Raw genomic sequence first — 144,179 nt, forward strand, 5'->3', positions numbered from 1 at the left:
AGCTGTAGTAAATGTTTCTTCATTTGAGCTTTTGATTGATAAGATACATGGCAAAGAAAGTTGTTGAGCAAGTATGGAAAGTGTCTGTTAGACACGGTCTCTGGGAAGTCATTTCCACTGCTCCCTGAAAACAAACTTACTTTTCAGTGAAGCACTACAGAGCGGTTTTGCAAGCCCTGCATTTAGTATGAATTACTGCACTGTTCTATCTAAGCTGAGAAGTCAAGTAAAAGATTCATACGAAGTTTTATGGAACCTAGTGAGTTTCTTCACTCTAGTTATGGAGCCAGTAAAATTCACCCTGGCAGGGAACATAAGTTCTGAAGCAAAACTGGTCAAAGTAGCCAGAAGTCTGGATTCCATTGTATTTTCCTTCCTCTCAGAAGCTGTATGGGCTGTAACATGGTTATAATATTTCACCTTAATAGACATTTAAGATGTTGTTTACTCAGTATCTAGTATTACAAAACTCCAGAATGGTGTTTTCTTAGGTAGGAGGTGTTATGTCAAATTACAAAAATGAATACATTGAGAGATATGTATGATCATCTGCTAGGTTTCTGGCACTAATGCTCACTTTTCAACTGTAAGGTTTGTTTAGCTGCCTCAAATTGTATGCTAGGCATAAAGTTGCCACACTTATTGTACTGTATATTACATATGTTGAAGACTCTGCACTTGTGGACCATTCTTGTAGAATTTCTTCCTGCTTCTGTACCAGACTTCGTGGGAGATGGGTAATTAGTCAAGCCAGTACCTGTCAGACTGTATTACCCCTTCCATAACTTATGGTGAGGCTGTTAAATTTTTTTGTCAATGTAGTCTCTCATAGTTTAAAAACTAGCAAGGCTGTAGTGGGCTTTTGGAATGAGAACAGATCAAATTGCATAATAAAGGTATCGAACGTACCAGTTTGTACATCAGTGTGGGTCACAGACTGTACAAGAGGTGTATTTGTGGGAGGAGTTCATAGAATTACAGAATCATAGAATAGTTAGGGTTGGAAAGGACCTTAAGATCATCTAGTTCCAACCCCCCTGCCATGGGCAGGGACACCTCCCACTAAACCATGCCACCCAAGGCCTCATCCAACCTGGCCTTGAACACCTCCAGGGATGGAGCATTCACAACTTTCCTGGGCAACCCATTCCAGTGCCTCACCACCTTAACAGTAAAGAACTTCCTCCTTATATCCAATCTAAACTTCCCCTGTTTAAGTTTTAACCCATTACCCCTTGTCCTGTCACTACAGTCCCTAATAAATAGTCCCTCCGCAGCATCCTTATAGGCCCCCTTCAGATACTGGAAGGCTGCTATGAGGTCTCCACGCAGCCTTCTCTTCTCCAGGCTGAACAGCCCCAACTTTCTCAGCCTGTCTTCATACAGGAGGTGCTCCAGTCCCCTGATCATCCTCGTGGCCCTCCTCTGGACTTGTTCCAACAGTTCCATGTCCTTTTTATGTTGAGGACACCAGAACTGCACACAATACTCCAAGTGAGGTCTCACAAGAGCAGAGTAGAGGGGCAGGATCACCTCCTTCGACCTGTTGGTCACGCTCCTCTTGATGCAGCCCAGGATACAGTTGGCTTTCTGGGCTGCGAGCGCACACTGCCAGCTCATGTTCATTTTTTCATCGACCAACACCCCCAAGTCTTTCTCCGCAGGGCAAATTTCCCCTGAATCCTCTGTGTGCTCCAGTTAGGATAGCACAGGAAGTCCTGCAAAGGCTGACTGTAGCCTATCAGCATGTTAATAACAATGCCCAGTTGTGATGAGCTAGACCTGTGATTTCAATAACCGATGCAGTGACCAAGCAGCAGTTTTATAATGTGCTAGAGTGAAAATTGTTTGAAAATCAGTGTGTTGAAATGAGTGCTGCATGTGACTTAGGTCATTACTGAGAACCTAAAAAAAGACTTCAGGAATTATGCCGCGCTATACCAAAACTGAATTTTTGGGAAGTTGTTATAAACAGACAGACTTCGCTGCCTAACCCTATTTTTATTTTAACACTATGAGTCAGGACTACACTAACAAAGCTATTAAGCTAGAGTATAGCTTTTGTATATTATAGACATAAATAAATCGAGTGGCAAATTGTGCCACCTACTTCTGTTAATAGTTGATTAGAAGTGGTGAAGTTAGTAGATATTTACACAGTTCTTGTCAGATAAGCCAAGTTAACTGCATCATGTGTGCACTCCAAAACCAGTTGCAGTTAAGTGTATATGAGCTACAACCAGTTTTACCTTAAGGTTGGTTGAGCTACTGCATTTTAGGTTGTGTTTGCTGTGGGATAAAAGCATGCAGACAGTCAGTTAACATCACTCAGGTGATGAATGGAAAGGTATTAAGCTGTGTGATTTGATCACTTGCTGTTGTTTGTGACACGTTCTAGAGTGGTTTCATTTGCTGTTTTGTGGTGGTGGGTTTGGTAGTTCACAGCACGTACTGGTAAGAGTATTTGTCTACATACCTTTTTCTGGGATTCTATTCTTTAAGCCAAGAAAACACTTAGTTACTCATGCAAAGTACTTTTATTATTCAAAGTGCACAAATTCAACCTTCTGTGGCAGTTTGAACCCACCCGCCCTTTTAGGGTACCTGTTAGGAAGTGTCTTAAAGAGCTATCTGTTTCAGATCCCATCTTATCAGAATCCCTTGATAATCCCTGGATAATGTCATGTTGATATGTAATGCTATGCTACTGGTAGGAAGTCAAGCATCCTACTAGAACTAAGCTTAGTCTATATCACGGGCTTAGTATTAAACAATTAAGTGTCTTGAAAAGTATTGGGGGAGGGGGGGGAATCTGTAATGTAATATGTAAGGATAGCAACTAAAAATTCTTTCCTACTCCTAAATTCTGTGTGTTTCCAATTGCTGCCATTCACAAGAGTACAGGGAGATCTTATAAACACTTTCATGTTGGAATTGGTTATATTTTTCACTTACATAAAAAATATATATAAAACTCAACACACACAACTATGCATAGAGCTATTTATACGTATGTCTGGGTTCTTGTCATGTAAATCACTTGGATTATTTTACTTTCATTGCCCTAATGTCCTGAGAACATATTAAATTATCAGATACACTAATATCGCTCCTTCATAGCTCTGTACAGTGTCTTAAGAATAATAGCCGTCCATGCATGTAAAGATAGCTGTGTTAAAGCACACACATGCACATGCTGGATAGATATTTCTTTTCTTGAGCAATAAGGCTTTTAAGTATCTGTTGTTTCCATTTTCATGTCTCCAAAGCTTTTATGTGAATTCTTCCAGCACTTTTCTCATTATTCTCTCAACCCTTCCTCTGCTGAGTGGCTGGGGCTTCCAGACATACAACCTGAAATGTCCTGGGAGAATTTACATAAAAACAATAAAGCCAAGGAAATGGAAATGACAGAATATATACATAAATTTTTTTCAGTCTTTGCTAAGAAGCTTATTGGTTAATATTTACAAAGAAATTGAATTTTCCATATTAACATCCCTTTCACTGTGAAGCAAATGTGGGATAGTGGGATGGTAAGAAGCATTACTTAAGTGAATGAGGGTTATATATTAATCTCATTAATGATTAAAATATTTTATTTTTCTCCATCCCAATATATAAAGAAGAACATTCCATGAGGAAAAAAAAAAAATCATATAAATGGCTGGATCCAGTAAATGTTAACGTAAAATTTTGAAGGGATATTTCTTCCTATTTAAGAAAAGATTAATGATTTGTTTGTTTAGCTAAACACATATCAAGGAATACTAGTTTCTGTTATCTATGCTCATAATATTCTCTGAAAGCAAATCAGTAAAACTGATACTGCTGCTTATAGGATCAGTAGCAGAGTAAAACCATTTCAGTTTCTATTGCGGGCCACTTGGTTGTGTGCCTCTCTCTGGCAAATGCCCCTGGCAGGTTTTATCAGAACCTTCCTGATGGTAAGCTCTTCATATCTCAGAAATTACTCCCCTAACTGTTATATCGTCCTAATATTGATGTATTCTGCAGAGCAGGCAGACTAAATAAACACAGGCTTAATTTTTTTTCCTAGTTCCAGATTTTTTAACTTAATGGTGTTCTTTAATTTTTCCCACATTTTACTAAAAATACAGGTATTTAATTAGTAAAAAGGCCCAGAAACTAAAACACTTTGACCTGGAGTTGCACATTTCCACAGCAGTTAGGATTTGGATATTTCAGATTAATTCCATATTATTTTGGTTTTCTGACTTGGTTTGTGGTCTAGTGCTGAGCTGCACTTAAGCATTTGTGCAATGGCAGAGGTCAAAGCCTTTGTGTAGATCCAAAAAGCATCACCATACAGGTAATTACATGTGTTGGAACATTGTAGTTCATAGCTGATCCAGAGACATTGCCATTAGCTTTCTCAAAGACAAGAAATTAGCAGTGCTAAATTAATGAATTGTATCTGCAGAAAAGAATAATAATGAGTTGGGTTTTTTTTAAAAAAAAAGTGGCAGAGATTCTAGCACAAAGGATATTTGCTTAAACCAAAAAGCCAGCAGAAAAAAATTGCTGTGTAGTTCATAGCTGTGAATGGAATGAAGGTGATAGGTGAAGATGAATTCCTAGAATTAAAGAATAAGCCTAAAAGAGAGGTCTTTATTAAAGATCCCTTTTTTATTAAGGAAACAGTATCAGTCACCCAGTAGTAAACCTGGAAATAATCAAAATCTTATTAATTCAATTTGTTCTAATGAAAACAGCAAAACAACTATTCTTAGTTGAAACCACTGCTACGAGTGTCCTCATATTTCTTGATATTACAATAGCTTCTCTTAGTTTGAGAGAATTGCATTTTTAACTGCATCAAGCACTAATTACTTTCTAATGAATGTATTGGAATTTTATACTCTGCATGAAGAAAACAGCAGTCATGAAACAATGAAATTTTTCTTGCATCCGTTTTTCTTGTTCTTATGAAATGCTGATGCTCGTCAACACCAGAAAGAGTGTGAAGTTCTGTTAACTGATAATTTAAGATTCTTAAGGATTGGCTTCCTTGCTTTTTGTAGGAAGAGTTGGATCTAATAGTTCTTAGAAACTTTGTCTTCCAGACAAAGCTTGCCTATGATTGACTATTCGAAACCACCTAAGGGAGTCAGGCACCTTGCCACAACAGCAAATCAGTGGGAACCAGATGCTTGAGGGTCTTAAGAGCTCTTGAAAACTTGTGTATTACCAGAGATGCTTGTGTCCAAGTTAGGGCTCCTCATTCACCTAGAACAAGTGTTCTGTGCATCTGGCAATATTCATGATTGAAGCTGACATGTTTAACAGTTTCGAATTGGGGTGCAACTCACCTGAATACTGCAGACCTAGTGGACAGATGTTAGGAACTATAGTATAGAAATAACTGATCCAAGAGAATACTCCAGAGCATTTCTGTAGGGGTAATCTGAGTCATTCTTTTAATCTCAAAATTAAATTGGCTTCTATTTTCTTTGTCTTTGCTACCAAAGGTAGCAAACAGTGATTTCACTTGGAATACAAAGTTGGAATTTTATACTGAATTAAGTTATCCAATGAAATTACTTGGGAAGAAATCAAAATGTTAGTTCAGGTAAAACCAGTATGTTTTGGTTAATATTTTTGACTTAATCTTTAAATGAAAATTTTAAATTAAAATATTTTAAAGATTTAAAAAGTGAAACATTTGTTCAAAAGATTTTTCAAAAAGTATTTTAATTCTGTAGTTATATTGAGGAAGGAGGGTTACTTCTACATCAACAAACCTTTAAGCACAGGATTTGTTTGGGAGGTTTGACTTCAAGTAAGGCACTTTCCGGCTTTCCATTTAAATATTTGGAACCTTCTCCTATTAGTTTGGATAGATATGCACTGGTTTGAACTCTTCTTCCCTGACAATCTATTAAAAGGACTTGGAAAAGAAGGCAGGGCCTTGTTAGTCCCTGTCCTGTTGACAAAATGGAGATACATGGCTTGGTTCAAAATCACCCGTTCTCTTGCTGGTTTGGGAAGAACTGCAGCAGACAAAGAACTGGAAATGTAGAGACTGCCTGGTAGGATGCAGTGGTTCCTCAGACAGTAGGCTGAGCATGAGTTGATAGCCAGATGGAAACTATTTGTTTCTTCTTTTGCTTACATTACATTGTTTTGTTGTTTGTTTCTCTGGCTATATAACTGTTTCTAATAGCATTTTGTTCTTCCTGGTTTCCAAGTCCTTTTCTTTTACAGTTTTTGAAAAGTTTTCAGATGGGAATGATTTCAACATGTGTATTTAGGCTTAATACTAAACATGTAAGGTTCAAGTTATACACAGCACATTGGGTCTAGGTAATTTGTCCTGCAAATAGATGCATTCTGCCTAACTTGCTACTATGGCTAATGCATCACTATCTCAGGTAATTTGAATTAACTAGTTTGTTGGGAAGTACTGACAAAGATATTGGTCAAAAATAATAATATTGATGTTATTTCATTATTTCCTTACACGTTGTTTTAGTTAGGAAATTACAAACAGTGACTTAAGTCCTGTTTCAAGTGTTCCTCTAGTTATAATATTAATGGACATAAACATGAAGTTGAATCCATCAGACCTGGTCATGGATTTCCTATTATATTTGTTCCCAGAGTGATTCAGTGTCCCAGTTCTTAACAGCTCTCTGAATATACCCAGTCAGTTGTAACTGGTCTGTATAGAAATTACTGCCATGTTCTGTGAAATCCATGGAATTGTTCCAAATCCCTGGGGATAGTTTTGTTGAACTCTGCAAAACTGCGAGTCTTTGTTAGATTTTATTTTTCAGTGTCTTTTCAGGGAAAGGTATTCCAGACTCTCTCCACCATCATACCCCCCCCCCCAATTTCCACATTGTGGGCCTGGCATTCATGTGTCTGCTCCACTGCCACAGTAGTGAAAATCTCCTGGCTTTATCAGCATTTCTCCCAATCTCTGCCTTTTATAGCATTTCATGAAGAAGCAGCCAGTGAACTCAGTTTTTCACTAAAAAATAAGATCATCTGTTCTACTTAGGCTACCATATTTATTATTAGGTTAATAATCTGGATTTTATTATTAGAGTAATGAAAATTAAAGTTACCCTTTGAAAGTCAGAATTTTTATCCAGTAAGCCTTAGTGAATGTTACAGTAGATGATGTGTATTACCAGTTATGTCTTGGTAGATCACTGTATATGTTTGTGTACATTTTTTTTTCCCTACAGATCAAAACATCACATGCATAACTACTGGGATGGAAACGGAGAGATTCTTTGGATGGATTTAGACCCTAGCACTTGCATATACTAAGACTGAAGAGTTTCATATTACTGTCTTTCCCATCTTGGTTTTTGTTGAATGAAGTCTGAGGGCCACAAATACACTGTACAGTATTTAGAAGTGAATTCCATCTGGAATCACCAGCAATTGAGTATCTCCTGCTATCATATCCTTTAGATAACTGACCTGTTTGGCCTACTTTGTTCTTTATTCTCATTTACAAGGCCCATGATATTTTGCACAAGTGGGTTTTCTTTTTTCCACATTTGTTGCATTTTTTTTTTGATTTTTTTTATTATTTTTTTTTAATATTTTTTTCTTGATTTTTTTATTATTCTGTGGGCTCTTTGGACTTGTGATGGTTGAAGAAAAACCAATGTATTAATTAAGATCACACTAAATGATATTTAATACTGAAATTCTGACCCTGGACTTATTTGCAAGCATGAGTATAATGTTCACAAGGTTAAACACCCCCCCCCCAAAAAAAAAACAAACAAAAAACAAAAACACAAACAAAACCCAACCAACCAAAACCCCAAAAAAACAAAACCAGAAAAAAAAAAAAAACCCAAACCAGAAAACCCAAGCCATCTCTAGGTTTCTCATTATTGGTTTTGGGGCATCTGGTTTAAAGGCTGGTCTGAAATTTGATCTTGCTCAAATTCTCTCAACGTGTTTCAGCAACATGTGTCATTAATGAAGAGAGCTGGTAATCGGTCTCCCTGTTGTTTGTAATTCAGCCTGTGATAGGCAGCAGGAAAGCAGAACAGTTTCGGCCAGCCCCAATTAGGAAAACATGCCCAAGGCACAGGCTGTAGCATAAACAGAGATATGTCAGGCTCCTCCCTAGAGGAAAACCAAAAGTGTACACTTGGCAATGATACTTTGCTTTTATTCTGAACAAGAAACCTGTTGAACAAAACCACCTCCTTATTTTGACATTGGTATGGTTAATGGCAGGGATAAATAATTATTCCCAGTGGAAAGATCAGCTAGGCAAGGATGATCTGTGCTTGCAGGTGCTGAAGTAACATGTATGCAAAATGGTAACTAAAGATGTACAGAATTAAAAAAGCATTTTTTGTCTGAAAGAAACATACTAAAAATATAAGCACTTGGTTTTGGTCAGCAATTAGAAATACCTCTATCACATTTAATATTGTAATGCTGTGAACTGGAGATTCTTCTGAAGGAAACTGCCATTCAACAACATGCCCTTACATGAAAAATAATGTCACAGAGATTACTGGAATTGAGCAACTTCTTCACAGCAAGAATGTTTGTGAAAGAGGTAATATATTAAAAAAGCAATGGTTACCATCTGTGTTGAACCCTCGATCTGTGACATCAAAATGCTGAAAAGGTGTCCCCTACCTTACCACCCTCATGGGTATATACTTAATAATCATCTTGTAGATTGGAAGTCTGACGCATCCAAAAGATTAAGTAACTTTCCCAAGATCACACACAGATTTCTTGTTTGGTTATGACAGCAAATGATAACTAGAGCCAAGATGATTCCCAAATCCACTGTACTTCCTTTCTCTAATAACATATTACTAGATAAGTGAATTGTGGGATAAAGAAGAAGGAAAGAGAAAGGAAACGTGTGCAGGACTCTTCTACAAATTGAATTACTAAGTTGAGCCCATCTTTATACAGTTCTCACTGTTCATTAACATCAGACTACTTTACAAGAGGGTTTTTATGAATATGCCTATTTTACAGGTGGGAAAAATGAAATAGTGATTTGACAAAACTCATATAACAGATGAATTTGCAGGGCTGGGAAAAAGAACTGAATCTCCCAACCCCCAAGAGACAGAAATAACTTATACTCATTAAATGAGCTGGCATTCACCCTGTTTCATTTGGCAATATAATACAGTGCAGAGGGAATGGTGTTCTTTCCATTAGGAATGTTTCAATGATGCCATTTTAGTAGAAGAATGAAAAGGAATGTTGGACTGAAAGCATTCCCTAAGGTATAAGATTGACTGTTTGAACTGAGCGTTGCAGAGAAAAATCCTGGAAAAGAATAGCAATAGACATAGTATCTCAACAATAGCTTCTGAGGAAAAATCATTTGAAATGTTGATGCATAAAGTGTAGGGGTGAGGGATACATGCTGAAAAGCCATGTTGGAAACACAGGGACAAGGGCAAGGAGAACTATGTGAAGTTGGTATGGAAAGAACATCAAACTCGGAAACCTAAGTGAGCGCCTGCTTTCTGCTTATAAGGACCAGTGCGTGTCTCTCCCTTTACAACCTATTTGAAGTAACGCACATTCATAAAACATGCAATTTTTGTTGTTACAGAGGCAAGTTTATTACAAATTGCATGTTTTGTGAATGTGCATTACTTCAAATAGGTTAGAATTAATTATCTGCCTTTTTTATACTTCATGGAAAGAGCAAGGTGAGACAAGAGCTGAACTTGAGATGGCCAAAGACTCTGCTGCTTTATGGGATTTTCACATGGATACAGGATCCTAAATTGGACTGCAGAAGTTGTTCCAGTGTGTAAGCTCTATGGAATTGTTGTATTTCACTAGATAGCCAGTAGGGAAGGAAGACATTTGACTCACATAGGTCTCTCTGTACAGAAATACCTCTATATGCCACATATTTGCTGCTGGGTTAGCTTAGCATTTTCATTTAGGTGTATCTGATCACTAGCTAGCCTGTTGAAATACTTTCCCCCCCATTCAGTACAATATTATGATTGTGTTGCTGAGAAGTATAGCCTGGTGTGGGAAAGTTTCAATGCAGATATGATGAAGTTACGAAGACTTTGAGATGAGTCCATAGGACTGTAAGAAGAGATTGGAAGCCATATCTGTAGTTATATTCAGCACTCTCAGATTTGGAATAACTGCTAATAATTTAGTTCTTATAAACCAGGTATAAAAAAGCCCTCATCTGATTTCATTACTGTTAAAGGGTGTTTCATTGTGGGTGACACCAGGGACAGAACTGGGTTAAATATAAATAGAAACTCAACAAAATATTCTCATACAAAGTCCAATAACAAAGGGGGTAATTTAATGGGAAGAGAAATTGAAGCAAAGACTATTAATACTAGTGTCATAGAATATGAGGTTGGAAGGGGCCTCAAGGATCATCTGGTCCTACTTTTCTTGGCAAAATCATGGTCTTGAGAAGATGTCCCAGCATGACGTCCAGCTGAATCTTAAAAGGGTCCAGTGTTGGAGAATCCACTGCTTCCCAAGAGATAATTTTCCATAGCTGATTGTTCTGATTGTGAAAAATTTTCCTCATGTCCAATCGGAATCTCTCCAGGAGTAACTTGTGCCTATCACCCCTTGTTTGTTCCATGTCCCTCCTTGTAAAAAGGGAGTCTTCGTCTTCTCTGTAGCCACCCTTTAAACATGGTGACAAGGTCTCCCGTGAGCCTTCTTTGCTCTAGGCTGAACAAAAGCAGTTCTCTCAGCTTTTCCTTATGTGGCTTGTTAGTCCTTGGATCATCTTTGTGGCTCTTCTCTGGATCCTCCCCAGCCTGTCCATGTCTTTTTTGTTTAGCAGGGGACCAAAACTGAACACAGCATTCCAGGTGTGGGCTGACAAGCTTCCCACCAGTACATATGCAAATGCACATCTAGGATTTTTTTACATGATAGCTCAAAGAACCTCAGCTTAACTCCCTGTGTGGAGTTGCTCCTGAAGCAGGGAGCTTGTAACTTGAAAAGAACACATGACCTTTGAGAAGCTTTTAATGGAAATGTAATTGCTGCTTAAGGGAATGTATTCTAACTTCTTTATAAAGGTGCAAGACTTCTAGGTCTAGGCGACACCTTAACAGAATTGATCTTCTTATCTCAAGCTTCTTCTTATATTGAGGTGACACATGAACTGGATTTAAATTGCTGTTCATTATTAAAAAAAAAAAAAAAAAGTTAAAATATCTTTCTCAAGATCAGCTAAAACCTGTGTAAGATAACGAAGTGTATACAGGAATCTGCTCATCAGCTCACCATCTGCTTCACCGCAGTGCATTTTTAAGATATCTGAGGGCTTTTTTTCTCCCTTTTTTTTCCTTTTTTAATGTCCAAGAAATTGGATGAGCCAAAGAATACCATGCCCAGGGCATCTGAATTTTGTTAACAAGAACAAAACTAGGAATTAATTTAATTCTGTGCTGTTACTCACATAGTACCTGGCTAGAGCTCATCCTAGTTAAATACCTTGGCATGCTGATAAAGTGCTCTCATTGAAGTAGCACTCATCGCAGCAGTTAATAGTCCATCAGAACAGCATAATAAGAGTATGGAATACAATAAAGAAGGAAAGATGTGTGTATTCTGATTGGCTAGAAATGAACATCTGCTACTCAGAGAACAGGAATTTGCTTACAGTGCAATTATTGAGAAATAGCCCAGCATTAATTGTGCAAATCAAGTTTTCCCAGCAGATCAGAGTACAAAAGAAATGAATGTAAATAAAAAATAAGGGTCAGCTTGATGTGCTCTTCAGCAATCATGTTAAAACAATTCTTTTAGTGTAATTACATATAATGTACTTTGGCTAGAACAACGTAATTAAGTGGATATATTCTGTAAAAGATAAAAAATCAGTGTGCTGTTTGACTGGAGCACTCTCCTGGAAAGTGCTAACATGATACCATTAGTAAACTCAACCAGACAATCTACATGCATGAATTAGGAGAAGCAGAAGTCTGAACATCTGTTTCCCGCTATTCAATTCATGAAAGGGGCTTCTCTATTCAGGGAATAAGTGAATAAACAACAGTTGGAGAAGGTTATCTCTGGCGTTTAACAAAATGTTGAGATGTCACAGAAAGGACATAAGGTGAGAATGAAATGGCTGAAAGAAAAGTGGTTGAAGAGTCAACTTGGCAAATGAAACACAAATGTACAAGAAGGAGCAAAACCTCTACCCATCACCCTCTTGAAAAAGTAATATAAGAATGCTTAATTTCTGAGCAGCATACATTTTTAGGTCATAGAATAGGAAAGATCATTGAAAGGACCTTAAAACTCATTCAGTTCCAGCGCCCTGCCACGGGCAGCAACAAAACATACCAGCAGGGACGCCTTCCACTAGACCAGGTTGCTCCAAGCCCTGTCCAACCTGGCCTTGAACACTGCCAGGGATGGGGCAGCCACAGCTTCTCCGAGCAGCCTGTGCTAGTGCCTCACCACCTTCACAGGGAAGAACTTCTCTACTTAAATACACTACAAGGTGGTATGAAATTGTTTTGGAGATAGATGTGATAAAGCAGAGTTCCCAAAGCTGTTCTTTTAGCCGGGGGGGGGGGGGGGGGGGGGGGGGCAACGTGACAAAGATGTGCTGTTAAGTGTTAAAAAAATTCCCAGACTAGTCAAATTAAAGAAAAAGAGAGTTTTATCTTGTTATCTTGGATAAGAAATTTTTCTTTCTCCTTTTACTATTCTTTTTTCCTTATTCTACAATTAGGAGTCTTAGAAAGGGAGTAACAATAATAATAAAGGGAAACGGACCCAAGCACCAACTTGCTGCCAAGGGCTGTAACACAGTATCTCAGGATTTCAAGGGTGAATCAGTGCAAACTGCTTCTGCTGCCCCTCCGAAAAGGAAAAAAAAAAAAAAAAAAAAAAAAAAAAGTAAGTATTGCACTTCCGTTCGGGCTCGGTGGCTGCTGATATATGGGAAAGCCGGGAAAAAAAAAAAAAAAAAAAAAAAAAAAAAAAGGGAAAAGGGGAAAAAAAAAAAAAAGCCAAAACAACCCAGGGTTTCCCCAGGCGAGCGCCGCTCGGAGTGGACAGAAGCATGAGGAGCGGCAGCGCGGCTGCTGCCCGTCTGCTCCGCTCCAGGGGACCGCGGCGGCGGTGGGCTGGTGAGTGCGGCCCCGGAGCAGGACCCGAGCTGAGCACTGCCCGCCCCGGCGGGGCTCGCAGCTCGGGCTCCTTTAAATTGAGGGGTTCGGTAGGGTTAAAGAGAAAGGGGCCGGGAGGAGAGTGGAGCGGGAAGGGAAGGTGAGTGCTTGGTGGTTCCGTGCTGTGGAGTCGGTGCTTTTGTGTCTTTCCGCCACCCTTTTCACTTCCCCACGGAGCGGCGGGCACCGCGTTGCGGGTATTGGGACGGCTTTCTTCAGGCTGCGGTGTTTCATGGTGGAGCCCTGCGATCGGTTGGTTCCCGGCGGCCATCCCGCGGCGTAGTTTGCTTGGTCCTGCCCCTCGAGGGGCAGATCTGGGAGCAGCGCCTCCAGCACTGATGGCAAAGCCATTACTAGTTTAGCCTTACAGCAGAGGGGCCCCAAGGAGGACGGACGCGTCCTGGCGCCGCACAGAGCCGGGCTCCGCGGTGGGTGAGACGGCGGGTGGCTGCCGGACTTTCAGGGAGAGGTTGGGGGGGTCCTCTTGCGAGGCGGTGTGCGCTTGTCCAGCCCGGCTTTCGTGGGGGTTCCTACTTGCTCTGTGCATCCTTCTCAATCTCAGGCTTATCCCGCATACCTCTGGGTTGCTGGGTCCGAAGGGCAGGCGAGAGGAGACCCTCTCTCACACTGAAATCTGCCCTTTCAGGTTGTTGCTTTCTTCTTCAGGTTTTAGATTCAAATCTGAGGAGGGTAGAGTTTGACTGTAAGAGGGCTCTTCTTACTCACTGGTGCTTTACATGTAAGAAGTGAAGCTTGCTGCCTTGCTTATCCTTATCTACCTGCAATGGTGGGTGTCAGTAGAGCCCACTGGTTTTGTGAGCTCCTAGGGGAGAAGGGTGCCTGAGGCACCAGGAAGGAAGTTCCCCAGTACAGTTCCAGCACACTTCTGATGTTACTGGGAAATTAAAAATGGACAACAAAAAGTATTCTTTGATTTCCATCTGTATTAAATTATGAATGGTTTCTTCACTGTGTAGTAGATGTGGTGCCAAGTGTCATGGCTTTCTGATGGTTTTGTGATGTGGATTGTGATTTAATAGGAAATTAGCTGATGTTCCTCAGTTAACATCATATGTTACCATAGGCCATCTGATCAGCATTATACGGTGGTGCCCCGATTGGAACCACAACCAAACCCTAGATGGAGGTGGTGAGGTGAGGAAGAGGTAGTACTACCCTCAATTAATTGCATTTACTGACTTTAGGCTATTAACTTATTTGGTCACTCTGTTTATTTTACCCACAGGCTTATTTAAATTGGCACATTTGCTATCCAGAGTACTTCTTCAGCTCCACTTTACACCTCTCAGTTAAGCTTCACACTAATTTCGGGACAGGATTTAGGAATAGAACTTCATGATTAAAAGCGAAGCTGATGATTTGGAGTCAGCTTGTACTACTGCCTGCATAATGTACTTGCAGCAAGAGACATGCTTGTGTTCCTTGTATGATGTGATATATGAGTTTAAATATATATTTCCTTTTCTAGCTGGTAGAAGTTGAAACTTCTTTTTGTACTCATTTTTAATGGCTATTTTGCTTAGCCAAGCAGAAAAACATACAGTAAAAGCCAGGCAAAGAGAAGTCAACTTGAAAGTTTTTTGGGCTGTGTTAGGAATCAGGCTCAGCTTCCAAAAGTTACAATTTTATGAGTAAATCAGTAATGAACATTCTTAAAGCTTTGTTTTGGTTTGAGTGAGAAGGACTTTTTGCTTTTCTTGTGGTAGAGGAGACATTATCAAGGCAACAGGGTTATTTCTTCTAGGCATAGTCCTGCAAATGTCTAGGCTTCCAATCATTAGCTCAGATTTTTAAGTGTGGTTCTGGCCTCAGACCAGGGGCCTTACAGGTCTGAAGTATCACTGAGCTCTTGTGCCAGGTTCTCCATCCTCTACTTGAAGTACTGCACACGTTTGTAACACGTATATTCATAATGTAAAGGACAAAGGCTTCTTGTGATGAAAGTTTACTTTATCAGTGTAGATCACATTTTGATGTAAGCCCTTAAAAATTCTAATTGATTAATGAGTTTCAGATGGTGGTTCCCTTTCAGTGCCCCTCCCCCTGCTCCCAGCATATACAGCATGCTCCGAGTCAAGCTGGGAAAGATCCAGAAACCTTGGCCTAAATTGGTTGTGGTATAGTTTATAAGGATAATAAAATAACTAGAAAAATTGAATTTCCTTAGAAAAATATGCTTGCTGCATTTGTGAGCTGATGTTTTATCTGCTGGTTTATGACAGTGAGAAAACTAAGTTACAGATACCTGTATGGTGATGAAGGTAAGAATGACCTATGGAAGGGAAGGCTCTGTAATAGCTTTTTGAGGAGGAGCTATGCCATGTAGTAGCAGACTCACTTGAAAGTGTTTGTGTTTGGGTTTACATATGTAAAAAGGAAAAATAAGTGATTACTGTTCTGTAGTAAACTGGAAATTGCAGGTGGTAAAGATTGAGTAGCCTCTACCAGTGAATGACAGGTCTGATTTTTTTTTATTTTTTTTCTTGTTTTTTGGTTTGTTTATGTTGGCTTCTCCCCTCCCCCCCCCCCTCCCCATTTTAAGGATTTCAAGGAGGGGAGCTTGCGTGGTTTCACCTGGGGAAATGATTTCACTGTCTAGAAGATCTCACCATAGGGAACAGTTTCCTGATGTTAAAAATATCAATTGCAGAAGTTGTTAGTTACCCCTGTGGCTCTCAAAGGAAGCCGTTCATATATCTTTTTTTTTTTTTTTTCCTCTCCTTTCTGCATATATATTTGTGTATGCATATGTGTATGGGTGACGGGTAGAAAAACAAGAGCAACCTCTAGTCTGTGGACTAATGATATACTCTCCAAATCTGAAAAACATGCTAATACTGATACAGGAAAACCGAAATCAGTTTGACACAGCTACATGTGTCAAACTAGCACTTGATGATGTGAAAGGGGTGATTGCAAGTATGGATCCGAGACTGTGGGCAGCCTCAGTTCCACTTGCACAAATGTCCGTTTTGTTGCTGCAATTTAATGTGTTTATGAATGTTGGGGCTTTTATTTAAGCCTCTTTTGCACCCAACTTGCAGTTCCAGTGAATGAATGCTTCACACAGTCCACTTAAGCTCCAGTAAAGTTTCAAAAGTTCTGTTCTTTTCCATCTGCTTGAGGTGATTAGAACTAGCAGGGAGATCCAGCAGAGACCCTTGCCAGATACTCATGAGCTCTGTTCTGGCTTTTGATCCTCTCTCTCCTCTCTTTCCAGGATGGCTTCTTTCCAATAGCATTACCTTCTCTCTAAGACAGCAGGAGATTGTCTGCAGTTATAGCTGATACCCCTCTGTCAAAGCCAATGTACAGTCTAGTGCTCAAGTTCCAGTTCCTTCAGAGAAAAGTTCTTGCTGCTCTTGCCTAAGTCGCTGTCTGCTCTCTCTACCACTGACAGTAAACTGTGTGACATGTGCATGATGTTTTGTTTCTTCTGCAACTGATATCTGATGCACTGCCTCAGTGGTATTACAAAGGACCTCATTTCAGAAGCTTAGAGCCATCATCTTCCATGAGGTTTTTATGAAATAGTCTTTGAACTTAGTGTCCAAGGCAGAGTTATGCCATCTTCTTGCCAGTTGTTCCAGCTTTGTGGAGCAAGTAGGCCGCTGAATTGGCACACGTGCAAATAAATCTTCAGTCCTGGAGAACTCTGGTTTGGCTGCCAGGTGGACAGAGCCAGTGGATTAGCTTGTGTGATGGGAGGCAGTACCTGGAGCAAATGCCTGTCACAGACAAGCTGGTATATGATGCAAAGAGTACATTGTGTAGGACTCTATACAGAGTTCCGCATGTGCTTTATGATTTATTTATTTTCCCTCTATAGATACTTTTAACATTGTTTTAATATTTTCTAACTAAATACAAATAGGAAGAAAAACACTTGTTGGACTAGATACTGAATTTCTGCCAATTCTTAAACCAAGTCATCGAGAACAAGTGACTGAGCAAGACTTCTTCATCCCTGACCTGGAAGGATTATATCTAGTAGCAAGTTAAAAGGAGCTCTCAAGCCTCCTTTTGGTTGGGAAATAACACTCATGTTGTAATTAGGAACCAGGCTGCAGCGACAACGAAACTCGTGTAATACAGAGAGCACTGCACGGCCAGCAGCTACTCAGTGCAAACCACTATGTCCGTATCCTGGAACTGAATGGATAATTTGGAGTAAAAACTCAATGTTTTGTATGATTAACTCAAAGGGTGGAACATGTGCGTTTTCTGTGTATGTGTATCAGTACATACATGCGCACTTTTCTGTATATGTTTTTATTCCTCCTGATCATACTTGGTAAAAAAGGTGGTTGGAATAGGAAATGGGTTTGAATCCATGGATCTGCAACTGTGAGCGTTTAACTGTGCAGCCAGTTTTGCTTTCTGGGTCAGTCCTTGCCTCCTGTATGTTTTGAGTACAGAGTGTATCATTCTTCAATACTTTTGTTCTACCAGTTAGCCCCAACAAAAGGCAGTGGAATTACAGAAGATTACTTGTTTGATGCTCATTGCTTTCTGCTGATGATCACTGACAACAATCAGCAGGTAGTGTAAGTTACACTGCTGGTAAAATAGAAGCGGTGAGCTACAATACACAGAAAACTAAATGTATTACTGTAAAGCAAAATAAAAACTTCAGTGTTTGGTAGGAGCAAGCAGAAGCAAATACAGCCTTTTAGTGTGTCGAGTCTGTTACATGTCACTGGGTGTACTGTAAACTATCCCACACTGAATTCTTCAGTTAGACAAGAAGTCTAAGAATTTGAGATGTTATCCTCTTACTTAGGTGGAAAAAAAAGGCTGTGCTGCATAAATGTGACCTGTGACAAAACAGAATGAAAAGTAGTTGAAGACCTTTCCTTGTCTACATTCAGAATAGTAGGGGGAACTAGTTGGTTTTTCAGGAGCAAGGCATTCAGAGGTAAGTTTTGAAAATGCTTCTACGAATCATGTCAGGCTAAACAGTTCATAGAGGAGTGTAACATTCTGTGAAATATTTGATGTGTTTGTGTTGGCTAGTTTCAAAGAGCTGTATATATGATAATTTGATGTTGCTGTTAGAAAGTAGTGAGATTAGGAAAACCAGTATTTTTTGGCTACTTAATTCATTCTTTATTCCTGCCAAAAGGGAAGGATGAAATAGTTGGAGCCAGAGGTTTGCCTCAGCTGTGGTGATGTGCCCTTGAACACTACTGTCTACCTCTGTGGCAAGTTAAAAATATGACCAAATTACTCACTGGTAAATTGTTAAACTTTTCTTCAGCTCACCAGAAAATAAATATGTTGTGACATTTTAAGGAAGTGAGATGATGGTATCTGAGCAAAGAATCAAGAGCCTGGCCTTGACTTCAGGTTGAATCTTCAAAGAGGTCTTGAAGGAGCTCAGGACCCAACTTCTGTCACCTTCACCTAAGCCAGTTCAGCTTCTTCACAGATCCTGGCTAGTACATGATGAAAGTTTCAATAGTTAATGTATGGGCTGTTACGGGTGATGAAGGAGATGAATGTTTTTAATGAAGTTTAGGTATTTCAGGCCTGAGGTATCATGGACCTACTCCTGATATAGAGATGCTGGAATGATTTTTCAGCTTCTAGAGATTTTTGTCACCTATTTGCCTTATCTTTCCTAGTTTGCTGTTCTGAGAACTTGTGTTCTAGTAAAACCATGTTAGAATACCCTTCTTGTCTCTGTATCTTCTCTCTTCCCACTACCACAGTTACTCTGAAACTAAAGCACCCATCCATCCACTTAAATCCAAGCTCTTTGTTCTCCCGCTTTCCTTCCTTTCATTAGTCTCAGAAGTTCTTCGAGACTTTCGCACAGCCTGGTTGCTGAGTTTTATGAAACAAGAGGTAGGCCAGTATGAAATATATTTCAAGACAGCTTGTATTTTAGAGACAAGCTGAAATAACATCTCAGATCTCTGAATCCTCTGTGCTGTGTCACCACGGAGATCAGCCTGAAGCATTAACAGACTGCAGTGCTTGTTTCACAGCCTGATGGGGAAACCTAAACTGCCTCCATGTAGCTGTTCCAGCAGCCTTCCTTGTCTTTGCTCTGGTCCTAAAGAAATGCAACTTTCAGACCTTCGAATTACTTCAGCCCCACCAGTAGCAGCATCCTGTTTCAAATCTGACTGGCTGTCAGGCATATTATAATGTTGTTGGTTATTAATTAGCTCCATATTTGAAGTGCCCTATGGAACTTGTAGTTACTTGTAGGTAGGTGGGCCTTTCCTGAGGTGGAAGAAAAAGATGTCGTCTCCATAGTTATCCTCTTAACACAGCCTAGCTCGGTGTGTGTACCATGTGTGGTATTCTTAGCAGGGCAGACTCTGCATAGGGTCCCATGGTGGATATTCATGTGTGCATCTTTGAAATACAAAATTAGAGAATAACTTAGGTGGGAAGGGACCTCCAGGGGTAATGTAGTCTAACATACCACACACCCCCCCCCCGTGCCTCCCCAAAGCATGTATTAACTGTGAAATTATTTCCAGTAAAGTGGTGCAGTGTCTAACTGGTTCCTTTAGTACAATGGTGCTGCTTTTTTTTAGCTATATTTTTCCAATTTGTATGTCAAAAGAAATAAATGACAAGATTTTGTTTCCTAAATATTTAGATAAACAGGTATTAATAAACTGAAAAATGAATGCCCAAAAAGGATGTTCCAGATAGGCTGTTAGCTCTGCACAAATCAAATCCTCTCCCCACTCCATCCCCTTCCCCCCTCCACCCCCTGCAAATGAACAGGTATGATTGTATGATTTGGATTTATTAACCATGAAATCATAAATCAAAGTTGACATTTTCACAAAGTCAGTTTTCAGAACAAAGTTCTGCTTAAATTGCGTACTTTAGACTGCCTTAAACTGCTTTGCTTTAGAAGGAACTTTGAATAATTTTTTTTTTCTTAGTATAAAATATACTGATAATTAATAAATCTGTGTTTATACAAGGGAATAAAATATTTTTTCATCTCTATTTTCCCCATCCATAGCTGAAAAATTGTCCAATTTCAGTAAGAAGTGTGTTAGCAGTAAAAGCTGTGTATATTTCAAGGGCAAGCCGAACTTCAAGATATGGGGTGGGGTACTCTCAACAAGAGCTTAGGCAGATGAGTTTGACAACGAGGAGTGTAGTTACCCAGGATATGGTTAAAAACTGCTGGAGTGTTTTAATGTAAGCATTAAAATATCCCAAATAGACTTTCATATGTTTGGAAATGTTGGTTACAGCACAGTTTTATGGAAAAGCAGTTGCTTTTTACATTCAGTATACATTTTCCTCTTTCTTTGGTAAGGGAATTGTTTTCAGTATTCTTGTTCTTTCAGGCCACAAGGAAATAGTGTAGCAATTGCTTGATTTTGTTGTTTTTCAAGTCACAAATGCCTCTTACCTGACCTGGAAGATATGCAAAGGACAGACAGAAACAATGTTTGCAGAATATCATAAGCTGAAGCCAGTCGATGTATGTAACTACAGCTGGTGTGGATTAGTCAGTTCATAACAGGCAAAGAACTGTTGCTTATGGGCTTCACATAAAGTCTGTCCCAGTTCATGTCTGTGTACTGCCACCTAAGACCTTGGGAGTGCTGGTTAGTGAGATAGATTTCACCAGGCTACAGCCAGGCAGGCAAGAAAGTATGCAGGCTCGTTGCTGCGAGCATCAGGGTCCAGGTCGGAGTTGTTTTTTTTTTCAGAGAGAGAAATAACCTTCTTAGCATGGCTCTGCCACAGATGGAGGAATTAATCCTTCAGGAGCAAAGATATAGGTCCAGTGGGCCTAAGGTCTCTCGCTGCTGCAAGACTCACAACACTTAACTAATACTTAACACATGACATATTGTCTTACTGAAACTTGAGCTGCAGGTAAGTCCTGGCTGAAGCAGAGGAGTATTTGTGTTAAAGGTGGAAGTGGGAAGCATGGGTGGCAAGCGCTACCTGTTGTGCTGCTTTCTGAAGAAATAATGCTATTCAGTAAATATATTTGCTGTGGGTTTTGCGTTGTATTATTCTGAAGTTGTAGAATAAACTGATTCCGTTTGGTAATGGCATTTGTTAATTGCTACTAAGTTTGATTTAGTAGTGTAACTCAGTTATTCCTGTATTTTTCTTGGGCCTGATCCAAAAATCTCTGAAGCTTTTAGTTTATTTTTGGTGGATATTGGATTAGGCACTGCAGTGAGTTGTTAGCTTTGTATAAAATGTTTATTTTTATTTGATTTTAATCATGCCTTGCAGAATATGTGGTTATGTGTTGGCAACACGTGTAGCTTGGCAAGTACAGTTGAAGTTGTCATTTATCTGTATGATTTAATCATCTGCAGCGTGATCCATAATGAAGCAAAACTTCAGTCATCCTTGATGTATGCATGTGTTAGATCCACATCTGTCTGTCTGACATCTGATTTCTTGGACCCATAGTTACTGTTGTTATCTTCTACAATTCTTAAAACAGAACCCATGAAACTTTGTTTGGTATAATGGCATATTTTGTTTTTTTTCTCTTTTTACTGTATAATAAAACAGGTACAGCAAGTGGATAAGCGATGTGCACTGCTCTGAGCCCCAAGGCACGTGGGCCTGGCCTCTCTGATATGCATCAGTACAGTCAGTGGCTTGCAAGTAGACATGAGGCCAACTTGTTGCCGATGAAAGAGGATTTGGCCCTGTGGCTCACAAACCTACTGGGTAAGATACAATTGGATGGAATACAGATACTGGCAGTAAGAAAACTCTATACACTGCTAGCTGGGAATTCAGTCTTTCGGGTTTCTTGGTATTTCAGAAATAAAGGTTATGATTAGTTAGCTACCTCTGCATAGTGTGACTGTTAGCAAGGGCAGAAAAGCCATTAAGTAATTTGCCTCTACAGTGTTTCTGTGAGTAGCATAATTGACATTTATTGTTCATTTAAGTTTATTTTTCCTCAAATTTCCCTTTAAATGTTCTTTTGCATGTCTTTTCTGCATTAACACTATTGAGTGGTGCTAATTATTGCCATCCACCTACATCTTCCATTTTGTGGGCCAATTGGTAAGCATCCTAAAAAGTATGGGTGAACTGACTGTCCATAACAGAAGGAGCCATTAAATAGTCCTTTGTCAACCAAACAGTCTCGTAATTGATAATTGTTGCCCAAGGCAATGCATGCATATGTAAGCTTGTGTGTAGAGGGGTCTGACCCAGTGGCTGCATGTGGGACCTGGGGATTTACTGTTTGCAGCTGTGTGTGAAGCCAGGACATGTTGACGGAGGATGCAAACCAAAAGCCAAGAAAAAAATATCAGGTACACATGAAGTGGAGCAAATGCGGGTATGTCGCTGGCAGGAAGGAGACAGATGTTTCTTTGGGATATACAACTCGTTCAAGAAGGTGGAATTTAGAAACTATGAGCCAGGAAATAGTATGTTGTTTTTTGGGAACATTGAGGGGGAAATGGCTTTTGTGTGATCTCTGTAATTGCAAAGGATTCTACCAAAGGAATACATGACTTGCACAACACCTTAAGGGAAAAGTAGCAGCATAGCAGCACTTCCTCTCATTAAACAAAGAGGAGAAAGTATTTCAGAGGAGGTGATGTTTACATGAAACTGTTGCAGATGTTATTTTGAAGGAAATCTGGGATGCACATTTTTAAATTTCATGTGTGAGGTTTTTTTTTTTTTTTTTTTTTTTTTTTTTCCCCCCTCTCTGGGAGCCTGGGTGAGACATAGGCACTGTGTTGTCTTGGCAAATATGGTACTTGAACCATCTCAGTGATGTCATACAGTAATAAAGTGTACTTAGTGCCTTTCATCTGCATTTTCCTTTTTTAGGAGGAAAGGATGTATCCCTATGTTTGGAGAGGTGTAGTCAGTGACTACAGTTTTCAGTAGAACACAAGAGCACAGTAGTTTGCAGGTAGGCGATACCCATTTAGAAGCTGGAATAGTTATGAATCCACAACTGCAAAAGTGGCACTTGTTTTAAGTTATGTCTTTGTGTGATACTTCCATTTAAATTAATGAGTTTTGAATGTAAAATTGGCTAAGCAATGCCAGAACAAAATCCAGAAATCCTGGCTTTTCATTCCAATTACCACAAGACAGCAACCCAAAAGACTGTTTTTTGAATCAGAAGCACATTACATTAAGGATTAAATATGTCATTTAAATGTTTTAAACAATGAATTTTTAGTGAGCCACTTTCCAACAAATAGAAGCTTGTTTGCAGTTCATAACAGTGACAAGTTTAGGAATGAGGTCACTTTTTTCAGCAAGAAAGTAGCAATAAGCAGGAGGTTCTGAAAAGCCAACTATAATTAAAGATCTGATCTTTTCATATGGCCATCAAGTTCTACACTGCAGAACTAAATGGGCACAACTTTCTTTCAATTAAGCAAAATACACAGTTCATTTGCTTAATGCATCCCCCCCACACCTTCTCACACCAGGCTCTTCTGTTCTCAGAGATTGTCCCGAAGAGCTGAATTTACAGTGATTTGTTAAACTGATTTGAATTCCTGTGTAGACATTGTTGTTCAAATTAGTAATTCTGTTAGGTCAAAACTCACATTCAAAATAAATTAAGTGTAGCTGAATTTAATCAATTAATATTCATATAAATGTATTAACTCAGAATTCAAGCTTGGCTTAATTTCGTTATAGTTTAGATTAACTTTAATGAGAGGAGGGATGTGTCAGCATGCTGATGTAAGAGGAAGTAGGTATGAATTTATGGCATGCTGCTACCTTGTAAAAACCTGTTTGTGCTCTCTCATTTTTCAGCATCCAAAAGGACAAAATGGTAGGCAAGAGTCCTTTGTTTGTTGTGTCGAGGGTTTTCTTCCTTCATGGGAGAATTAGTGTTCTTTGCATTAATGCTCGGTGGATCTTCATGTACATGGGTGCATAGATAACTGGCAGAAGATAATATTCTGTGTATCCACACCCTAGTTTGCTCTCTGCTGTAACTTGTGTGGCCTTATTCTGTCTTTATGCCAGTTTTAGTGCAATAATATTTCTCAGTTTATTAAAAAAAAAAATGTATTTCAAGTAACCTTTATCATGTTGGCTCACATTTTGTTTCATCTGTGTTTTCTTCCTTCTTTTGTACTATGAGTCAACAAGGGCACATAATATTTTCAAATAAATGTAGATTATTTTTAATAATTGTAGTTTAGGCAAGAATAGAGCTGAAACTCTCTGAGGTACTTTGATCAACTGAGCGTGAGTTTAGACATGTTTGTGGGGAGTCCAACAGTGTTGCTGAAAGTTAAAAGGGTGACAGTTTTGCAGCAGCATAGCCTGGTTCGATGTTCCAAACTGGAAAACACTTGAGGGATATTGCACTTTATAATATGAATGAAGGGCTTTGATATAAGATGAAAATTAGGCACAGCCAGTAGTTGACCTTACATAAGTGATAGATAAGAAGGCTGAGATACATGGTGCAGATGGAAAATAATCCTTTAAGAATTTTTAACCCCAGGGCTGGAGCACCTCCCATATTAAGACAGGCTGAGAAAGTTGGAGCTGTTTAAACTGGAGAAGAGGACCTGCGAGAAGACCTCAGAGCAGCCTTCCGGTACCTGAAGGGAGCCTACAAGGATGCTGGAGAGGGACTCTTCATCAGGGATGGCAGTGATAGGACAAGGGGTAATGGGTTCAGACTTAAACAGGGGAAGTTCACATTACATATAAGGAAGCAGTTCTTTGTTGTGACGGTGATGAGGCCCTGGAATGGGTTGCCCAAGGAAGTTGTGAATGCTTCATCCCTGACGGTGTTCAAGGCCAGGTTGAACAGAACCTTGGGTAGACATAATTTAGCGTGAGGTGTCCCTGCCCATGGCAGGGGCGTTGGAACTTCATGATCTTAAGGTCTTTTCCAACCCAAACCTTTATATGACTTCAGGCATTTCATTCTAATTTAGCATGAATGCAGTTGTGGCCTTTTTGAAGATTCACAAGTGCTTTTGTATGCATTTTGCTAATTATTTTTGGAACCACATCAGAGAACTCAAGAGTTTGAGAGGTCAGTTTGTCATTTCAGCTCCATTGCTAAATAGATTTTAGCTGCCTGTGTTATGGAGGCTGGAAAAAGGACATGGCTGATGAAATCGATGTGTCAGATGGATTAACTCACAATATTGTGCATGATGGTATTCTCAAAGTGGGGCACGTCAGGATTGCGGGGGTTAGGGTTTGCATGCATGAGAGGAAGATTGTAGCTATGGATATTGTGTCTCTTAGTGTCACTTGCCTCTGCAGAGCTCTGGTGGCTCAGTTGAGAGATCTTTGCACTGGCAAAATTAAGGAGATGTTTTGACCCAACTGTCTTGCAAATTATGATCATCTCTTAGCCTTGTTTTTATTATGTGTAGGGCCTCATCACCAGTCTCTAGTTTAGGACAGGTACAGAGGGATGGTTTCTGTTTCCCCTTGGCTATTGTTGTAGAGCTCTGATATTTTTCCTGTTCCCTGAGTGCAGTTACCAACTGCAGGGAGTTATATTGTTGCTGATTCCATCCAGCTTCATTTAGCACCATGGAACAGTTCTGCAAGATGTGCATTTGGCACATGTCTGGGCTCCAAGATTTCAGTGCTGAGGCCTCTTCCTAACAGAGGACCCAGAGGTTTCTGGGCTTCAGAAGTTCATGGGTGAGGAGCTAGAGAATGCAGGATGCTGAGGAATTGGACATGTAAATGTTCAGTGTTGTAGGAGGCATTTTAAAGTTTCTTGGGTGCAAAAGTTAAGCAGGCTGAGAGAAAAGGAACAGGGAGGTGAGGAGGTTAGAAGAGGTATTGAGCTGAAGACCAGACTTCAGAGATGTGTGAAAGGAGATGTCAAGTTTGGGGGATGAACATTGGGAAGTCTTCTGCAAGAAAAATGTGTGTCTTTGGTTCCGAATTAAACCAAAACCTACTTTACCTTGGTGTTCTTGCTCATCTTGCTGTCAGAGAGGATTCTATAGCAGTACCTTTATTTTCAACATCAGCATGTTCAGCTCAAGCCAGTGGGAAATGCAGGTTTTAAATGTCTGAATATAAAGTCATTTATGATACTGATACTTCTAGTGATTCTGCTGGTACTGGTGCAGCTCCTTTAGCTGAGTGGCTTTACAGTTTTCTTTGGTATCAACATGCCTGTGGGATTGTTTATATGTCGCATTTCAAAACAGTGATAATATCTCGATGCTACCAAAACTATTGCTGTCAGCTATTGTAGGAAACAGAGTAACCGTGTCAGAAAAGAACCAGTTTTGCATGTGTATAAACTCTTTGGGCCTTTGTTCTCTTTACTTTTATGGTATTTTGTTATTTTGGGTTTAGATGTCACACAGTTTAAGAGGGTCAGGAAGAGCTGTTCCACTGGTTCCTCAGTATTGTAGAAGCTCATCCTTCTACTAATATGTTTCAGAGATTCACCCAAATGAAATGGTTCTATTTGGAAACTAGTAGGTTTGTGTAACCACTGGACTGTACAATAAAAATAATAGTAAATAGTTATTAAACTAAGTATGGAAAAGCTCAGTGCAGTAACAGAGGAGCCAACTGGATTTTGGTACTTGTAGTTTTTGATTTCCTCCACCTTCTCCTGAAGGCTCTTGCCTGAGGTGACCCATAGGGAATGCTTCATCTTCAGCCCCTTGGGTACCCACCCTGGGCATGGGCTGTTTTTGATTAATCTTTCATAGCCTTCCCAGCCCTTACAGATAGCTGCCCACAGTTTCCAACTGATAGGTGCTCAAGTGTAAGAGTTGGTCTTTGTAAGGGGCATCTGGTGATTGCGATCAAAGAGAGGGTGAGCAATGCTTGTAAGGTTTGGAAAAAGCTTTCATATTCCTGTTTGTTTTGCATACTTGCAGTGTTGGTTTTTTTATTATCCTTAATGTTATTACCATTCTATAAAAATATTGTGAGGGCTTTCTTGTAATTATAGTGGGAGTTATACATTTTTAATGGAGTTTAATGTTTTTTCCATACAAATATACAGAGCCATTTTTTTCCTCAGGCTATGAACATTACTCTCATTTGAATCAATACATTTCAACTGTTAAATATGTCAGAGTGTCTGTTCTAGCAAAGAAATGCCACCTTTTGGAGCCATAAAATACAGTGAATTGAAAGCTGACACCTAATATATTTTTCATTGGATACAGATGTTCAGTGCAAAACTCATTCTTTCAGCTTTCATAAATGAGAACAGAACTAAGATACTTCAGCTTAGTGCACAATATGCAGTGACCGAGCTGCTAATGTTGTTTAGCATTTAAAAGAGTATGAATGTGTTGTTAAATAGCAGAATGAGATAGAAGAATTTTCCCATGTCTGTTAAAGGAGAAAATAGCTCTAAATATGTTTTAGGCTTTTTAATGTTTGAGTAGTGAAATAATAAATCTGCAAATCATGGGCCAGAATAGATATGTAAAACATTTATTTTTACCTGTATGAATTTTTTTTTTTTAGTTTGGAAAGTATAATCTTGAGTAGGTTAAAAATACTTGAAGTATTTTTTTTAGAAGAAAATGAGTTTTTTCCAAAATGCAATACTCTAAAGTAAAACAGTTCCTATAGCTGTGATTGTTCAAGTTGAGCTTTCTAATGGCTTTATACCCCTTGCCAAAAAATGCTGATGGGTAAATAGGAAAATATGTAGGCTAGAACGGTGATAAAGGCTGTTGAGGTGCTGGGATGGTCAGGGGTTTCATCTGTTGGCTACTATAGTTTCGAGTTCTGGCTTCAGCTGAGCTGGAGGCACTACTGAAATATTGGCAGTTATGCACAAGCTGCCACTGAATGTCTGCAGTGCTGCTACTGCTCTTATGCCTGGAGAAGTCATTTAGGGATCCAGGAGCTATAAAGTGGGCTATATGGCAGAGAGAATTAAGGAAGAATAAAAAAATAAGAAAAAAAAAAAAAAGGGGGAGAGGAGGGAGAAAAATCTTCACATTAAGGATATTTCTGAAATGGAAATGTGTTAGGAAAAAAAAAGCTTCAATTCAACTGAAAATGGAAGTTTGCTGTTGTATCTGAAGATGATTTGCTGCAAAAATCTTTATTTTAGGTTTTTTATTTTAACTGACCGCATTGAAAAGCTAACATTTTTTTGCCCAAAGGATGCTGAAGTCTCTAACAGTTTTCAGGCAAGGGCCTTGAGAAATGATAGGATGGTTAGCGTTGGAAGGGACCTTGGAGTTCAGGTAGTTCCCTCCTCAACTGTCCTTTAGCATTTTTCTAAAAATACTGCTTTGTAAGACTGTGATCTTCAGTGTTGTGGCACTCGCTGTCAGATCACAATGTACCAGCAGTATATTGCAGAAGTAGAATAATAACTTTGATTATCTGCTTAATATTTGTTCCTTTTGCATGTTAATTTTCACCTCTCTTCTGAGTAAAGAGCTATGGAAAAAGTTTGTTTGTTTTTTTTTTCCCCCTAAATATGCTTTCCTTAGGTGTTTTTTTGTTTTTTTTTTTTTGTTATTTTTTTTTTTTATGGAAAGATGTTGTGAACCTGTTCTAAACAGAATCATGCTCCAAGTTTCCAGGCATCTCATGGAAAGCAGATTTCCCCAAACAAACTATTTTGCTGGTTTAGTCAGGCAGCTGCTTGGTGGCTAAAAATCTGTGGCAGAAACACCCGACCAGCAGTGGACAGACTTTGGCCTGTTGTCCTGCTCGGAAATAGGTCAGTTTGGAGCAGCAGGAGTGGATCTGGATGGGATCAGGAACTACAGTCATAGCATGGTTTGAGTTGGAAGAGGCCATAAAGATCATCTAAGTCACTCAGTTTTTCAAACTTTTAATTTTTTCCTTTTTTTTTTTTTTTTTTTTGGCAGGGTAGATAGAATTACTGATGGTTGCTGTCTAACAGCCTATGAAAAATCATAGCATCTACTAGGTGGAAAAAAAAACTTTAAGATCATCAAGTCCAGGCATTACACCAGTACTGCCAAGTCCACCTCTAAACCATGTCACTAAGAGCCTCAATGAGTTGATAGTGTTACTCCTGTCCCTGAATGGCGTACATAAATATCACCAAAAATAAAGCTGTGCTCATAGGAAGGTCAATAATTAGTGCTTGATGCTCTCTTGAAATTAGTAGAAGAGGCAGAAAAAATACAGCTGGTAGTCTAAATAGTGTCCAAAGAGAAGGCAAATTTTCCAATAGAAATGTGAAAATGGAAAACCTGCAATAACAGAAAGGAATATTTTTATATGGAAATGCCGTTAAGATCCTAGAAGTTTAGTCTAGGGTGGTGAATGATTCCCATTTCCTCTGGATTGTCCAGCCTGCTCAGAATGCACATCACATCGTGGGACTCCTGTCATCACTTCCACCAGGAGGAGGTAATTACGTGTAATGGAAGGTCATCTGGTCTGCTGTAGCCAGGGAAGGCCATCTGTGGCAGCTGAAGTACAGTGCCATCTAGCATGATGATAATTGAGATATGTTGAAATCTAATTATTTTGTCTTTGCTCTTTGGGTGAAAAAATCTTAATTTGCGTGGCAAGTAGGTCTAGTTGAAAGTGTCCCTCCCCATGGCAGGGGGTCGGAACTAGATGATCTTTATGATCCCTTCCAACACAAACCATTCTAGGGTTCTGTACTTCTTTTACAAAATAAGCTATTGCATGTTAGCAACTCTTCCGCTATAGCTATCCATGCACACTGGTGTGAACTATACTTCCTCATCTAAAGCAGTATGTTAAAAGCACTGGAATTTCATAAGTAAAATGAGATCTGTAGAGTCTGATGTGCTAGAATTACTTTTCAGATAGCATGTACCTTCCCAAAGAAAGGATGTCACTTCTGAGAAATTTGCTGTATGTCTACTGGTAAAATAGGAGTGAGGTTATTCAGTAAATATTCAGAGTAATGCAAGTTTTTCAGTTCAAGCATATTTCAAATTGCTGCCAAGAATTCCACTGATTTCTCTTTTTACACAGATGCGGATATACTTTTGCACACTTTCTGCCATCTTAACTTTCTCTTTGCTGTTCAGGTAGAGAAATAACAGCAGAAACCTTTCTGGAGAAATTGGATAATGGTGCCTTGCTTTGTCGGTTAGCTGAGACCCTGCAGGAGAAATTTAAAGAAAACAGCTTTGATGCAAACAAGCCTGGCAAAGTAAGTGTTGGTAAATGTTTTAGCATGTGTTATCAGTATCTGAGCTATCTGTTTGGTACTAAAATTTCTTGTGCAGTTGAGTGATTTCATTTGTGAAGGCTCTGCAAATGGGCAGGGAGGTAATTGCTGTGTGTAGAAAAATTATAATATCAAATTGAGGGAATTAATACTTCTTGGGTATTTATTAAAGTAACTATGAGAGGCAAGTACTCCAAAAATTACTTGTGTGAAGACACAGAATGAGGTCTAGCAGTGTGATGTGGTAGCTAATCGAGAAAATATGATCCTTGTATATATTTGCAAGGGGAATATTAAGTAGCTGTGGGAGGTACTTCTTACTCCATAAACGGCTCAAAGGAGGCCAATAATAAAATTCTATAGTTGGTTCTGGTGGCTGGAGTTTACAGTTCATGTTGGTGTACTGGAAGGTGTTCAGTCAAGAGTTGCAGGGATGATGTGGAAAGTGTGACCCTTCAGAAGATACCCAAGATCTTTGCAAAAATCAGGTTAACATCTTGCTTGACCACAATCACCCTTTCACTTCAATGATTTTCATAGAACAGTGTTACTGGGAGAAATTCAAGAGTGCAACAAGTTTCTTCCTGGGAGAATTTAAGTGATTGACATGTTAATGCATGTACTGTGAAAGTGTTTTTATTTTACTTGTTCAATTCAGATACATCTTCCTTGAAAGGTAAAGCAGGCAAATACACAGGTAGAAAAAAGCCCAAGAGCAGAAATCACGTACTGCATCTTCTGTTCTTGATGTTTTCGTAACTACTCTGCAGCAGAAATTAGGGCACAGCATAAATTTTGTCAGCAGTTCTGAGAACCCACAGCCTTGTGTCAGCTACAGCTGTCTAAGTTGTTTTTCTTGGTTTCAAGCTAGTAATTGTTGTTGCAGAAGAAATCGTCTGCACTAAGATAGGCTTTAATCATTGTTAACCTTCTGTGGATTGGGGAGTGTAAGGGGGTGTGTTTCGCTTGCTTGGGTTTTCTGTTTTTCTGAAGAAAAAGGAAGTGATAGCTGGGAAAAAAGATAAGAACTAAAGTGGAGAAGGAAGGAAGCCTTTCTCCGCAAAGGAGGAAAAGACAGCTGGGACTCATGTTTCATATTTCAAATTATAATCAGAGTTTGGTTAGTAGAATTATTGGATGACTTGAGTTCCTGTTTGTAATATGGTCCAGCCTGTCTTCACCTAAGGGGTGGCCTGTGAGCGTCATGATAGTTCCCAAGCTGAGAAAGCACTTATGGCAGTCTTCAATTGAGCCTAGGAACTAGCTAGGCAGAAAGAAATGTTACTTCTTGGTTTGAGTTTTTTCTCCTCAGCAAGCAAACAAACAAACAGAAGGTGCCATTATTGACAAAAACCGACTAAAAGCTGACCTCTGTCATTCAACCTCTATCAAAATGGATGAAGTGCTTTTTTACCCATATATAGCTTTGAATTTTGTTAGAAGCAGACTGATAGCAAATGAGTGGCTGCCAGAAGGATCAGCTTGCAGGCGGCACCAGGTTGCAGCTGAGTGAGCGACACAGGGTAAGGCTATAGATAATGAGGAAGCTGTAGTCCTGTGAAGTCCCTCTGCAAGCTTGAAGATTTGGTCTGTTTTTCTAAGTGAAGTTTTTCCTTGTAAGTGATCTATTTCTTAGATGGCAAAGCTCCATAAAATCCGATGAGTTTAGTTTTGTCTTACTGGAAGGTGATATCTTCTGTTCTGCTTGATATGTGCTACTGATCACGAATTTACTTGTGAGCTCTTGGGGGCTGTCTGGCCAGTTTAGCACTCTAGCAACACATGTAAAAAGACATTAAAAACTAATATTGCTTACACTGACTCTTGTCTGTACACTTGACTGATGTTTGCCATAATTCCTTAAGTTCATATTGCAATACTCTACAGAATGGCAGAGGTTAAATCCTGTTGCTTCTGGGTTAACTGCTTGTGCAATGTGTTTCTAGTCACTATAGGTTTTGCAGTTTGTTTCTGAACAGGACTTCATCATTCTCTTTCTTATTAGGAAGGACTTAACTTTCTTCAGTTTTCAGGGACCCCTTAGGTCAGCATCACACTTTTTTGAGTGTGAAATAAATCAGAAAAGCATAAACCAAAGAAGTTGTGCCTCCCAAAATACTGTGTTTTCCAAATCTGGAAGGAAGAAGCTGGTAGAAACCAAGCTGATTTATGAACTGGTTGGAAATATCTTTCCAATGAGTGTTAAAATGTACCTGGGTTCAAGAACACAGTGAGTAAGGCAGTGGAAGAGAGATCTCTTGAAAGGCTGAACACACAGGAACCTCATCTAGGTGAGGAGGTCTCTAGCTTAAAATAGTTGGAGCTTGAGAAAGTACTGAAAGGTGTAACATGTTTGCTATGGTCTAAGTTCTTAGCTAGATACTTATGGCCAGTCTGCAGCTGGGTTAGGTGAACCTTTAGTTGGCCTCATAGGGTCACTCTTATGTTCTGTGCATTATTGCTTCTTGAGAGTAAATCCCTTGGTGGTTGTGCAGGTGGATAGTGGCAAATCTGTCCTTTCACAAGGGTCAAATTTCAAAGAAGTTATTCTAAATTAAGTATGTACTTTTCATTTCTGTCTAAAGATGCCTCTTTAGGATGTTAGCAATCCCTGCGGTTAAAAATAGTACCTGACTCTCATTGGGCTTTGGAATCTGTTATCCAGAGGGAGTAATATGTGATTGAGAGCACTGGGGTTTGGCAGCCTCTGGTGCCACTTGCATCATCTCTCCTCATTGGCATTATAAGCTTAATACCATAGTAGGCGCTTTTGAGTATTATCACAGATGGCCTGGATATGTCCTGCACCAACCTGCCTCCCTAATCTTGTGGTCTTTGATTTGTTAATCATTCAGTAAGAAGTTATTAAAAGCATTTCAGTTTATAAGTATGAAGTATTTAATAACTGTTCATTTCAAAGGATCTTATGCACGAGGTTCTTCTGCAAATCCAAGATGACTATAATCTTCATTGTTAAAGCAGCAAAACCATATGATTGTGAAAACGTTGTATCTGATCCATTGTTTCAGACAGACAAAGCTTGAGTTTGAAATGGAAATTTTAGACAGGGAGGGCAGTATTAGACTGGTGTAACTCTATGACATATTTGTAAAGAAGTAATTTTTTCCCCTTTCTGGAGGTTTTATGGTCACAAATAGATATAGTCATGTACATTTATAAAATGACAAGGGGATGAGAGATATCAGTCTTAATAAATGCTCAAGATTTGTGTGATACTAAGTTGTTAGAACTACGTGTGCTGCTGCTGCTAATGGTCTACTATCTGGAAACTACAGACTTATTATCATAGCAGGAGTTATTCCATAAAAGTGGTTCATGTCACAGGATGGTATTTTGTAACTTTCTCCCATTGGCTTGGATCTCATCTCTGTGCTCTCCAGACAGTATTTTAATTTTCCTGACAGATAGTTAATTTGAGAGTTTCACAGCTGTACAAACAAATTCAGAGCATCAAGGCATATGCACTACGCACAGAGCCCACCATTTGCTCGGGCTTAGTTTAGTAAGCTCATGAATTAAGATTTTTAAAATAAACATAAATAATTTTTCTTAATAGTTATCACCATTTTAATAGAGCATAGTAGTATGCCCACCATCCTTGAAGCTGCAGATACTTTTATGAACATTACACTTTTCAGTGTTTTCATGGCAAATGAATGCAACCTGGCAAACAGGTTGAGGATGAATCATCCTCTCTCTGCATTTTGAGAGGTTAATCAGCTAAATCTCAACTCAAATGTCTTTTAGAAATACTTTGAATTTGAGATTCCAATTCATTATTCCAATCTCATCTTCAAGAAGCTGGGATCTAGGTTAGATTTGGCCTATAAAAAAATAGAAGTACAAAGGAAATCCAGATGCAAATATTTGATAAGTCCTAGGATGTTTCATTCAAATATGCATTTAATTTTATTATTTCAGTGGGATCTGGTTTAATAAGGTTAAATTGAATGTGCAGTGAGGCAAAGCTGTTGTGTGGAAAGCAGAGGGCGAATTTTGCTCTTGGATGTGCACATGCACTTCCACTGAAAGTAACTGTGAAGCATCCATTTCTCCTCACAACATTCAGGTATTTCCTAACCTTGAGAGGTTCTGCCCACATCTTACCCCAAGTCCTAGTATCTGAAGTGTACTTTATAGTTATTCCATATCCAAAGCTTTCACTTGCTCCTGGGAACTGTACTGGTACTTGGTTGGTGTAGATCACTGTCACAGCGTTGGCTTCTCAGAGTCATAGAATCATAGAATAGTTAGGGTTGGAAAGGACCTTAAGATCATCTAGTTCCAACCCCTCTGCCATGGGCAGGGACACCCCACACTAAACCGTGTCACCCAAGGCCTCATCCAACCTGGCCTTGAACACCGCCAAGGATGGAGCATTCACAACCTCCCTGGGCAACCCATTCCAGTGCCTCACCAGCCTCTCAGTAAAGAATTTCTTCCTTAGATCCAATCTAAACTTCCCCTGTTTAAGTTTGAACCCATTACCCCTTGTCCTGTCACTACAGTCCCTAATAAATAGTCCCTCCCCAGCATCCTTATAGGCCCCCTTCAGATACTGGAAGGCTGCTCTGAGGTCTCCACGCAGCCTTCTCTTCTCCAGGCTGAACAGCCCCAACTTTCTCAGCCTATCTTCATACGGGAGGTGCTCCAGTCCCCTGATCATCCTCGTGGCCCTCCTCTGGACTTGTTCCAACAGTTCCATGTCCTTTTTATGTTGAGGACACCAGAACTGCACACAATACTCCAAGTGAGGTCTCACAAGAGCAGAGTAGAGGGGCAGGATCACCTCCTTTGACCTGCTGGTCACGCTCCTTTTGATGCAGCCCAGGATACGGTTGGCTTTCTGGGCTGCGAGCGCACACTGAAGCTGGTTCGTGTTCATTTTCTCATCGACCAGCACCCCCAAGTCCTTCTCCTCAGGGCTGCTCTGCATCTCTTCTTTGCCCAACCTGTAGCTGTGCCTGGGATTGCTCTGACCCAGGTGTAGGGCCTTGCACTTGACATGGTTAAACTTCATAAGGTTGGCATCAGCCCACCTCACAAGCGTGTTGAGGTCCCTCTGGATGGCATCCCTTCCCTCCGGCGTATCAACTGAACCACACAGCTTGGTGTCATCGGCAAACTTGCTGAGAGCTCACTCAATCCCACTGTCCATGTCACCGACAAAGATGTTGAACAAGACCGGTCCCAACACCGATCCCTGAGGGACACCACTCGTTACCAGTCTCCAGCCAGACATCGAGCCATTGACCACAACTCTTTGCATGCGGCCATCCAGCCAGTTCTTTATCCACCGAGTGGTCCACCCATCAAATTGATGTCTCTCCAATTCAGAGACAAGGATGTGGTGTGGGACAGTGTCAAACGCTTTGCACAAATCCAGGTAGATGACGTCAACTGCTCTGCCCCTGTCCATCAGTTCCATAGCCCCATCCTAGAAGGCCACCAAATTGGTCAGGCAGGATTTCCCCTTAGTGAAGCCATGCTGGCTGTCACCAACCACCTCCTTGTTTTTCATGTGCCTATCACGCAGCTTTGCCTAAGGTGAGATTTTTTGGCCTTGTGAGTGCACTTTCAAAGTCATGTTATGCGTATTGAGAGTTAGAATTAAGGGATCTAAACTGTTGTTTGTGATGAAAGGGTTTTTGCCCTTAATTAACTTTAATATTGAACCTGCATCTCAGGGGTGAAACAATTCAGCAGTTTCACAACTGAAAGCTCATGGTTTGTTTTAAATTTCAAGATATTTGTGCTTCTAAGGACAGTCATATCTATCTGTGGAAGTAGATGGTGAAGGACTTGTGTCTTGACTTGTGAATTCTATTAACTACTTTGAGCACTTTGACTACACCATTGCTGTCCCATTTGGTGAGCTGTGATTAGTATCAGGTAGTTCCTATTTGGAAAATAAATTGATATTTGACTCCACTTGTTTACAAGAAACATGAACACTCATGGTTCTCTAAATGCGAGTAAGAGACGGACCTTCATTTGTGAATCTGCTGCTTCAAAGAGCATTGTGTCCCCTCTGCTATGGGGCCATAAGCAAATGTAGGGAAGCTGGCCTTCCTAAAGAAGAGAATCTGGACCAATGGGTTAGGATTTGAGTAATCTCCAAACCAGTGAGAGTCAGGATGGAGTAACAGCTCTGGGATTGCTCTAACAATTTTTAAGAACAAAAGGTATATTTATGCTTGTTCTGTCTTTTCCATCAATGATGTGAATGGAGAAGTTAGCAGAATCCTGGAGATTCACAAGGAGTAACAAGTGCCTCTGAATCTCCAAGACATGCATCATCAAAGCAAGCTGAGTGTTTGGCAGCACTTTAGAGATGAGGCAGTTTTGTTTTAGAAAATCTCATGAATCTTCATTATGATACATTATCACATAGGTAAAGTGACAAATGAACATGATACTCTAACCCTCATTTGTAAGTAATCTGGTAGGATCCATTCGGGTCTTGGACAAAGAGAGCCACTTATACAGATACTGTAATGTTAAATTGTTATTTTGGTTTGCTGAAGACCATACACATAAATGATAGAAGGTATAATATATATAACATGGTGTTAGTGTACTTTCATAGAATCATAGAATTTCTCCTAAATTGATTAATATCAAACCAGGAAGAGAACTAGGGAAATATTTAATACTTTCCCAAGGCAGCTAGCATGGCTGGTGGGCAGCAGGCAGGCTGTGCTTGGCAGAATTCAGGAGCTGGTTTAAGATCTAGCTAAACCTGAATAAAGTAGTAAAGACCACAGTATTTTTGAGCTCTTAAAAATGAGGAGGCTAGTAAAAAGCTGTTGGGGTAAATATTACAGTTAACAAAATCAACACTGAAGCTCTTTGAGCTTCACTTAATGGAGTTGTCAGAAAGTGGATGTACGTTGAAATTATTCAGGATAGTAAAATGCAAAAAAATAGGCAAAACCACAGAACTTTCTTTTTCTTCAAGTAGAAAAGGTCCTGCCCTAAGAAAGTCTTCCTCTTGACAAATGATTGAGGTGCTGTGCAATGAAAATTAGGAAGTTTATAATTTCCTTTTACTTGGTCTTTCTGAAATATAGTAATACTTTTTGATTATTTACTGCATCAAAGTATTCTCAATTAAGAAAATGATTAACATTCCTAAACAGAATCGGGTATGTGTGATTGCTATTAGACCATCCATAGGTACAGTAGAGAGAATTACTTAAATGTTTTTTAAATTTGAAAAAGATATGAATTTTCATGCCTGGAGGTGTAACTCAAGTTCAGATGGAAAGGGCTAAGAATAAATTTTCTCTTCTATATTTTGTCTGCTTTGAAGTATTTGCCTTTGAGATATGTGGATCTTGCTCTTAGACCATGGATGGCCAAGCTGAAAGTCTGATCTAATCAACATGATGGTTTTATTTTTACTGTAGATTTCAGTTTCTCAAGGTTACATGTGTCTTGTAGGTATGGATTCATCCAGGACAGATGGATTCCCAGCAAATACAATATTCTGTAAGCTTGGCACCTTGAGCCTGTCTGTCCAAGGTAAAGAATCCTCAGCTATAGCAGAGCCCTGTGCAGGTGCTCTCTGTAAGTTACAAACTGAGTTTCCAGCTCAGAATTGGATGAATGTGGTTAGGCTACGAACAGATTCTTTGTGGTCTGGGGCAGCAATTTGCTTGTCTGCAGACTTGTCCTTTCTGGAGACTTTTGTTTTGGAGGAGAAGCCAATGGAGCCAATTTCTAATCATATACAATATGGATATGGCCCTCAGTTCCTTAGGAGGGAAAAAAAATGAAAGTACAGCATTGTCTTTTGGTGCATTAATCTTTATAGTGGCAGACTGATGTGGATATGAAAGGAAAAGAATCACCTTGCAAAATGACTCTTAAGTGCTAATCCATCTGGAAGAAATCATTTCCACAAGAATAAAGCTGTTTGTTAGAGAATTCCTTGTACCTTTCTCAGACATGTCAATAGCTTGCTGAGCTCATGTTCAACTGGATTGCTACCAGATTTCTTGCAGATATTGTAAGATTTGCCTGTAACAGGTCATGTGGACAAACCCGGTATGCCTCAGCAAATAATTCTTACAGCTAAAGCTTTTCTGCTTACAGGAGGATTGCATGGTAGGATGGAGTTTTGTGCTCCCCCAATGCATAAAATGAGATTTCTGAAAATTGGGACTATTATGTGGTGGTCTACTTGGCACCTGCCAGGTGAATACATTGAAGAAATTCTTAGAAGCTTTTAGTACACTTCAAGCCTTGCACTGTGCTGGAGGCAAAGCTGCATAGTCCTGCAGAAAGCACTGAGACTCATGTCTCTCCAGATTGTTCTTCCTGCTGATACTCTTTGTCCTATGGGAAGCATGGGTTGTTCCCTTGTTTGGATGGTGCACAATTAATTTGTGTGAACTGGCCTTGCTGTCATCAGTGAACCTGAGGCAGGGATTCTCTTGCATACCCTCCCTCCGTTTCTACTTGACATAGCAGAAATAATCAGAATTTACATCTTAAGGTAATTGTTATGGAAAAAGCAACACTTTTGAAGCAGTTAATTCTTGTTAGCTTCTGCTTCGGAAAATATAATAATGACTCAGACTGGAGATCAGGTTAAGAGAGAACCAAACTTTGATTTCTCATAATATCATTTTAAATAGAAGACATCTCAAGTTTCTGTCAGAGATTTAATTAACATTGGTTTTGTATGGAATACTAAGACTTGGACACTTAATAAAATTTTTATTAAACCTGCAAGTTTTCATGACAATTTTACCATTACTTCAGTCTAGACATTGCAAATAGAGATACCATATTTTCTGAGAGAAATACATAAACAGCCATTTTGAGATTTGCTGGATTTTTCTCTTACATGAAATGCATTATAACATTCCTATTATTTATTTTGTTAAATCTTTAAAGCAAACTAAAAATGCTTGGTTTAGGTCATAAAATCACAGGTTGGTTTGGGTTGGAAGGGACCTTAGAGCTCATCCAGTTGCAACCCCCTGCCATGGGCAGAGACACCTTCCGCTAGAGCAGGTTGCTCCAAGCCCCATCCAACCTGGCCTTGAAAGCTGCCAGGGATGGGGCAGCCACAGCTTCTCTGGGCAACCTGTGCCAGTGCCTTACTATCCTGAGATCCATCTCAGTCTCCGCTCTGTCAGGTTAAAGCCATTCCCCCTTGTCCTGTCTGTACAGACCCTTGTTCAAAGCCCCTCTCCAGGTTTCTTGTCAGCCCCTTTAGGCACTGGAAGCTACTCTAAGGTCTCCCTGGAGCCTTCTCTTCTCCAGGCTGAACAAGTCCAGCTCTCTCAGCCTGTCTCCAGAGCAGAGCTGCTCCAGCCCTCGCAGTATCTCCATGGCCTCTTCTGGAGTCACTCCAAAAGCTCCACGTCCCTCTTGTGTTGTTACCCCCAGAGCTGGACACAGGACCTGTGGTTATGGCATGGGGGGGAATGGTGGGAGAGGTAGCTTTCTATGGGGCTTTTTATTTTGACTATTAGGAGTAGTCTGGAACAGAAAGGTAAGAAAGGAAACAGAAAGGTTGAATGGAAATTAGCATATATTTTTAAAAGCTTGAGAAAATATAATTTAGACCAACTATCTTCAGCTTAATTGTGGAATTCTTAGGTCAAACTTAGTTTTAGTAGTTCCTAGGGAATAATGAATAAGCAAGAACTACAGAATGTAGTCCGTTTACCAACGAGTCTTGAACTTAAGATAATGAGAAGAATTTTCTAAAACAATGGGAACAGTGAATATACAGCCATAAGCAATGACTACAATGCAGCTGGAGAAAACAGAAGTCACTTGGAGGCATAGACACAAATTTATAGCTATCATAATTATGTCTAATCTGTTTATTTAAATAAGCATTTATTCCCATTTGGGCTTGTATATGTAAATTGGCCCCAAATGCTTCAAGTATACAGTAAAGCTTTGTTCACAACTTTAGAGGCTGATTTAAGGCTGGTTTGGAAATTTGGCTGTACAGATTAACATTCCAACATGTTTTTCCAATCACAGACAATTTAAAACTCTACACCAGTTTAGAATTCTCAGGGCTCTAGCAGTTTCCTTGTGGTTTCTAATTGGCAAACTCACAGAAAATTAGATTCTTTATCATAAAGGAAAAGAAGAAGTTCCTAAGAAAGAACATACATGGCTTTGGAGAATCAGACTTACCAGCAGTGAGCTACGTGTGAATGTTTTCTGCTGAATGTTTTCAATGTCTTCATGAAGATCACATCTTCGTTAAACACCTGCAAATCCAAAAAGCAAACAGATAAAGCATCTGAAAAAATCTGACTTGCTTTAGACTGCATGAATCTTTATCACAGTTTTCCTTGGCAATTGACTTGGTGTAAAGCAGAGTTTGGATCTTAAGTTGCAGGAAGGGCTGGGAACCTCAGGCTTCAGAAAGGTCACAAAGTGTGAGGTTGATCATTGAGAGAAGAACAGGAGGAAAAGAGGCATGACTGTAGTACAGCAGTGTACCCAGCATTTAGAATTATGACATCAAAGAACGTGAATGGCTTCTTACATTTGTTAGTCAGGCCGCCAGGGGAAGCTTATCCACTTTAATGCCATAGCTGAGAGAAATATGTTGGTTATTTGAACTTTATTACACTTCACTGTAAGTGAAAGTACAGAAACATCTTTCAATATGAAATTTTAGAACCTATAATGTGTTTTGATGGACTTCAGCTATTCAGACATAAGTGTTGTCCTCAGCTTGCGTTCTTCTGAAATGACTAAGGGGAAAAAGTGATTTTGAAGTTTGAGACTAAAATGAGTTGGGTTTGGCAATGTTTAATATTTTTCATATTTGTTTTGAGAGAATCATGTCCCCTTCAAGAATGTGATGTTTGATAAGATGATTGTTGGTTAAATAGATGCTTTTTGAAATGTGTCCTATGAAAATCCACTCAGATTTGAATAGTTTATATCTCATGGAAAAAATTCTACTTAATTCATGTAGTTGCCATGTTCATTCACAGGTCATGCTGTGTGACAGTGAGATAGCCACAAACAACTTAGTGAAATGCAATCCTCCTGGTTTTCTCATTAAATTACAATATAAATGAGGGAAAAGCAGAAACGAGGCTTCTTCAACTTCTTCAACTAACCCTACGTTGATTCAGCTCTGGCTTCTGTGGCTGTGGTGGGGAAAAGCTCACAATCACGTATCAAAAAATAAGATGTAATTGTCCTCTGGAAGAGCAGCTGTGAGATTTGCCCTATTGTGTTCTAATGGAATTTACCTAAGAACCTGTTATGAAATGACAATTTTATCAATCCTTATCATAACATAAACTGAAAACTAGAGGTCTAAGGACAAAGCATTTATTGCATGGGAATGAACTACTGAATCCCAGGCTTTGCCTGTTGCATTTGTTTTCAGTAGCCGGGCCAAGAGGTCTTTGCCATGACTTAGTAGGCATAGCTGTGTTAGAGAGTTAGATGTCTCAAAGTTTTGAAAGTTAAATTAAGGCCTTCCCAAGATTTTGGACTGCAGTGACTTAATTCCATCCTCAGTTACACAAACTGAGTGGGCAGGAACAGAGTCGGACACTTCTTTAAATGGGCTCTTGGTTGTCAGCTTCTCTTACAGTCGGCTGTTGGAATAATCTCCTTAGGCAAGTGGTGGACTCCCTAATGTTGGATACTTTAAAGATTTGGCTAGACAGGCTGTTAGGACATCTAGTGTAGGTCATGTTTTGGAAAGAAAGGTTGGACCAGATCATCATTGAGGTGCCTTCCAACCTGATATTCTATGATTAGTTGTGCCTCACTTGCTTTCCAATGGAAGATTCCTGGCTGTTGGTCTCTGTTATCCAGCTGCCCAGCAGCCAGTCTCTCTTCAGTGTCCACCTGATTCTGGCAGACTTTGTGATTTCTGTCTCCATATGTTGAAATGGACATGTCCCTTGACTGCATTTAAATTACTTATTAGTCAAATAATCAAATGTGCCTAAGCTGGTGAATGAAGCCTTGCCAAGTTTTGACATGATTTACTTCTGGGTCTCCTAGTTGTCTGGTGCATTGTATGTGAATTGAATCATCTCTTGTATTCCTCGGTTTTCTAACACTACTAGAAGCAGGAGTTGTAGTGTTTCAGTTACATTAATTTTTCATAACTGTTTATTAACCCCATCTTTTTCAGGATGATAACCAGTGTGTTCACTATTCTGTGTGACTAGTAGAGCACTTAGAAGAACAAAGCCATGAATCAAATCTTGACTTTAAAAACTATATTGTTGTTAAATTAGCGTTATATTCCCAAGAGGAAGCATAGATAGAGAATAAAACTAATTCTGTGTGGAAGAAGCGGGAGACGCATTCTACTTTGACACTAACTGCATGGTTAAACCATTAACTTGGTTCTGCATTTAGTTTAACATTGTAGTTTATATGTTGATATAAAGCCTTGATGATATTAATTATTTTTATTTGCATGTCATAAATCTGTTAGGTATTCCAAAGAGATCACAAATGCTTTCTTAGAACCTGGGAAATTGATAGAGTGACTTTTGGCTTTTGATGATCTCTGCAGTGATTATATAGGGTAAAAATCTAACCAACAGGTGATTTTTAAACTTGAAATCCAACCTGCTATTCCATTTAATGGTCTCTCTCTACAGTACTTAATATGACTGTATTTCACTGAATGAAAATGTTTCACCAGTTGTTAAATGAATTGCCTAGGGATGCTTTATTTGTTGCAAGTGCCATGTCATTTTTCACTCATCTGGAAGCTGTGCCTGGTTCTGTGTCTGTTGAAAAGCTTGGCAATTTTGATTGATGATTCCTAAGCCTTCAAAACTTCTATGTTGAGTTTTTGTTTTGAAAGTTTTCCTGGATTTTAACTTTTATTGAAGCTTTGGGAGGGTTGGGGGGGGGGGCACAGTGTTTTTTTTTTCTTAGTTTTTTTTTTTTTTTTTTTTCAGTGGGAAATGGTTAATTGTAAATTCTGTGCATGTATTTCCATATGCAGAGTTCCTTCTATCCATTTTGAATATTCAATTAGCAGATTCTTTTGGTTGTTGCTCCAGTTTTTCTATTTGGAAAGCATTCTCTCCCATAGTAAATGGGGTAGGGAGAGAACAAAACTGGGCCCACCTTGCCCAGGAGCAGTTATTTTACCTTGTGGGTATTAATAGTTTCATTTATTTAATGTCTGATGCATACTTGTCTATACTTTATGGCTATTGACTAAATATGAGTTTTGGCACTGCAAAGCAGGCTAAGGTAAGCCTAATTTTCCTTTGCTGGAATGAGTGCCTGAGCCACTACTTCTGTGATTTATAAATAGCATCTGAAACTTTTAGGTTTGAGTTCCTGAAGAATTAGAAATAGCAACTAAGTTGACTGTGTTGTCACTTTGTGGTGAGGTGAATTGCAGCAGCTCCATAAGAGTAACTTCTGGTAGCAATGAGCTTCAGTTCTCTTTGGTTTAACAAATTAATAAAAGACAGGGAGAAAAAAATCAATTATAGAGAAGATTGTGGCAGAACTTCTTTGGTATTCCCTATCCTAATGAGCTAATTTTATAAGGAGGAAAAGGGCTTTTCTAAAAATACCTGAGCAAAATAAGGGAATAATTGAGGAAGAAAAAGAGTAGCTCTGAGGTCAGTAGCAAAAGGCAAGTAGTAAAGGCAAAACTGTAAAAAGTTCTGAACCAGATACATGTTTTTCTAGCCAATATACTCACATTTCAGTATGAATTTGTGCTCACATGGCACTAAATAGCCACATGAGAGACAGCACTGCAGTCAGGTGCTGCAGTCTCCATAGAGTAATTTCTACCCCCATTTTGGTCAATGTAGGACATCAGGTGATGAAAGCAAATTTTTTCTATCAGAGAATCAAATAGGCTGGAAAAGATCTTTAAGATCATCAAGTCCAACTGTTACCCAGGACTGCCAAGTCCGCCACTAAACCCTGTCAAACCTATGAGTACCTACCTAACTGTAACCCTCTTACATGACAAGCAACATTGCCAGTCATTTTCATTTAATTCAAGTGGAAGTGACTATTCAAAAATTTGTGGAGTTACAGAATCCCAGGCTGGTTTGGGTTGGAGGGACCTTAAAGCTCATCTGGTTGCAACCCCCTGCCATGGGCAGGAACACCTTCCACTAGACCAGGTTGCTTCAAGCCCCATCCCACCGGCCCTTGAACACTGCCAGGGATGGGGCAGCCACAGCTTACCTGGGCAACCTGTGCCAGGGCCTCACCACCCTCACAGGGAAGAGCTGCTTCCTAATATCATCTATTCAAAGAGGGAAGTATGATTAATAATCTTCAAAATGTGGCTCAAGTCTGCTGTAAAAAATGGGGACTTTAACGTGTTTGTTGTCCCTCATTTTGGAAAAATGGTACAAAAATTACATTTTTTCCATGTGATTTCAGAGCATGGGTGTAAGAGAGTACCTTTTGTGTTTCGATGTGAACCTGACAGCATTTTTCCAGGATAGCATCATATGTTTCACTCATACTTTCACATCCTGCATTAAACCACATGCACACACATCAACAAGACAAGATTGTAAAAGGAGTGTGACTGGGGAATTGTTTTCATGCTGTTTGATAGGAGTAATTGCGGACACTGCTGTTTCAAAGCAACTGCTGTTATATTATACTATGTCAACAAAAGTCACTTTTGCCATATGGAAACCTAATTACTTCAGAATGATCTGTTAGAAAGTACTTGTGAGATAGTCAGGCCATTTATACAAATCAGTAAAAAATATTTGCCTGTGACGCCTTTAAGTAAGAGCTTTCATGTGTTATAGATTGAACGTTACCTTGACAGTTTTGGAAATATTAAAAAAGTAAACTTCTGTTTAAAAGGTGGGAGGGAAATTTATTAGGTGATCAGAAAATACAAGTGTTTCCCTATGATTTTTGTGATGAACCTGATTGTGCTGTTGTTGAATATAGAAGAGGAGGTTTCTTTGCTGTTCTCTTCAGCAAGACCCTAATATTGTGGGAAATGCGATGAAATGTAGTATCCTATATTTTAGTGAGATCATGTGAGGCCAGTGATATTTATCTGTGTAGTATTTGTTTTATAAAATGACTTAGAGCTTTTATTTTTTTCTTTTCCTTAAATAATGTAAGCTTTTTTCCTTCTGTAGTCCAGGACAAGTCTCATTTTTATATTGGGAGTTTCACTTCTGAGTTGTTTAGGGCACCCATTAATCAGACAGTTTTTCAGTTGTCTGAGCTTCATGGTGAAGCTAAGTTGCCTGATGTGTTTAAAAGTCTATCATAGTTGTCAAGCTGTAGAAGTGTAATTTATGGATAGTTTGCAATGGTTTATTTGTTGACTCTAACTGCACAGATCTCATATGATTTGTATGAATCATATGAATATATATATTTCATATATACACATAAACCCTCTATAATGAAATCTGTATATGAAATATTTATGTGTATATAATGAAATCTATATAGATTTCAATGAAATTGAAATATATATATTTCTATATAATCTATATAGATTTCATCTATATTTTCATATATGGATGAAATCTGTATAGATTTCATATATACACATAAACACTCTGTTCTGAGTTGCTTTTTTTGAAAGCATTTCCATAGTCAGTCAGTATGATCTACCTAAATCAGAAAGCATAAAATATTTAGAACCAGATTTATTCATGTGTTAGTACTGGCGAGCAGCAGTGACCCAGCAGAAAATTAGTTTTCTGTGTTCCTGCCAGCCATTGCAAAGCCTTCCCAACAGCCCCTTAAAAGAAAAGCAGAGCAGTTTCTCCCCGCTATCTCCTTGCTTCTAGCTGGTTTTGTAGTGCTGAGGACATCTCTGCCAAGGAGCAACTCCTGGTTTCCAGGACTGGTCTGACAATGTATTACTTCAAATACTCAAGTATTAATGGGAAAAGAGTTTCATTAGGTTTGATTTTAATAGTATTAAACCAGTTTATAGCTGCTGGTAGTTTCATTCTGTGGGAATGTGAAGCAGCATGTTGTATATACAGTGGATGTTTTATATATTTAAGATACAGTACTATGAAATGGCACCTCTTTGAATTTATTGACAAGACAGTCAATTATAAACTAGCTATGTATTTCTGAATGGATTGAGTCCAATGAAACACTACGAAACACAGAATACTTGCTGTTAGGACCTGAGGGGACCCTAACAGTGATGACCAGCCTCACCTGGTACCTCAGCCTGCCCTGTATACCTGTAGCCCAGGAGCTACCTTTGTCCTTACCCCCACTTTTTGCCCAAGCTAAGCTGTGGACAGACCATCTCCAGCCTTCCTTTTAGCTGGCTGGGCTTTGTGGCTGAAGCCTCAGCTTCTGCTGTAGCCTTGCCTCTGGCCTTGTGTTCTGTTTATTGATCAAACATTCCTAACAGTGTTCAAGACCAGGTTGGATGGGGAATAACCTGGTCTAGTGGAAGGTGTCCCTGCCCATGGCAGGGAGTTGGAACTCAGACGGGTTGGAACCCAGACCATTCTGTGATTCTGTGACACTAGAACCTGACTTACCACCTTATTTTGTCACAGGGCAGCTGGCTAAAGCTGTTATGCCACCAGCAGTGCCTGACTTGGGTGCTGTGGGACTGCTCCATTGCCAGTGAGGGCTGCCACCACCTGTGCTGGGGTTACAATTGGCTCCTGGCTCATCTTCCTTCACAGAGCAGCATAACTCTTCCTGTGCCTGGCCTGTTTCCCATCTTGCTCTGTGCTGCTGTTTCTTAGCCAGTTGAACATCCCTGCCCACACTGCTTGTTCCTCTCCTGCGCTGGTGGAAGTAAGGTCAGGTTAGACCTTTGCTAAGGAAATTATTTTCAGGAAGGAACTTTTATTTTTTTACAATGTTTTGTGTAAGATTTTAGTAGAAAATCATGGAACAAAGGGCTTGTTTTGACAGCTTTTCTCTGAAGCAGACAGGACTAGTTGACCTTCCTCCCACACTCTGCCAGAGAATTTTGTCTGACTCCTTTTAATGTAAGTGGGTGCTCTTTTAAAGTTATTAGGCTTGTCCAATTAAAGTCTCCTGAGGAAGGATGTAGGTGGGACAGAGGTGGGCAAATGCTACATTACTTCTTCCTAAAGGCTGTTAAATCGCAGTTCAACATGTGAAGCTGTCTATGGAGTATAGTGCGAATTTACCTCGGGGTGCAGATACTCATTGTTTCTTTGAAGACATTAGCATGATGTGAAAAGGGTGCTAGGCTAGAAATGTGTCTAGTGCTACCAGCTTTGGGTTTTATTCCTCCCTTTTGAAAAGAAAAGAAAAAGAAGCCAAAGCCCTGGTCTGTGAGGAACTGAGCACCCCCACTCCCAGAATAACAGAAAGGGATTTAAAATACTGGCTAACAAGTTGCTTGTGTTTTGATGTGTAAGGTTGTTCCATATCTAGAGCCCCTTGAAAGAATTCAGGTTTCATTGGGTTTTATTTATTCTGGATTTAGTGAATAGCGGTCTTCATTTCCCTACTTCCTCCTTCCTTTCTCTCCCTTATTCTGAATAGTCCAGGAGGTGATGTGATGTCTGTGACACAAGATTTACTTGTATTTTTCTATAAAATATGATGTAAAACTGGTCAGTGTTTTCTAATACAATACAGAAAAGTATTACTATCTCCTCATGTTTGCAATTTATTTGGTTTATCAGGTATATAGAGGTGAGTAGTTCTATGCATCTAGGATACTCCATGCAATTACATTGCTGCTATCATGTGTCTAATACAAAATCCTACAGAAACTTTTTCTACACTTTCTGCAGTTTAAATACTGACATTAGTATGCTACCAGCAGCTGTTGTAAGGGCAAGCTTACTCCTCTGTCTTTTTCCCTGTCTGCATTTCCAAGAATTATTTTGGACTGTTAAAACCAGATTTTTGGACATAGACCTAGGAACTAATAGAGACCCTATTTTCAGTTTTCTACCTCTTAGTTCACTTGCCATCCAGTAACTACTGACTCCAGAAGGAATTACTTCCTACAGCAGCACATTCAAATGGACTTGGGGTCTGAATTCATCCATGGTTTAGATGTTCCTAATGTTGGGTAGTAACAATGCTTCATTCTTTAATTCTTTCTTCATTTTGCCCTGGATGATGACTACTTTTCATTTGAGGAAAACAAACCTTGAATGAGAACTAAATGCTAAAGTATTCTTTTTACATGTCCCAGTATATGTACCAATGCAAGCAAAAAGCTTGGTGTCATTACTCTGCTTCAGATACTGATAGGCTATATGAGTAGCATCTCCTCCAATATCAAAATCATGTAAATTAACTATTTTGGAACAAGCGGAGCATGTCTGCATGTTAGACCTTGATCTCATTGCTATTAGATTGTATTTCTTATTGTGGATAGGGGGCATCCATGTGGTGTTAAATGGGAGACTGTGATGTTTCTGAGGTGCTTATGACTTCAAGACCTATTGCTTTAGACTATGGTTTTCTCCTAATATAGATCTGAAATTAATTAACCCTTAATTTTGGGAAAGTTCAGTTCCAGTTTTAAAGTCTGTATTTATAAAGTTGGGTTGGGGTTTGGTTTTTTGTTTTGTTTTTTTTTTTTTTATTCAGTGAACTGGACCAAACACTAATTCTGTAGTTGCTAATATTCCGAAGAAGTTGCTAATATTTATTCAGCCTATCACGATGCTTTTGAAAAGGCTGTGGTTAACAACTTCATCACTTCTCATTTTTCCTTGCTTGCAGTTCTTTAATGGACAAGGAAATATGTTGGTGGCAGTCACCCATCTATACAAAATCTGCATATTGTTTTCATAACACTTAAGTATTCCCTGGTCTAGTGGAAGGTGTCCCTGCCCTTGGCAGGAGGGTGGAACTGGATGACCTCTAAGATTCCATGAACCCAAACCATCCTAGGGTTCTATGATTATGTTAACATGTATCATTTATCTAAATAGAGAACTTCTGTTTTTCAGACCTTACCAGTACGGAAGATTCCATGCAAAGCCAATGCTCCTTCAGGGTCTTTTTTTGCACGGGACAACACAGCAAATTTCTTATCCTGGTGCAGAGATGTAGGGGTGGATGATACCTGCTTGTTTGAATCCGAAGGTTTGGGTATGTATTTGTTTATACAGTAGTTGGTAATTGTAAATAACTTTTGTGTTTGCCTTTGAAGACAGAATGGCTCTCTCACTAGAGCCTGACTCCAAACCTGACCTGTGTCCAACTATGTTAATTTTGTCTCTTATCTGAAGCATGGATGAATAAATTACATATCCTCTGAAATTCATAAGTACATGAGGCAAAAAAATCTTGCTATGATTTCTTGCACACAGATGATTTTTCATCCTACACCCACTTTTTTTGACCATGGAATGCAGTTCCTTAGTTGGCTGTGGGCTGTCAGTGCAGGCTGTTTTGGCTGGAGACATTTAGCTATTCATGGAGCTTCAGTGGGTTGTGCAGCAGGCAAGAAAACAGGAAATTTTTTCTATTGCCTATACTGACCTTTTTTCCATCAGATTCTCTTGTGCAGCTCTGGATAAAAACAACAGTAGTGCTTCAGAGTGTTCCAACAAAAGAATTGGACTGCTTTAGGAGATCACTGTGCTTCATGTCTTTATGAAGAACAACTACATGTTCCTCATTATTTTAACTTTTCTCTCTTCAAAGGAAATCTTACAGCAAGAGTTTTTTAGCCAAATACCATGAAATGAAGAGAATAAAATGTTTATTTGTTACCTGAACTCAGATAAAAGTGCAAAGCAGTTGTGATGATAGACAGCTCTATTTCTGTGGAAGACAAATGAGCACGCTGTGATGAATCAAGAGGCTTCTTTGTTCTGTTGCTTAAAAGGTCTTTGCCAGTTGAAGTTCTTATCTGTGTGATCTGTTTCCCTTCTTTTACAGTCTTACTCTTCTAGCACAACTATTTCTGAAGCAATTTTTTTTCTTCTCCATTTTTCTATTTTCTTCATTTTTCTGTTATTACATCCTGTGAGGGTTTTAAATTATTTTGTATGTCCAGGAGAAAATGCTTGGCAGAAGAGAAATTAGTATCAATCAAAAAGAGGAGGATATATGTATTGTCTCTGTTTTGTTAATTAAATTCCCAAGTTGAACTTCTTATTGGATGTGGTAAATCATGCAGAAGATGAACAGCAACTGTGTTTCCAAAGATTTGAAATAGTGGAGTAATTGGACACTACCTAGGACAAAGAAACTTGCAAACACAAGAATGAAGGAGACCCAAACCTCCGATGTCTGAGATAAGCAGAAGAACCTGTGGTTAATAAAGCACTTGAATTAATTTATACTTTGTACTGCTATGGTAAACCCACCAGTTTACCCTTCTTCCAGTAATAGGTTAAGTGCGAAACTGAGTGCATTTTGCATAAGGAATTTGCTTGTGCATTGTTAAGAAACAAGTTCTTGTTTAGAGATGGAATTGGCATAGCTGAAATACCAACATTCTCTGGATAAGTTAATTTTTACACATACACAGTGCTTTGACTGCCACAGTAGAACACGGAGTGCAAATGCACCTAGAAAGTTGATATTCAAGATGAACATCTTCGTCTCTCAGAAAAGTGAAATGAAATTGCAGAAAGACATGTTGTGCTCTATTAGATTTGTTCGATTAGTGACTGCCTTCCTTGTCTGATTGAAACTAGGTTCTGTTGTCTTCCTTCTCCAAGTGCTACTGTTTATGTACTTGTTGAAAAGACGATGCTGGAAATAGGATTAGGACTTGGTAATATTTTGACTCATTTTTCTAAAGTTGGCAAGGGGATAGTAACCATGCCTCTTCAAAAATGATAAAAACAGAAGCTCCTCTTCTCACTTGGTTTGTGCTAGAACTTGTAAAAGTGTTGATTTCACTTGAGGATTTTCTACTGCATTAGAAAGAATGATGAATCATAACAGTTGCCAATCTAAAGCTTTTGTGTTCCTCTCTCTCCCACAAATCACTTCTCCACTACATAGGGAATAAAATTTCCGCAAAGGTGAGTAATATTTCAAGTGCTGAGAAATGTATGTGAATGACATCTAAGTGTTGGCACTGCCTCATGGAATTTTGATGTTTATTTTTTTTTTCTTTATAATAAATGTGGTGAAATTATGCTTACAGAGGTAACTGGTTTTTGTTTCCTTATGATTTTTCTCCATGGCTCATAAACTGTATTGATATGTAAATTGCTAGTGATAAAGCAGTAGCTTCTGTCTGTGTTGAGGAACCCCACTGTGTTCATGTTCTTAACTGACTTGAGTTTTACCTTTCTTTTGTATTCTGTTCCTGCCTTATGTATGTAAATATTGTATTATTTAATTAGATGCAAATAGGGTTGTTTTCTTCATGCCATTGTATCTCATAAGACATTCCTGAGGCCTTTTTCTGTCAAATTTGTGTTCTAACATTATAAGAGCGGTTTTTACGAGTCTAGTCAGAGGTCAGCAAAATTAGATATGTGCAAACTAAGAAATGAACTGCTATTATTTCTCATTATTTAAAAATATAATCTCATCCTGATGAGTTCTGAAACCTTGGAAATCATGTAAGCTTAACTGCACACAAATGCTTCCAACACTCCCACTTTTTTAGCACTCAGACTAAGCATGGGTTCAAATGTTTTGTTGCAAAAAACAAGGAAATGGGATTAAAGACTTTGTTCAGAATAAATAGAAGGGGGAAAAATACAAGTGGTGTTTGCTGTGCTGGTACGTAAAATTATGTCCTCTGATCAGTAGAGTTACTTTAAGAGTCCTTGAAAGAGATCGGTAAAGAGCTCAGAAATTTAAAAACAATGCAATTAAGAGATTACTAACTATAAGTAGTGCGGTAGGATGTATTTTATCTTGCTGAATGTTATGATGTGTTAACATAGCTTAAAATAAAAACAAATTAGAAATACAGTTTTCTGTAAAGACTTATAAGACAGCCGGAGCTGACTGGTATCAATCTATGTGTCTTGCTGTTTGAACTTGGCTTATTGCAGAGACCTGTCAGGAAAGTCTCAAGAGTTAATGCCCTTGCAAAGAAAAGGTGGATGGTGTACCTGTTGTATCAGTTGCCAAAAGATAACAGTAACAAATATAGCACCACAGTATGTAGGTATCATCTGGAATGCTGCAAAAATAAAGGGAGACCCTGACTGCTCCCTGCATGCATTGACCAATTCAGTGTGCTTTTCATAAGTATTTATTTTAGTTGGTGTATTTAAAGAAGAAGGAATAAGCTTTGATACCAAAAACTAGGATCCAGAGTCCAAACTTATATCATCTGGGAAAATCTGGAGATGCCTGTTTTTGGGGTTCTCTGGATGTTTTAGCAGTCTGAATTTGTGCCATATCTAGGACTTGGAACATGGTGCATTATCTCTTTGCAGTCTAAGAAAAGTAATACTGTCTGTAACGCCTCTGTTTGCATGTTATGTATATTTTATAAGTTCCTCTTTGTAGGTTTTAGAGCAGCAGATCCAGACAGCTATGGTAATAACATTTCTGGAAGCATTCTAGATGGAGATATTTGTAGTTATGAGATAAATGTAGTTATATGTATGGAGATATATGTAGTTATGGTATTACACTGAAGAGTGTAATGCTCAAAGAAAACTCTTCTTGGCCAAGTAGTAAGAATGGTAAGAATTTTTGTGACTGCTTTACTTAACGTGAACTTAAAGCATGAAGTTATGAACTCTTTGTTGGTAACAGTGTTGTTGGATGATTATAGGATTTGAAAGCCATGAATATTCTGCATCTCTTCTATGACAGAGTCCACCCATCAAGACAAGAGTTTGCCAAATGTGCCATCATGCTAATGTGCGTCATTTGCTTTGGGAGTTGTTGGATGATAGTACTGTATTAAGGTTTTGTGCTTGTGTATTCTGTAACTTTGTGTGCACACACAATATGTGACGCAGTATGTGACATGGACTTCTTTTGGTGCAACTTTGTTGATTCAAGTTTAATGACAGGTTCCCTAAACAAAAACATCTAGTGCCTTGGTGGAAATAATTGACTTAATCACAAACGTTTCTGGTACCTATTCTGATGTGATGGTTTGTTTTTTTTTTAGTAGGCCTTTTTTAAAAAATTCTTATTCTTGTTTATCTAATTACCTTTCATAAATGGAAGTATTTTGACCATTCTTTCCCAGAGACACATTTACAGCTTGTAACAGCATGTGGAATTTTACCCGTAGTTGCATCAGAATAAGCCTTTGTCCTGCCTTTCACAACATTTTACTAAACTTATAGTCTAATATGTCTTGTTTTGAGGATTCTAGAAGCATCCTGGACACTGTTATTACCATTGGATTAGTACCTTAAGTTAATGAATTCCCATAAATTATTAATATTGATGTGATTTCTATATTCATTCTAGAATAATTCATTACTATCTTTAGATTTACTGTGTTTGAAACCCTAATTCTTTTGAGATTTACATAAGTGATAGTGCTGAAACAGGGATGGAGAACACAACTCCTTGATTTAAGTATATCATAGTATAACTCCTGAATGCAGAAGTAAGGATATGTCTGGGATATGTTGAACAGAGTATGTTTTGTCAAACACTGTTTAAAAATAGGAAAAAAAAAAAAGGGGGGGGGGGGAGAAAGACAACATGAAGAAGGATCATGGGATCAACCTTTTGAAAAATCTTCCCTAAACATGTTGAATTCTGATGGCAATTGGAAGACAATGATAATAAGTATTAAGCTCCTTTGGAAAATCTCTTCACTTTCAGTGAGCTAAAAATGCTTCAGAAATGTGAACAGTAGATAGGAAAGAAATTAAGTACAAGGGAGGAGAACAAGAGGTGATTGATCAGGAGAGAAGGACCTGTAAAATAAAGAAGGGGCAGCAACAAGATGGAAACATTATGGAGAGAGAAGTTACAGCCAGAGAGGAGCAGGGATAAAAGCTTACTAGGAGCTGAAAAGGAGCTATGGTTAAAAAAAGAGCCCCTGGAAGTAGCTTGAGAAGATGCAGGCAATGAGGACAGCAGATGAGAAGTAATTGAAATGAATGAGATGTAAAGCAAAATGGACTGTAACTGTCAGGATACCTAAAATAAGCTGGACTTGTATGCATGATTTCTAAATCGTCACATGGCTTTCCTGTCAAGCAAATACCGTCAGTGAGAGTCTCTGGCAAGGTGGGTATTTCTGTTCATTTTATGAAGTAGATCTATGTAGCGTACGTCTTCTACATTTAGAATTTGCTACATGCCTATAGTTAGTTGGTTGATTCTTCTTGCTAATGCTGGATAGGGGAGGTCTGGACAAGGATTCTCCAGGAATATTGTTTTCTTTACCCTGTGGAAGCTTGAAAAATTATATGAAGTTGGATACAGAACATGTATTAATAATGCAAAGTGAAATACTTGGGCTGTAATTAAGGCTGTCTGTACTGCATTAGTTAAACTGTAACTGTTTGATGTGGTCATGGATTATTTTTCCCCTACAAGAGCTGTGTTCTCTTTAGGGTGGACCTTGGTTTAGTATAGTTCACGAAGTGAAAGAAACTCACAACTGGTATGTTGTTCTCTCCTGACATGCTGCTTTGTTGTAAAAACCTGAAGGTGTTTGGAGAATGGTGCAAGATGCAGAAGGATAGTATTTTGTTGATGCTGCTTGAATGGCATCAGCAGAAGTGACTGTGGCTCTATCATGTAGCTCCCACATGCAGGCAGAGCAGTCATATCAGACTTTGTAGTGGGATCACTGGTTGTGTTGGCTTTGAATTCATGCAAAATACGGGATTAGGAAACTCAGCAGTACCCTAGAGACCAGGCAGTAAGTATTTTAGAATAGCACCTATATAAATGTGGTTTTTTTATATTTAATACCTATATTTTAATTCCATGTGTAAAAAAAATCTTCATTTTTATTTTTCTTTTAATTCTTTACAGCACAGAGTAGCACTATTGTGGAAATGAATTGTTGACTGTCAACTTTAAAGGCTGTGCAGTGAATTGTGTATGTGGCCATAGATGTAATGAAGTTGGTTTCTCAAAATCCTTTTTCAGCTGCCAGTATTTACTGTGTTTAGCTGCGTATAAATTGCTGCAATTGCAGCAAATGTGTTGCTTAAAAAATGTCTGTCTGCCATGTGAGATACCTGGGATTAACTAAAAAAGTTGAGGTGGTGCCTATTACTGAAGTGCAACTATTACCATAGATGATAGTAAGTAATTCAGAAAGTGGTAGCTGTAGTTTCCCAGGTACAATAGAATGCCATCAGTACAGGTGTTACATTTGAATCTGAGCTTCAGAATGAATTGTGTGTAGTCATCAAATTATATTAGATATTAAAATATACATGTATGTACAATTAGATATTTTTAAACCTGGGTGTAGTGTAGTTAGCCATGAACTCCAGTATAGTCAGAATGCAGATGTGAATTAAATCAGAGCACAGCAAGAATTAAAATATTAATGCATTTTCTTTAGTGGCATACTTATTTTAAATAATAAGAGATTTTGACACTGCATAGTGCTTGTGAAATAGTTTTTGCATCTCTTCTCTCAGATATCTTGAAGTGCTTTGAAAACATGAATTAGCTCAACTTCTGTAAGTAAAACTAGGGAAGGAAGTATAAGAAATGTTGTTCTTTCTGTTTTCTAGATGGAAAAGAGTAAAGGTAGCTTTTTTCCCCCAGGATTTTAAAAGGCAGCCTTTTGAAAGTGACTGTAAATATTGAGTTCTTTCTGGTATTGCTGAATAGCACTAAGCAAAAAGTATGTCAAGATAAATACTCAGAAATCAAGGCACTCAAAAGTGCTGCTTGTTCAAAAAAGGCAATGATCTGATTTGCTTTTCCAAGGTTATCCTGAACTTTTGGGACCAAGATAATGGTACAAGAAATGCAGTTTGGAATCTCTCTGACTTTTGCTTTAACTCCTGAGCAGTTTCTTGTGAGGTTGTAGCCCATTAAAAAGACTGTCTTTGGCGGGAAAAAAAAAAAATGCAAATTTTGGTTTGAGAATCTGAATTATTTCCAGTGGGTATTGCAGTACACAAAATGACATTTTTTGTCTCTGAAATGCCAGAATATATAAGCTGGTATCGTCCTCAGGAATGCTAATGGTTTTTTGTTGGAAGTACTGTGTCACCATCTTCTCATTGGATGACCAGATGTTTGTTGTGGTTCGTTGTTGCCTGCACAGCTCTTCATCCTCTCACGACTTCACTATGTTACATTGTGCGATGCGAAATGCATGAAATGTGTCTCAATTATGTCAAGTCTGATTTGCTAAAAGACTTGGTATTTTCTTTGGGTAGAAGAGCTTTACATATTGAAAGAAAACCACTTTACCTTTCTTAATCAAATCTTCTTCCAGTTCTATTTATGAATTTTTTTCCCATAAGGTATTACTTGAGACTCTTTTTCTCCTCAGATGTGCATATGTGTGAAATGTAATTCAGAAATATTGGACTCGTCTTGACTATTCCAAAACTAGTTTGTTCTATTTATATTTGGGGGGATGCCTTATTTCTTAAGGTTTATTTAGGGGCAGTCCCAATTGGTTTCAAACTAGAGCAGAGGGATACATTTCTAGGGTCGTGAATGTACTTGAATTGAAAAATACTCATTAATAGTAAAGGTAAATGTTTCATAAAATTATTGTTATGGCAAGGAAGAATATTGAGCATAGCTGAATGTCTAAGTCTGCATCTTATTACTAATATAAAAACAGATACTTGAAGGATAAAAATATTTTCCTAGTGCAGTGCCATTTTAGTTTTCATGCTCTGCAGTTTCACTTCTGGAAATACAACTGAATGAGATGAGAGAGGAAAAATGCACACATCTCTCTAGTAAAAGGTAGTGGGATGAGCATTCAACTCACAACTTGCTATGCATTTATTCAAGTCAGTTGAGCTTGAAGTTGCAGAAGCTGAAATCTGCCCCAGGGTGTTAGTTATTTAGAGATGCTTAAGTCTGGATTCCCATTCTGAATCTCATACACACAGCATAGGATGAAGTAATGACTTTGAGAGCTTTAACTAGACATTGCAATATCTTTTTCAGGTATGGTATTTTTTTTCCTTTATTCATTTGATTTAGATGAGTCTTTATATAACCAAAATATTTATACAGCAAATGTCTTAACTTTAACTTATTAAAGACAAATCAATTTTGTTGCCGTTTCTTTTATATTATACAAATATTCACACAATTTTTTTTTTCTTTTGTGTCAGTTCAATCTGAAGTATAAAGTACAAATGTTTTGATGATTGTGGAAATTTATAAAACCTGAATTTTATCCACAACGTGAGGTGTTTGCTGCAGTAAGTATTTCTGGAGAGAAGATCACAATGACTCATTCCTTTTTTCTTCTCTTTTCCTTTCTTCTTTTGGGGAGTTGATTATGCAGACAGCCATAGGCCTTTCCTCATTTGCTGATTTTTGGATTTTGCTTATGTGTTTTGCTGGACTTCTCTACAGAACATTATCAGAATTGTGGGGGAAAATAATAATAATTATATAAAAAAAATTCTTGTGGATTATGGTGTTACTTCTTAATAAGAAGTTCATGTTGTGTTACAGCTGCTTCTGAAGCCGAAAAACTCCAGGTGTTATGTAGAATCCAGGCATGAAAACTTGCATATATGAGTATATATGCATATACAGAGGAAAAGGTTTTTGTTTGATTGGGTTCTTGTCTATGATGAGCTGAATTCATGAAATATTCTAATTTCATATTTACTTTAAGAGTGGATGCATAACCAATTCAGGACCAAACTGAGGGAGACATATCTTTGCTATTGCAATTTTGTTATTTTGGTGATTTAAATAGGCTAAGAAAAATATTTATCTAAAGGATAGCAATTACCTGAGCTTGTAGAAAGGGAAGTATCACTTTAGTGTTATTAATTAATTTTGGCATTCTCCTAGTTTTATTGTTCTGCCAGAGCTCTTGATTATTTTTAAATAGTTACGAACTTCTTGCGGGTTGCAAAATAGCCCAAATAATTACTCATGGTTTAGGTTTAGAATGTTATTTTCAAAGTGACTAAAGGATAACTAAGTAGGAACTTCCTGAATCATCTGCGCTTGAAGGACCACTCCTCAATCCCATCCTTTTTAATTCCAGTAAAACTCCTCTGCAAGTCTAGGAAAGCCAAGTTTTATTTGAGTCAAGAGTTACAGATGTTGATGATCAGGTTCCATTCATCACAAAGATCTTTAAAATAGCTTTTATTTTAATGCTTTCCATCTTCGCTTTACTTTTCCAGTTCTCCACAAGCAGCCAAGAGAAGTGTGCCTTTGTTTGCTGGAACTTGGAAGGATTGCAGCAAGGTAGGTGAAAATATTTACAGAATGAAGATTTACATTTTTTACAGCAGTGGCTATTGAGAGATTTAATAAATCAAGACATCTCAAGCTGTCATGCTCATGGGGTTCAAGGTGAATGCTTTTCTTGATGTCACACAAAAATATCTTGCGGGTAGTTGTTAACAAATAAGAAATCGCTGTGCCATCACCTCAATTAAGGTATTTGCTGGTTATCCTTATATTGGGAGGGAAAAGAGTTGAGAATTATTTTCTCTAAATAATTCTCGGAGCAATTTTTCCTTCTAAGAGTCAGATCTCTCCAAAAACAATTGAGCTTTCGTTAACATTACTGATAATAAATTGATACTTATACAGCCTAAATCTGACCTCAGCAACATTGACTTTTATCTGATTTATTGAAATATAACTTAGCTCTGGGTTTCACCCACAGAAGCAATATGAGAATTGAATTAATAGTCTGTGCTCTCCCTCTGTCAGATGATTCTACCCAGGCTGGACATTCAGTACACTGTAGCATCTTTGATGTTAAGACAATCAAAATGCCAGGAATTAGAATGTGATTTTCCTCTTCTTGCAGATGAAGATTTAACCACAGAGTGCATAAGATTTGCTACAAAATATGTAAACAGCAGTGCTGCTACCCAATCTTGCATATAAATTGCAGGTGCATTCATCCATGTGTATCAAGTGAGGGTGGCTTGCTATTCAGATAGTTCCATTAATTTATGAATTCCTTGTGGTTGCAGTCAATGCAAAGGAGGCCCTTGCTTTTCCCTAGCATAAGGATTTGTATTGTCATGTTATAATTGCATTATGGGTCTTCATATTTTTGCTTGGACAGCTGCTTAACTAGAAATTTGCCTCTTGGTCAAGTTTGATAAAAGCCCTTGCTATCAGTGGAAGCTTGTAAAGGAATAGCACTGGCCAGAAAAAAGTTGATTTACAGGAATTTTCTTATCTCTAAAGCTTGGATTCAGTACAACATGGCCAAAAAAACCCCTCCAAAATCAATTTAACTGTCCATGAATAATAAAGAATTCTGATCTGCAGGTGCTTGGTGAAATTGGTTTTCATGATTCTTAATATATCTGAGCAAACAAACTACTTTCAAGATCCCCAGCTTGGAGATAGACCTCCCAGCATCCGAAGACCTTGTGGTCTGGTCATATCTGTCAGGAATGCCTGCTCTGCCCCAGGCTGATTACTTGGTAACATCCAGCTTTCTTGGTTAGGTGGGATTGGATCCTGCTGAAGTTGGTTGAGTTAGATTAGTCTCACTTTGTACTGAAATCTGATTTCTCAACAGATCTGCAAGGGAATTAAAATTGTATTTTACCCTTCCTAGTTGTCTTTTTCTTTTCAGCTTCCCTATCTCAGATGTTCTCTGTTCCTGGCATGAAAATGAAAACTGAACCAATGAATTAAAATATGTTTTCATTATGATTAATTTGCCTTTAAAATATTTTTACTTTGCTTTTTACTTGTAATCCATATATATTACCGTATGTCATTATTGTATTTTATCTATTTATGTTACAGTATTTTATTTTTGTTTATAGCTTAGGGGTCAGATGACAAATGTCTGTCTACTTATGCCTGGTCTAATATCTCTGAAAACAAACAAAACCCTATTTATGATGTTGTAGGTTTCTAAGGTGCACAAAAACTTTTGAAGGGGAACATCAAGTTAAAATAACTGAAAATTAAATACCAGATGCCAATTTTGCCTGAGGTGTGGTAAACAGGAGCTATATGGACAACAATGGGTAGTTGCCTCCACTAAGCATAGGAAAGAGGACATTGGCTGAATTGTTGTGCTGCTTTAAAAAGGAGAGAGGTCAGATGTACACTTATTTTGTAAAGCAAACTGGGTCTCTTGACAGTCTTAGGGATCTGCTTTCCAGAACAGGAGCTGCAGACATCTCTGAAAAGGTGCCTCAGTATGTTTTTTTAAGAATGAAAAGAGTACGAGAGACTGAATAAGTTCATGCTTTTCTCTTCTTTGTTTTAGAAGCAGAACAATATGTTCAGAGTGGCTTCTCTTAAGGAGCCAGGTCTCAGCACGCTTTGCCCAGCTAGATTACTCTTATTCTTGAGAGCTTATATCTCACATACATCAGCCTAGGCCTTCTTAATGAATGTAATGGGATTGAGGCACAAGTGAGCAGGAGTGGGGATTGCTTGAGGGGGGGAGAGAACTGAGCTCTGTTCTGCTAAACTTGAACCCGTTCAACAGATACTCTGTGGATGAGGGGAGACAGCTGATAATTCAGCTTGGTTGCAGCAACGCTTTTAGCATATTCTCGCATAGTGTCCTTGTAGCCACATTAGAGAGAGAGAGTCTGCATGAATGGACTATACAGTGAGGGGAAAACTGATGTGACCACTTGACTCAAATGTGGGAGTGCCAAGTGCAGGTGCCAATAAAAATAGAATCACCTGATAAACTACCCTGGTTTTCAGTTGTTTCTGAAAACAAAATACTGAGGTCATCTGTGAAATCTCAATAGCTAAAATGAGCCATTGTGTGCACCAGCAGTTATCACGTGGGTAGAGTGAAAGCATTTATACAAGGGGGAAGAATCCTGTAAGATGAAACTGAGCAGTGACAATACTTGGGGCTATTGCAGTGGGTTGCACAGGTCCAACATTCTCCCAGAGTATTTTGAAGTCAGAGATTGTACAATGGAAAAGAGCTTAATTATCTTTTCTGCGAAAAGAATTATATTCTTGGACAAATATTAAACTCTGGGGAGGGTTAAACAACTCCCGCAGGTCTTTTGAAATTACTGTTGAGCACTGTCAAGATCTTTCTGCTATTGTATTCACTTTTTCCTTGTTAAAAATGGGAAGTGGTGCTCTGAGAAGTCTGTTGGAGATCATGTTACAGTCCAGTGCTGCTTCATTTGTAGTTATGAGAAGGCAAGCTAGAAAAGAGCAGGAAAGGAAATTCTCAGCATACATTCCAGAACAGAATTTGCACTTTTACGTCTTCCAGAAAAAGATGTGTTTTTTACCATGTCAGCTTTCCAGCAACTTCGCTTTGGGTTGATAAAGTATGTGGGGGGAAAAAAAAATGCTTGTTCATTGGTTTAATTTTTCAACTCATCACTGGAGGAATTCATAATGCTGAAAGTAAAAGGAACTTGAAAAGCCTGTCACAATGACAAAAGTTGGAGATTATGAAAAGCAGCAGCATTGCTTAGAGTGGAGGAATTTTATTTGATGAGTAAGGCTGCATGCAGGTGTAGGATCTGAGCCCAGTGGGAATTTAATGATTTACAGCCTGTCGGCATCTGCAGACAGACAGGAAGTAAATGGATTGTGTGAGTGTTTGCTTCAGTGTTGGCTGACTTTTCATTAGGCAGACTGCACCAGATAGAAGCCAATACTAGCACAGATTTAGTTCTTGGGTTTCTTTATATTAATTTACTAGGCAGTAGTGTGAGTAAATTAGAAGTTACCAGAAAAACACAAAAGGTCGTATATGTGCTTGTCCCCTTTCTCAGTACGTTTTAAACATTTTTGTGGTATTTAGCTTAGATTTTCATAATATATTTGTTACTGCTCAGTATTTTAGTGTCCAGATCTTTACCTAGGTAAGTCAGCATTTTTCTGCATCTGTCTATGGGCTTTTCTACTACAAAAGAAAATACGGTTTAATTTTTGAAAGTAGTTTGCTATTAGAAGCCTACCTGGCATGATAATTTTTCCAAGCTGAAGTTGTTTTCTGGGATTTGTTCAGTGCTGACAGATTAAAAAAAACAACAGAGGAGAATTATCAGTGATTAGGAAAATGGGATGGCCTTTAAGACTCCTGACATCTGACCAAGCTCTGCTCCTTGCTGTGAGATACTGAGGTAATCACTTGCCATAAAGCTTTCAAAAGCAGGCATTGTTTTCAGGAGTTTTGCTCTCAAGGTTCTGTGCTTGAGATTCCCCATGGCAAAGTTGTATGTGCTTTTGTTTTGCTTGGAGTTACAAGTGTTTTGCCACTGTCAACAGAGATCTGAAGACTGGCTGTCAGAGGGGTTAGAAAAGGTATTAGCCCCCCTTCTGAAAAATATTTGCTACAACTCATTTATCTATGCATTCAGTGCAATAGTTGAGGCCAGGATAACCTTTAATTCCTTTACATCTGGATTTCTGGGAAAAATACTAACTCAAGATAGAAGTTGGCAAGTAACTTGAAAGGATGTTGGTTGTGGGGGGAGGGAAAAAAATAGGCAACTGTAATGAATTTATTGAATTTGAATATCCTACATGGGATAGCAATTTTTGAGGCCTAATATTGCTCATTCACCAACATATGTGTTGCCAGACAGAGAAGTTGTAAAAACCCTGTATTTCCTGTAAATTTGATCAGCTGAGAGCTTCCATCTAAGTTTAGTTTCTGTATTCATTTGGCATGATGGCATTAATGTTTGATGTATTTAATACATGTTTACTAATGGACATAGGATTTTATCACTGCACAATAGTGCAATGCAGAGAGTATAAATTTCCACGATTTTGTTTTAAAACATGTAATACTTCCTAAGGACTACTAACATGTTTGCATGTTTCCTAAAGGTTTGGGGTGGAGCCTCCTGGATTAATAAAGCTGGAAAAAGAGATTGAACAAGAGGAAACACTTTCAGCCCCGCTTCCATCTCCTTCACCATCACCAACAAAGTCTCCAGGGAAAAAGAGCACAGGGAAACTGTTGGATGATGCTGTAAGTTGTGGGAGGAAGTTTCCTCCTCTCTGACCTATTCTGGTATGCACTTACTTGCAAAGCACACAGCAGCTCAAGTTTAGCCTTGCTTTGTGCTGAAGGTCAAGCTCCCTTCCTATTACTCTATTTTCTTTTTCTGTTCACTTCTTATTCATCAACTCCCACTCGGTGTTTTGTCTGAAAAGGGACTGAGTCAGGTCTAGATTTGGCCTACACTGACTTGCACTGAATGTTAGCAAACAGTTCTAAGTTATCTCAGCCTAATGTTGATGCTGCTGTCCTGTGTGTTCCTCAGGTGGCAAAACCAAGAAGGATTCCCCCCCATTGTTAGAAAGAAACTGCCTTACTTGGAATTTCATTAAGCTCTTTGCACTATGCAGTTTTCATTTCTCTCTTGCAAACCCTAGAGGAGTTCCTTTGAAACAGCTGGAATCAGATGAAAAGGACACACTTTGAGACCAGGAAGAGGTTAAACTTGAAAAGTACAAATATATTCTGTAGAAAGGAGCAGTTACTATAGTAACCACTATATTACAAGGTGGATGTGCCACCTGGGAGTTACAAAGCATTTCTTGAAAAATCCATGTGCCACTTTGTTGTTACAAAAAGCAGATGGAATATCATGTTGGTTCATTTTATTGAAATACTTTTTATTATTTGATGCAAATAAGTATTATTTTCACATTTTTATATTTTGTATTTCTTCCTTAACTTTGCAGAAGCACTCACGTTTCAACAGAATTGAGAAAGAACAGCTATGTGTAGATACAGTTACCACCCTTCTTGTAGGAACAGAACAGAGAATATGAAGGTTGTCTCCAACCACCTCATTTAATTTAGAAAGCAGTAGGGATAGAAACAGAATGGAATTCATCCAGCTAGATTCCAGACCTGCTCTGCCCCAGACATTCACACCATAAAATAGCTGCAGTGCTCATGTAGTCCAGACACAAAATAAAATAGGATATAGTTCTGCCCTCTGCTTCCTTATTTGATTTCCAAATTCCACTCAGTAATACTTCTGTGTTCTTTGGGATAATAAGGTATTGGAAGCCTCAATAGCAGAATCAGCAGCAAAGATCTCATTATGCTCTGTTTTACACCAGTATAAATCTGTTTGCTTTTATTCTCCACAGGCCCAAGATGGCTCTATTTTGCTTACACAGTTCAAAACAACCTGGAACCTCTTAGATCTGGTTACTCTGGGTTTTTGCTTGCTTAGATGACCCCTGGTCAACCCAGCTATCAAGGCGTAGTTCACACTATCCATTTTCAGCTTCAATTTTTAAGAGTGTTTCCAGGGGTGATAAATGTTGTAAGAAATGTTGTAAGGAATGGGGCAGCTACAGCTTCTCTGGGAGACCTGTGCCAGGTCGGCGTTCATCCAGGAGAACTGCAGTATATGAAAATGCTGCAGTTGTTATTACTGCTCCTATGCAGTTCTACAATTTAATGTTAAATTAGATTTTCTCAGCCAGATCTGTTCTTTGGCATTCATGCCTCTGCTACTTTCAGGATCACTGAAGAGTACAAAATATGCTTTTACTAAACATCAGTGCCTTTGGTCAAGCTGAAAAGGCAGCCCATGTTGTTGGGGCTCCGTACGTATGTTGGCAATGATGGAGTAGAGTAGTCTTGAGGCGCCTTTAAGTTACTCTTGATAGCACTAGTGTCCTAAGGTGGGGGTCATCAAAGGGTAGTTAGCAATGAATAAGGGGAAACATTGTTATGAAATTTTCATTTTGCCTGTCAGCTATATTGGCACTTAGACAGCTGAGCCACTCAACCATTAAATAATGAGAACTAATCTACAAAACTTTGATGCTGACCTCAAATTAGCAAACTGGACTTAAACGGTGCAAATTTTATGTTGAACTGTATAACACTTGTCTCTGTTTTACCTCATCACATGTGGAAAAACATTTTTGATACTGGAAGCACCGTAGTCTGGGATTACACAAATATTAAGAAAATTAAGAAAAACTAAGAAAATGTCATTAATGCAGACATAGTGATGTCATGTTGAATGTTTTGCTACACATGCTACTTTAAACAGTTTCTATTAGTAACGTCTGTGTGTTTTAGGTTAAACACATTTCTGAAGATCCACCTTGTAAATGCCCTACGAAGTTCTGTGTGGAGCGTCTTTCACAAGGAAGATACAGAGTTGGAGAGAAGATCCTCTTTATTAGGGTAAAGGTTTTTTTGGTTGGTTGGTTTTGGGTTTTTGGTGTTTTGTTGTTTTTTTTTCTTTTGTAGTGAATTGCTAGTGTGTGCTACCTTCCACTTGGCAAATGATGGTGTTGATCGACAGGAGAAAATATTTTCATATTAACGAAGACTGACTCATTTTTATGATGCTGTCATGGATTAAATACACTATAGTGGGTTAACTGCTCCAAGGAATTGTTAACATGTAATAGATCCTTCTAACTTGAGATCATTGAATTTGCTCTGTCTTTGATTGATGGCAACCAAAAGTCTTCACAAATGAAGATGATGACTTCCTCTCAGTTTGCCTTGAAAGAACATCCACTGCCTTAAAACAGCCTTTCTCCCACTTGGTTTTGACTGATACTATTTGACAGGTCAGGAAACAGATCAAAGACTTCATGATCATTGAATTACCAAGTCATGATGAAGACATATTACTAAAGTAGGGTGAGAAAACATTAATAGCTGTAGTACTTCATTTGATTAACAGGCATTTCCAAACCCTTTGATTAACAGGCATCTCCAAACCCAGGGTTGTATTTCAGCTTTCAGATGTAGTATATAAACTCCCATAAAACAAAGTTAATGGTTAATATAAATATTTGCTAGCATTAGTATCTGGCTGAATTTAGCACAAATATATTATCCAAACAACTTCAAACCTCTTTATTTTCTCTATGTACGCTTATGGTAATAATAATGAAAATATGCTAATCATATTATTCTGTAATAGTATGTTAAGACTCTGGTTCATGCTATGCTTCTTTCCGTTTTCCTCTCCACATGTACTATCCTTGAGTAATGACTTGAAAAAACAATAGCACTTGCTCTCAAAGAACGTTGCCCCTATTTTGCTAAAGGCACAGAATTGTGACCTGATAAAACTGAGGATGTAGCACTTGTGAGAACAAAAGAAGTCAGAGGGAATATTTTCCATTGATAGAAATCAAATTCCTAGTTCAGGAAAACACCAGAGTGCTGCTTCTGTAATAAACTTATGCTTAACTTACAATGAAGTCAAATTTAGATAAGGATTTAGGTATCTTTATCATGTGTATCAAGTTGAGAAGGTGTTTAACTATTGTGCTGAATGGGGATTGAGAACTCCCAATTAATTTGGTAATAGCTCAGACAGAAGAAATACAGGATTTGTTACAGAGAGTTTGTGATTTACCATGCTAGTATGAAGGAGTAATAGCTTTTTACTTTCATAGCAGTGAGACTTTTTTTTTTTTTTTTTAAGTTCTGCAGTGTTTTTATGTACAAGCTTCAAATGACTTTGAAGAAGGTAATGATCATGAACCTAAGATCCTGGTAATCTGGCATAGTTCAACACCTAAATTTTTTCAATTTGATTGTAATTTTAAATAACAATATGAAAGTATTTTTAATCTTCTAGTTTTAAGAAACTCAAGGTTTTTTCTGCCAGAATGGTGAGTGTCAGATTCCCTTTTTCTGGTTTCTTTATTGTGCAGTGTCGTCCAAGTCAGATTTCATTCCAAGTTTGCAAACGTAACACCCTTTTCATATCACGCTACTGCATTCCAAGTTGAATTGTGCCAAAAAATGCCAGTAATATAGATTAGACATTAAACTGCAGTATTAGAGATCATTCCTACTAAATTGCTATCAGTGGAAAATTACCATCAATTTTAGTGGGAGCAAGTCCATAGTCCAAGGTTTTAAAAGTCAGTTGTCTTTTGCTTTTGCTTGGTTTCAACCTCATTTTGGAACTCTTCACTGGATCACAGTAAGTTTTTACTCTTCATTCTATGTGGTTTTACTGTGTACATAAGTAGATTTATTAGCCTTTCTTTGGAATCCCTTGGACACTTGTAAGAAAATACATTTGAGGTGTGTAGCTGGCTTTTGATTTTGTTGACGTTTGGCACCTCATTTGATGCCACCGAGTTAATTCCTGCTACATTGCATGTTGTTTATACAGTGTGAAACAACTAGAAATCATAGAATCCCAGGCTGGTTTGTGTTGGAAGGGACCTTAAAGCCCATCCAGTTCCAACCCCCTGCCATGGGCACAGACACCTTCCACTAGACCAGGTTGCTTCAGGCCCCGTCCAACCTGGATTTGAAATATACCATTTGTTAATAACACAACATGCTCCAGTTGAATTGGGATCAAAAGTTTCTTTGTTTTAAGTTGGCTTAGTTTACCTATTACTATCTCTATGAGCTTGCTCCAGTAACCTATATCAGAGTGAAAATCTGTATGGTTTCATTGATGCTACAAGTATACCATATGATGAAGCATTCCAAGACCTAAGTTTAAAGTGGAGTTAATTTCTGGTTATGATATTTTCAGAAATAATAATAGTGGCCATAATAAATTTATTTATTAAAAATACCCAGTAAAAAGAAAGCGTCAGAGTCCCTCCTTTTGTTAATTTATATCTGTATATGAAACAAGTGAATAAGGAACAGCAAAGAAAAACAAAACCTGTCAGACCATAACTTCATTTAAAAAAAAAAAAAAAACCCACAGAAATTTACATATATCAATGTAAAGTAATTTTAAGGGAAAGAAAAGTTTGGAATGCACAGCAAAATATGGAGGGACAGTCCTTCAAAATTTCTTTTGTAGTGCCTGCTTAAAGGTAATGGTCCCATTAAAATTACTTGAATAAAGAATTATGTTTTTTAAAGAACATGAAAATGGGTAAGGTTTACATTTGAGATAAAAATAAACCATGGCAATCCATGAAGTAATGGAAATAATGAAGAGCCATGAAAACATTAAGAAAATAAAGTCTGCTGGTAAAAAATGTGTGTCACAAAAGTAGATTTTTACACAGGGAGTAGTTCCATAATACCAAAACTGAACATGCTTCCCATAGTGTTGCGGTGGGTTAGATGCTGAAATTTTATTTTCAGTAAAAATTTTATCTGCTTGTGAATACTTTTTCTTTCCTGACATATAGGAATGAGAGAGTCTAAATTCTGCTTATGCAAAAATTATAGAAGATGTGTTTTACAATGGTGGATTACGTTAATAACTTCAGTAAACGAAATGACTAGCTTATTTAAACTGAAACCTTGGGTTAGAATAAGTCAATTATTTGCCTGTTACCCCTTAGATCATGCCGTTATGCCATGAAGCGATTTAGGGAACATAAGCCTCAGTCTTTCAAAATAGAACTGAATTAATAAGGGTATTTTAATGAATAAAGAATAATAAGTCATGAAAACTTACACTGCACAAATGCATGTTTCATAATAGAATCATAGAATAGTTAGGGTTGGAAAGGACCTTAAGATCATCTAGTTCCAACCCCCCTGCCATGGGCAGGGGCACCCCACACTAAACCATGTCACCCAAGGCCTCATCCAACCTGGCCTTGAACACCACCAAGGATGGAGCATTCACAACCTCCCTGGGCAACCCATTCCAGTGCCTCACCAGCCTCTCAGTAAAGAATTTCTTCCTTAGATCCAATCTAAACTTCCCCTGTTTAAGTTTTAACCCCTTACCCCTTGTCCTGTCACTACAGTCCCTGATGAAGAGTCCATCCCCGGCATTCTTTTAGGTCCCCTTCAGATACTGGAAGGCTGCTATGAGGTCTCCACGCAGCCTTCTCTTCTCCAGGCTGAACAGCCCCAACTTTCTCAGCCTATCTTCATATAGGAGGTGCTCCAGTCCCTGATCATCCTCGTGGCCCTCCTCTGGACTTGTTCCAACAGTTCCATGTCCTTTTTATGTTGAGGACACCAGAACTGCACACAATACTCCAAGTGAGGTCTCACGAGAGCAGAGTAGAGGGGCAGGATCACCTCCTTTGACCTGCTGGTCACGCTCCTTTTGATGCAGCCCAGGATACGGTTGGCTTTCTGGGCTGTGAGCGCACACTGAAGCCGGCTCATGTTCATTTTCTCATCGACCAACACCCCCAAGTCCTTCTCCACAGGGCTGCTCTGAATCTCTTCTCTGCTCAACCTGTAGCTGTGCCTGGGATTGCTCCGACCCAGGTGTAGGACCTTGCACTTGGCATGGTTAAACTTCATCAGGTTGGCATCAGCCCACCTCACAAGCGTGTTGAGGTCCCTCTGGATGGCATCCCTTCCCTCCAGCGTATCAACCGAACCACACAGCTTGGTGTCATCGGCAAACTTGCTGAGGGCGCACTCAATCCCACTGTCCATGTCACCGACAAAGATGTTGAACAAGACCGGTCCCAACACCGATCCCTGAGGGACACCACTTGTTACCAGTCTCCAGCCGGACATTGAGCCATTGACCACAACTCTTTGCATGCGGCCATCCAGCCAGTTCTTTATCCACCGAGTGGTCCACCCATTAAATTGATGTCTCTCCAATTCAGAGACAAGGATGTGGTGTGGGACAGTGTCAAACGCTTTGCACAAGTCCAGGTAGATGACGTCAACTGCTCTGCCCCTGTCCATCAGTTCCATAGCCCCATCCTAGAAGGCCACCAAATTGGTCAGGCAGGATTTCCCCTTAATGAAGCCATGCTGGCTGTCACCAACCACCTTGTTAAGAGTCCCAGAGATTCAAGTGTTTCTTGCAGAAGGCAGTAAAGGAGTTGTTTAGATTAATAGAGATTTTCATTGTAAGAAATGTCAGTCAGGCATTAAAGGAAGGTAATTTTTTTAATAATTTCAGTGAAAATACACTTATCAAGCTATCTTGTCTTTATTACATTGTAAATACATAAAGATGTACACTTTCCACAAGCTAGCAGGTTTCTGTCAGAAAGATGTGTCCTATTGGTCCAAACCCATAACAACATTGAAATCATTGGGTTCTGCACAATGGAAAATAATTTTTTGTGCAAGTAGATTCAGATTAGATAATATAATGGGTCCTGGCTTTGAAGCCTATAATTTTTCCTGTAACTTTTAGGTATTCTATGCCTTGCAGATCAGATGACAAGCATGTGTTTGTTGCTGTACTTTTTGACTTTGTAGTTTTAATCATTAGTATCACTTAGTATTAGTTTGCTGCAGTAATAATAAAATGGTTTTTAAATACTTGCATTCTTAAATCCCAGGAAATGAAAGGCATTATTTGCTTCCTACACCACCTATGTAGAACCTTTATTTTGGGATTTGCTATCAAAATGTGTGTGTAATCTATATGTGTACTTATATAAAATCATTCTGCAGAGAGGCTGATGCATGTTATTGCCTCTTCCTGGTGCAAAAATGTGCTTGTATATAAATATGGAAGCACGTTTTATACCAAAACATCCAGATAGGGATGATACACCATCTATGAACTGGAAATAAAGGAAAATGGAAGGCAGATAGATTCTACAGTTTTCAAGATTCATATGTCGCATGGCTTTTGCTAAGTGTGCTCCTGCCTTTTGGTTTTGCTTCAGCATCATTTACCTGGTTTTTGTCTTCCCTATTCCAAGGATTTTAACAGTTGTTCTGCTTTTCCCAGGCCCCTTCACATCTAGTCTATAAAAATTTACCCTTTTAGCACAGAAATCCCTTCCTTAGAGGTTTACCCATGTCAGATAACTTTCAGGTATGTTTAAAATATCAAAACCATAAGGAGTTTTAATTGACTTAACTTCAAAGGAGATGTAGCGGGATTTCTGGGAATCGTCTTGTAAATGAATCCTGAAAATACATCTTGGGCCTTAGGACAGGGACAGTCATTGGCCTCTTCTTTGGCTTTTAATCTGTCTCCTCATGCTTTTTAGACAAACATACTAATTCTTAACTGTAGACTGCAAAAGACCCAGGGAAAGACACATCTAAAGTCCAGCCCTGATTTATCTCCTAGGTGTAAGGTGTGTTGGAGACCTAGCAGTGGATGGCTGGACACATTTTTACTACATGCCAGCTCCTTTCCAGCTGCTTTGCGCTTACAGAGTAGTTGGCACATTTCAGTCTGTCTTGTGCTAGTGAAGGTGGGATTCTTCTCAACATTCTCAGGTTTTAGTTTTTGTTTAAAAAACCTCAAACATCCTTAAAGGGCCATTAAACTCAGTCCCTAAGAAAAGCTCTTGGCAAACAGTGATACTGAACATGTCAGTGGGGTGACTGGAGCAGTCTTGCCTATAGGACAGAAAACTGTTGTCTTCTTGCCTCTGCCATTAATCTGTTGAGTGACATTGGGCAAACCCTTGCCTTCCCCAACTGAAGTTACAGCTCTTTTGTTCTCATGGTTACAATTTCTCTCCTGTTTCCCCTTTATTCATTGTTGGGTTTTTTTGTGTGTGGTTTTTTGTGGTTTATTTATTTATTTATTGTTTGTTTGTTTGTTTGTTTTTGGTTTTTATTTATTTTTTATTCCTTTATTTTTCCCCCTTCCTGCCTTGAGCCTTTCTTATCCAGACAGATAAGCCTGTGGACATCTTTCTGTTTATTTTGTCCTTGATGATGTGTTTGCACTGGACACAAGAGCAGCTACAGTTGCACTACCTGATTCCATGAGGACTTGACATTTCTAGTTAAGTGATTGACAGACCTTCACTGAGGGATAGCCAATCCTCTAAAGTACATGAAATTCATTATATTTCCCCCCCCCTTGATATAATTTCTTATATTTCTTCCTTGACATGCTTCTTTTGTGTGGCCCTTCATGTTAGTTTAGTGTCTGATGTGTTTGGAAGTTCGGAAGCCAAAATGCTTTGAAAGGATTCATTATAAAGTTATTGACAAACCAGCTGTGTGTTCATCAAATTCTTAGCTGCTAATTTAATGGAAAAGTGTTGGAGTTAATCCTTTTTACTTTCATCCAAATGGTGTTCTTGTTAGTCTTGTTAGTCTTGGTTGAAAATGTTTTGACAGAACGTATCTCCAATGCAATACTCTGTTTCAGTGGAACTGACAGGCTGTGCAATAGATAAGCAGTTCTTCCTCACTAGCTTCAACCTGTTCACCTCAGCAACCTCCTTCTGTGGACAATTAAATGTCTTTAATTCTCAGTCTCTGCCTCTATGCAATATTGCACATTGAGAAATCTTCTTGGATGTTTGAAAAATCATTAGCAGATTGCATTGTGCTTTTCTAAGATGTAATGCATCTTCAAGGAGTGTCATGTTTTAGTTCTTGAAATGACTAATACATCTGCAGTGCTTTCCTGCCAAGGTATTTATAATTTAGGCTCCTAGAGTTAAAGTTATAACAACTGTATTTAATGGAAAGAGAAATCTCCCTTAGGAGGTGGCTCAGAACAGGAGGTCAGGGTAAGGTATTCTGAAACTGCATGTGTAATATCTTTAAAAGCACCACCTCAAAATTCAGCTGAGTTCCTTAGCAATGTGCTTCAGGGGTAAGAAGCCTTTGGTGTGCTCTTAATGCAGCCAGTATCTGCAAGAGCTGAAGGTGGCAAAGTGAGACCTCTCTGGGTACCAGCATTTCCTTTCTGGCAATAATGTGCCAGCATGTAAAATCACCTTGCGTGCCAGTATGAGTGGTTTACTGTGCGTTAACTCATTATGCAAAACATTTCTCAATACTTCAGAGGTAAATAAAGATGAGAAACAAAGCTAGATAAATACCTTATGTATTATAGATCTCATTATTTCAGCCTTTTTTTTCCCCATTTTTTCCTCCACATCTCCCCCTCTTTTATTTTTTCCCTGCTCCACTGACTAGTTTTATATGAAAGGTACTGTATCAGCACCTGCATATCTAAGAGCACAGAGAGACTGCTAATCCCCTCCACCATTAGTCTACAGATTAGATTTGGCAAATGAAAACGCTTTTATAGTTTATTGTCAAGAACCACAGATTGGGTCCCCTTACTGAAAACATTAATAGGGGAAAGTCCTTTTTGTTTGGTTATTTTTTGTGTTGTGGTTCTGTTTAATAGATTAATCATTTTGTAAGAATCCATAGAACATTTCCTAGACATAAGAATGTTTTACTGTAATGATGAGGCAAAAGTTCATGTTTGCAGTTTGGAGCTAGTAAACCTGATGCATTAGAACTGGAGATGCAGCTATTTGTGGAGTTGCTCTTGAAAAAGGATAGCACTGAGTTTTACGCTTCCTTGTTTAAACTTCTTCCTTGCTGAGGTAAAAAGGTCTTGTATGACAGCGATGTGAATAATATTTAATACAGTCAAGATAAGCTCATGTGTCTTAGGACAATGTTGCATATTTTACAGGGTGAATTAGTTATTCTTTACTGTAGCTTTAGATAAATAGTATACAATTCTATTTTAAAAAAGCCTGGTTCTTTGTTGTGATATACTTTTTGCACGGTATACTTTTACACTATAAATGTAATTCATGCTACTCTCTAGTGAAGCGACAATAAATGAGGCTTATGTGATGGCATCAGTAAACCAAAGTTTTTGCGCTTGTTCATCAGAGGTGCTCATTGAATGTTTAGGATTCAGCCATAAATGTACGTTGATGATATTTTGCATGGTTCTTTAGTTTTAGGGTAATATTCTTAAAGAACTTGCAGCTTACATGGGAATTTCCAACTGGGCTTTATACATTGACTCAGGAATGATGGTTCTACATAGAACTGAACTGGCTGTGATGTAACAAAAGTGGTATGTAGGCCTTTTAAATATATAATACAGTGTGGTTTGGCTTTTCCATTCCTGAAATAACAAGAAAATGTGAAAGTGCATTTTAAAAGTGTTTTATTTCTTTGTCATTTTCTTATCAATGTGAAATAATGGATTTTCCTCCTGTTACATCAAGTTATACTTGGTTTGCATTTGTGTTGTTCACTAAAAACTATATATCTGCTGTATTTTATTCTGAAGCTCCATCACACTTCTGTGGCAACATGCAAGATGCCTGTAAAGTACTTTTTATCATAAGTAAAGGCAGCAGGATTTTCTCATGTTTATTGATGAGTTTGTCCTTTGTGTTACCTTCTAGTTCTAACCAGTAAAAAAGTAGTAAATACTCCATTTCCAAATCTTCTTTCTCATGTTGAAATATAGGATATTTTATTTTTATGAATATTCATGATTTGCATTCCAATGAATTTATCCATCAGTCTCCTCCATTAGGATGTTTTTCCCAAGCAGAAGTTGAGGTGCCAACTCTTACTAAGTAAGAGTCAAGGGGAGGTAAGCTTTTATTTTGGTGGGGGTTTTTTATTCTGTTTATGAATATTGTTATATAGAATCAGAAGTCTGCATTCATCTCGCCTAGGATTGATTGTAGGATTGATTGATTGTAGGATTGATACCTACAAGGTTGTATCAGTGTACAGGAACAAGCAGTTCCTCTCTATTTCTATTATGTTAAATGGGTTGTTAACCAATTTACAGAATTACATGGCATTTTAGATTATTTATCTCTTAGATTAAAAATACAAAAAAATAAACTGTCAGTTTGAGAGATTCTTTGTTCTGAATTATGGGAGGGGATTACATTTATTTCTTAAGGTTCTAGTTTGAGACACTCTGTTCCAACTTGAAAAGAAAATTCACATGTATCTATGTGAGTCAACAGGAATTTATTTCTCTTTCAAAAACCAAAAGAGTATTTATCAAGAATGAATTCTCATGGTAGAGAATGATTAAAGCAATGAGATGTTTATCCATAGCAGTTGAATTATTGATTTATCTGTCTAGGAGCCAAAGATTAAGAAACAGTCATGATATATTCAGTGTGTTTATCTTATATATGCAATAGCATAGAAATAATATTTTTAGGATATTGAGCAATGCTTTTTAAGTGCAGATTTTTAAATCTAAGAATCTAAATTCTTAGCTGCAGTGAGCAGCTGTGTGGTTCTGAATTACCAGCTGGGCTTACACTGTGACATATAACTACAATGTAATGAAATTTCCCTTTGAAGTGTAATTTGCTGTTAATAATTGAGCACAGTATTAATAGTTATTTTTACTTTATATTTTAAACCTAATTTGCTAATTCTAATTTATCATTCCATTTGGTTGGTTAATGTTCTTGTGTACAGTAAGAGAAAATTGAGGAAAGAGGGAAAGAGGTTTTAAGGTTATGTGCACTCAGATTTGATTGAGTATTTTGTTCTCATATAGTGGCAACTTGCCTGTTCAAGCTGTTTGTGCCAAACATGTATGAAACTTAGTTTATGATCAAAATACATGAAAAGGCTAAAATACAGGTTTTGCTAGTTCCTCATTAGTCAAACTCTAGACTAGAGTGTATCAGTTACTGTCTCTGCTATGTGTGACCCCTTATGTCACAAATGGAAATAGCTGCAGCAAATGACTCCCTCAGTTCCTCTGGGACCAAAATCTACTTTCCTGGTTCATCCAGCAACAGAAAATTGTCAATGTTCAACCAAGGTCAACGTGTGAGCTTGACTTTATTTTCTATGGTTTTATTTAATTTCTTAGCATTAGAAGTAGCACTTTTTAAGGCCAAGCCTGCTTATATGCTTTGTACATCAAATAATGAATTTTCACAGATGTTTTCTGTGTAGTTTTCTTCCTTTAGCAATGGAACATTAGAAAGGTTATAACTACCACCTTTTTGCCTTGATAAAAAAGATAAGAACTGTAGCATTCATCACATGAATGCTATAGAGTAAGTGCCGACTTAGAGACAGATGTAAGTTGGTAGAAAAACACTGAAGTCCGTGGTAGTCCACAAAAGCCAAGGGATAAAACTTCTAGCTTCTCCAAATGTGAAATTTAGAGAGAAAACTGGATATGACGTTGTCTTAAAATACATACTCAATGCCATTTTATTTTTTCCGTATAATCACAGAAAGGTTTAGGTTGGAAGGGATCTTAAAGCTCATTGAGTTCCAACCCCCTGCCACGGGCAGGGGCACCTTCCACTAAGACAAGGTTTCTCCAAGCCCTGTCCAACCTGGCCTTGAACACTGCCAGGGATGGGGCAGCCACAGCTTCTCTGAGCAACCTGTGCCAGGGCCTCACCGCCCTCACAGGCGAGGATTTCTGCCTGAGATCCCATCTCAGTCTCCCTTCCGTCAGGTTAAAGCCGTTCCCCCTTGTCCTGTCCCTACAAGCCCTTGCCCAAAGCCCCTCTTCAGGCTTTTTGGAGCCCCTTCTGGCACTGGAAGCTGCTCTAAGGTGTCCCTGGAGCCTTCTCTTCTCCAGGCTGAACAAGTCCAGCTCTCTCAGCCTTGGTTCCAGAGCAGACCTGCTCCAGCCCTCGCAGCATCTCCGTGGCCTCCTCTGGAGTCACTCGAGCAGGTTCACATCCTTCTTACTGTAAAAGCAACGTTGTTTTCTTTGCATAAGTCCTGAAGTGATTTCTTGTGGTTGTCTTGTGGTAATGAACCATTTCCTGAGGGAAAGCTGTATACAAAACCGAATTCTCCCATATATGTTGATTTTAAAAATGGTGAATGAACAAATTTATAAAGCTCTTTTAAGACTTTTTTTTTTTTTTTTTAACATCTGCTTCTTATGCAGATTTCATGGAGACCTCATACATGTAAAAACTGATTTAACTTTTAAAATAATGTACATGTTTTAATGGAAGTTTAGGAACATCTCTTCTGCCTTTTTTTTTTTTTTTTTTGCCATTATTTTCTGAAACTCAGATCTAAACAAGAAGAATCTGCTGCTGTACAGAAGTATTAAATACAGCAAACACTTTGTTTGGCAAAGATGAATAAATTCTAGTGATCCCAGACTTAACTAGTTATGTGAAGGGTATTTTCCAAAAAATAGTGACTATTAAACTGAAGACCAGTGTGGATTGTTCTTAGAGTCATTAATCAGCATCAGCTGATTTAGGTGTCTTGGCTTCTTTGTGGTGTGCTATTATGCCTTGTCTTCAACTTGCCAGAAATGGATTCAACTTAAGGTTTAAAAAGAAACTCAGAAAAAAAAAAAAAAAAAAAAAAAATCCCCAAACCCTCCGTACCAGATGATAAAAATTGTACGGTTTTATCAAGTCAGTATTTCAGTCATGTCACCAGATGCCAAAATGCTTTAGTTGTTATAAACACTGTTTACGTGCTGAAATTGGACCCAATTAGGTAATTTTAGGTTTTGCACTCAGCCTTATGCCTTTTGTCTACCCAACTAGATGCAACCATAAGTGCATTTTTAAAAGGTCAAAAGAGAGCCAGAAACAGTGCCCTAAACATGCCATTAACTGTTAATTATTAGGTTGTGATTGCTTTTTTTAAATAGAGCTGAAATAACATCAAGTAATTTGTCAGTTTGCATTAAGATCTTCTTTTAAACTCTTACAATACAGTCTAGGGAAAAAGAGTGGCTTGATTTACTAACTAAGGCCCTTAACAGTCTGGCTTTTCTCATATCATCTTAAATATGTGACCATCTTAACTTCACATGAACATTATTGTATTCAAGAGTAATTATTTATTCATAAGGAGACATTGTTTATTCAGGAACTACACAGCCATAATAAATTCCTGTCTCACTTAAAGGAAGATTTAGAAATCTCAAAGACTTTCTAAATATAAAGGAAGTAGTTTTGTTCTCCAGCCTCAGAGTTTTATACTTTAGACTACCTATGCTTCATGTGAAGGAACTGGTTTCTACTTCATCTGCGTTCTGCCCCAGCAGCCCCCAGTCTGAAAACTTTCCTTTCCCTGAATTTTTAATGTTTCTTTTGAATGAGATGGAAGTATAATACTTGATCTCTACACATCTGAATTTCAGCCTTGCTCCCAGGCACAATCTGGAATGCTTCCATTAGAGCAACACGGGTTTAAATAACCCTGTGCTTATTGTTCTGGTGTGGCAGGGAGGCCCAAAGACATGGCTAGGAGCTTTTGGCTTAGCATCTGACAGAGTTCCTGGTCCCCTTCTACTAGCATTATTTTAAATGGAGAATATTGACAAATCACTTAGATGATGCAGCTAACTCACAAAAATGAGAGTGTCTCTTATTTATTTCTCTTGTTTTTAAAACTGACACAGGTATTTTTTAACTCTTTGATACCATTTTGTTTTGACACATTGCTTTCCATGAACACATTTGAGCTCAACTGGTTTGGTTAAAGTTTATCGTTTCAGGTTCCGAAATACCTCCTTGTTTCTTCAAGAAAACACATTCCAAAAAAATGTTTAAAATGTAGTAGTTACTCTTTTTACAGCTCAGGTTTCTCTTTCAGTATTGGACCTGGGAAACATTTTGTCACTAGCTAGCCTGTTATGCAACCAGTTAAACTAATATAACTCAGTTTCAAGCACTGTAGTTAACCATAATATTTGAATGTTGTTTTGAAAAGTGAACTGAATTCTTTCAACTATATGATAGGATTTTAAAATTTTTAACATAATTTGTTTCCTAAGTTTATCTTGCTGCCGCTTTTTATTTTTATTACCTGATCGTCAGAACAATGATCTGTGTTGTTTCATTTCTTTTACTGCCTTCAGTATATTGGGCAAGACTATTTTATTTCTTTTAAACAATAAAGAAAAGCAGCCAGTATTTCTGTGGAACTTGACTGACGTGCTCAGAATCTAATTCATAATGCTTCCAACTGTATTACCCTTTTAAACCATCTCCAGAATTACTGAATATTTGATATTCTGTTTCCTGGCTTTGGTTTGGATCCTGTTCTCCATGCATTTACATCATGGAATCACAGACTGGTTTGGGCTGGAAGAGACCCTAAAGCTCATCCAGTTCCAACCCCCTGCTATGGGCAGGGATACCTTCTACTACACCAGGTTGCTCAAAGCCTCATTCAGCCTGGCCTTGGACAGCTCTTGTTTTAAATCCTAGGAATGAGGGAAACAGTCATGAAGAGTAGCAGTTGGATGAAGCTGACTCTTTTCAGTTGCTTGTGCAACCATACAAGGAATCACCTTGTTCCCTGAATACTCAAAAGTCAGGTGAAGAATAAGCTGACCAGAGTCCACAACAGTCTTTAATGCTATTTCCTTGTTGTTCAGGTTAGTGAGCACTTTCCAACACATTAAGGTGGACATTGCTGAGATCCCAAAGTGTTGTTATGTAAGGACCAGCAGGCACGTAAACTGAAATGAGAAGAAAGGAATAACATATTTAAGTTTTACAACTTCAACATAGATCAGTAAAACTTAGTATCGAAAGCATGGAAAAAGTGACGGTACAGAAAATTCTTATATGGGGGGAAAAAGTAAAATCCAGCATAAATCCATCAGGATTATCACTATTCCTGGTCCCATACTCTGCTAGCTGCCTGAGATTTATATCAAGGAAGTAGGGAAGGTAATATGCATTGGGAATGTTTTAGTTAGGCAAAGTTAATGATAAAGTGAACAAAAGCAACTCTCTTTCCCCCTTTTTGTTAGTGTAACGTTTTCAAACTTAGCTCCTTCATGTGTTGTTTTTTTTTTTTTTTTTCTGCTCTGGGAAAAAATGTCACTGTGGAAGCCAAAACCAGATATTCCTCATTGCCAGACTCATGTCTGTGGGTTTTTCTAACCAAGCATTGATTAGATTGTCTTTAATTGCTTAATCTGATTTTGCTTTAGAGGGAAAAGCATAGCAAAAATTCAGAAGTGCAACACATCGACTTTGGGCTGCCTAAATGTTGCTGGCTGGTAAAGCAGCCTATTAAATGCCAACAGGTTATAATTTCCACTTGTAAATAAGGTCAGCTTCCCTCCTTTGGCATGATTGGAGCAGAGTCCATTTTTGATGTTTCACCCAATATATTTCCAGTCTGTTTCCTGTTCAAATGCACAAAAAAATGTAGTAAAACCCAATGGGATCTGTGAGTGGGAGGTAAAATTAACACCTAAAAGTAAACTCCAAGCCAGTTTACAGCCTAAGCTAAAAAACCCCACAAACTCCCACACCTGTTGATGTTAGGGCATAGTTACTACTATGACTTCTCTGTATGCATGTAAAACACAGGCATCTGTGGGGGGCTGGAGCACCTCCCGTATGAAGATAGGCTGAGAAAGTTGGGGCTGTTCAGCCTGGAGAAGAGAAGGCTGCGTGGAGACCTCATAGCAGCCTTCCAGTATCTGAAGGGGGCCTACAAGGATGCTGGGGATGGACTCTTCATCAGGGACTGTAGTGACAGGACAAGGGGTAATGGGTTAAAACTTAAACAGGGGAAGTTCAGGTTAGATATAAGGAAGAAATTCTTTACTGGGAGGGTGGTGAGGCACTGGAATGGGTTGCCCATGGAAGTTGTGAATGCTCTACCCCTGACATTGTTCAAGGCCAGTTTGGACAGAGCCTTGGCTGGCATGGTTTAATGTGAGGTGTCCCTGCCCATGGCAGGGGGGTTGGAACTAGATGTTCTTAAGGTCCTTTCCAACCCTAACTGTTCTGTGATTCTATCTATTACAAAGAACATAATTCTGGCTGGTCAAAAAAACTTTCTTTACAAAAAGCATGTATTTTAAATAGCAATATTCTGTTGTGTCTAAGTGTAGAACTGCAGCGGCATTCAGAGGTCTGTGTTAAAGCTTCTAATCAGAATCACATAAATCAGGGAGAATGACAGGCTGGTGGTTTAGTTAAACCAGCTTTTCAGAAATGACTCTGCAGCTTGTGCTCATTTTGTGGTTCACGTTACTGAGCCACTTCCCAGTGATTTACGGAGAGGCAAGAGGGAAAAGGAGTCATTTGGTGTTTCATAAGGGTACAAAGAACCCTGTTTCTGTTTCCTTCCCTTTTCCCCTCCCCAGTCTCTTAAAGTATATACGTTACCAAGCCAAAGAATGATATCATGGCGCTTCCATGCTGAAAGCGTACATTGTTCTCAAGTCTCCCTCCTTCTCTTTAGTCTGCTTTGGTAGAGTGGTAGTATTTTTTTGGTTTAAATTAAATATGGTGTTTGCAAAAGATGCCATAGAAAGTCTTACGTAAGACAACTCGGAGCACAAGCCCTAATTTTGAAGGAGTCGATGGAAGCCTGGTCTGTGTGTATTTCATTATCTTACAGATTCAGGTGTAATGTAGCTAATTTGCTTAGGGTTACTCTCTTACTGGCCTAGTTTTCCAGCTAAGGGCAAGTAATAGTAAACTGTGTGAATGGGGAAATGTGTTTGGTTTGAATTTTTTTAATCAGATGTTATACCTTAAGTATTCAGCCTTGACCTAGCCCTGCTTCCCATGCAAGAAGTGCAGAACCCCCCCCCAAAAATCTCCATGGGGTTAAAGTTGATTCTTGGTGCTTCAGCAAATCCTAGCAGTACAAAAAAAGCTATTAAGGACAAAGTAAGCTTCCAGTGGGTCAAGAGTACCTGAGTATGTTTAGAAAAATAGGGGAAAGACCTTTTCTCAAATGTTCTAAGCATCCAGATCCCTTCTTTCAGCTAGTGAAAAGCATTGCAAAATGTCCTTACCATAATGATTAGGGTTGTGACACTGCTTTTTGAACTCTCCTGTCTTTACTGTGGCTTCAGTTTTGTCTAGCAAGCTGGCCTGAGGGTTAAGCCAGATGAGATGCCTTCAAGCTCAAAGGTTGATACTGTGTAATATGGTGTCTATGGTATGAAAGCTCCTCTGTAGGAAACTTGGAGATCAAGTGTTTGATCCTGGTCTGGCAATATATCTATTTCTCTATAAAAAATTGGTTCTGTGGAGCAAAGAGTCTGGCTGTATATTTGTAAAGAGTCCATTTCAAAAATAAGACGCTACTGTTGATGAAAGAGCATGTTGATGTGAAAACAGGAATAATGACGTTTTTACACTGTCATCTTCACAAGAGGAATTCATTCATGTTTCTTAGCTATTAAAAACTCAGCATACCTGCTTAGGAGAGATTGTGAGCAGAAAGGAAAAAAAAGGAATTTCTCAGAACTGGCGCTTAGCATTAGTAGTACTAGTCTAAGGGGAAAATCTCTGTAGCTTTGTCTCTGTCTAGAGCTACTGCTTTGGCGTTATCCCTGACCAGGGATAGTCGAACTTAAGTCTTACCCTAACAATTAGTTTCCACTTTCAATATTAACATAATAACAAAAACTGGTTTAAACATAAAGTCTTTTTAGAATGAAAGCTAAAACTAGCTGAATAGCTTCTCCTGTCTGAAGAAGCTTTCTTTTACAGCACATGACTCTTTGGCTTTAGTCATTACACAGAAGTGGAAAAGAAGTTTTGAAAATATTTTGTGAACCATCTGACCTACCAACTAAATACATATGTTTGCATTTAGGAGCTTTTTATTCTGCTTTATTCATAGTGTTACCTGGCCACAGCGGGTTTGATGTGTATGGGGGAGTGTTACACACCTACAGATGGGTGTGTAAAAACATACACGTGCCACACTTTGACCAGTGAAACCATAGTCTTGTAAAATCTATAGGATGTCCACTCAAAATACATCAGAGTGGAGGTGATAGCTTGATTTGCTCAACAGTGAATGCAGTTCAGATCAAAGGACAAAGCAGATGCTGATCTAGAATTGCATATCAGACTACAGCTTCACTTAACACGGGCACACTTCTTGTGCTTCCAGGTATAATACCCATAAGCTGGGTGGTTCTGTGTTGCCATTCTGTGCTGTACTTTGGTGGAAGCAAGGTCTGTAGGGCCAGTTCTGAAGTTTGTACAATTCAGGGTAAGAAGATAAGTCAGTTCAAATCTAGAAATACTTTCCAGCTTGACATTCACCACTCCTCCACCAATGTTTATCACTGATTTGTAGTTATTCCCTCAACCTCTCAAGGTTAGATATTTTAATTCTGAGAAATAGCTCTTAATCTGTCCTAAGGGCAGGCTTAGTGACCTAACTGCTCCACAGAATACCTGTGGCTTCAAGCAAGTGCAGGCTAGCTGACCTGCTTCTGCTCATAAGCTGGTCACTTGAATGCACAGACTGATCCGAGTGTAGCTCCTGCTCTTGCTGTTGTCTGACCTTGCCATATCCCCACCTTGCAGAGCAATCTATGCAGTGGCACAGTTTGGTTTTTAGTATTTTCTCTCTTTCACTTCAATATGCCTTTTAAAATATTTTACATTATTCAAGGACAGTGACATTCAATCTGCTTGCAGTTTTGGGATACGTATTATCTGGGTGGGTGAATTAAAAGGGAGAACTGTGCTCTTTAAATACTGCAAATCTGAGAAGGGCATGTTGATTAAATCTTCTTTGTTTTGGCCCTGAATTGGAAATATGTTTGTCTGTACGCTACCTTGTGATCTGATCAGAATGTTTTGCAGAACATGTACACTATATTGAAAAGAATCAATTAAAACAGCATGTGGTGGGAGACACTATGAAGACAAAGATCAGTGCACAAGAGTTCAGTAGGAATTAATCTCTCCAGTGGCAACTGAGGAAGCTGATTTGTCAAATGGTACCCTGGAGTGAGACCTGATTTTTGTTCATAAGGTACAAGCCATCATGATCTGCTTTCAAGGAGCTATGGCTTAGTAACTTGTCATGCAATGGATTTCTTTTCAGGACTCTGAGCATGAAGACTTTGACCTTTAGCACCTCATATGAAAAGATGCACTCATACATTTTCACTGTTTAAGTTTAATAAGTTACATTTGTACAACTTTAGTATGCAACTTCAAGAAGTTGAGAACTGTCATGCTTTGTGTTTAGATTATATTTAATAATAACTTATTTCAGTGCAGGTGGACTAAGGGATCATAATAAGGCTTTAGGGATTTAACAGACCTGTAGATTCAACTAAGATTTTTTTGAAACTGCAGCAGCAGTTCCTTCTAGTCAGTTCTGACTATGTTTAGATCATGAAGTAGATGTAATTTTGGACTCATGGGGTTTCTTGAATGTCCAGTTGAGCATGCAGCTAGAGCTGTTGTGTCTTGTCTTCTGTGGAAACCTGAAACAGGAGACATAAAATTAAAAAAAGTCTTCCTTTCTCATGGATTAAGATGTGACCAGGGTGCACCATACAGATGTAGAACATTGTGTGTTCTATCCCACAGTTCAGATGTGGCAGCAATGAGTGAGAGAGAATACTTGAAAAGGAATTTTAGCCAGGAATTTTGAGCCAAGAATGCTTCCATAGCATTCCAAAGCTTTTTCAGGCTTTACTGGAGCATTACCTGATTGCCTTAATAAATGGCAAGTTGTCTTGTAAGCGTCATTAAATTCTTGATTGGAGCATTATCAAAGGAAAATCAGGAAAATCTCTTATGCTGACAGTAAGCAAAAAGCACTTCTCTGAAGGAAGTGAGATCTAAGGATGAAGTACTAAAGTATAAAACTATCCTTGCATGCTTGATCCTCCCATATTTGAGTTGTTAAAAAGTATTTCTTCCTTTTGTTAGACTTCTTTTTAAAGGAGTTTTCCGTAGTTCATGCTATTGAAATTATAGTTAAAAACATACAAGCAGTAGCAGTATTGTTTCTGTCCCTATCTAGCTCTATCTATGCATGGTATAAAATTTATTTGTGCTTCCAAGTAAGTGAAACTTGCTTTGCGTACTTTAAGGCAACAGAGTCACACAAAGTCTTGCTACACATGAACTAGCACTGAGAAAACACCTTTGCCAGGAGAGCTGGTTCTAAATCAGAAACAAGTTTACATATTAAAAGGAAAGGATAGAAACTCCAGGCTACTCTGTTACAGTAATCAGTGCCTTTTTGGCAACTAGCACATTTTCCCATTCCAAGACCTTTGCCAGAACCTAAAAAGATCTTTCTTTTGGTATTTGTGGAAAGATATAAAACTGATGAGTGCAAAGAGATCCAACATACTAGAATATATACAACAGGGGATTTCCATGTGACTAAGTCTAAGTGCCGTCAGGTTACAGCTGGCAGCTATCAAAACTAAACTAAATTACTAATACTAACTTTAAATAATTCATTCCTGTGTCAGGAGAGTTATCAGAGTCCTAAAATTATGAAATATACCAAAGAAAAACAGCACATGATAAATCTGTGCACTGTTTAATTCTGAGTGTTTCTCTCCTTGACTCCATCGGTTTTTCATCTTCACTTCAACACCAAGGAAGTGGCTTTTGTTGGTAGCACTCACAGCTCTTAAATGGATTTCAGGGCTTGGCAACTGGTCAGCCAGTCACAAGTGTCATAAAAGTACAGTACAGTAAACTGTCCTGGAACACATTCCAAAGATAATCTTGGAATTCTGCTGAACAAAAGTGATAGTATTACCAGGATTTTTCCTGGATCTATCCCATGGAAAAGTGGGGATTAGGCACAAAGTTAATATCAGATGTGCTATCAAAGTGTTAGAGCTGAGAGGAACAAAAGCATCAGTATTTTCTCTTTTATCACCCAAATTTACCAAACTGGTAAATCTTGGCAGTTTCGTGTCCATGTAAAATGTATTGTCCTGTGTCAAAACAGTTAAAAAATCAACATCATCTCATGTAACACATGAAATTAGATGAAACTGATTTCAGCTGCGTTTCACTTTGGGCTACACTATTTTAAAAGAAAACAAAAATCCAAACTCAGATGATTCATCTGTGTATAGGTTATATATAAGAAAGATTTCTTAATTTTCCTGAGAACTGAAATCACTGTAACTTCTATGTCCAGTTATGTTCAGTATTATGGAGTAATAGTGTAAGACTATATATGGGGTGCTGGTAAGAAAGTCCAAAAAATGGGTGAAAATACGGTGACAAAGGAGTTACGTGTGAAATGGTCAACTTCAGCATGCAAAATTTATGCATTTTGTAAGCTGAAATGCAGATCCTTCATTTCCCTATGTCACTAATTTCAGAGTGAACCCATTTTAGGTTCAGATACATTGAAAATTTGATTCAAGATGACAAGTCTGTGCTAAGGTGATCCCCAAGAGAAAGGAAAAAGGTGGAGCAAGAGAAGTTGGTAATAGTGGAATACTGTGCAGCCATGTCATCATATGTTATTTGTGTTCATGCTACTCTCATTAGTGCAATTAGATCACCTGATTTCCATTTGGATGCCTGTTTTTTAGAAGCTGGGAGAGTGACTTGATGTGGATCTGCTGCTTCCACATTGTTTCAGGAATAAATTTTGTCTGCTTAACCTGCTAGTTAAAATTCTTCAACCACTTGTGCTCATCTCCATTTATACTTGGTATGTAATTTCCAATATTATTTATACTCTGACCAAATTTGTCTCAAAGACTCCCATGCATGCTGCAGTCACTTGAACTATGGCGGATTTGAATTTAGGTAATATACTACAGATTGTACTTGACTAGATTGGGCTCCACAGCCAAGTATGTATATGGATCTATAGTCAAGACTGATGATTGCAGTGTCAGATAAATAATATCTGGTCTGAAATATCTTAATTTTATGCAAAGTTATTGATTCCATTCAAGTTGTTTTCACAGTTTGACACGTTAGTATAACTTTGGTTCATTTCTTACAATGTTGCTTTCATACATTTGCAGTGACATAATTTCATTCCAATGTTGTAACATCATACCCCATAGACTCACACTGACATAATTTTAAAAACTTAGAGAGGATGCTTTGTCCTATTTGAAGGAAATTAAGCCTAAGTATAAATATTATTGAAATCATGCTACCCTCAGTCTCCCCTCATTACACCAGTGTAAATTAGGAGACATTTTAATGAAACCCATAGAATTAAAGTTTATTTCAGGCCTGTTCATTTAGAAGAATAATCTCTAGTCTTAATTCAAGCAAGATCTGATAAAATAATCTGTCTCTAGATACTTTCAAAATGTAATTTTCTTGGTTATGCATGTAGCTCTGCTGATTTAAAAAATGGGATGGAGGTAGGAGGCAGTTTCCGAATCTCTGCCTCTTGCTTTGGGACATCTGTGACTCTTTTCATAATTTTGGTGTTACCCTGAATTGCTCATATGTAAGACTGTGGAAAACAGATCTTGGGACCTTTGTGTTCTTTGTCTATTAGATCTTATCTAAAAGCATATGGACTAACGCTTCCAGCAAAACTAAGTATCACAAAACAGAAGGAATATGAAGTACTTTAGAGGAAGCCAACCAGTATCATGGGCTATGTGTGCTTTGCACAAGTATCTTAGAGAATCTTGAACAATTTTTGTGAATAAAATCAATCTATGATGGTTGCAGTGATGTTTATCTGAATTTTGCCAGCTCACTGATATTTTTATTATAAGTCTTTTATCTCTGTTATAAAATAAACAAAAGATAATTTTCCCATAAAAGCTATAGCTGTGGCACTTGCAGTCATAGGTCAAGGTAAGCAGTTATACTGCAGGTTAGATTTGGCATTGTGTGTACTTCTTGGGACCTTAAGTTTCTTGGGACCTTAGGTTTTGCAGATAATGTTTCTTCCCTTATTGTGTTACTTAATTCCAATTTACATCAAACTAAAAAGTGTTTCTATTTAGACAGTACCACGTATGTAAAGACAGATTGAGCTGGAATTTGTCAGTGAGAACACAATGCTGCTAAAAGAGATAGGGATCAGGTTTTTTTGTAAATTGACATTACAGTGAGGCCATAGGACAATTACAGTGCAGAGACTTGCTGGCATTCAGGACTGAGATGGAAAGATAGTATGAAAGAGAGTATAATAAAATATACAAAGGATGCATTTTCTGAAGACAACTGCTGTACCAGTAAAAAAGCCCAGATAAAGCTGGAATTAATCAAATATGTATGATTGTATAATATACTCATTTTCAGTATAATTAAATATTGTTAAATATCAGTTGTTAACTACAGTTTATCCAATAGATGACAGATTAGATAGAGGAGATACAGGCATATGCATATCATGACCTTTAATCTTAAATGTTGATCAGCTCATGTTTTTTACCTTACCATGCTCTGCCTACAAGGTTTATGAATGTAGGAGGGCATTTTTTTAAAGAGGAAAAGGATACCTGGTTGAATGGAGCTGTAGAGGTGGAACTGTATAAATATGAAAAAAGGAAGAAAAAAATATTTTTTTCTTCTTAACTGTTCTGTCCATTATTTCTCCTTCCGTCTACGTACCTATCTCTATATACATATACCCCAGATGAGGCAGGAGTAGCATTGCTCTGGAGCCCAGAGTTCCCTACTGCTTCCGATAAGTAGTGAGGATGTAAGGTGCTTAATGCAGTGTGGAGCTCTCCTGCAACTTGCCAAGGGAAGGAGGCCGGAGCAGTGGAAACATTCCTACTGGAGAGAGCATGAGTGGGAGGAGATAGGATTACAGCTCCTGCTGCACTAAACCATGGGGGGAAGCAATTGGAGGCCAAGTCTTCACTCCGTGGTCCAGAACTTTTTGGAAGAGAGTCAGACTAGAAGATCTGTTTCAGTAGATTGGGAATTAATTTGCATCTCTATGGAGTTAGATGATGCTACTTACATTTTTGGGCAAATTAACCAAGTTACTTCTAGGATGTGAGTTAGCAGCATGCCTATTACTACACAACATGTGCAGGCTTTCACTTTAAGGTAAATGTTAAGCAATAGTCCCTACTGGACTGGTACTAAAATTATATTGTACCTATTTGAGGAAAATTCTGGCCTCAGAATACCAGTCAGGTAGGAGACTGAGGTGAGGACAGTTCTCTGTTTTCTCTTCCTTGCATTTTGGAGTACTGTATTGCCATGATGCACTTGCAAAGAGAAGGGTTGCACTTTTCTCTGTTCATGTACTGTTTCTTTGTGCTTCTGTTCTTTGTGAGGTTTTAATTTTCTGTTGCCTATAATGCAGAGAACAAATTTCCCTAAAGCTCGCAAGCTGTGGAAGGTGCAGAAAAAAAATCCCAAACCCCAAACCATCCTGTAAAGGAACGATGGAGGAAAAATAGATGGATTAAGTTATTTAAATGTAATGCATCCTTAAACACGATAAATATATACCTCAGTAGTGTTTATTAATTCCTGTTGCTATTACAAGAGCTCTCGTAAGCAGTATCTTCAATGTAACCACATTTTAATGAGTCATTTTCATAAAGGATAGTGTAAAGGAATAGTTTCCTTGTAACAGACCGTATTGTAACATATATTTGATGATAAGACTAAACAATAGCATGTAATCTTTTGAATTAGTCAGAATAAAGGCCCAATGAATTTCTTTACATCTCTATTCTAGGATCACTAAGCAACCAAGGACAAATAGCTTTCTGTCTAGCTGGTATATTGTATTGCTTGTAAAAGCTTTTTAAAAGGACATTAGTTCTTTGGCATAGGAATAAATGGATTGTAAGCATATTACAGCTCCTCTTGAACAGTTTCTGGGGTTTGGCACGTGATCTCCCTGGGCTTCCCCAGTTTTAAATGCCTCACTTGAATTGCGCTTTGTGGCTATCATCATTGTGGTGCATCGTGTTGGTGGGGTTCTTTTGTGTTTATTTGTAGTTTTTTTTAATTTATTTAGTATTTTTAATAAGCTGCATTTGCAGTCAGGTGGGGCTTAGTGAATGTGGAAATCGTGTGCTATAGTTACAGCATCTTCAGGTACATGTAGGCGATTCGATAATTATGAACGCAGACCAATTTCATCTGCAAGTGTTCAGTGAGGAGTTGTGATGACACATGTGTTAGTCTTCTGCTTCTAGTTTCAACCAGAGGTAATGTTGGTGTTATATCCACATATATTCAAAGACCCTATCTTTGAATAGCCAGCAAGCCTGTACACAGAAGAAATGGAAAAGAGAAGTCTTGTTACGCCCAGCCTAGAGACTTGAAGTACAGAATTACAGTATATTTACTTACTGAAGGTCATATGAAAAGTATGTCTTGAAACTTATAATTAAACCTACATTTCTCATAAATTTGAGGAAGTTAGAAGGTATTACAGTCACTGTATATTATTTACTCCTATGGGTTGGATCAAACACCCCAGCACTCTACCAGTCCTGAAAGCAATACTACAAATAGGTAAAAAGTCTGAGTAATAAAGGTATTATGAAACTTGTCATTAAAAAAAATAATAAAATTAGGCAACTGCGGCATCTGAAAGTGTGAAGATTATTCTGAGAATATCCAGAAAATACAAATCTGACCAGCATTGTTCTGATGGGGCCTTCACTAAAGAGTGCTTTGTAGGGTTTATATTCTAGTCTTACTGTTGCTTTCATGAAAAAAGATGTAAAACTTCTATGTAAATTCCAAAGGCCATGTCATCTCAATATAGCACAGATTGAAGGTGATAGAGCAACAAGCTTTTATGGTGGATATCTAAGCCCAGACATGCAGCAGGAGCTGTTGCCATCAGCTTCAAATTCAGTATAACAGTTCTTCTGTGATTGCTGCTTGTGACATGGTTCAGCTTTTGGAAATCAAATATGTGGATACAAGAAGAGAGAAATAATATTTTTTTTCTTAAATCCCTTCTTACTGAAGGTAAGCCTGAATGGAAATTAAAAACAGGGAAACGTCTACCCTTTCAGGTATCTGTGCTTAAAATTATGCGTATGTGCGCTGGCTTAAATCCAGATACAAGATTTTCCTCTGTTTCCAGTGATCCATCAGAAATGATATTTTGAGCATACAGTCTCTGTGGTCTCTGTCTCACAGTTAAGATAGATGGCATGCTGCTGTAGTGTAAGCCTCCTTTCCCCAGTCTGTCAAACTCCTCAGACTTTCATTTACTTGCTAGTGTCACACCAAATGAGGCTGGTACTAGTGCTAGTTATTCTGATCATTGCAGAAGACGTCTAGAGTGTCAAGTATTTTTTTTGTTCTTCACAAAGATAGATCTGCAGATATGAAATACGTGGCATTCACTTCCTTGTAATCTGCTCAATATTTTTAGTTTTAATTAGTTTTCATTACACAAGCAAGCAAAATAGTTCTAACCATCCTTTGAGAGATCTTCACTGGCTCTGAACATCCTTTCTCGTTCCGTTTCCTCACGCATTTAATTGATCGTGGTGTTTGTCTGCCTCCTTGTGATTTTCTTTATAATTGCAATCCCGGTGGGTTTGGTGTGTTTGGTTTTGAGTTGGGAGGGTTTTTTTAAATAGGTCAGGCGAAGCAGTTGTATTGTGATGACTCTGGGCGTGCCTTTTCTTTATTTATCTCTCGGAAACTCATGAGAGTGATGCCCTTGAGAAATTTATTAATGAACAGGCAAGCGTGATCCTACGCTTGGTTATCATTTTTCCTTCATGTAAATGATAGCTGATGCTGTCATACCTTCCTGTTGCTGACTAGGTTTTTAATCTTGTGACTCAGTAAGCCTTTATACTATCCTAGAAGGTACTTCATTTTGTGCCTGGATTTTTGCTACTCTAGGCAATAACATTTTTTGGTGTTAATTTGTAGCATAGGATGCATAGCTATGAAAAGCAGCTGTTTCACTAAAAAAGGATTGAAAATAAAATGGTTACAACCAGATCCAACCACAAAAAATCCTGAAATTTGGAATTTCTGAATAAATTATTCTATTAGATATCTGTTTGTTTAAAGGTTAGGACAGAGTGATGATGTTTTTACAAATCTGACTCGTGCTATAAGAAAATGGGGTAGTTCTGTTGTGTGACTTTATTAACATTATGTGTTCTATTCCGCAGTGAAGTCTGCAGGACCTAACTAAGATCAGGTCTCTTACAGTAGATGTTGTAAAAACTCATACTAAAAGCTGATCTGTTTTTGGTTTTCGGATGATCACATTAGACAAAGTAAGTGACAGGGTACTGTTAGAAAAAAGAGTGGATCCATGGAATTAACATCTCAAGATCATGGAAAGGTCAGTCATACAAACTGGAATAAGTGACAACCACACATCCAGTTCTTGATCCACACTGTCTCACTGACCCGCTCGAGCCTGAGGTCTGTAGTCAACTGGGAAAAATGTTTAAAAGCGCCTATCAGGGTTATGCTTTAATTTTGGGGTTTGTGGTTTGGGTTTTTTCCTCCACAGTATTATGACTTTGGACTTAACACATTAAACTGAAATACTAACAGCCAACTTGAGGACATTGCCATTTCTGTCTCAACTGAAATGAATTTTGGATGTTGGGTGCATAAAAAATATCTTAAATACACAATATTAAAAGTTATGGGTCACATTATTTGCCAATAAGGGACCTGGTAGCATCTTTATTTTAATAGGAGGCAAAAAAAAGTGGCCTACAGTCACTTTTGAGACAAATATTACAAAGATCACAACTGCAGGGAAGTTCTTGTTGGGTCTGCTGTACTTGTATCCCGGAGGATATGGATGCAGAATGAAGGAAGCACATTAAATATTTTAAATCCAGCTTCTGTATTAATCTTGCATGCACTTGGAAGTAGCTGTTTGAAGCAGTTTGGAACATTAAAAAGAAAGAATTGAGGCAGAGTTAGGGAAACATAGACATTGCTGCAGCTGAATGCATGTGACGTCAAATCAAGCAGGGCCAGACGTACATGTCTGTGTCACACATGCACATCACTTCCATTGGCAGGCAGTGAGAAGAATTCTGTAGATAAAGGTGGGTTGTTTTTTTTTAATCTGGTTGCAGGCAATAGTTTCTTTTGACCGTTTAGAGGCTGTTATTCAGGGAACTAGGAGAGACAGAATGAGCCTTGAGAAAATAGCTGGAAAACAGATGGCACTTTAGGGTTCAAAAGAACATTTTCATGTACTTCTTCAGTGCTCTAGCAGAAGCACGTTCGCATGCAGCCCACACACATTTGCATGGTGAAACCCAAGATTAGCTGAATTCAGTGGCAAAATTTAAATGGATGATCGCTCTGTGCATTAATGCACTCTGTCAATGACTTAAAGGAATGTAAATTAGGAGAATTTTAAAAGTCCAGGTAAAATTAATTCCTTTTGTACTTAGGGTTCTGTTTTAAATTTGTGTATTTTTTGCAAGAAAAACTTTTTTTTTCCAAATTTCTCATTAGATTTTCCCTCTCTAAATCACTGTTAGTATCTCACTGCTCCAGTTTTTTTAGAGTTTTTAAGACAGACTTTCCAAGGCTCCAAATACTAATAGAAATACTGATTATCTACAATTAAGAAATCCATATTTTGTTGTTTTTTTTTTTTAATTTGAAGGTGAGAGTAAAGTCTTTTTCTTCTTTTTAAGCAGTCAGTCATAGATTTATTTTGGCAGCCTCATGCTTACATTTTTGAAACGTTTCTTTTTCTGAAAGAGAGTCCCCTCATTATTTGGTCTTAGTACATGTGGTTTTCTGTGTCTTCATTGCCAGTTTGTGCTTTCACTTCGAACTCGTAAACTTTGATATCTTTTTCTATATTTAATGTTTGCCGTATCATCTCTCTTGCCAAGTGTTGCATAAAATATTTCTTCTGAGTCAGTGCTATAACTAGAAGCAACTCGATTTCTTTTTAAGATCCCACACTTCAATTGATAGAGAGTAGGTGGTCTTTGTGGCTGGCCCACACAGACATGGCTGGAGGGGAAGTAACAAGTAAGTGTCACCCTTACTGCTCTCAAAACTAATCGGACACAGAATCACATCCAGAGTGCTTGGAAATGCATTGTCCCTTTACCTACAAATGCAGTTCTGAACATGACTCCCACATCGAATTGATTTTCCTTGACACTGTTTCTCCTTGTCCAACAAATAAAAGCCTCCGCTTGTCAGGAATTCACTTGGCCCTTATTGAATCAGCAAGCTTGTTTACTTCTGCCTGTGTCTGAGTCATTTCTCACACACAGTGCTCGCCTACACAGGATGCTTTTTTCAGACAGCAACCAAGGTCTAGTGTTAATTAGACACCAAATGTGTACCGTGCCCAAATTCTATCAAATTGTGTCAGACAGAAACTAAAAGTAAGATTTGAGGGAAAGTTTAACCAAGGGTGAGAATCCCAAATATTCAAACTCTCATGTTATTTCTATCAGGACACATACAAAGATGCATCTTGATTTCAATTAGTTAGGCAGGGACATTTTGAATAATTATTTTAATGTCTGCTACATTCTGAAAGTAGAAATGAAGACTTCAGTTTCATTAACTGCAACATTTGTGATATGGAGAATACTTTAATTTGACCTTCTCCAGTGCTTTCTCTCTGTAAAAATGTTATTTTTTGCAACTTTGCCTTTTCCTAACCTCCCGAGGTCAATAGGCTGTTCACTATAAGGTGTCTGTGCCATGCCAGATTTACATGGCTGTGATTTCACCCTCTAAGCCAGTTCTGGGCTTCTTGAGGAATATGAAAAGTGACTAAACTCCCAGGCGTTAGTGTTTCATGCCATTTTACCAAGCATATTCACTATTCATATTTCTTGCCAAGAAGAAATAGAGGGAGGAGGTTGCATTTTTGCAATGTGAAAGGAAAAATTTTCAGCTTTCTCACTTGATTATTTCTTCTGCAGAAGATGTTATTTCATGGGTTCTGAGTATTTTTAATGGTAGAACGACTGAGGAAATGCTACTTCTCAAGCTGGGACCTCTGCACTGATCTACTGGTTGTTCTTCAGTACCTCGTGAGATCTTTCATTCACTTCACTGTTATAGTAGACCTTTCTTCTTTCCTAACCCATTCCTGCAGAATACTCAGTTCCCTTGACACCACCTTCCATATATAGCTTTGTATGTATCCCAGGTGCTGATGTCCAGTATCGTTGTACAGTTCTCTTGATCGTTGCTCATTGTCTTCCATCTCTTCAGATGACTGTGTGTCAGCTAGAAATCATCTCTATGCTAGATCCCATAATTTACTGGGGCAGTGTTGTCAGCCGCTCTTCAGTTTGTCCTTTAGATTGGCTTTCAATAGTTTCACTAATTACTGTTGGTTGCTCTGAGATCTCCTTTCCATCCTTCAATATTTCATGTCTCACATCAGTTCAGGGTTTCATTGTGCTGCTTGATTCTTGCTTACTGTTATATGCCTGCTGAAAAGAAACTTACTTTGCCCTGGCTTTTAAGAAATGACATTTCAGTGGGTGTCTCTGTGTCACCCATTTGTTACCATCTTACTCATTCCCACATCCTGGGACACCCAGTTTCCTACTCTTCCCTTCTGTCACCACTCTGTTGTTACTGTATTTCTGATAAATCCACAATTGCTGATCTTCACTGTTACCAATATATGCTGTTGGATTAGATATGCATGAGCATTGTTTTCAGCAGTTGCTGTTGCTCTTTTTGGGAGGCTGTGTGCTCTTCTAGTACGATCTTCTGCTGAAATACCGTGTGGGAAAATTCTGGCACGTCATGCTGGTGCCAGTGTAAACATGCCCTTTGTCTGTTCTCTTACTGCTTTCACTGGAGGTCATGGTCCTAGTTATCCTCTGTTATTTCCCTCAGATTGTATGAGGCTTTAGTCATCTAGCATTCTATTCATTATGTTTTCTTAGACACCCTTTGTTTTCATGCTTAAATATACATTTCCTGGCTTCTTTCAGACCTTTATAAACATTCAGAAGGTGTTTGTTGTACACCAGGATGTAAGTAAGAAGCCGTCTCAGCTTTTCCACATGTGTACCTCCACTAGGGAGAAGCTCTAGGAACAATTTATAAACTTCCCCATGGTATTGGGTTTCTAACCTGATTACTTGTTAGTTTGCTGAGCTATGACTAGATCTAAATGAATGTTTTCATTCCATATTGCTGTGATGCTTGATGAAAAGGATTTGCCTTCTGTATAAACAGTAACAGAACTGTGTAAAGGTGAAAGGCAGAGACTTGAGATACTTGTCTCTGTATTTTTAAAGGATTTTACTAGTTCCACTTAGCTCCCTGCTAGAGAGAATTTACAGTCATGCATGAATGATATGTCACTTAAGCAGTGTTAGAGCATTTTAATTTGCTTTAGCGGGTGACCAGGTAATACAGGTCATACCAACAAGGGATGTTAATATGTGAAGCCTTTGGTTTTAAGCAACAGCAGTTTAATTTCAGTGGAATCACTAGACACTTATTTTTATGCTCCTCAATCTTCAGCAGGATACAGATCTCTTCAGTTCCCCGTTATATCATCATCCCTGTGCTGAAATGTGACATCTTATAATAGTGTTTTCGTAAGCACTATAAAGAGAGTTTTGAGTGATAAGGTAGTTTAACAACTTGGGTAAGTATTGAAAAAATCAATTGAAAAGTTGTGAGGTGGACATCTCAAATGAGATCTACAGATCCTGTAGCAGGAACTTGCAAATGGAATAAAGAAGGTTTGAAAAGAAACTGAGTCTCAAGAGGCAAGGGTGTTCTCATTTGAGGCCAGCTTTTATGACCCTCCTTTTCCTTCATTTTTTCATGGAAAGGAGTGTTTTTGCAAGTGGAGACAGTTGCCAAATGGACAGTTGATGACGGGACAGTAGTATCAGTCTAGAAAAAGGAGAAATCAGCATGCAGTCAAAATGACTGACTGATCAATTAAAGATGAGTTGGGTGAAAGCAGTTCACTTCCTATTCTAAATAGAGTTCTCCACAGTGAGATTCAGTGACATAAAAAAGTTGATGTTCTTATGCACCTTTTCATAGATCTGTGAGATGAAAAGGAGAATGAGAGAGAAAGCGGCTTTGTAAGGAGCGGATTTCCTTAACAAAGGATGTGGTGGGTATGGTTTTAAAGCCCTTATTCATGGGGCTTTTTAAGGAAAAATAAAAGAAAAAATTACTTATTTATCAAGTTCAGATTTCATAAAAACAGGACCCAAAACACAGTTTGAAGAATTGAGTAAAGTCCCGTTGACTTCAGTAGGAACTGGATCCAGTCACTTGCTGAAAATGTGTAACTGATCTCAATCAGTTTTATTACATTTCATTATGTTTTCTCTTGGACCTTTTGATGCATATGTCAGTTAATCTGCTAGAAGACCAGGAGTTAACTTGCATTCCTCACATGGATCGTTTTAATATCAGTTTAAGTATTTTGAAGCTTACAAACATTATGCTGTAAGCATTGTTAGCGAGCCGCCTTCTTTGGTGGCAAAGTAATAATGCTTGATCATGTTTCAAACAAACGTGTCACCCTTCACCACTAAAAGATTGCTATTTTCATGCTGATGCAAAACAACCCTAAGAAGTCAGCATCTGTTATCACGGAAAACCCTGTGAGGAAGGGACGATACGTAAATAGACGTGAAGTCTGCTTGCCCTTTTGAACTCAAACAAACTTTGAAAAAATGACTCCATGAATTATAGGAGGCTTCTGATATTTAGTGTAAGGCCTGGTCTGTATATGCTTTGAAGGCTCTACTGGTGTGTGCCTGGGTGGCTGCCTCACCTAGAAAATCTGTGAGGCTTCAGTGTATCAGCTTTTTTTGTATCATCTATTTAAGTCAAAACTTCTTTCAGTTCCCCCCAGCCTGTGTGTCAGTCAATAGATATGGAGAATATAGGTGTGGTGGTGTTGCTGAAGACATTGGGAACTTTATTAGCTTCTACATGAAAACTGAGCTCCTTTTTCAGTGAGAAATACCACTTGACACACAGCTTTAAATGTTATTCTGCCCCAAAATGGAGATCTGGGGAGTCTGACAAGTTCTTCCATTCAGGTTTATTTCCCGCCATTGGTGTTTACTATAAAATAGGAGTGTTTGCATTTGATTTGTTTGGGGAATATATTCCTGAACAAATGAAGCTTATAAATAATTTGTAAAGTATCATTCCATCCCATTCTTTGTTATACAACATAGTGTAAGAGGTTAGTTCAGTAAAATCAGTAGATACCTGTTAATATGTTTGATACAGCCTAAGATATAATGTTAAAATTAATTTCTTTAACATTCAGAAATGGTGTTAATTATGAAGCCCAGCTTTAGCACTAGAAATATTGTGACAGGCAGTTAGCGTACACTCTTGACATCTGGTTTTTGAGCTGAGCTTTTTTACAATGCTTTTTCCAGCTAAGTGAAATTCATTTAGTGTGATTTACTACATATAAATCTCTGAAAATGAGAGGGAGATGTTAATCCAGCAAGCTGTCTATTTTCCATGTCATTATCATGGTGTATGCAGACAGGGGAAGTGCACGCTCCTTTATTGGGGTTTTCAGAACAACAACAGAGCAACTCGAAGGAGGTCCCTAAACAAATCCATATGTAATGACTGGAGTTATACAAGTTGCATCATTTGGAACTTTTAAAGCTAGTAGATGTAACTCAAAACAGTTTTGTATAATCCTGTATCAAGAGGGGAGCTAGGCAAAATGTGATTTAATGAGGGATGACAGGGAAAAAGGAGGAGTGCGTTTTTCCTGGTTTTCAGGTGGGGAAAGATTTTTTTCTTAATACAGTTGGATCGTAGGATAATTGAGGTTGGAAGGGGCTATATATTGTTGCCTGCCAAAATACACATTAGTATACTTTAAGTAGATTACTTCAGTGTGGCTGAATAATTAATAATTGGAATTGGCTGCATAAGTTGTGCTCTTTCTGATTTGCAGAGTTGAGATTTGAGTTCCTTAGATGCGCACTTAGGCACATAAGTGAGTTCTTGAAAGTCTAAAATAAGCTTTATGTTGTATTAGACTCAAACTTTAAGAAGGCAACTTACACAAATTCAATGGCAAAATGAGAACCAAAGCCAAGAAAAAGAAAAGTTGGAGGGAAGCTTTCTAGCTTTCCAGCTGGAAGCTGCTTTTCTTACATACCCTCTTGGGAATTGCTTCCATGATCCCTCGTGTCCATAAGGGTATGTAGCAGTAGTAATGCCTTTTATAATAGGTATCATACAGTGGCTGTAAACTTTTTAAAGTGAGGGTGTATCTGAATCTAAGCTGACTGGTGTTCAGATCTGACGGTCCTGCAGGATTTTGCTATAGATTTTACAATGAACTTTAGGGATAAAATTGCATAATCTCTGCTAATGAGGTATTTTTACATATCTAATTGTGGCTTGCAGCAATTGATCAGGGGACTATGACACATTCTTGATGGTATTTCAGGTCACTGAATTCTCAGGTAAGTAGAAAAACTCCCTGTGGCAATAGTTACCTACAAGTTTCTGAAAATACACTTCCCTATTTGAAGGTATTTATAAGACTTGCTGTAAATACCTACTATCGCCTGCTACTGCCTTTACTGCATGGGCATTTACTGTAGATTAGGAAAGTGTCAATATGATAATAGTAATGATTATGGAAATACGATGTTGCTAAACATCACTATTCAGTCATGCTAATCCATGCTCCGAAAGGCAGCCCTGTGGCTCTTCTTTTGTCCAAGGCTTGTTCATGTCAGGTCTCCTCAAAACCTCCATGGACCACACAGGAATCCCAGCTCCAGCCTGCTGCTGACTATGCTCTGTGGAATAATTTTTCATTACTTGGCAATACCACAACCTAGATATAGGCCCAGAGACTCACTGGGGAAGGCTGACTGCCCAGATCTGGGTCTTGTTCCTAATCTGAGATTTCTACCTCGCTATCACCTTGGTTTTTGCTAAGAATGGTTAGTGAAGATTCCTAAATAGCATCAGCCTGGGTTGCAGTAAGGTTGTAGAGAAGCCATGTCTGAGTGTACTCTGTGTGTGTTTGTATTCACTTCAGGACTTGAAAAGCATTCAGTGATGGTGGCGAGGCCTTCCAACTTGCTATGGGTAGTGGTCTGGCACAGTGATGTGCTAAGTCTTAACAACATTGGAATTTCCTTAGTGTTGGCTTGAAATATCTCGGGTCAGGATGAAAATATATTGATCTAGAAGCCTGCTTCATAATGTAGTTCTGAACACCTCCCAAAGAAGGGCCCCTAAATGCTAAGATATGAGAAACATGGGTTATACCTGCTGCTGCTGCTGAGTCTAAGTGGTTCATGTTCAGCAAAAGTTAATTGAAAAGATTCAGTTCTTCTCTTTCCCAGTCTCATTAATGTTACACTTTGGGAGTGCAACATTTTCTTTGCACGGTCACTGGTGTGATGCACTGTGTTAGTTGGCCAAACACCTTTGGATTTTATAGTCAATATTCTCTCAGTATGTAGCCTACATTGTTTCTGAAATTGGCTTAAAATCACACCAACTAGCTTCAGGCTGTGATTCATTTTAGGTTGCTGCATTTGGTTTCCAGACCCTAGCCCAAGTTCCTTTTGAGTTAGTAGGATTCTTTCCGTTGACTTTTGCAGTACTTGGATCAGATCCACAGTGTGTAATTCCTCCTCTTGCTTCCCCTTCCCTCCCTGAAATGCGCTTGGAGAAAATCATAATATAATCTGAAGAATAACAATATTGGGCCAGATTTCCAGTTCCTATAAAACAGAAAAGATTTTTTTTTCAAGTCAGTAAAACTGTGTTCATTTACATGAGCTTAATATCTTCACATACAGCCTAATATCTCTCTAATAAGCCATAAAGCTCTCAAAACTTATGTGAAAACCAGAACTGCTCAGACTATATTTCACAGTGATGCCAAAGTGCTATGCAATGACAGCTTAGTTCACCTAACTTCTATTGTCTTATTTTCTGTCTTATTTCTTGATACAGCCTTAATGCATACCAAAACTATCTAGAATTTCTCCCTCTACGATTCTATTTGTCTGGTCATCTGGTTTCTCATATGTTTGCTTCACCATGGGTTCAGCTGAAACACAGATTCTATAGAGAACAGCTTTAGTGACAGCCCTGCTTCAGACACAACTAAAAATATTGTGAGGGTGCTGAGGCGCTGGCACAGGTTGCCCAGAGAAGCTGTGGCTGCCCCATCCCTGGCAGCGTTCAGGGCCTGGTTGGATGGGTCTTGGAGCAACCTGGCCCAATGTAAGGTGTCCCTGCCTGTGGCAGGGGGTTGGAACTGGATGAGCTTTAAGGCTCTTTCCAACCCAAACCAGTCTGGGAGTCTGTGATTTACAGCAAGCCTAAACATATGTTGGATTTTATTTCACAGAAAGGGTTTTCTCAATTTCAATTGGCTGGATAGCAGTGTGAAAATAGACACATGGCAGGAATTTATTTACATTGATAACTGAATAATATACATTGTTATTGTAGAATCCAACTTCTTTCTCAGAGATCTGATGCATTAGAAAAACTGAATTGGGTGGATCATAAAATCTCAAAAGTTTCATCTTCAGCTGAAGTGTGTTGGGGAGGAAAGTGCTTTTTTCAGTTAGAAAGTAAAGCAAGTTATTTTATTTTATTTTTATTTTATTTTACCCTCGGTGAGAAATCCTTTCTACGTCTGTGAACCTGGAGCTATTCTGAAGGTAGCAGAATTACTCTGGATTTGTGCTGGTGTCACTAAGGTCAAAATATGGCTGTAGGAGTAAAATGGTACTTTTGTGGCACAGCACAGCATGAACAACAACTGTATTTAGGATGCAGCAAAACCCAATCTCTATAGACAATGAGCATTCAATTGATTTTATAATAGTATAATAATACAAAGAGAAAAAAAAAGGGGGAAAGACAGAAGATGTACGTTCATCAGGAAATAACATACCAGTGGTAGATTTTATTTGTCTGCACAGTAGTCCCTAAGGGAAATGGAACCAAATATGCTTTCTGCTAACTTTCCATTCCCAACTCTTAATCAAAAATACAGATTCTAACTGCTCATGGAACTTGAACCCCCCCCGTGACAGTATGTGGAAGCTGAAATTCAGCAACAGTTAACTCCTTCCTGCAGCAGTCTCACTTGTAGTGGAACCGACAGGCTTAAAATGTTTTAACATAAGTTTTTGGGGTGTTTCTCAAATGCTTTTCTAGGCATTCAAAGAGGAGAAAGTTGCTAAATAAAATTCTGTAGACTGTTGTCTAGGCTGAGGCACCGTTTGAACTGCAATTTTCAAACTTGATGTAAAAAACATTTGCTTCTTTCATGATACATTGTCCAGACTAAAGACATGAGTCAGTTCTCATTTGCTAAAAGCTGATCATACCAATGTCAGTTCAAAGTGAAGTCTTGGAACTAAAATACAAAGTTTGAGATGAAAAAGTGTGGTTTGTGAAGATGTGAGGCTTATTCTGCTCTCATACGCATATAAACCAAGAGGAAAACCTCATGTGTGTATAGCTATTGCAGAAGTTAATGCTCCTGCAACTGAGAGCGACAGCACAGACAGTCTTAGCAGCTAAACAGATGTTAATGAAACTAAAAGTACTTGAGTGTGTTCTGACAGGGATAGATCAGAAGTAACTATTTTTCAGTATCTCTAGAGCTGGATTGACTTCCCGCTGTGCTTCACACAAAAGACAAAATGCAGAAACAAGTATTTCCTTGCACTCACATGTTTTAAATGAGAACTGTCAAACCAGATTACACCTGCAGCTGCTTATTCGAATAAAGAGTTTGATTCCTTGTAAACTTATCCTGGTCTAGTAGCTTTGACCAACCTGGTCTAGTCGAAGGTGTCCCTGCCCATGGCAGGGGGTTGGAACTCGATGAGCTTTAAGGTCCCTTCCAACACAAACCATTCTCTGATTTTCAAACTTCAGAAAGCTGTACAGCTTTCCATGCTTTCTTCGTTCCAGATGAATCTGTCTCCTCAGGTAACAGAAGTCGAACAATGCAATTTTAGGCTGAGGTGGGGTGTTTGTTGGTTGGGTTGGCTTTTTTAAAGAGTTCGTTTTTGCCTTTTATTATCTGTGATTTTGTTGGTTGGGAATTGATCTTGTTTTGTTCTCTATGCTATGTGTCCTAATCTGAAATATGTTGTGTTGCAAAAGGCTTATGTGCCACGTAAGTCTCAATTACAAACACTGTCAGCCCACAAGGGAGGTTTGAACGTGTAGAAGATACACAGCACAGCCATAAATCCAAATGTCATTACCCACACTCCATTAAACATCTTATAGCCTGCCTTTTACAGGGCCAATTCTTAATTTCTGGCACTACAGCTAAATTATGTTGAGCATTTCATGGGATGTACTAATGAAAGCATTTTTTAAAGCGTGATTTAGGATGTGGCTTGTATAGAATATGCTGCTTTATGATACTGCACTGGTATTTATTTGATTGTTCTGCATGGAGAACCGGAGGAGATAAATTAATGGAATTGCCAGCTGAAGTCACAGATGCTGCTGACATGGGAGAAGATACATTTGTACTTGGTGAAAAGAGTTATTTCAGTTTAGGAAGAAAATGAGTGTGGATCTGGAGGATATACACTATAGATAGGTGCCTAATTTGGCAGTCAGATCCCCTTCTCCACCTGAAATTCCTGTGTAGGTCAAGCCCCAGGGTGTCTGGTATAAAGGCAGTGAACGTAAGCAGTCCTGAGCTGTCCCACTAATAAAAAGCCTGGGGACTTCTCTTGTATTTTCTTTCACAACTCAGCATAAATTCAGGTATCTGCAAACAGTTCCAGATGTCTTCTTTGTAATGTCCCTCGTTAGACTGATTTAATTACAACATCAGACTATTTTAGGTAGAATTTATGTCAATTGTTAAATTAAATGGTACTTCATTCTCTTCAATAACTTTTTTGGTATTTTAGGAGACTGTTTTAGTGGTTTGCCCTTCACTACTCCTTTTATATAGCTCCCTAGCCTAGGAAGAAAGCCAGTTTCAAGACATATAAAACGGTGTCTTTATGAACATATTTTCCAAAAATTAATCTGAAAACCATTCATATTCCCTAACATGTTTACCCTAAACACATGAAGAACGGGATCACTGGGTGCTGCAGGACTAGGAGAACATGTAGCATTGTTTCCGTACAATATGAGAATCTTTAAATACTACCTCATTTTCTTTTTTTTTAATTGACTTATTAAATTCAGATAAAAACTATTCTATTTCTTTCGTTCTGTTATAAAGCAGACTACTAACACATTTCTATGGCTTTTAATTGAAGCAAACACAGCTTTTACAGTCAAAAAAAAAAGTGATTTCCCAGTGAGTGAATCTCTCTAAAGAGCTTGTGTTTGTTTTTCTTTTCCCCCGTATATGCGTTTTCAGATGCTGCACAACAAACACGTGATGGTTCGTGTTGGAGGAGGATGGGAGACTTTTGCAGGTTACTTACTGAAGCATGACCCGTGCCGAATGCTGCAGATCTCCCGAGTGGATGGGAAAACTTCTCCAATCCAGAGCAAGTCTCCAACCCTCAGGGACATGAATCCAGACAATTACCTGGTGGTTTCTGCCCATTACAAAACCAAGAAGGAGATTAAGTGAAATAAGCTTCTCATGTGATTGGGACTCTATGTATGTAGGTCCAAATTATTTTCTCAAGTGTAGTAAATTTAGTTTATGCTTTAAAAGGACTTTGGAAAATTTAAGGCAGACTGGAAATGGCAACACATTTTGAAGATCTTTGAACTGTAGAACTATTTATTTCTAGTACTGTATCTTTTATAGCAAATTACCCTTGATAGGCTAATTACTACAGTCAGATAACAAATAGACATATATTTTTAGCCAAATTATTACTCTTTTAATATGTGAATGTATTCTTAGAGTTACATAAAGGAGTGGATCCTGTTAATGGAAGAAAATACACAATACAATATATTTGTATGAAAATCGTATTACATTGAATCCTTGACTGTTAGACTAGTTGAAAAATAGATATGTAGGTGGAAAATGAATAATTGTGGAAATTATTTTGTAATGCCTCTTGAAATGAAAGAAAAATTGGCTATTTTTATGGTTTGCAAGAGTTTCTTAACCAGTAGAATACAAAGATTTATTGCATGCCAAACGACTTCCCAAAGTGATTACTTTAAAAATGAAAGCTCAAAAAAAACCCAACAACCCCACACCTCTACTCTTTAAAGCTAAAGACAATGCTGAAGGTTAGATCTGTGTGTAGATCCTTCCTGTTCCTTCCAGCATTGCCTGATATAGAAGCATGGGGAAGCTGAGAGGTTGCCCCTTCCTCTGCCAGACAATAGAGGTGTTAGTCGTGCTCACGGGGTGATGTTCTGCAGCCCCTGAAGGGAAGCAGTGCTGCAGGGGAAAGCTGCAGAAGATGCTGGTCCCTCTGGAGTCCCAGATTTGAGCTTTCTTTTCCCCTTATCTTTAATGTTGTTGGTCCTGCCAAATGTGAAATACTCATTGCCCTGTCAGTGGAGTGATTCACATTCTTGTAAATCACTTGCACACCTCAAAAATAGCTAAAGGCATACAGGGGCTTAGTTCACTATTTTGGCTACTTTTGTATGTTTATATTGGGTAATTTATGTGCCTTGTAACATCCTAGAAAAATCATTTTATAGGATTATTTCAGTGACTGTATAAATTTTAGCAGAACTCAGTTGTTTCATTACAAATGAAATAAATTTTTTTTAAATACTCCTACATTCTGGAAGGCTCATTTATCATTTGTAATCTGTGTTCCCGTGCTTTGCTGCTGCTGCCTGGATGCCTATGATACACAGCACTGCTCACTAACCAAATAATGAGCTACCCAGTGGACAAGGCAAGCATTCATTTACTACAGATAGCACAGAAATACTGGATGTTATTGAAATTTAATTTTCCTTTGCAGAGAAAGAAAAAAATCAATAGCATTCTTGAGATAATTTTATCGGTGCCAACTATTTTTTCTGCATGTTTTGATGTTCAAAACAGCCTCATGCTCTGCTCCCATGGTCTTTAAAATTAACAGCAAAATATCTGCTGGCTAGACATGATCAAGACCACCTTCTTTCATGTTCCACGACTTGTATCCTGTATCTCACTTGTGGAGCCACTATACCTAAAAATATCTGCTCGATACCAGCAGTTCACAATGGTTTGGTGCACCGTACTAAGCAACAATACATTTGACCCGTGTTTTTAGCAGGAAAAATTGAAGCCTTTTTATTCTTAGTTTTGAGATGTTTTACAGGCAGATCAAACATCTACTCAAGCAGTAAATCCTTTGAAAAGCCACAAGAAGACACGGTTCTGATGGAACCAATGGATGTAGCCATTAGGGAGTAGAGATGAGACCATAAGCAACATTACTTGTAAAAAATCCAACACAGCTGAAAAAAACCCTCATGATGTGAAATCTATGCACTGAGATCTGTTTCCAAATGGAGAAGCTAAAAATACCACTTGTGAAAGGATCAGGTGTTTATTTGAAATAAGTTACTTTTTCTGACAGAAAGAGTTGCATTTCCATTATTCAACATGAAGTTGGCATTACTGTCTTTTTTTTCTGTAAAATGTTTGAAGGTTTTTACCTGTTAGTAAATCAAGAGCAGGTCATTATTTTAAAAAGTCTTCTTAGGTTTGCTTTAATATTATACTTCAACAAATAACCCTGGTAAATCCAAATGAAGATTTTAAGTTAATCATGAACTGCTTTGTGTGCTTGCACTGGGGCTATCCAAATAATCTTTTTTGACTTGGTGTATTCAAGCATTGTAAAAAGAAAAATCATATTAGAACACTTCCTGACTTAAAACTTCAACTTAGGTCCAGATGGGAGACCTATAAAGGACTTTTTAAAGTGCTGCCACTGCCCTTTATCTGGGTAAAACTTCCAGGTGCAACTTGGTGCAGCTGGTGTGAGTGGGGGGAGCAGAGGAGGAAATTAAAGCAGAAGCATCAAGAAAGGAAACAGGCAATTAAATGTGTCAGGCTAAGTACCTCTGGAGAAAGGGGCTGGAAGTATGCTATTCAGATGGTTGTGTTATTAGCATGCTACATAGTATTTTCTTAATGTAATGGATTCTGTGGCAATGTAGGAGTTGGGATGTTTCTTAGTAGCCTAAGCCTCAATTTACAAAGCTAAAGATTTTGTTAAGAAATCTGTAGAGGGTTTTTTACAAGGGCATATAGTAACAGGACAAGGAGGAATGTCTTTTAGCTGACAGAGGGGTGATTTAGATGAGACATGAGGAAGAAATTCATCCCTGTGAGGGTGGTGAGGTGCTGGCAGAGGTTGCCCAGAGAAGCTGTGGCTGCCCCATCCCTGGCAGTGTTCAAGGCCAGGTTGGACGAGGCTTGGAGCAACCTGGTCTAGTGGAAGGTGTCCCTGCCCGTGGCAGGGGGTTGGAACTAGATGAGCTTTAAGGTCCCTTCCAACCCAAACACTTCTATGATTCTGTGTGCATCACAATCTTGCTCAGAGGCATGGCCCTTGTTGCAGTGCTGGGGCAGAACAGCCTTCATGTAGGAAGTATTTAGGCAGGAAAAAACCCTACTGTTTAACCAGCTAGCTAAAATGGGTGGTACTTGAAGTTTCTGTGCTAAAGTCTGTGATAGTAAGGTGTCTGTGTAGATTTCTAGAAGGCTGAACTGAATTTCAGGGTACCCACAAGGATGGTCTGCAGATCTTCTCTTGTCCCCCTGAGTGAGGGAGGGTCTCCTGGGGCTGTGGAACAGTTTCTTGATGAAAGAGCAGGAGGTGAGATACTGAAATGTTGAATTAGGCATGGAAGATTGTAGAGAGGAGTGCTCGGTAGTGATTTTAGCTCACTGTTGCAGTGTAACTTGGCTGGATTTGAGTTTTGAGGAGGCTGAAAGTCATCAAAAGTTGAGTTGTTATGAGCTGCAGCAAATACTCTTAAAGCTCTCATTGGGTCATACAGCGAAGCGATACATACATACATTGGGTCATACACCACTAACTCTGTAACTGTGCTGACGCTCCACATGGTTGGGCTCTGTAAGATCACTTACAGAAACTATTATTCTTGTAGAATGTCAAAAAAGTATCACCACGCTGGAAGCAATTCAGAATTAGGTTGGAACTGTAACATTGGTAATTGCTCATTAAAGGAGGTGCTTACTGTCACCTTGCTGTTCATGGATTACCTGGAGTTTTTCTTCCAAGCAGGATTATTTACATAACTGATTGATAGGATTTTTATCTTTCTTATAGTGGTAATTGTGCCTTCCTTTGTGTTACTGCCTTTTTTCCAACAGCGATTTAGAGATGCTACCTGTAATCAATGGAAGCTGTTCAAGGGCTGCTGGTGGGGAGGAGTGAAGTAAGGAGGTGTCAATAGATGTGTGGGAGAAGGTATAGCCATACACATATATAGCTCTGTATTGTACAGACTATATAATAGTTTCTTATACTTAAAATTAATTCATTACATGCATTTTATATCAGGGAGACGAGCTGTTTGCAGAAGCAGCTGCTGGAGACACTGACAGCGCTGGCTCTTGTCAGGCTTGCGTTCTGTGCTGCCTCACTGGCTGCTGCTGCGTGATACCTGACAGAGGAGGAGGCAGAGCACTTACTCTTTGCTCAATGTTTCTCTTCCTTTTTTGGCCTGTGCTTAGAATCCAAAGCAAGATGAATGAGACACATGGGATGATGTGAATGTTTATGGGGCTGGAGAAGGCTACTGCCCCTGTGGAGATGTAGCAGCTCCTGGGTCCTCCCAAACCTCAGAAGTCCTGCCCCAAACACTCTTCCTGGCATTATTTGTGTGTTTTAACAACAGGCTGTAGCAGATGGCTTCATTTTCTGTTACTGCAACAAAGATGCTACTATCAGGTCACGGAGTCAGCCCTTTCCTTTTGGCTTGCAAACACTGGCCTCTGCCTGCCAGTTGTTCAAGTGTGCGGCAAGACAGTGCTTTCAGAAGGTAGAGAGAAAAAAGGTACAATTGTACTGCTGTAAATCAAACACAATGCCAACTGCCTTGATAATCTGTGTGAATGGATGTGTTTTGACAGCCTTGAAGGTGAAGTAAACCTCTTGGATTTGGGGAAATAAGGGCAAAATTCTTACTGTGTTTCATATTAACTTAGTGCAGTGCTAATGGTAAGAAAGAGAGGGGAGGCATCTGTTCCTACAAGGACAAAGCAGCTCTCATCTACACAGCTCTCTGCTTTACTGCTTAACAGCACACTTCAGATAAATTAGGTGTATTTAACTGAACTGCAGTATTTTCTGCTTCCGTTCTCAACTGAAAATATTAGAAAAAAACCCCAAACCCTTAAACCATCAAGAGGTGTTTTTATTTACCTAAAGAATTTCCGAGATTCAGTTCAGACCAGTCATGTGAGCAGTGAGACAGGTATGGCATAGAAACATCTTCATGAACAGCTTTATCAAGCAGAGGTTTGTAATGTACAACTACATGCCCCAAAATCCTCTGGCATTCTTCGCTGTAGAAATGCATTTGATATTGAGAGCAAGGACTCTTAAGAAGCACATATGTGGCTTTTACTTAAAAGGATGGAGAGATAAGAGCTGTTTTTTTAATTCTATGGTAATTCTGACTTGCACAAATCACCTCTTAGGTCCATCTGAGGTGGTTCAGACCTTCCCCAACCCTTGCAGAGAAGTCGGCAGGCAGGCCCACTCAAGCCACTGTATCTGCAAATGGGTACTGAGCAGTGTGTGCATTCAGACAGGACAGAAATCCTTTACTTGACCATAAAGCATCTCCACCGGTGACAGAACCCAACAGGCTTGCCTTAGGCTGATGAGCAAGGATGTACAACTGCTTCTCATTATGAACTCCTCCAGTTCTGACAGCATCAAAACACCAATGGGTGATGTTTTTAAGAATGTATTTTATTATAATTCAATGCATGTTTTGTTAAGACTTAAAACCCCCAATTGCTATGACCAGTTAATTGCCAGCAATCAAAAGGAAACTGAAGACATTGATCTGACAAGGATACATCTTCTTAGCCCAAACACCACTATGTTAATATTGAAAAGTCTCTCTTCTCAATTCTGAAGGCTAAGCCAGGAAACTTATCGTGTCAGGACTGTGCTCCTAAGGCAGCATGAGACGCTACTGAGGGAGATAAAAGAGGAAATATTTAGTTCAAGGGGGGGTGGGGGAAGCCTCTATAACCTAAACTAGGCCAGAAATGAGGCCAGTAAGATACTGAGGCCAAGCATCATGCTCTCTGGGGAAAATGAGAGCTAGATTCAAGTGTCAAACATGCTGCAACAAACTCCACTCTATCAAAGCAGTGGCTTGAGACTACTAGCTTGAAAGTCTGGTTTTAGCACCAGGGTTTGGGGAGCAATAAATAATAAAAGGCAGCTTCATGTTTGGGAAAGGGACCACAGACATTGCTGAAGACAGGGAAAAAGTCCCAGAGTTTTGGACACTTGGCAGATGTTACTGCACTGTAACAATCCCACCTAGATAGGACAGGACACAAACCTGAGAAAATGAACCATCCAAGAGATGACCAAGTCCTGTGCCATCTGTTTTTCGAACTCCTGCGAGGTGCAGCATTGCCCTCTTGTGGTAATAAAGGAGAAGGACTAATAACAATATTCTTAACGTAATGTTTAACTTCCAGCATTCACTATAAATATTTACAGTCTTAAAGGAAATGCACATCCAAAAATGAGAAGAACAATTATTAGGCTCATAATAAAACAGCTTTCTTCATGTAAGAACACAAGGTTTATAAAGGTTTCTATTTTTTTTAACTAGTGTCACAAAACACTTCTATTGGCAATGGCCCACTGTGAATCTGCTTTCTGTTTTGAACAAGGCACTAAATCCCTAAGCAGTTCAAAAGTCATTAAGCAACTGAAATGTTATTACCCACATATTCAAATATATATATTTATGGACAGCTTTCTACATGAGGACTTAGAAAATAGTTTGATGGGAGAGTTTGAAATCAGGGTCAAAACCATCATGTGAACACCTGAGCTGTGCCTAAGCCAGTCACAGACAGACAGATACCCACTTCACCAGACAGCATCCATGTACTGACTCACTACAGGTACATGGAGGCCACTTCCACATGAGAACCCACCTCACTCGTGTGACAGGGAAGCAGTAAAACATGCAACAAAATAAACAAAAATTGGCCAAAACTTAGTGCTCAAAGTTAATTTTTAAATTTCTTAGTGTGTTTCCACCTCTGCTCTCCCACAACAGCAAAGTACTGATGAGTCTTCATATGCAAACAGCAAAAGCCACATGAGTAAGTGCACTCAGCTGCAGAAACTGGCAAGTTATTGGCAGTAAACGTCAATCTTCTTCTCTTCATAAGTCATGCTTCTTTATCCAACCTGCCACTAAAGACAAAAACAACACACCACAAGTTTGTATGAAGATAGGGGAAAGCAAGAAAAAAAAACCAAACCAAACTAACGAACCTCTCCAAAAAACCCAACCCAAACACAAGGTTGTCTAAATACAGTGAATTCCCCATTCCAATACCTTTTATACCCAGTAAGTGAGGGATGTGTCGCTCACCAGCACCAGCTTGTATAAAATGCCCGCTGAGCCACATACAGCAGTGATGGTAAGAGGTGAAGGCTTATGAAACCTGTGTTTTGATAACCAGATGTATCTATTGCTTTGGAGACATTCTAAAAGAATCTCTTTTCATAAAGACAGGCTGAGAGCTGGGCTTGTTCAGCCCGGGGTAGAGAAGGCTCCAGGGAGACCTTTTAAGTCTTCCAGTACCTAAAAAAGGCCTACAGAAAGTCTGGAAAGGGACTTTTTACAAGTGCAGGTAGTGACAGGACAAGGGGGAATGGCTTTAAACTGACAGAGAGAAGATTTAGGTTAGATAAATGGAAGAAGTTCTTCCCTGCAAGGGTGGTGAGCTGCTGGCACCGGTTGTCCAGAGAAGCTGTGGCTGCCCCATCCCTGGCAGTGTTCAAGGTCAATCTGGACAGAGCTTGAAGCAACCTGGTCTAGCGTAAGGTGTTCCTGCCCGTGGCAGGGGTTTGGAACTCGATGAGCTTTAAGGTACCTTCCAACCCAAAACAGTCTGGGATTCTATTTCTAAATTAAATCTCTGCCTGATCTGACAAAGTTTACATTAGAAAACTAGTCGTAATAGCTGTAAAGTTGATCAGTATCTATGCCAACACCGTATGCAGAGATAGACACAGGAAACCCAAAGATAGGACCCTACTTGGTTCAAACATTTTCTGTAAACTCTGAGGGAAGTGAGACAATCACAGCTGGTACTGAAAAGAGACACCGAGTACAAGCCAAAACTATGAGAAGGTCCCCAGCGCTGAAAGTACAATGGAGAAACTGAGGAGGAAGAGGTGGGGAGCTCTCTGCCATCCTTGCTGTCTTTGTGTCAAAGAAATGAAGCCTCACTGAGAACACTGTGTGAAAATGACCCATGCTTTCATTTCCCTTCCTCTTAGCTTTTCTTCAAGTTATTCAATCTTGTGGACAGCAACAAAGCAGGACTTTCTCAGTGAAAATACAGACAGTTGCATCATGTTGTTTCTTCTTTAAACTTACTCTCAGTCCTCCTCCTCCTCCAGAACCTGGAGCTGTCATTCTTTTTTCCATTTCTTCCTGTTTCTTTTTCTTTTGCTCTACAGAGTAAGCGTTCTTAATACCTCGAGAGGAAGCCTGGAAGAGAACATGTTTGGGTAAGACCAGTCAACTATTTTTGTGGATAGAAACCAAACTGCAAGTCTTGGCAATAACATTTTGTGAATTCTGGTTTGTGTGAAAAGACTGAAACATTAAGTAATGTTACTATTACCTAAATATAGACCTTTTGGGATGTTTCTTCACACCGTGAGCTCTTGGACCTGCAGGTATCTGTGGGGGGTTTGTTTCATATTGTTATTACGTCCAAGTGAGCATATTTAATGCAGTTACATGTACCTGCTTTGCATACTAAGAAGCAGAACCAGAACCTCCCTTCCCAACAGTCCAATAAATCTTTAGTCTGTGGTTTTGTCAGTGTCAGGGCCTATTTTTGCCCTCAGAAACAGAACTAACTGGGAAGAGATGATGCAGGCAGACAGAACTTCCAAGAACTTTTTTAGCTTGTTTCATCATGTGGTCACTTCTTCCATCTCTTTTTATCAAAATGTTACCTAGAGATAACATACAATGATGGAAATCATTACAATATTCTATTCTAACAATAAGGAGAGGGGGTCACAAGCTCTGTACAACTACTGAAACTGATGAGAACTTTACACGCAAGGGAGGAAAAAAAGCTTCTGCTGGTAGTGCCAGGCTGTAAGAACTTCTAAACTGTGATCTGAGAAATAACTTGTGTGCCACTCTACCCTTCAAACTTCACAGGATGTATGGACAGCAGTAATACCTAGATGAGAAACCTGCTGTCAGCTGCCTACTTCACATCCCCCTGGTGATGGTCTGATGAGGACCTTGACTATATGGCAGGAATATCAGAGCTACGAACACTTAACACTGTAAACACAGAAAAAAGAAGATGTTCTAAAAACTGATTCCTAGCTATGTTTCGGTTTACGACACTATAGCTACACAAAAGATGTTATAATCTACCAGAGGAAAGTAGCAGTGCTCTCCCCTGAAATTCAAGGCCCTGATGAGAAGCAAACTCTCAGCAGGCTACTGAAGCAAGTCACTGAGCACTCTGGTATGGTGGAAGGTGTCCCTGCCCATGGCACAGAGTTGGAACGAAATGAGATTTATGGCCCCTTCTAACCTAAACCATTCTGTGATTCTATGTAGTCTGACACAAAATCAAGGGTTTTTAAAGGACTCTGAAGCATCAATCAACTATGGCTTGAATTATTGACCAAACTCCCTTAAAACAGGTCAACATGGTCCTCATCAATAATGGCTGACGTTTAATTCAATATGTAACATCACTAACACTCATACAACATGTTCCTTTCTCTTGCTAGCTCAGCTGTGGTCTCAAACATGCGCTTTTTACTTATGGTAGCTTTTGTGTGGTGTATGTTATAACCTTTTTGAGGGGTATGGAAGGTAGAAACAGGCTAGCTAGTTTTACATTCTGTTAGTATGTTTGCATCCTACCTCTTCTAACTTGCAAGGATATTGAAGTATTTAAAGCTTAACAACCTTAAAAAGATAGAAGAATAAGTTAATACTTGTTCTCTTCTGGAATTATGAGCCCAACTGTTGCCACACTCATAAACTGAACTTGCAAGTGCTCATAACCTGCATTTGTAAGTGAAGTACAAGTGCAGTACCACTTGAAATTGCCAGCATAACAATTGCTTGGTGCTTCTGGTTTGAAGTATTTCTCAATCTCTTGTCATCAAGTCATGGTGGGGGAAAAAATCCCAATGTTCAACTTGCTCTTCCAATTTTCAGGTTGTTTTTTTAACTACTGCAAAACTTCTCCCATCCAAACAAGCTCAGTTATTTTGCAATGGTCTTAGAGCACGTACCTACCTGTGAAACACTACTATAAAGATATATAAAAATGGTATAAAGTAAAATATTAATGCTATGAAAATATTTAATGGCAATTCCCACAATTCAAGCACAATATCCAGTGCTTCCAGGGAGCCCTGGCTATTTTCCCTGTATATCTGTTACCTTAAATATATTTTGAATAAATGGCACTTTATCAGACCTTACCTCCATCTGCCTCTTTTCAGCAGCTTCTGCTAGCTGTCTTCTTTTTATTTCCTAAATAAAAAGTGAAAGACAGTGAAATTCTCTTCCAACACAGTCTGTACATTCTTTTGAAAGTCTTAATTTTTTTAGAGAATGACTCAACTCTGCAATGCAAGCTGTCACAAAATGCCAACCTTAAGCCAATTAGCATCATCTTTCCCTGCACTGCCAGTCTGCAAGAACAAAGTGTTTCTAGTGACTCAGATGCTACAGGAGCAGCTGCTGACACAGCCACAGCCAACCCCCACCAAAAATCTGTATTCAGCTGTCAGTTTTACACCTTCACTCTGAAAAATTCCAACTGGAAGGCACGCAGCGTGTGAAATGGCCTTTTGGAGTTTGAGCAGAGGAAAGCTCACTCCTCCAGCCTGAGTGGGCTTCTTTCCTTCTCCCCCCCCCCCAAAACCCTCAGATAAAGGGGTACAGAAGCATGGGGACGGGTACAGAAGCATGGGGATGGGTTCCTACTCTCCAGAAGAAATGTCATCCTACAAACCACAGAATCAAAGGGGTTGGAAAAGTCCTTTAAGATCATCAAGTCCAACCATTCCCCAGCACTGCCAAGGCCACCACTAAACCATGGCACTGAGGGCCTCATCTACAAGGTTTGTGAACACTTCCAGGGACAATGACTCCACCACTGCCCTGGGCAGTCTGTTCCAATGTCTGAACACCCTTTGGGGAAGACGTTTTTCCTAATATCCAGTCTAAACCTCCCGTGGCACAGCTTGAGGCCGTTTCCTCGTGTCCTATTACTTGCTACCTGGGAGCAGAGACCGACCCCACCTCTATATAACCTCCTTTCAGGTAGTCGCAGAGAAGGTTAGCTAGAAACGAGCATCACTGTGCGCTAGATTTCACTGTTTCTAGTTAAAGAGAGGGTCACCATGGCCCCAACTGTGGCTCGGATCCCCTCGACATGAAATCGCTGTCTCCAAACGAGCGCTCACGGGTGAGGCCTGAGGCAGAAGAGGACGGGTGAGGGCGGCCCCGTCCCGGACAGCTACCGAGGCCCAGCGACCCGGTCTTCCCGACACAGCCGCGGCCTTTTCGCTGCTCTGAGGCTTTCCAGCGAGCTCTGCCGGCGCAGCCAGGCCCCCCTCTGCGGCCTGGCCGCCATGTTAGCTAGGGCGGCCGTCGTTCCCCACCCCGCCCCGGCGGGGAGGGCTACAGCTCCCCGCGCTCGTCCCCCCACCCAACACCCACGCGGAGCGGAGGAACCTGGCCCCGCACTCACCGGATCGGGCGTTTCCACCACGTCCTTCACGGCGCCCCCCATGCAGGGCAGGCACAGCCCCATGGCGGGCCACACCGCCCGCACGGCCCGCAACCGCTGCGGAGCCGGCGGACAGGGGAGGAGAGGCGGTGGCGGGCCCGGCCCCGCCCGGCGCCGCTCTCCGGCAGGGCCCGCCCCGTCATGGGGCCGGCGGCCGAGGGTGGCTTGGCCGGGCCCGGCCTGGGGGCCCGCCGGGGAGTGAGGTGGGGGGACGAAAGAAACACCGGTGGACCAGGGGTAGTTCTCCTTTCCCCGGTCATTAAACTAAATTAGATTCGTCCTATTTTAGGGCTAAAGGTCGATAGTCTCGTTAACGTCCAGCTCGCTACGGAAAATTGGCCACAGGGCTCCATCCAACGGCGACCAGTCCTCCCGTTCCCCAAGCCGTTGCTGCCACCGAGCGGCGCAACCCGGAGAGTGGGAGCGGGGCTGCGGGAGCGGCGCTGCCGGGAAGCCATGGAATGGTTTGAGTTGGAAGGGACCTTAAAGCTCATCCAGTTTCAACCCAGGTTCCTCCAACTTGGCCTTGAACACTGCCGGGAATGGGGCAGCAACAGTTTCTCTAGGCAACCTGTGCCAGCGCCTCAGCACTGTCACATGGAAGAACTTGCTAAGATCTCAATCTCCTGTCAGTTGAAAGCCGTTTGTCCTGTCACTACATTCTTTTGTAAAAAGACACAGAAAGTTTCATAGAACCATAGAGTGGTTTGAGTTGGAAGGTACCTTAAAGCTCATCTAATTCCAGTCCTGCCCCCCCCCCATCTGGCACACCTTCCACTCTCCCTATCTGAAACTCTGACACAGGTCCATTGGCGGTGGAGCTGCAGAGGTTCTTTTGCTGATTTGCCTGTAGCCAGACAAACCCATGGGTGCTCTGGTACAGCCTAAGCTCGCAGCTCTCTCATTAGGAAGTGCTGGAAGCTCCTGCGTTCACCACTTGTCCTGGAGGAACAGCACGCTCACATGTAGGAGAACATGAGGTCTGGCTGACTGAGGACCTGTGTAGCCCATGCCAACTTCTTTTCTACCTCTGTGATTCATTAGGGACTGTAGTGATAGGACAAAGGGTGACAGGTGCAAACTTAAACAGGGGAAGTTTAGATTGGATATAAGGAAGAAGTTCTTTACTGTTAGGGTGGTGAGGCACTGGAATGGGTTGTCCAGAGAAGTTGTGAATGCTCCATCCCTGGTGGTGTTCAAGGCTGGGTTGGACAGAGCCTTGGGTGACATGGTTTAGTGTGAGGTGTCCCTGCCCGTGGCAGGGGATTGGAACTTGATGATCTTAAGGTCCTTTCCAACCCTAACTGTTCTATGATTCTATGATATCTTTTTCACCACTGTTCTTCCACCAGTGTATGCCATGGGCATGTATTGTCAAACACTACTGTAAAGTATTAATTTCAGTTCTTGCATTAGTTCCCAGCCATCAGGTAAGATTCTTGCGTTGCTGAACTAAATATTTCACGCAGGTCACAACTGGGGTTTCTGAACTGGACATCAAAAGTCGCCCTGTCCTGGTGGGAACCTGATGAGGCTGGTGAGAGGGGGTGCTGGAGGAGGCTCACTTGCTGCCTGTTCCTCACTAATAAGGCTGAGATTACCTGCAGGAGTGCACAAATGCTCTTGCAGAGTAGTTTGGTTGAGTTGTGTTGTCCTAAGAGCTCCAGTAACTTTTATGCTGCATGGTGTAGTGTGTTATGGTTTCACTTTCTGCTTTATAATAAAAGCATTTATTATTATTTATTTTAAAGTATGAAGGTGCTATTCATTGATGGTTATGTGGATTAAGTGCTTCATGTGTGTCAAGCTTCAGGTTACAGCTGAGGAGTTCTTGGTTGTTTGCAGTCTCCTGCTTGACCCATCAGTTGATAACTCCTGAGTGCAGCTAAAATACACTTTTCTGCATCTAAAAGGTTTAAAGAAAGGTTCAAGTACCCTTGGACAGAACTCTGCACAGGGAAAGAGAACACATCTTTCTTTAAAGATGCATAACTGAAAACATGAGTGGTTCAAGCACAACTTCAGTTCTTTCCAAGAGCCTGCCTGTGGTAGTCAGAAAGTTGTTTCTTGAGAAACAGCAGGAAATATGGTAATAACTTCTAGCAAAAAGGGCTTATAAATTAGCACTGAGGGCTTCCAAGGCTGATGTTTTTACTGCTGAAGTTTTAGGGATAACCTTTTAGCAGTGTCACTTAGATTGAGGTCTTCTAATAACTGTTTCCATTTGAGACTTCTTGGAAGGAGCTTAAAGAAATTCTGAGGATGTGTGATTTGAAGTGATCAACAGGATCTTTGTGTGTTTAGACGCACTGATAATCAATGATAGCTTGAAAACTAGATACAAATTCAGACTTGAAGGTAATCTGGACTCAGTATGAGCGAGGAGTTAGCCTCACTGTGTTTGGGGAGCGAGGTGAGGGTTGATAGAGAGCTGTCACACTCACAGCACTGAGCAGCTTATTCCCTGGGGCAATTGTGTGGTGTGTGGTACCACTGGTATAACATAGACTTACCCTGTGGGTTTTGGCTGAATTCACCTGCATTGCTTTGGGAAGCACATCTGAAAACATGCTGTAGCAGTTGCCTGACTTTCTTGTCTTGAGAGAGTCTCCTAATATGTACTACTCAAATTTCTGCTTTTCTTTCTCCTGGAAACTTACTTCTTGTGTTGGATGTGAACAGTGCAGAGCATCCTTCTGTGTTTTGTGGTGAATTAACTTTATAAAGTCCGCAGTGATCACTTGACATGGGAAAGTGTGTTCTTCTCCATTATGTGTTGCAATGCTCTTTGTTTCATGGCATGCTGAGTATTTCTTAATACTATGAGATCAGAAATAGTAACACCTTGTAGCTCAACAGTAAAGAATGATAGGTTGTTTATTTTTTTTTTCTTTGTATGTTCTAGTGCTTTGGGGGGTATTTTTGTCCAGTGTCCCCACCCTGACAAATAATACCCTGGTGGAAAAACACATTGGTTTTGCAGTCAACTTAAAAAAAAAAAAATAATAAAGAAACCATACTCAACACTGGCATTAGTAGTAGCACATTGCTTTTATTGGGGTTGCAGTGAGGTTTGAATATCTGATTTAACAAGAAACATTGAAAATGCCTCTGAACTTTCTGTGGGGTTTTGGCAGCTCATTAGAAGATCTGGCAATTTGTTATCCACTCATTTGTAATGGTTTAGTTATGGTGGGTGGCATTTGTACAAGAGAAATATTGAATTGCATCTCCATCTGACTTCTGTCAATGCTGATTAGTCTCCAACTCTATAGTCTCAAAATCCAGCAGGTGGTACTATTGACACAAAAATGTCCTGTATTTCCCAAAGCCATTACCACACTTTGGATTTATTGTTTTGTTTTGATGTTGCATGCAGTGTGGCTTTGAATAGGAATGAAGATGCAACCGTATGCTAGATTTCTGGAGGGTCAGAAAGCTTTTCAGCATAACTGGCAAGGACTTTGGGGGTGGGAATGGCAGTTATTTACCCTGCAGTACTATGTGTTCAGGATAATGCAGGCAAGAGGGAAATTACTTCAAAAACCCTGATAAGTGACTCACAGGTTGATGACCTCAACTTCCAGGATGAAAATTAGTGCTTATATGTACTTGGTTAGCCCCATGAATGTCTCTTTCAATACCTGTCTTCTGAGACATTTCATACACCCCTCCAAATGAGAATCTGTCAGGTACAAAGTCTAAAGGGGCACAGCAATTGTAGCATTAACCTTTGAACGTGGGAACTTAGTGATAATGGAGGATTCATATTACTGCTATTGCACATAAACCTAGAGAAAGAATCAATTTCTAGTAGATTAGAAAGTTATCATGCTCTATAATTATTTAAAAAAGGAAAGTAAAACTTGGTAGTGATTAAATTATGGTTGGTATTTAACTTGGACGTATTCAGTTACTTATCATACTTTCCTTCCAGCTAATCAAAGTATTCATTTGAATTCTAAACTTCTGTCTTTTCTTGAAGATAGATTCATAATGTCTGTAAGAGGGAATGTAAAACAATCATAACTGTGGTTTGGGAACCAGCAGTACTTGCTTTTGTCATAGGCAGCTTTTCATAGAATCATAATCATAGAATCCATAACAGTTTGGATTGGAAGGGACCTTAAAGCTCATCCAGTTCCAACCCCTTGCCATGGGCAGGGATAACTTCCACTAGACCAGGTTGCTCCAAGCCCCATCCAGCCTGGCCTTGAACACTGCCAGGAATGAGACAGCCACATCTTCTCTGGGCAACCTGTGCCTGTGCCTCACCGCCCTCACAGGGAAGAACTTCATCATGTGTCATCTATGTCTGCCCTCTGTCAAGTTAAAGCCAAATTCCCCCTTGTCCTGGCACCACATGCCCTTGTAAAAGCTCTCCAGCGTTCCTGTAAGACCCTTTAGGTACTGGAAGGCTTCTGTAGGATTTCAAGTAACAAATGCATGGAGCACTCTTGAGGAAAGTCGGGGAGCAGCTTAGTACCAGGCTGTGTACTGCAGAACTGAGTGCAGCGTCTGTGGACATTGTCTTTGTGGCCGTGCTATGTTACTCTGTAGTCATTCAAAGGCATCAGTTTAAATATCGATAGCCAGGGACTGAAGCTAATCAATGCCTACACTGTTATTGATTTCCATGGGAGCAGATGTAGTCCTGCAGCAGTGATGGGCAGCGGGTGTCTGTCAGGTTTGGTTACTGAGCCTCCAGGTCTAACACTCTACTAAGTCAGTCCCACTTAGGCTGTTTCTCCTCTGGCTGTATTGTTGCATGGCACCATCCTCTCAGAGCAGTGGATTAAAGGGGAAAATCAATTTCTGGTTGTGGAGGAGTTCTTGTCTCTCTGTAAATGCCACCTGCAATGCAGAGGAAAGTGCTTCTGGAGTCTCTTGTCACTTATGGAACAGCAGGTCGGGCTGGAAGGGAGTGTTTTCATCTTTGTCCTGTCCTCTCTAGGGCTGTTCAAGTGCTATGCTTAATCCAGCAATACCTGGTTAGAGGCAAGAAACAGGCAGGCTCTGCTGTGCTTCAGGTACACTGATTGTGCTGAAGTTGGCAGTGGTGCTGGTTTTAGATCCTCAGCTGCTTCGTTGTGGCTCCTTGGTTCTGGGGGCAGGGGGTGTTCATGAATAGCTGCGTGTGTAAAGCCTTCCATGCAAAGCACAATTACTGACATAGGCATTGAGTACTGGTGTGAAGAATTAGCAAACAGTGTGACTCTGGGTTTTATTAATAATGTTGTATTGATTTATAGAGAGGCTGATTCCCACCGCAGATATCATGCACTATTAAGATGTAAGTTCATTGTCACTGTAACTTTAGACAAAAGGTATTTTGTATGTGTGCATAGTAGAATATTAACAGTGAAATAATAATGAACTTTAATTTCCCTCTACTTAGATGCATATGATTCTGCCCAAAATGTCAGGGCAGGAGATGGCTGGGCTTTCAGAGATCATACAGAGCTTGGATGTCTTGTAAGGAACAGTTAGATGAAAACATGCAGTTATTACAAAATACTTTGGCACATTTAAAGTACTAGTTCTTAACATCATTGCAAGTTTGAGGATTTGTTTCTAAAGAATGTAGCAAGGCTGGGTTTTAATTTTTCTAACTCATTCTAACCTGCGATGAGTGAGTATGGTGTAGTGTTTAATTATAGGTTACAGAGATGGATATTCAGTGTCTGTTTCATGAGTTTCATCAATTTTCTTTTTGTATTTCAGTTTAGGGATTACTGTGTCAAACTGCAATCCAAGCTTTGTATAATCCTTGAGGATTCACCTTTTGTTGAGGTCCATGAATGCTGAGCCTTTTTTAACCTGTGGTTTGACGTACTTCATAAGCTTTCAGCTAAACTTGGCAGTTTCCCTTCATTAGCATTGAGTCCCTTTCCATCATTTTCACACCTTTCCCCTTGGATTGTCACTGTCTGCTCTGCAGAAGCAAGAAGCTTTTTGGGCTTAAAGATGTTGCTAGTTAGTGACTAAAATCTTGCTTACTGCATGCAAGCCTTCTGTCTATACATTTTTCTTCTGTGCTATAAAACTATACGGACGAAGCACTAAAATTTGTGGGAAAACTGACTGTACAACTTAGTTAAGGATAAGTTTGCATCATGAAATAGCTTGTGCTAGAGTGCAATGGCAGTTAAAACCGAGAAGGAAGATTTCAATGCTTTTTAAGGTCGGTTTGCACTCTGCCTTGGTACTGCTACACAATTTAAAAAAATCACTGTGCAATAGACTCCTTCACGAGACACACAGCAGTGCATATGATTTCTCCCTGTAGCATGTTAACAGATAGACTAGGAGTTCTTGGGCATAAAATAGCTTCAAAAACAAGTAACATGCAGGCCATTTTTGCACAATTGGGTAAGGATGGGAGTAGATGATTCTTGGCCTTTGTATGTTCTGCTTGGTTTCTTGATTCTTGTATGTTCCTTGGTTTCTGCAGGCACTTGATAGTCACCAGCCCTGCCTGGGGCACCAGTTTCATATCTTGGGTGCAGAATGGAAGTATGCCCTTACACATCTGGCTTCTGTGTATTGAATAACCCTCGCCAGTTTGGCAGACGGGTTCACAATCTGTTCCCAGGCAGGAACAGTGTCTGTCTTTCCAGAGATTGATACAACTTTAACATACCCTATTAAAAGATAACTTCAGTAAGGATATGTTGTGTTGCACAGAACTGGCTTGATAGAGGTTCTGTAGCACTTCCCTGTTTGAATCTTTTACTGGTTGACCACTCACTAATGAGGATCATAAAGTTGCCTCTTCAGACTTGAGGAATGCTTAGGCCCTCACAAAGGGTATGGTGTGTGAAGAGTAGGGCTGTGACAGCAGGGACGTACCACAGTCTTCTACAAGGCTGTGGTGTTTTCATACATAAATGCACTTGTACTATGTGTGTGTCTGTCTTGTTTTGATTGTTTGGGTTTTTTTAAACATCTTGGATCTGCTAAGTGGGGAACACTTAGGTCACTTGGAAAGGGACTTCTTACAAGGGTATGTAGTGACAGGCTAAGGGGGAATGGCTTTAACTTGACAGAGGGGAGATGTAGATGAGCTCTTAGGCAGAAGTTCTTCCTGTGAGGGTGCTGAGGCGCTGGCACAGGTTGCCCAGAGAAGCTGTGGCTGCCCCATCCCTGGCAGTGCTCAAGGCCAGGTTGGGCGGGGCTTGGAGCAACCTGGTCTAGTGGAAGGTGTCCCTGCCTGTGGCAGGGGGTTGGAACTGGATGAGCTTTAAGGTCGCTTCCAACCCAAACGATTCTATGTTTGATTCTATGATTAACATGTTTTAAATTGGAGGTAGGGGACAATGATGATGACGCAGAAGGTGAAGGACAGACACGCGTTTCTTTTTTCTCATCCTGGAAATGTGAGTTAAAAATTAAGCCTTTACCTTAAGAAAAAAGTAGTATGTGCTTCCTGTACTAAAACAAAGTGTTAAAAATTGATGTTTGCAGTGAGCAGATGCTGGCATGTTTGCTAGTGTCCTTGGCTGAAATCTACCTTTTTCCTCATTCTCTTTTTGTGTAGAGAGTTAGAATAGATCTTAAGGATAAAACTTTTAATGATATGTAAATTATTCTATCAACAACCAATACCCATGGGTGCATGTTCTGGCATGTATTTGCAGTGCTGATGTTTCATGGTCTCTTCAGTCATATGGCAATCCATCTGTGTGATTCCATGAATGTAGTAATATTGCTTTTCCTTAATTATCTCCTTGAAACAAGAGAAGAACGAAGCTAAATTTCACCTAGACACATGGGCTATGTCTAGCCATAAATTCAGGAGTAATTTTAGGACTTCATTTGTCATGTAACATCACATCAAAGTCCAATAAATGGGAATTGGAAAACTGAAGATAAAAATCAATTCTATAACATTATAATAGAATTCAAGGAAGTTCTAGTAATTACCCTTGTCAAAGCTATATGGAGAAACAAGAACATCTGCCAGGCCATTAGAGTAAATATATATCATTCTAATATGTCAAATAACAATAAATTAACTGTGTAATTTCTTCATTATTCCCTTTGAAATAGTATGTATTGTAGGAAATAATATATATAAACTTTATCATCTGTGTTTCTGTGTGACTGACTGTATTTAACAAAGGCTTTAGGAATAATAATTGAACAGGAATCACTGTGCAGGCCACAGCGGTTGCATCCTGATAACCATAGTGAATTCAGGAAAAAGTGAAGATGTGCTAAGCTCCCAGAATTTTGACTCTGTATTGTGTTGCCAACAAGCCTTGTTGCAGTAAGTTGTCTTTATTCACTGGTGTTTCCAGAATTGGTTGCCATAGTTTTCAGGACACATCAGCCTCTGAGACTCTTAATGTTTTAATCCCATACGAGAAGCGAATGGCAATGGGAGGAAGATTTCATGTTCCTGGCCCTTTACTGACCTCTGACGTACATTCATGGTGAATCAGGTGTTGCTACTAATTACCAGTTGAAAGGCAAACAAGCAAGCCACGAGCCTTTCTGGAGAAACACTTTCAACTGTAGCAGGATCCCATAGAATCACAGAATGATTTGGATTGGAAAGGACCTTAAAATCATCCAGCTGCCATCCCCTGCCACAGGCAGGGACACCTTCCACTAGACCAGGTTGCTCCAAGCCCCGTCCAACCTGGCCTTGAACACTGCCAGGGATGGAGCATTCAAAACTGCCATGGGCAGCCTGTTCCAGGGCCTCACCACTCACAGTGGGAATTTCTTTGTTATATCTAACCTAAATCTCCCCTGTTTAAATTTGAACCCATTGCCACCTGTCCTGTCACTACGGTCCCTAGTTATGTATTTATAAATGCACATAAATGCTTAGTGGGCACAAAGTGAAAAGCTTGCATGAAAGATAACGAAGAGATTTTTCATTACTGTAGAAACACTGAGAATTTGCTTTGTTTCCTAGGTAGAAAGTTTGCTGGTTCAAAACAGGCTGGTTGAAGCAGTGTTATACTTGGCTTTGGAAAGGACACCTGACCTGAACAAGCAGTCCCCTGCTTAAAGAGTGCTGACCACAGGAGAGGCGTGGGTACCCCTTGGCACAAGAAGCTAATGCAGTCGCATTTGTAACTTTGTCCATTCCACCTATGACATTTTAACATTTAGACTTCTGTGTCTCACCAGCATTTCAACTTCCATGTTATTTTCTCTCAGCTGCTTCTTAGAATTTCACAACTACTTTTGTCATGGATAGTCTTGTAAAACCCTCTGTCCATACACTGACCCTGCAGAAGGGTACTGTCTCAATTCTGCATTTCTGCACGTGCCTATTAGGACACGATTTGGGTTTCAGCTTTTTCTCATGCTGCCAGACTTGAGTTGCTTGGACTTAAAATCTTCACATGGGTGTTTGCCTCAGGCTGCCTTAGTTTGAGGAGCTTCAGCAAAGTTGACCTACTGCATGTAGAATTTGGGCAGCACCAAGTCAGATACTTAATGCAAACTTCCCTGAGATTCTTGTGTGCCAAAGCTCTTTAGCAAAGGCATTACCCTGGTTTCAGGGGTGTGGCTGGTGCAGGGATAAGATGCCAGCACTTGCCAACTTTAGATATTGGTCAATACTGGAAACACATGGGAGTTTTGATGACTGGTTGTGGAGAAGAAACTGTGCAGGTGGGAGAAGTGGAAGAGCGAGTGGGAAACAACTGCTTCATGCTGGCCCTTGCTGAAGTATTCCCGACTGTATCTGCAGCAGCAGTGCTCACTGGCTGCAGCAATTAAAAAGTCATGCTGTCTCTTCTGTGAACTTGGATCAGGTCTGAATCTCATTAGTACAATTTTTCCATGACAGCATTTTGACTGTTTATTCTGTAAAATTGAATACAGACTTGAGATTCAGACAAACTTCACGTTCCATGCAAGAAACAGCTTACCATTTTAAAAACTGAATTAAAACAGTTATGCAGAGCTCCTTCAGATGGATATGTACTTCTTAGTGGGATGTGGGTCTTAGCACTGAATGTGAGTCACTCTCAATTGCTAATTGACTATAAATAAGTGGGAATTACATATTTCTCTTTCAGCTTGCCCAGTCAGATTTTCCTAATGAGCAATTCATCAGTCTGCGAAAGAGAAGTTTCACTGAGCAATGCAGATGACACATACTCTGCTACAAGTCACGGTGATAGCATCTGTAGACCAACATGCCTTGTGGAACTAGCATTCGTGTCCATATCCATATGGACTCAAGGAATATGATTGAAATCCAGGCTGCAAATTAATCATGAATATACCTTTAACATAGTGGCAAGTTTGACTTTTATCCCAATATGTTTCAAACCACGTACAAATTGAAGTTGCATGAAGTGTGGATCTGAGTTGCCACTGAAATAGTAGGCTTAATTATCAGAATCTCATCTCTTACTACAGGAGCCACTGAACTGCAGCAGTATTGGTAATGGGCATTACCAGAACAACCAAGCACTAATGTGGCTCTGTGGAAATTAAGTCTACAGGTTTGTCTGTTACTGTGCCAACATACTGAAAACAGACAAATTTGCAAAGAAAGGACAATAATAAGGACATCATGGGAGATGAATTCTATGAATTGGCTCTTACAGAACACGCATACTACTGTCTTCCTGAGTTCCATTTTCAATATTGCTTTTATGCTTCCTATTTATCTCTGGTTTTGGTTACTAACTTGTCAATGACTAATTTCAGCTGGTATTTTATATATTACTAATATGAGAGGTGTAACTTATAACTGTGCTTAAGGAATTTATGAAACCAGAGACTGATCTCATAGGTATGAACTGTACTCACAAGGCAGTGGTTATGCATACCATTAATGAGAGGTATGCCGCTGTGTCTTCCAAGGCAATGTTATTGATATCCAGTATTCATTGAAAATGATCTTCCACAATATTTTCAACCTACTGCCTTTTAGAATAGCGTTCTTAATTAGATTTTAAATGGAAATGTACGAATATTGTAAGTAATCTATGAATCCTACCATCTCTTTATTTCTCTCTGTGTGTATGCATAGACACACATGCCCACACGCACATACAATGCAATTGTCAAGTGTGATGTTATGACAAGTGCTGTCATAGCAGCACATCTCCTGTTGGGTGCTGGTAAGAGCACACTTAAAGGAAACCAAGAGGGATGCACTCTCCAGAAAGCCAAGACATGACTTGGAAAAATACCAGTGGAAATTACGTTTCAACCATAAAAATATAAACTGGTATGTTAGGAACAGGAGAGGAACAAAAGAGTGCCATGAGACCTCTGATTGTCTGCAACAGGATCTAATGGCAAGCAAATGATCAGTGTATCATTTGAACATAGATGTTTTGAGTGTCTCACGAACTACATCTAGATATTTGAAGAATGGTTTGTATTTCTATTCTTAACGTGTAATTATAAAAGCCAGTGGCTGATTGCTTGTGAAAAAGATTTTTGTAATGAACAATATACAAGAATTTTACTTGTTTTTTCACAAAATAAGCTGTCCTGGGGAATGGTTGTGGTTTAAACTCAGTCAGCCATGTAGTCTCTTTCTCACGCACCCCCTTCCTCCCGCCCTCCACTCCCGGAGGGATGGGGAGGAGAATCAAAATAATGTAACTCCCATGGGTTGAGATAAGAACAGCCCAGTAACTAAGGTATAACACAACCCACTACTGCTACCACCAGTAATAATAATGATAAGGGAAATAACGAGGGAAGAGAATACAACCGCTCACCACCCGCCAACAGATACCCAGCCCGACCCAGCAGTGATCTAGCCCTTCCCGGTAACTGCTCCCAGTTTATATACTGGGTGTGATGTGCTGTGGTATGGAATACCTCTTTGGCTAGTTTGGGTCAGGTGTCCTGTCTCTGCTTCCTCCCGGCTTCCCCTCCTCCCTGGCAGAGCATGAGACTCAGAAAGTCCTTGGTCAGAGTAAACATTACTGAGCAGCAACTAAAAGCATCGGTGTTATCAGCACTGTTCCCAGGCTGAAAGTTAAAAACACAGCAGTGCATGCACCAGCTACTAAGAAGGAGAAAAATGACTGCTACTGCTAAACCCAGGACAGGACTTTGATAGTTAAGACCTATTATCAAGCATGAACAGTAGCACAGTCCACATATCATTAAAGTAACCATTAATGTACTTCCTTATTTATTGGTAATCTGTACCTGATGGCTTCTTTTTCCACTCAAGCTTGCTGTTGTCTGTTTACACACTATGATTGCCAGAAACATAATTGAAACCTGGAGGATGTACTTTTCTGTCTTAAAATTGAGCAGATTAAAAAGCCTGATGCCTTTTGATGGAGAGGATCTTGTCATGTGGCCCAAGTGATTTGACATGAAATGAGACAATTCATGGAGCCCCAGTGAACTTTGGGAACTATCACATTCAGTATTTGATGGGGTTGGGGGAAAGACTTCGCAATAGCCTCTATAGTTAAGTTGCTTGTGGGTTACAGAGTTCTTCTTCCAGTTACGTCATTTGCTCTTTAATGGTATCATTAAATTTAGGTGCTTTTGGTGAAGAAATTGTGTTTAATCGTGATTTTACTGTGTTCACCAGACTCCCTAGTTCCACCAGAGCTTTCTTTTCTAATGAAAGAAAAGCGGGTCACAAGCTAAAGAAACTTTGACTGCTATTCTCCTAATGAAATACTGCAGCATATGCTGTTGAGCATGTATCTTAAGTCCTGTTAGTAGAAATGTCTCTTGACTAGTTCATGTAGCGAGGTTTAAAAGCCCAAATCTGCTTGATAAATTGTGTTTACTTCTGTCAGCCACTTAAAGTCTTGAAATACAAAGGTACAAGCTTTTTAGAGGCATTAATTCAGCAGTATTGAAGAATAATTCTGATATTAATTGATAATATCGTTAATTGATAAATTGATAATAAATGAGTTTTACAATGTTGGAGCCTGCAATGTCAGCACTTTGCTTTATGCTGTTGAGAAAGTTTCATTATATATAGATGCACATTCACAGGGTGGAAGTTGCTGATAAATTACCCTGAAAGTTAGTATTTGCAGAATTTCATCTTCTTTGGTTGCTTCTTGCTTAGTGTCAAGTTGCTTGTGATTAGACATCTTGAAATTACAGGATTTTTAATTTCTGTACTGTAGAAAATTGCATGTTTCTACAGAGCTTGGATGCTCAATGACAGTAGTATGTTCTTATTCTCCAAATCTGCACTTCCATAAGCTCTCATTTTATCTCCCCATTAAACTTAGGGGCATTTAAGACATGAGACTGGTCTTAGTGATCTGAAATAGATTGAGGTTCTGTTATACAGTGTCATTTATATTGTTACTGAGAGAATATCACACCATCAAGGTTGAGAACAAAGTCAAGGAAGCACGCATAGAGCTTTATGGATGGAGAAATCAAAGCACTATGTATTTTCCCAGACTAGGCAGAAGGTTTTTTGTGGTTTTTATATATGTATATATATCATTAATGGCTTGCAAATGACAGGGTTTGAAAAAGGCTCATTATATATACACACATATATATTTATGTGCATTTATAATATATTTGCATATATATGTAAATATAAATAACATATTTTTAAGATTAGATAATTAAGAAGTTGGGAATTTTAACTGAAATAGAAACAGGTGATATTGTTCTCTACCACTTCTTTGGACAACCTCTTCCAGTGCCTCACCATCCTCACAGTAAAGAACTTCTTCCTTATATCCAGCCTGAACTTCCCCTGCTTAAGTTTGAACCCATCACCCCTTGTCCTATCGCTATCATCCCTGATGAAGAGGCCCTCTCTGGCATCCTTGTAGGTCTCCTTCAGATACTGGAAGGCTGCTATGAGGTCTCCATGCCTCTTCTCCAGGCTGAACAGCCCCAATTTTCTCAGCCTGTCTTTGTACAGGAGGTGCTCCACTCCCCTGATCATCCTCGTGGCCCTCCTCTGGACTTGCTCCAACAGTTCCATGTCCTTCTTATGTTGAGGACACCAGAACTGCACACAATACTCCAAGTGGGATCTCACAAGAGCAGAGTAGAGGGGCAGGATCACCTCCTTCAACCTGCTGGTCACGCTCCTTTTGATGCAGCCCAGGATACGGTTGGCTTGCTCTGTCCCTGGCAGTGTTCAGGGTCAGGTTGGACAGAGCCTCGGTTGACATGGTCTAGGGTGATGTGTCCCTGCCCATGGCAGTTGTTTGGAAGTAGATGATCTTAAGGTTGTTTCTAACCCAAACCATTCTATGATTCTAGAAATATTGTCTTGAAATTTTTTCCACAATGTGTGTCACTGTTTTAATATGGCTGTCATCCTACAGTTTTACATGATAAACCATCTAAGATATCTGGAGCTTTACTTTTCTTTCTAGAGCTCCTGTTACTTTTCCACTCAAGATGTAAATGTGAAGCAGACTTCATTTATTGAATCTGTTAATCTCTGGATTAAGAGGAGTTGTTTAACTGATTTGCAAAGCTTGTGTTGAGAGCTGTGAAGTTTCACTTCTTTCCCCACACTTGAATGAATAGTGATTGTTTAGGGTTTTTTTTTAGAAATACTGCATAAATTTTTCTTCAATGTAGAAACCATTTTCTATTGTCAATAGAAGCAGTGCTGTGTTTCTATATCCTCATAAATATGCAGAGTTTATGGAATACTTTTATATCCACTGTTCCAGAATAAGCTGAACTTAGAGGCGTTTCAGCATGTTGGAAACCCCAGTGTTTATGTGAATGAAAAGATGTGGATCTGAGTTGAAATTCATGTCTAATGTTGTAGGTCTAATTAAACTAGCTATATAATTTTACAAATGAGTGAAAAAAAACTCTCAGAGGAGTTGTGTTTTCATTTTAGGCCAGCCACATCCTTTCTAATGTAGGTCAGAAAATGGTTTTATTAATTTATGGAGTTAATAAATTTAAATGGTATTTTTCCTTCTGAAATTAATTCAATTTTGGAAAGTCCTATTGGCGTTTTACAGGAATGAGACCAGTAAGTTTTTCTACATAAATTACATTAGAAATATGCATATTTTGAAGAAATTATTTGCCTTTATTTAGAGGGCTTCTCCAGAATTGTGTTGCAGGGAGAGAATTCTTTCTTCAATGCCAGGAGATACTTTAGAATGACTGTTCCTTTTGCAATATTTGAATAAAACCTTCCATAAGGGTTTCCATTATCAGATGTTCTGCTTTAATGCAATTTGTGACAATTTCATTCAGGTGAGTCAGACATTCTGCAGATTTGAATTTAAACATGAAGTGGAAAAGGTTTGTTTTATTTCAGTTGAACCACAGCAGGGCAGGGAAGGAATTACTTTTACCTTTAGGGTGTTTAAGATGTGCATGAGTCATATCTTTGCTGGCCATGACCTGCTTTGAACCACGCTGGGCTATGTGGAAAGTTACTGGCTGAGGGCACAGTCATTCAAGCACTTAACACAATAAGAGTGAAAGGTAGCCTGGCACCCTCTCCCTCACTAATAGGCGTCCAAACGCATATCAAAAATGTCTTTTGGAGTTTCTGTTAGATTACAGGAGGTGCATGCATATATTAAAATAAAAATATATTAATATTTTTTATAAAAGAGGAGCTATTATTCTTTTCCTGTTCATGGCTATATTTCACTTTACCATGTCAACTTGTGAAAACAGCTTTACTGTCTTCCTGTTGGTATCACAGCTGCTGTGGTTTGCCTGAGACAACAGCCTTAAAATGGTTTTGATCAATGCATACATACTTAAAGTTTTAAGGTTAGCTAACACCTTGGACTGTTCAGGAGAAAAAAGCATAAGGTAAAGTTGAAACCCCCAAGAGTAAATGAGCTACTCACACCCTCTGCTTGGGTCTGTGAGAATGTAATTTCTGGGGATTGAAAAAATGCGATGCCTGGTGCGTGTAACAGCAAAGAAAGGATGAGCTTTGGTTCTGCTTTTACAGTATAGTTCTGATTTTACAGTAGAATTTTGCTGATTTCTCTCTACTGAGAGAATTCAGCTGAGTTGTGGACAGAAACGAACTATTTTGTATGACAGCTCTGGGTCACAGCAGAAGCACTCTTTCTGAGAGCAGATCCTGAATAACAGTGCTTCCTCTCATATGTACCCTTCAGAGACCTGGTGGAAGAAAATAATCCTGGGAGGTTGGAAATAGTGTTTTAAATCATAGGAAGAAGAAATTGAATCATGCCTCAGTCCTGGTCCATGTTTAGTGAAAGGGTACACGGCGCTTGCCGTTTAAAAATCTGTCCTGCCTGTACCCTTTTCTTCCTTGCTCTCTTGAAGAAAAGAAATAATAAAACCAAAAAAAATTAAAAATAATTCAAAACCTCTGGGGAAGAGTTCCAGACCTTTTGGCCATGAAAAGCTGAGAGTAAGATGCTGAAACTCCGGAGAGCAGAAATCAACATATGCTTAATCCTTATTTTGTTAGTTAAGTCTCGTGCCAGCTAAGTGACTGGCATTCTCCTTGCCAAAATCTCACTATCCCTTTACTCAGTAGAAGGCTTAACACCCTGGTTCCAGAGTGGCTATTTTTAGGAAAGGAACTGCACTGCCATTTCTGATGTCAAAATCATAGCTATAGTCCTTATACTATATAAAGACTGATTAATACAGTATTCACAGATGACATTATGAGTCTGTAATGACTTCAACATACATGACAGCCTGCAACTATGGGCCATCATCAAATAATTTTTTTTATTCTAGTTGGTTTTCTCAAAACAACCTCTTCCTGGTTCTTTCTGGTCACCAAGTTTGGGATGATAAATGGGAGATAACAATGATTTTCTGAAACTTGTCTATTATTAAAAAGCCAACAACAAGGGTTGAATATTCAGCTTGTATGGAATTGAAGTGTCTGCAACATAATTGTGTGAGAACAGCACAGTGTGAACAGCTGCCCTGGGTGCTGCCATACTACTCTTTCCTTGTTAGAGAGCCAAGATGCAAAAGATAAGAATAATGCCTGAGTGATAGCTCTGTTAAACATGTCTGGAAAAGTTCCAGGGTAAAGGAAATAGTAAGCTTTGAGCCCTGCCAAGCGACAGCCTTGGAATGAGGAAGGAAAGTTTTGTGGCCATCAGGCTGTCACTGGTCAGAGTGTTAAGGAGCAAAGCTCAAGCTGGGGCTTGTGCCAGGCACCGATCAATTCCCAGAGTGCTTGATCAATATCTGATGTTACTCCCTGTTGTTCATTGCATAATAAAGCTACAGGACTCGAGCAGTACGCTGATCCGTATTAAGAAGCTGAAGTCCATATTCAGGAAGATGGGAAGACTGGGAGCCAAATTGAGCACTTGGTGTTAAGGTGAATTTGGATTATCTGTTTACTGCTGGCTTCTTTCTGTTGAAAGAGGGATGTTCTTACATCACTGGAATTCAGCCTACAGACCCAAGCAGTCATTACTGTTACAGAGTAGTTCGTTACACAGTAGGCCTGTGTCTAGGATAGTGGGGAAAACACCATTATATCACAGCCAGATGAACTTGTGATTTGTTGTGTGGTGTGATGTGTGGTGCTAGAGGAAAAGGGCTGACTTGATTTTTATTGTGGGCTTGCATGCCTGTAAACCTGGGCAAGGCACTGCTCCAGGTTCTGTGTGCCCCTGCCAACATCCTGCTGCAGGATCCTACTGCCTTCTGCATAGACCGAGTCACTACCCATCTTCATCACTGTGCTTTCAGTAGGGAGGCACCTGGAGAAGTTTTACATATTAAACACTTGTAATGGTTCATAAATACAACATCCTCTAGTTGCATTGACACCACTGGGACTCAGCTTTTTGCTCCTCATGCAAAGCTCATTCTGTTGGTTTTTTTCTGGCTGGATTTGGTCCTGTGTTAGGTTGTTTATAAGTATCTTTTGTACCTGAGGTGCCCTGACTTAGTACACAAAATGTTGAGTAAATGTTTTGAAAGATCAAGGTACAAAAAAATGTGCATCCTGTTTTCCTTGAATATTGGAGTATTCTTTGCCAGGAATGCTGAGAAGTGTTCAGTGTGCTATTTAGTTTTGACTGGTAAATAGAGGAGACATAGCAATCCCATTAAAAGATTACAATTAAAAACCCAAAACCAGTTAGGAATTTTCAGATTAGCTTCACTACTAATTTTCTCTCAGCCTAATTTCTGTCAGATGTTTTGGGTATTCCTAATTCAAAATATTTTGTCTATAGCCAAATAGAACAATCTCTTTGCAGTTCATTGTTCAAAGCAGATGTGTATTAGCCTTTATCAAAGCTGAAGGTTTCATTTTTAGTTTTGATCAATGTGCCCTTAATATGGAATCCTGACCTTATACACTTCTGTATTCTGTTCTGTGGGGATGGTTTTGGTGTGGTTGTTTTATGTCCTTCACAGACTTGCACTAACCTTGCAGCTAATCGCATATTGATTTCTTTCCCAGAGGTTTACTGTTTGCAGCTGGAAGCATTTTTCAGATTGGATGCTATACTAATTTTTCACTGCAAAGGACTCACAGTGTGTCGGTTGCTAGCTGAGATGATGAGAACAAGAGATCCACAAGTGCCCCAGGCCTAAGGTCTGCATCTCGGATGTGATTATTCCTGAAGTACACCATCATCTCAGCTACACTTCTTAAGGCTCTAAAACATGAAAGTAATTGGAAGATCAACATATTGCATCAATCATCAATCAACATCAGCATACGTATTGCAGCAGGGCAAATCCTGAGTTCTGTTATGCTTTTAGCATGAAAAGCGAGCTGTCTTTTGCCCAGGAAAGCTTTAGGGGCTTGGTGGTAAGCTAGAGGCCAGAAAAAGTGATATGGAGTCTTTCCATCTGTAAAGGAGCTTGCTTTTCAGTCATAGTACTTCTTGAGTATATAATGTAGCCTTTCTGGATGAGAACTAGGTATTTTATTTCCCATTTCAATTGCTCCTTAGAATGCATCATCCATCATGGTGCTTTAGCATGTGAATAGCCCCAGTGATTGCAGGTTGAATCAGATCAGGGTTTACAATAAGACATCTGTCGGAAAAATACACTTACTGACAATGTAAATGTTGTATTCAGGTACAAATGTGAATCCTCTTGAAATTACTCATTGATTTAGAACAAATGAAATTATATTTATCTCTTTTCTCTCTCTTAGCACTGTATCCTACAATATAGGAATGCATACTACCTCTGTTATTTGGCTCTATGTAGTGCCTGCATCCTTTCAAACACCTGGGGTGCAGTCAGGAAAACTGTGGTTTTCTGTTCCCGGATTGCCCATAACTCCTTTGTCCTGTAATTATTTTGGTAATTCTACTACTGTAAGGAAGGGAGGACTTATTCCTTTGTGCAAGTCCCCAGTGTTTTGAAAGAAGACTTAAGAGCTGTATGCTAAATGTGGCAACCATAATACTGGGGGAGCATACCTACAAAAATGTAAGTAAGCTGGCCAGTAGTTTGAATAATGCAAAGTACTCCGAGCTTCCTTGAGCAAAGGATTCATCCTCCCCAGAGTATTTAATGTTCCATATCCAAACATCTGTGGAGGCAGTCAACCAACTAGGCTACCCTGCTTCACAACAGAATTACTCCTTGTTGTTTTAATGGAAATCACCTGTGGCTACAGGAGATTAGCTGCCTAATATCTAGTATTTCAAATAGAGTATTGTGAGCTTTCCACTGTGTTCGTTTTTTTCCACTCCCCCAGCAGAAGGCATGAATAGACACAAGGACTCCTTTTTCCTGGAGGTGAGTGGAAATTCACTGGGTGGTGCATGTCAGCCTTCTCATGCAGTGCTGTGTGATTGCATTAGGTGTAGAGGCATGCAAGTGGTATTCCACTGAAGCTGTTTCTGCTGCTATTCAACCCTCCACCATTATGACCTTTATGAGAAAAGGGAAATAAAGACTTCCTTTTCCTATTGCCAGCAGAAACACTTGGAGGAGTCTCTTTCTTATGATATCCTGTGCCTGGCAACTACTTGTCTCCTACCCTTCTGGGCTGGTGAGTAGACAGTCAATTTGAAAGGTTGGTGCTGATATGGTTTTATTAGAGCAGAGGAGCTGTGAGATAGCATATGGGTTTTGAAAGGCTGCAGTAAGCCTCGGTGTGACTATTCCTTTCAGCAGCTCATTTCTTGGTTATCTTTGTGGATGATTGTTTTTTCCTATTTCAAGAACATCCCTCACAAGCCAATTCTGTGACAAGAAAGGTGACCCTTAGGATGAACGTGGAGGCTCACTTTTCAAAATGTTGCTCTAAAACACCTTCTGAAATGATTTTTCTACACCTTCCTGTGGGTCGTTCTCCCACCGTTTTCTGTGAAATGTAAGGTTTCAGTTGCTTCTGTCAAAAAACTGGAACAGCTATGGCAGGTTTCTGCCTTGTGTTGATAAACTCCAACTTGACAAAGTTACAGGTAACAGAAATAGGTTTTACAGTCAAAAGTCAGAGAAAGCATATCCATGGTTACCTGAATTGTGATTTTATATGTATGAAAAATTACATTAAAAGAGAAAAATTACAAATGCTCCCCTCCAAAAGAAAACCTTCTGCCAAAACAGAACCGGTCCCTGCTTAGGCTTTTCTGTTTAGACAAGCATAAGCTGTGCTCACAACCACTTCAGTTTGTGGAGAAAAGGCTCTTTCAAGCATGAATCCCTTTCTGGAACCCCTCTATACCCTGAAAGGCAAGGATTAAAGATACCAAATCTCAGTTAAAAGGTTTTGGACAATATCAGTGTGCTTTATGCTGCATGTTCACGCTTGTTCTGCTAAATTCAAGGCTTGGAAGGACTTCCTGTGGGTTGAGGATCCTTGCAGAGTCAAGGGAGGTAGCATCATGGTGGAGCAGGGAAGTCTCTAGAAATCTGGGGAGCAAAATGAGGATTCATTTGACCATTTATTGGAAAGCAATAACCATCTTCATCTACAGCATTTTCTCTATGGCTGTTCCATATAAATTTATAGACATAATCTGTCATTAAAAAATCAAATAAGTTTGCCATCATAGCAGTTGCTTTTTGTCAAGCTATTTGCTAAGCTGTACAGTGTATTGCAGCATTGCAAGTTGTTGGGTTTTTAATGATGCTGCTGTTGTGTTAAATAATATGAGCTTGCAGTGATTGCTGGCTTGTGTAGCAGTTGTGTGCCTGTAGAGCTGTTTTTCAAGCATTTAAACGGTTTGTGTGCATTTTGTGCTCATGTGCGTTTTCAGTCTTGTACTGGTTTTAGGCAAGTAAAGCTTATAAAATAGTCTTATATTGAAATGTAAAGGCCAAATCCTAGAACTGTTTTACACCTAAAGTCAGTAAAGCAAGACCTGTAGCCCTTATTCAGTAAAAGGTTTGCTTATTTGAGGCTGAATCCAGCCGTGCATTAGTTATTTTCATTCAGTGGATGTACATCCCCCTCCTTTTTTTCTCCCAAAGGAAATCTGGCAGCTTGTCTGTTCCAGAGGCTGTGAAATATTGGCAGGTTTCAAAACTAAATGTGTCAGGGACTCTGACAAACAGTCAGTCAAAGGGCAGATGCATTCCTATCGCTTTCTCTGAAACCAGCCAGCTCCGTGCTGGAGAGAAACTGGCTTTGTGAAATAAGAATTGCAACAAGACATTTCCCAAAGCGCAGCCTGTGAATGTGCATTCATGTTGGAGACTGCTCAGGCTGCATCTCAAGCATACTCTGCTGCTTCCAGGAAAGGAGGAAAAGGATTAGACCTGTGAGGCTGCAAGTCTTTATGCTAAGGAACTCCATGCTGCTTGTCATGCAACTGACTCTGGAATCAAACAAGGAACTGTGGTGGGAAGGCCCCTGATGTAGCTCCCTTTGTCTTGATTCTGGAGGAGCAGACTGGTCCAGTTTTAAGTTTTTGAGTTTGCCAGTGTTTTAATGGAGGATTCAGAATTTGAGATCAAAAAAGCAGGAGTTTTCAGAGAAAAAAATTAAGCAGGGCCTTTACGTGCCTTAAGTCATGCATATACACCCATATCTAACGCAATCATAGAATGGTTTGGGTTGGAAGGGACCTTTAAAAATGATTCCTTGTCAGGGGACACCTTCCACTAGACCTGATTGCTCAATGATGATGTTGATTGGGTGTAAACTGTCAGTCACATGTGTTTGCAAGAGTGTGACATAAAAATGGTCCTTGGGTTTCAGTCCAGGGCTACAGTGATGTGAAGAGAACACAACAGAGCATTCAACTAGTCCTTCTTGGCTTTTGCTGTGGGACCTGGACAGGATTCTTTTGAGATCAAATGACAATCTTTTAAGCCTTAGCTTTGGCCAGCTGCTGGTACTTCACCGATAAATTAATTGTTTGAAGTCAGAGGTGTTTTCTTTCAGTTCTCACTAGTAGACCATACGCCCAGGGGTTTCTAGTGATATACTAGTAATAATTCTGGCATGACATCATTTAATCATGCAGCCCCTGACTTAGCTGTTGCATTTTCAAAGCTGTGAAAAGATCATTTCTTTGGAGATTCCCTACCTCAGCAGTGATGTTACTTAGTTCACTTGCCCTGTCCTTGCTACCTTTAAGACAAGTTCCAGTGTTTCCATTAGGTGGGGGATTTCTGCCAGAAATTATTTTAGCTCTGCTGTGGAATGAACAGTTCATTAAACTGGGAAATGATTTTTAAGTGTTCAGGAGCCTGAGGCTGTCATAACAATCAAGGTTGAAAATGGTCCCCAGCTCTAATGCATATTTCTTATTATTTAGAAGGGTTAGGGAATTTAGTACTCCTTTGCAGCTTTGCCAACTCAGTGTTTTAGCTTTGAAGTCATCCTTCAGTGGTTCTTCCATTAAACAAACTAGTAGGTTTATTCAACCATATTTTTTGAGGACGCGAAGAACCTATGTCCTTTTCTAAATCAGTTGTAACATGCCTTGCTATATTAATGCAGCAGAGAAAAAAGTACTAAAATACCAGTAAGCAGATTGTGTGTATTACTGGCCTGCTTGCAAGCAGGAAGGGGAAATGTTTCACCAGATTGTTCCTGTGAGACTGATAGCCAAATGCTACAGATTTTCAGAGCTCTGCTTTAAATAACAAGTGCTCTAATTGAGGGCATGTTCTTTTTAGTGTGGGTTTTTTTTCAAGACAGAAGTTGATTTTTAGACTTCCATCTGTAAGCATTTGGATTCATTGCCATTTGAGTTGTGAAGGGTACATGTAGCACTTTGGGAGCGGGTAGTATGTAGAAATAGATGATAAGGGATATAAAGGGCTGGGGCCTGGAGGTGATTCGGCTGAGTTATTGTGATACACCCCTGAAGTAATTCGCTCAAGCTGGGAGGAAATGCAGTAAGTCATGTATATCTGTGGCTAGATTGATGCTGTGTGTCATGCTGTGTCACAGTATGTTTGTTGCTACTCTTTGAACATAGAAAGGGAACTTTGAATATATTTAAAGAATCCTGATAAATATCTGAGTAATATAAATGTGCTTTAAGCATGAAACAAGATAGAGAAGGGCAGCAGGGATGTCATGAACAAGTCTTTCCAATGTTAACTACAGTGATTGCAAAGTATCAAGACTGATTTTTAGGGAGTTCCATTATTGTCATCATTTAAGCTCACACAGCAACTAAGTACCACGTAGCCGCTCACTCACACACCCACATCCCACAGTGTGATGGGGAGGAGAAATGGAAAAAGGTAAAACTCATAGGTTGAGATAAGAACGGTTTAATAATTTGAACAAAGTAAAATACAACAATAATGATGATAGTAACAAAACGAACAACAATAGTAATTGTAATGAAAAGGAGAAAGAGAGGAATAAAACCCCAAGAAAGACAAGTGATATCAATATAAATGCTCACCGCCCACTGACCAGTACCCAGCACCCAAGCAGTCATTGGTCCCTTCCAGGTGGCTCCCGCAGTTTCTGTACTGGGCATGACGTGCTGTGCTATGGAATACCCCTTTGGCTAGCTTGGTTCAGGTGTCCTATCTCTGCTTCCTCCTGGCTTCCTGTGCCCCTCCTCACTGGCAGAGCATGAGACTCAGAAAGTCCTTGATCAGGGGAAGTGCTACTGAGCAACAACTGAAAACATGATTGCGTTATCAGCACTGGTCTCAGACTAAAGCCAAACCACAGCACTGTGCGATTAGGAAGAAAATGAACTCAATCCCAGCAGAAATCAGGACAATTATATACGAGATGTTTAAAAAGATTGACAGAGACTAGTATTTTTCACTAAAGAGAAAAGTAAGTGACACACATTTTAATAGGGAAGGGGGAGATGTTGGGAAGGAGATTGTTCTTTCCCTGTTAACTCCAGAAAAAAAAAAAAATCTAATTATTTCAGGAGAGGGTGAACTTGGACTAAAGTTCACGATCCAATTTTCAGACTTCTTTGAACCTCACTGGTGAATAGGAATGTGTTACACCTTTCACATTTCAGTTCAAGGAAAACTTGCCAAGGTTTTATTCATTGAGACAAGAATCAACATAGATTTGTATTCAGTGAGTGGTGAAAGGGTGCGTGTTTCTCCCGTTATTCAAACTGATGCAGGAGAGTAGCTTTGCTGTTGAAGTAATATTTTTCTTGAATACTCTGTATTTACATATCAAGTTCCTTAAATCCCAGAGAACAGTTTGTGTGCATCAGAAAGCTAGAAGACTTCTTAATCTAAATATTTTTAATACTTTCATTAACCCACAGTTTTACTGCAGTTTTGATAACTTGTTTGTTTGAGCTTCTGACTGAAACAAAATTGTTGGGTTTATCTTAACGTGTCAAGATAATCAGTTTTTCCGGTGACTGTCCAGAAGCTTTTGGTCATACTGCCATTTCACTTTCCTTTCTTGCAATGAGAAAAATGTTCACACCTTGGAAATCATGATTATTTTATTTGTTGTCTGTTTATAAATGATCACTGTCCATATTTTCTGTTTCTATACACTTTTTATTTTACTGTCCTCTTAGTGCATTTGTAAGCCCTGGCTATCTGCTAGGGTGCACGGTAGATGATGTATTATTGCAGTGATACAGTGCATGCAGCTGATGCAGAGAAATACAGGCTTTTTAAAGGCAGGGCTCTGTCTCAAAGGATTTAACTTGATCTGCTACTTACACTAAGAGCACAGTACGAATGAGCAAAGCCAGTTCAGCAAACTTGTTCAAATACAGTGTAGGTCCTTATTCTTGCACAAAATCTCTGCTAAGCAGAGGAGATGGTATATTGATGTATTTACTGTAGCCCAGTGCAAATCTAAGGTATCTATGTAACTATGAATTGTGAACTGAAATAGATTTATTGTGAAGTAATGCTCTTAGTCTCTATCAAAGTGACATGGCAAATATAAATCATAGAAACTGTCTGCTGGCTTCTTGTTTATTTGCTTCAGGGGAAACTTTCCTGCTGATCATTATCCTATATTTATCATGTTTTTCTGATACTCTGTGGGCTCCTAGCTCCAATCTGTGATCATTATGACGACAGTATTTCAAAGTCCTGTCTGAACGTAATGCCAGTGTGGAGTAGTTGAACAAGTACAAACATATGAAGGTCTAAAAAGTTACTTTTGTCTCTTCCCCTGAGATATGTGAGTGTAACTATTTTGATTGAAGTAAATGCCATTTTAGCAAAAGTTGAACAAGTAAAATAAAGTTTGAAAAAACCAAACTCTTTTCCCTTGTCAGCCAGCATTTGAATAAACACTTCAATAGCAATAAATAAGCTGATTTGTTGATGAAAGGTCATCATAAGGCTTTTCAGGGAAAATTATTGTTTAAAATATAATTCAAAGCCACACTAAAGTCCCAATAAAGATAAACAGTATTTGAAAATAACCTGTATAAATTATCTTGGATGGCAGAAATTGCTTGCAATAGCCATTGCATCTTTAAAATGGAGCTATCTTCAATGATTCTGCTTCTGCTCCCTGTCCCAAAATATTAGTAACTGTAAAGAACTTTAAGGAGGTGGAGAACAATCCTCTATAAGTAGGTTTCATGAAATCCAACTGCTGTTTTGATACAATGATAGATTAACCTTCTATTTCCTGACATCCCAAGGGAAATTTGGTATTCATTGCCATGCAGAGTAATGAAGTGTCTTTTCATGCTGGATTTCTTAGACTAGGAGACATTCTGTTTGGAGTAATAGCATGGGAAAGGAAGCAAGTCCCAAGCGGAGGCCCAGGGCTCTGTGCAGAGGCAGACTGACTCTGCTTGGAAACATGTTTCGAATTACTAGAAATTATTTACAAGTTCCACAATCACAAAAAAAAAACAACCAAAAATTATTGCAAAGACCAGTTCGAGATTACTGGGGTATTAAGGCACTGCATTAGTTCCTTTGTTCTTCTATAGGCAACTCTTTCATCAAGCAAAATAGATTAAGTCAATTCGAATAAAATATACTCTGCGCAGACAACTTCCTACACAATTCAGTTTCCTTAAACACTTCATTAGCAAGCATTAATATTATCTCCTGTCACTTCAAAAAGTTTAAATCCCTTATTGCTTTCTTTGTTTCAAAATGACTTCAAGTAAGAAAAGCAGGAATAGTGTGTAAGTGTCAAGGGCTGAGCTGAGCTTTTGTCTGCGGTTCTGCCCGTGGATTTGCTGGATGAGTTGCATTTGCTGAGCTTTTGCTTTTCCCACCTGCTGAAGAGAGAAAATCATCTGCATTGTCTTCTTTGAGACTTGGTTTGCTTCTGTCACACAACACTCTGGTAGCCTTGAGTAGGCAGTTCTGTGGCAGTGCCAACGAACCCGTAAGATGTTGCAGTGATAATTATAAATGGCTTTGACAAAGCATTGCGTGGGGTAGGTCAGAGAAGGATAGCTATAAAACTTGATCATCAGTGCTGGACTGGCACCAGTTCTTGGACAGAATTAGACTGCTACTGGCCCAAATACAGCAGTCAGAGGCCAGTAGGGAGGCCCATCTGTGAGACAGTGTGTGATGGGAGCCCTTGTCCTGATTCTCTTGGGATATCTCCCATGCTCAGCAGGCCAGATGATGAATTTTGCTTCAGTGAGAAAGTCACTCCTCTCTGTTTGTCATTAGGAGAATTATTGAGATGCTGCTCCTAGCTAATGTCTTTAGGATGTGGCAGGCTGTGCCTGACACTGTCCCAGGGCAGTGCTTGGCTCCCCTGGGGGGTTACTCTATTTCATGTCCTATACTCACTGGGTCTGTAATGTCAGTCATTCCCACAAGGTAGTCTGGGGACTAGCATAAGAATGATCTTCCTCACTTTCCCCTTTACCCATTTCATGGCTTCCTCTTGTGACAAAGCAAGTCCATCCAGCTTGAAATCTGAAGTTGTTTGAAGGAAGTTAACTCAAATGCTTCTTGTTATTAACTGTGTAAGACTAGTGTCAGTTGGCGCCTGGATAGGCCCTTTAGCCAATGCTGAAATGTGCTTTTGGCAGCCTAACCTCTCATGGTCCATGATTCTGTTCCTCATCCATGTACCTCTATTGACTGCACAGTAGTGAGTTCCCTTGCCCTTTATTTTACAGCAAAAATCAGGCACTTCCTTACTTGAGAAAGTTGGATTGCTGCTTCCTCCCTCCTCCCAAACTTCCACACAAGTAATTTTATGTGCATGCCAGAATGGCCTTTCTTTTTCAGAAGTGCTATAAGCTCCTGGTCTGATGGATGTTAACAGTCCCCAGGAATCCAGGATAGATTATATGGAACCATCCTATTAAGTTTACCACAGGTCAGCTATACAGTTTTTGCAACAGTAACTATAAAATCAATATGGAGAAGACATTCAGATAAATCAACGGTTGAACAAATGATAAATAGAGGTTCATTGAAACAGAAATAAGCTTTAAATGACCAATGTAAAGCGATCCTTATGGAAATATGGAGCGTGAGCTTACTTCAAATGAGAAATTACCCTGGAATGGAACAATGGAGCAATGGAACATACGCTCTCTGTGTGATTCTGGAATCAAACAAGGTGAGATGCTCTGCAGGGGGATGAATTAGGGAGTAGTAAATAGGAGTGAGCAAGGAAAAGATTTTCTGTTTGCAGCACTAATGAGAACAGTGATACCAGCATATGGCACCAAGTTTTCAGTAGGTTTTTATAATGTTGTGACATGCAGTTGACGATCTGAAAGGAAAAAAAAGGTCCAACATTTCTGATGGCAGATGAAAATTAATTCTAGCGAGAGAAGAATCAGGCTAACACTTGAAAATGCAAGGAAAAAGGAAAGAGGAAGTGAGAAGTGACATAATATCTACAAATCTGAAAGGAGCAAAATCAATAAAAACCAAAAAACCCACCCACAGATCGCCAAACCACTTCAGTCTGGTGGTGCCCAGCTACTGGAAGCTGCTGACAATCACTGACAATTTTGTCTCGCAGTCTTTTTCTTATGCTGTGTTGTTTTGTTTTGGGGTAGTTTTTTTTTTAGCTCTCCATTCCAATCAACCACTGGAGCTACTTACCAGGGAAGTTGAAATTCTTTCCACAATGTCACTGTTGTTTTAAATCAGGACTGATGGCATCCATGGAAGATGGGGTTTAGCAAATGCACATTACTAGATGCAGTGCAGAAGCAACTGTGTGAAAGACTAAAGCCTTTGGCCTTGCAGGTTAATGAACTTCTCAATTTTTCTGTGCATTCAGGGC

The 144,179-nt window shown here is 39.3% G+C and overlaps 2 protein-coding genes across 2 annotated transcripts; one reads left to right on the plus strand and one right to left on the minus strand.

The window, feature by feature from the left end:
- Nucleotides 1-21,355: 21,355 nt before the first annotated feature.
- Nucleotides 21,356-104,251, plus strand: GAS2 (growth arrest specific 2; the record flags this gene model as incomplete). The annotated part of the gene is made up of 7 exons (XM_080619491.1): nt 21,356-21,884; nt 30,182-30,306; nt 49,281-49,422; nt 58,554-58,617; nt 63,187-63,331; nt 65,417-65,524; nt 104,033-104,251. Exons 1-7 carry the CDS (start codon nt 21,743-21,745, stop codon nt 104,249-104,251), a joined length of 945 nt encoding a protein of 314 aa, XP_080475617.1. The 5' UTR covers nt 21,356-21,742.
- A 4,775-nt stretch (nt 104,252-109,026) lies between these two features.
- On the minus strand, nt 109,027-115,782 carry SVIP (small VCP interacting protein; the record flags this gene model as incomplete). The annotated part of the gene is given in 5 exon segments (XM_080618996.1): nt 109,027-111,029; nt 112,225-112,338; nt 114,325-114,375; nt 115,601-115,743; nt 115,746-115,782. Coding segments are annotated over 5 exon segments (360 nt in total). The 3' UTR covers nt 109,027-111,014.
- Between the last annotated feature and the right edge of the window lie 28,397 nt (nt 115,783-144,179).

Source organism: Psittacula echo, assembly GCF_963264785.1.
Source record: "Psittacula echo genome assembly, chromosome: 5".
Taxonomy (NCBI): domain Eukaryota; kingdom Metazoa; phylum Chordata; class Aves; order Psittaciformes; family Psittacidae; genus Psittacula; species Psittacula echo.